This window comes from Tetrao urogallus (genome assembly GCF_951394365.1).
Source record: "Tetrao urogallus genome assembly, chromosome: 8".
Classification (NCBI taxonomy): domain Eukaryota; kingdom Metazoa; phylum Chordata; class Aves; order Galliformes; family Phasianidae; genus Tetrao; species Tetrao urogallus.
Window position 1 is genome coordinate 6,107,368 of NC_136821.1, and position 144,179 is coordinate 6,251,546.

General features: G+C 39.8%; 6 protein-coding genes across 6 annotated transcripts in view; 4 read left to right on the forward strand and 2 right to left on the reverse strand.

Annotated features, from left to right (window-relative positions):
- Positions 1-35,484: 35,484 nt before the first annotated feature.
- DARS1 (aspartyl-tRNA synthetase 1) lies at positions 35,485-71,963 on the forward strand (the record flags this gene model as incomplete). The annotated part of the gene is made up of 16 exons (XM_079539422.1): positions 35,485-35,556; positions 36,719-36,776; positions 41,505-41,597; positions 46,575-46,677; positions 53,878-53,980; positions 55,171-55,251; positions 55,703-55,762; positions 63,412-63,523; positions 65,018-65,152; positions 66,242-66,389; positions 67,356-67,502; positions 67,822-67,864; positions 68,542-68,622; positions 69,291-69,402; positions 70,326-70,397; positions 71,872-71,963. The coding sequence occupies 16 exons, from the start codon at positions 35,485-35,487 to the stop codon at positions 71,961-71,963; spliced, it is 1,512 nt and encodes a 503-aa protein (XP_079395548.1).
- Positions 71,964-76,859: 4,896 nt separating this feature from the next.
- MCM6 (minichromosome maintenance complex component 6) lies at positions 76,860-88,437 on the forward strand (the record flags this gene model as incomplete). Its single annotated transcript, XM_079539402.1, has 17 exons — positions 76,860-76,969; positions 77,662-77,808; positions 78,196-78,306; positions 78,770-79,019; positions 79,634-79,799; positions 79,880-80,025; positions 80,554-80,704; positions 81,331-81,472; positions 82,490-82,631; positions 82,766-82,873; positions 83,492-83,647; positions 84,640-84,768; positions 85,284-85,445; positions 86,474-86,609; positions 86,865-87,032; positions 87,515-87,654; positions 88,324-88,437. 17 exons carry the CDS (start codon positions 76,860-76,862, stop codon positions 88,435-88,437), a joined length of 2,478 nt encoding a protein of 825 aa, XP_079395528.1.
- A 5,787-nt stretch (positions 88,438-94,224) lies between these two features.
- LOC306949183 (lactase/phlorizin hydrolase-like) lies at positions 94,225-109,829 on the forward strand (the record flags this gene model as incomplete). Its single annotated transcript, XM_079538961.1, has 17 exons — positions 94,225-94,879; positions 95,874-95,953; positions 97,207-97,290; positions 97,815-97,917; positions 98,245-98,320; positions 99,127-99,808; positions 100,156-100,801; positions 102,038-103,597; positions 103,925-104,193; positions 104,650-104,940; positions 105,534-105,732; positions 106,062-106,264; positions 106,452-106,561; positions 107,168-107,302; positions 107,994-108,217; positions 108,713-108,949; positions 109,624-109,829. 17 exons carry the CDS (start codon positions 94,225-94,227, stop codon positions 109,827-109,829), a joined length of 5,760 nt encoding a protein of 1,919 aa, XP_079395087.1.
- A 1,473-nt stretch (positions 109,830-111,302) lies between these two features.
- LOC306949348 (UBX domain-containing protein 4-like) lies at positions 111,303-117,296 on the reverse strand (the record flags this gene model as incomplete). Its single annotated transcript, XM_079539212.1, has 9 exons — positions 111,303-111,441; positions 112,130-112,338; positions 112,617-112,748; positions 113,083-113,185; positions 114,108-114,235; positions 114,985-115,149; positions 115,306-115,360; positions 116,714-116,830; positions 117,262-117,296. The coding sequence occupies 9 exons, from the start codon at positions 117,294-117,296 to the stop codon at positions 111,303-111,305; spliced, it is 1,083 nt and encodes a 360-aa protein (XP_079395338.1).
- Positions 117,297-124,094: 6,798 nt separating this feature from the next.
- LOC306949399 (lactase/phlorizin hydrolase-like) lies at positions 124,095-139,561 on the forward strand (the record flags this gene model as incomplete). Its single annotated transcript, XM_079539267.1, has 17 exons — positions 124,095-124,749; positions 125,744-125,823; positions 127,077-127,160; positions 127,685-127,787; positions 128,115-128,190; positions 128,997-129,678; positions 130,026-130,671; positions 131,908-133,467; positions 133,795-134,063; positions 134,520-134,810; positions 135,404-135,602; positions 135,919-136,121; positions 136,307-136,416; positions 136,899-137,033; positions 137,725-137,948; positions 138,445-138,681; positions 139,356-139,561. The coding sequence occupies 17 exons, from the start codon at positions 124,095-124,097 to the stop codon at positions 139,559-139,561; spliced, it is 5,760 nt and encodes a 1,919-aa protein (XP_079395393.1).
- Positions 139,562-141,026: 1,465 nt separating this feature from the next.
- LOC306949350 (UBX domain-containing protein 4-like) overlaps positions 141,027-144,179 on the reverse strand; it is a gene marked incomplete at both ends in the record, with an annotated part of 5,997 nt that continues 2,844 nt past the window's right edge. Inside the window, 5 exons of the mRNA XM_079539214.1 lie at positions 141,027-141,165; positions 141,855-142,063; positions 142,342-142,473; positions 142,808-142,910; positions 143,833-143,960. Of these exons, the coding sequence (XP_079395340.1) occupies positions 141,027-141,165; positions 141,855-142,063; positions 142,342-142,473; positions 142,808-142,910; positions 143,833-143,960 (711 nt within the window). The remainder of the gene's footprint in view (positions 141,166-141,854; positions 142,064-142,341; positions 142,474-142,807; positions 142,911-143,832; positions 143,961-144,179) is intronic.

Here is a 144,179-nt window from a genome sequence, read left to right on the forward strand (position 1 = left end):
GAAGAGAAGGGAACTGCCTAAATTTACAAATGATGAATGCTGGAGAAAATTATGAGGTAAAGCCATACCCTGCAAGCAGAATGGGAATACATCTGCGTGAAATTGAACATGGTATTGAAATGCTGAGGTTATGTTGAGCTGATGTGATATGTTTGGAGATATTAACCAAGTTCAGAAATCAACAGAGCCAGAGATAAGTATCTGTGATTATCTGTTCCTTCATCCATCCTGACCATCTTGACCATTGGGATACAGAAACACTGAATCATCAAGTCAGTTTAAGCAAAGGTAAACAATCTCAAAGGACTCACAAGGCAAAAGTACCCATCAAATACACTGGTGCTTAGGCATCCCTCCAGGAGAGACTACTCTGCCTTACTCTGCCAGGAGCCCTGAGCTTTTGCACCTAAGTCTCTTCACAAAGAACATTGCTTGTGCAAGAAGGCACCTCCTACTGTTCAATGTTTTGCATATGATTAAGCATGCATTTGAAAAAGCATTTATGGGAGCGAGCACTGTCTGTTGAAACAAGCTGGGAAATGCTTTATTCTGCTGGGGCTTAGGCAGAATGGCTTTGCCATTCAGCACTATCAAGTCTGAAATGATTCTGTCCATAAACAGCAGTAGATGTTCAGTTACTTTGCTACCATTCAACAAGAGCTTTCTAAGATTTATGTTTAAAGCATCCAGTTTGTAGAAATCTCAATCATAAATATAGCTGTCAGTAAATGGAGTCTAGGCCACTGCAGAACTCTCCTACATTAATGAAAAAGAGCTGCAGATATTCATACACTAGTAAATTCAAGATGCATACTGGAAATAAACTAGCTGCAGTGTTTTTCTCCTTTCATTTTCTACAAAACTCCATAGGGGAAAGGACAGTTGATCCTAACAGGCTCTTCAGCCACTGAGGTACACTTAATCCTGAACCAACAAAACCTGCTAATAACTCTTGGCTGCTGAAAATGGAATTATTTTCTGACGACTGGACTTAATCCAACCAAAGGTCAGTAGAAAAAAAAAAATGCTGCCAGCTCAAGAGTTAATGATATATCCCTACCTCTAAGCCTGTAATTTGCTTAGATACCTATGAGGTCATGTCAATCCTAATGTTTCCAAGTTTGATGAATGCAACCATAAGCCCCTTTTAAATCAAATTACAAATGATTATTACAACTCTAAATCAAGGGAAAGGCCCATCATTTTCTCTAATTGGAAAGAGTAATTTAATTATAATTCTTTTATATCCAGATGCTTTGTATTTGTTCCATTACATTACAATAAATACACAAGGATTATGGAAAAGAAACAATTAATTGTTTATGACTTGAGAGGGTCGAGAAATCAAATCATATTCTGACAGAGCCACACTTCAGCCACGCTTACATTGTTGGTCTTTAACGACAGCGATCTTCCTATACAGGATGCAATGGCTTCATTTCTAATTTAAAATATCTGAGCAGACTGTATAACTGGAGAACTTACAGTGCTCTAACATATTTGAAAGATCTCATTCCATCCTAACAAAACCATCTAAAGCGAAAAGCTAATGATTCAAAATTTACCAGTCAGTAAGCACAAACTGAAAAGTGGTTAATGCATTTAATATTCCAGTGTGACTTTGCAGCGACTTAACTAACGTAAATTGACAGAGCCTTCAAAGTGAATCTTGTCAACAAAAATCACCCTAACTTATTAAAATGTCTGCTTTATCTAAACAATTTTTGTTTGTGAAAATAAGTAGCTTTCCAAATATTAAACGATCCAAATGCATAGTCTGTGTGTATTTACTGAATCCACTGTTTAATTATTTATTAGATATCAAATGCTTAACATCTGCTTAAGAAGGCCAACATATGCTAAGACCTTTGACTTTGATACACAAAAACTGTCTGCTGAGTTAGGAATCTCTCTGTAAGTTAATTAGATAAACATGAATATAGTATGTATATTCTTTTAAGGCTTTTTTTTTTTCCTTAGAGATAACTTGTTATGCAATGAACAGAGGACTAAATACACTGAAGGGATCTTTTTTGCCTTTGAATTAACAATGCGACAGTTTATGACTTCTAAACTTTTTAGTGGATGGCTTTCATAGTTAATAATTCATAGTCCAAAGGTTGATTCTTCACTCTTAAGCTGCTTCTGAGACTACTGCTATTACAAAAAATTTTACACATATAACCACCCAGATTTTGTTGGTGTAAATTTTGTAGGCAAGGCCTTCAGCAAGAACATTCTCCTGGAAGGATATATTGTTTTTCTTCCTTAGTCATACACACAAACACACAGTCACAGACAAATGCAACTGATTACACTTTAGTTTTCTATCAATATATGATTGTGACCCAATCTTATTTATCTCCTTGCCTGTACTCTTAACTTGGAACCCTTCTAAAACATGCTTCTCCAGCTGCTTGCCATTCCACTGTGCAGTCAAAAAAAAAAAAAAAATCACTCTCATACAGTAGAGTATGCTACCTATATAAAATTGTGTTTTTTTTCTCAGTTAAATATAAAAAGCAGTATTTTTTCAAGATAAAGGGAATGGCCACAGCTGGTCTTATATTGAAAGTGCACAGTCTTTCCTCCACTGCTTAGTTTTTTCTCTAGAGATCCCTCAATATACACCCACAGGTCTGATGATTTAAGTTAGGCTTTGCAGTAGAAAATGAGTACCTTATCGACAAGCATGTAAGGTTGTAAATTGTGCCTATTCTCATTCCTGAAAAGATACAATCTTCTTCCAAATAAGGCTGTGTACTGCAGCATATCCAAGGAAACTAGAGAAACAAACCTGTGCCAAGTGCATCAAATAGTATTCTTTGCCTGAGTAGGGCCCATAGTGACATGCATGCAAAAGAACTCTTGCTTTTTCTAAAAGCATTCCTGAATAAAAAACTCTTCTCACTGAAGATAGAGGCCTTAAGGAACATCCTGCATGTTAACAAACATCTTCAGATAATGCCTAGTTTGATGCTCATTTCCTAGTTATTCACTGACTCTCTTAAAAGGAGTTCTTTCACTTCTGCAGCTTAGCCTAAGGAAATCCTGCAGGAACAATGTGTGACTGAAATACACACAGGTTTCCCAAATGGTAGCAAGACCCATTGATGCTGCTCAGATAGCACCAAGACAGCAAGATATAATACAAGCTAAACAAGAAAGGGTCTTGTTTGTATAGAATTGATTTGGATTCAAGCTTTTTTCCTTTCAAATTGTAGTATCTTATGTAAAGTGTCCTTCAGGGAAGATATTTAGCTGCCAAACTACATTACCTTTCCTCAAGTGAATCTTGAAGCAGACCTTCATAACTACCAATGCAATTGCTTATTCACTAAATAAGTATTCCCACTGCAGCCATTCTTAGTAATTTATTCCAAAATCTTTCAGATGTTGCAGGTCTTGCAATTGAAGAGACCTTAAATATCCTGTTTCCAAAACCAGGTACCATGGCAATGACATAGCTATTGCTTAAGATTAAGTTATTGCTGTAAAAAGACACCTAATTTGATATTATTTATGTCTATACAACTTGTATTTACAGAACAAGTGCACCTCTGAGGATGTCACAGCCTTCCTAGGACTACCTTTGCAAACCAGGGGAAAGCTGTAGGATCCCTACATTACCCAGCTTTCCAGCTGAAGTTATCAACAGGTCTATAATTGATTCCAGTATGTGGATGTTTTTCAATTGTACAATAGATTCAGATAATTTATTTCAAGACTGTTAACACCCAACAGATGGCTCTCAACTGTTTCCAAGACAGATTATTTTTAGATCTCAAAGAAAAATAGCTCTTAATCCCATAACAAAATTTCTGAGGGAAACATCTCCTTCCTTTTTCATTTCTGCAGCATTCTCGGGTGTCTCTTTTCTAGTCACAGTGTAATTAAAGCTAGTGCTGGTACTTTCTCTAGTGAAAGCATCCTTTATAAGCTTATGCTATTACTTATTGACCTCACTGCACAGTGTTTCCTCAACAAAGAAGGCAAACTGAGTTTTTTTTTTTTTTTGTATTCACAGAAGGGTTTATGTATCACAAAGCATAACTTATGTATCAGTGGATGTACTTTAATATCTGTCTTCCCCAGAAGGGTTGATCAGTTAAGAAATTTAGAATCAAAGAATCACAGAACAGCCTGGGTTGAAAAGGACCACAATGCTCATCCAGTTCCAACCCCCTGCTATGTGCAGGTCACCAACCACAGACCAGGCTGCCCAGAGCCACATCCAGCCTGGCTTTGAATGCCTCCAGGGATGGGGCATCCACAGCCTCCTTGGGCAACCTGTTCCAGTGTGTCGCCACCGTCTGGGTGAAAAACTTCTTCCTAACACCTCACCTAAACCTCCCATTTCAGTTTAAAACCATTTCCCCTTGTCCTATCACTATCAATCCATGTAAACAGTCATTAACTTCAAAAACACCTTCAAGTCCACATTTCTTTTTCTATTTCATCTGTGAAAACAGATTTTTTTTTTGTTGAAAAACTGAAATCCTGTGGATCTAGTAAAGTTGTATTTTGGCTGAAACAAAGACAGGAAGTGGAGTGTGCCTAACATGTATGCTAAAGAGAAATAAAATATATTTTCAACAACAGAAAATACTTCTTAAATGAAAGGCTACTGACTCCAGTCACAAAGAAATGAAATAGCCAATTTTAGTTGTTTTATACACAGGCATCCACATTCAGATATGATATATTATTTTATATATATTTTAAAGAACAAGCAAGGTATACTAAAGATTGCATGCATTAAATAGATTCTATTATACCTTTTTTTTTTTTCCCTGAAAGCATAAGTAATTAAGCTCTTGAGCAGTGTCCAACTGAAGTAGCACTTTCTTGAAATCTAGTAAAAGTAGAGGCTGAGCCAAGGTACCGTGCTTCACTCTAGCAAATCTTCTAATACTCAGTCATCCCATTTACAGTAAACTCACTGATCCTCTTAAATAGAGAATGAAGACTAGTACTTTATTTAAACCTCTGCTAAAATCAGTAGACTCCCACTGGATATGTTTTGATCAGGACACAGGCACTGGCTTCTCCAGACTTTTCTACTGCTATGACAGATACCAGAAGCAATTCCAGCTGATTTTCATTCAGTTAGTTGGGGCTTTTCACAAGAATCACTACAGTGGATCCTGTGTGGTTGTGTGATGTGCTGAGCAAGAGTGATACATTGTAAAGTGAAGAATAGGGCTGGGAAACTAAAACAGTGAATTATTCAGAAGACAGTAATGTACCATGTTTGCTCTTTGCCTTCTTATGCACATAAATGCTTTTCACAATGTTTGTTCAAATGTTAAAATGCATACAACTATAAACTTTACTTCAGAACCTAACATCTCCAGTTTCATTTACAAAAAAAAAAAAAAGCAAAGCTCAGTTACCCATCAGGCACTTCAAAGCACATCTTTGGATGTTGCTGCTGTTGGTTTTTTGTACAGTTGAGCTATTTGTCTTAAGAAAAAAAAAAGTGGCATCTGTATGTAATTTCCATGCTCACTTGGCAACACTACCTTCTTTTGATGACAGTCTGTACTGTTTCCCTTTCTTCTTCTAGTCACTCCAGCTGCAGGACCCAGATGTCAAACTCAGGAATGTATTTTTCCCAGCAGTGATATCTGATTCAATTGTTGGCACCTCTGCTGGTGGTTATTCTGATGCTGCCTGTCCACAGCTTCAGAAGATTAAACAGCAGAAAACTTGGTATTATTTCTAAGCTAAGCACTTTTCAGTTGCCTTTTTATAGGAACTGAGTATTGAGTATTTATTAAACTACAGATTCTATTATTTACTTTATTTGCACCATAACAATCATGCAACTGTAACCAGAAGCAAGCAGAAAGCTTCCAAAACAGTGACACATCAAAAGCAACTACTTTTGATAACTGATCCAATAGAAGAATGGTAAATATAAAGCAACCAAAAGCCAAATGTGAGAGTAAGGAAGATAGAAAGAGAAAGGTGATAAAAAAAATTAAAAAGAATTTAATAGCAAGAGATGGTGAGAAAATAAAATATGTTTAAAACAGTCTAAAAACATTCTGCTGTATCTCTAAAAAGGGAAGTTCCTTAAAAAAGATCCAAGGAAGAAAGTTCTTTCAAATTAATAATTTTCTGTAATTTTCATTCTCCTGGCTTTGTGCTGCAGCTTACTCATATACTGGTCTTGAGGACTGAATGAGTCAAGCATCCTCCCAGGAGCACTGGATAGCACCTGTGCACTGACTTTCCTACAGCCTACGTGACAAGTTCATTTTCCTGTGAACAGATCCCTCCACTATATTAATTCTCCTGTGTAATAAATTTAATTTTGGAAAAGCCTCTTTGTCTAAATATTACCAGTTCCTTTGCATTGAGATGCTTGTATAGTCATGAGAAGACAAAAAAAAAAAAAAAGATAACATGCCACTCTCATGGCATTGATTAACAAATTGCTTGGTCAAGAACTAACAGCATTAGGCTGAAGGAGCTAGCTCAGGGCTAGGAGAAGGGAGGATAAAGCTATTAATGAGATAAAGAAATGGTAAGTGGTGAGTAACACATCAGGCAAGTAGATGAACTGCAGTGTTTGGAGATAAGAGAATGTTACTTAGCAGCATTTGTATTATCAGCCCACCTGATCTCTACTTCAAAATATCTGATTCAAGTTGAACCCTGAGCTGATAAACTATACCTAATGCATGTTTTATAGATTAAGGAACTATGACTAAGAGTTTAAAGATTCAAAATTTGAATATATCTCTTGATCCAGAATTTGAGTGCCAAGTTTGATATATTTGTGAGCAGTTCTTCAGCAGTAATCATTGTTTGTTACTAGACAATAAATAAGAGCTGCAAGGGCTCAGGTTACTAATGCTTCTGCCATTTCTCAAGGTTTATAGTATCCCAAATTAGGAACAAAATGTAAACAGAAATATATCAATTGGCAATATTCTAGATTAAGGAAATAGTGAGAGAGTTAGACTGAAATGAAGATTACTTTAAAATCAGGATTCAGTAATTTCCTCATGAATAGATTATATTTATTTTGCTGTTCAGTCTAGCAAGATAAACTATACATCACATGTTTATATGCACCTCGGGCATAAAACAACAATATACAAGAGTTCTCAAGCATCTAGGTAGATAACCTCATCAATTTTTACAGGACAAAGATAAATAGATGAGAGTATATAATCAGGCTGACAAAAACTAGAAACTATCAGATTCAAGATTCAATCCTCAATACAAGGAGGTATTTCTTCATACTATATTGATCATTTGTAGAACTAAAAGATGCTATAAGTTTAGAAGTATATAATAATTGATATCACAAAATTAATGGAAGAAAATTCAACATTGGCAATTAAGTGCAAAGAGGCCATATCTGAACTGAAAACCCCTGGAGGCTGAGAGTATGCAGAGGAAACACTGCTGTATGTTTAACATCTGCTTACACTCTTCCCCATATTCTGGTGCTGGCCAGTGGCAAGACAATGACTCAGTGGCTAAGACAAAACTTTGGTCTGAGGCAGTGAAGTCATTCCTACATTCAGGTCTACACTCAAGTTCCAGTTTTTGAGAAGGTTCACTGAAACTACAGGGATGCATACATTCTTACATGTTACCATTCTGATCGCACAGCATAGCGTAGGAGCAATCAGGAGAAGTATCTTATTAGAAGAGAGAAAGGTACTGAAAGTGTACAGTATTTTAAGTACAAAATAAGAGCTTCATGAAGCTAGAGAGGATGACTAAAATAAATAAGCAACATAGGAGTTCGAGAGTTCTGTGAGAGAAAATGAAACAGTTTCTTGAAACTCTGTCAGCAGGGAGACCTTCCTCAGATTTGGCTTTAGATAGAGAGCTAAGGAAGATGAAACTGAGGACAGAATGTATTTCCTCATTTAGACTGTGGCATGGCTGCTGCATCTTCCTTTTGTCAGTGGGAGTCTTTTTTTTATTTGGACTGTTCAGATGCAGCAATGGTTCTCACTTTCAGCAGTGTGAGTTTCAGAAGTGTCCAGATACATACCCTCAATCACCAGTCATTTCTAAAAACGTATTCTTAACAATTTAGAAACATCCAGAAACCACAATTACAAATCACAGCTGATACTAATGCATAGCTAAGGACTATGGCAGCAGGCAGCATCCATAGCTAAGACCACAGAGATGACAACAGGCAGGCTAGTCAACAAGAGAAAGCTATCCAATAGGAAAACAGTGAGAAAGAACTAACTCCAGTGGTTTGGATCTGAAGGTGAAAACAAAAGAAAATATGAAGAGTAATAAGACCAGGCATACAGATGGGGAAGACATTTTACACCAGGAGAATATGTTCTTTGGTCTTCAAGTCATGACAGGCGCATTATTTTCCCCTCAAAAATATTTTACTCCAGCAGCATGAAGAAATTCTAGTTATACTTAGAGTTTTTCCTACATTTGTTTTTTTCTAAACCTACAGAGATTAGGTGCTGTTAGAGTTTGTGATCAGGGTGTTAGAAACAATCAGTTACACTTGTAAGTGTGAAAACTGAAAATGTTAACATATAAATGGAAAAAGGAAAGCATGACTTTAATTAGCTATTTTGCACCTAAAAGCCAAATTTGTGACACCTTATTAGAAATAGATTAGAGATAAGACAAACAATGGCAATGAGTTTAGAAGTGCTAAGGGCATTATTGCATCATTCCATTCACAATCACTCTTTAATACATCAAGATTTCCTACAAGTGGGATAAACCAAAAAAAAATAAAAATCAAGCTTGTCTACATGTATGTAAGCAAGCCAGCTTGCCTATGAGCTCCGCCTCCTGCGCCTCAGTTCCTAGTGACTGGAATTTATTTCTTCCCACATCTACTTCCCAGCTACTTTTTCAGATTGTTTGCATAAAAAACAGCCGTTCAAAACAGTAAAGGCCTTTTTGACCTCTGTAACACCAGGAGAACATACATAGACTTAACCACAGCCCTGGCTTCCAGAGGACCACCACGTCAAGCTGAAGATGCAAGAGATTTTCTTCCTCGCACTCTGAAATATGCATAACAAGAACCAAACACAACCTGTGTTTCTCAGAGAAAGAACAGATCTTTTTGGTATCCAGTACATCATCTTCATTGCATCCACAAATCCTGGAAGTGGACTCTGAGAATCCCCACGTCTCCTCCTTGTAATTCATCATTCATCACAGTATAGTTTGTACATTACCCTAGCTTCAGAGGCAGAGTACAGTCAAAACATCCTAATATTGAACAAGCCAGTTGCAGTAAGAAAGCATTTATAGACAAAGAGAGGATCGCGCACTGCTTTTATGTTGGTATAAAATATATCTTTTGCCATTACTATAAACTCTGATAAAAAGGAGAAAAATATTACAGATTTCATAAGCTGAGACTCATAAGGCTGCTCTGCTCAGGAGACTTGAAACCTTGTGTCATAAAGTGTACTGCCAAATGCCAAAGACAGAAGTGTCTAAAACCGATGAAGCAGACAGCAAACAATGATAACAGAACATCCCCTTGCTACGTGGGTTCTTCTACTACTTACTAAAAAGTTTGACTCTTCGAGACCTTGTGTTCATTATATCTACTGAAGATGCACAAGTCAAAGTCACCTTTGTGTTCTCAGAATGCAAAATTTCAAGGGAATGGAATAGTTTCCAAAGCTAAGTGGGCCTTCATGACATGACAAGACTATCCACCACCTTTTGCAGGATAGATCCTTGCATTGTGAATTGATTCCAGGCACATCAGATCTGGTAGATCTTGATTTTAACTGAGATGCATTGCTACATATCCATCACAGGCTGCACTTTAGAAGAGAATTACACACTGACCACGAGTCTTAATGAGTTGAAGTGCATAACATACTGTGGAGTCTGTAAAACGTCTGACCTGCCAGCTACCACGATAAGCATAGAAAATGACTTTGTATGAGCAACTGCCACTGCAAAAACCTTTGATATTGACTCTTTGGTAACAGATTAAACTGCACAATCCTGTGCAAACAGCAATACTGGCTGCAAAAGTGTGAAGAAATTTCATATGAAGTTGATCACAGTATGGAACTAAATTAAGTGAGAAATGTGACTTTACCCTTTGGAATAATAGTGGCCAACATCATCATTCTGAACCTGAATTTGATAATAAAAGAATTAACTAAAACCTAAGGCGGCTTCCTAACCTCTTCTTCCTTTCATGCCAGAAAGTAAATCTTTTTAAACACTTTTTCTTTGATATAAAAGAGATGTCGTGTAGCTCCTAGATTGTATGAGCAGCAACTTCACTCAGAAGCTTTGCTGTAAAGGCAACAGTTGTGCCTTTACAAGACACAAGGAAAGGAAAAGGCTATATTTTACATATGTGACATGAAACAGTGGAAAAAAATCTCAGGAATAGACAATACATGTATCCTTCCAAAATAGTATTTGTTAGAATTTGAACAGTCATGGCATCATCCTAGTAAAAGCAGTTACATAGAGAAACTCCAAGTGTGTAAAACAAGGTTTAAAAAAAAAAAAAATCAAGTATTTTAGCACAAAGCTACATCACTGCTCCAGCAACCAGAATGCAGGTAAGAAAGTGCTGGCTTTTTCCCCCCCTTTCTCTTCTTATGGTTCTGGAAAAGATTACCCAAGCACTTTTTCCACTGACAATCAAATTATAATTAGATAGTCTACTAAACCTGATATGTGAAAATACAATGTGATTTTCTTCCCCTTTCAGCAACTTCCCCCAGCCAATTATTACCCACATTCAGGAAGGAATACTGCATATTGCTAACATGCACATTGAGTATCTATTTCAAGCACTAATTTAGAACTGTGAAGAGATTTACATTTTTCTAACTATAAAACTGGACTTGTAATGCCATTGCACATTATTTGATTTTTTTTTGGTAGATTTTCCTGAAATAGTCAAAACCTACCTAACGATATGCTCAATGCAAAAAGGATTTTTTAAGCTCAAAACCCATTGTAAGCCAATACAGGAAAAAGAAATTCTTCATTCTTTAATTGGAAATGCAGTGTTTAAGACTGTTAATGTGTTAAGCATTTAGTTTAGTTTCTCTGCGAGAGCAAACAGAAACACAGGAAATTCCATTTAACCATAAAAAGTGATTTTTTTTCCCCTGTGATGTTGGTTAAAAAAATGGAGCAGGGTGTCCATGCAAGTTGTGAAAGTGACATCACTGGAGAAATTGAAAACCCAAATGGACACAGCCCTGTGCAACTGGTTGTAGTTGACCCTGTTTTGAGAGGGGGCTTTGGGACAGGCAGTCAGCTGAAGTCCCTTCCAGTGTCAATAATGTTGTGATCTGTGAATGTGAAAAGTACCAGCATTTAGGAGATTTTTAAATTTCCATTCATTATCAGTTCTTTTTCAACAGCACTGAATGCCTAAGAATCATCTCCACACTCTATTAAAATTACACTATTTTGATTCCCAGACTTCTCTTTACTACTAATGAAGCCATTTTGAACTTACCAACTCTAGCCTGATTTACTTACAATCATTCATTATCCTACTCTTCATCCATTCCCTTCCTCCTTATTTTTCCAGAACAAGACTATTCTGACTTCAACGTCTTTCCTCTGATGCAATCCCTCTCTTTACAAACTGTTTTTTTTTTTTTTTAACAGATTTTTTGTAAAAATGAACTGCACATTTTATCATAAGCATTTCTCCATATATTCTCCCTTAAAATAGAGTTGATTACAGAAATGTATGTTTCACTGATTAGAATCGTGGATGATGATTTTGATATACTGTATAAGTTTTATGAAACAGTTATCATTAAGCAACTGGTAGCTCATATCACCTGACCCAGAAGAAATTATTTTTTTAAACAAGCACACAAAAACTTTACCTTTCCCATGCAAATTAAGCACATTCAGTATCCAGTGTTACAAGTGAATACAACCTTTTTATTTTCACAGGAGTGAATTAATGCTACACAACTGTTGCTGTTCTCAGCTCTTGTGTGTATCAGAGGTATTGAGCTGCATGAGAAATTGTCCTTTCAAGTTACCTGCTTGCATATTTACATATTCAACATTTGGCAAGCAGAGGTATCATTAGAACACAAATTTCCACTTTTGTGTATGCAAGCATACTGTGTGCAAATGCTTACATCTTTGCTTGCATTCACAATTGCCACTTCGAAAAACACTTTAGCTATTTTGTTCTTTGCTATGATACGGATTTGCATATTAAACCAATGTTTGTCATCCTATCAATTCCATTATAGATATCTTTAGTATCAGGAATGTGAGATGCAACTTCTCTAAAGTACATCTTCAGTAAGACTTTTGCAGTGACAAGTGGGCAAAGCTCATCAATCTTGTTCCGTGTTTCACAGCAGGACTGTATTATATTCTGGGAGGACAATTTGCAGGCTAAAAAAGAAGTTTCATAAACATTCACATTCATCATTGCTAAAAATAAAATGCATACACTACCAAAGGCATTTAATAAACAACACTTGTTTGAGAATTGTATTGTTCCAGGAAACACTTCAGTAGGCCTCCAATCAGGTCTTCTTTTGAAATTTTGTAAGATATCTTTCTTTGAAAGCATTTCAGACAAATTTGTTATCAAAGAATTATTGATACTGTGAAAGAACAAACTTTCTATTAAGTTCAAATAACTGACTCTTTAAAAAACAGATCATGTACCTTCCACACGATATGAGAGGCAATGACTTTTTGGATAATGTAAATACAATCAAAGCACTTTAGCTCCATTTTGGCTTCTTAGAACTACAACAGAAGAAGAAAGGAACAGCAATTTGCAAGCAGATAGAAAACAAGGCAATATAAATAGAAAAAACAGTTACAGTTAATGAGATTTGTTTCCATTGGAACTGCTGCTGGGTTTCACTTTCAAACCACAGAGTTATCTGCTTTCATTTGATTAGAGACAATTCTATGCAATCTCAGCTGCTTTGATTCTCTCACCAAGTAAAAGAACAAGTGTGTTACGCTTTAAGAGAGAAAACTTTCATCTTAAGAAAATGCAAGAACAAAGGAAGTCTTCACATTTGTATTTGAAGTAAGTAGACAATTGCATTAAAGATAGCGCATCACTATCTGGCAAGGATACTGGTGGAGAAATTCTGACACACACCCACAAGAAATGACTAGAACTCAAGAGATTACCTTGCGAGAGTATTGCTGGGGTTTTGTTTATACAAAACTCGTTACGTCAGTTTTTTCTCTTCAGTACTTGCTTTTCAGCTTTCCCTTTGTTGCAGCTTTTTAGAACTATCCTACAGTCTCCCAGTGGCTAATGACTTTTCCATCTCCCTCTACGCCATCAGTAGTACTTGCCACGCTTTTGTCTCTTAAACTATTTCATAGATTAACACAAACAGGTGAATTATCAAAGCAATTTTTCAGAAACAGAATAAAGTTTGAAATTCGCTGCTTCTACTTCATTTCTCTTGCATTTACAAAAGAATATCTGTTGCTCCTGCTGAAAGCTATTTGCCTTTGCCTCTTCCTAGAATCCTGGCCTTGCTTGTTCTTCTATGTTCACAGATTACCACAGCTACAGTATTTGTGGCTGTGCTTACACAACTCATTGGTTGTGCCACTGCATTACACTCTTAAATATGCATTCCTTCATCACCTAATCATTACTTATGTATTAGAAAACCTTCTTATCCTTACTCAAAAATCATACATAAGATACTAAGCATATTTGTACTTCAGAAGTTATATTGGTTTCAATACTGTAGAAAGCAGTGACAAAATGTGAAAAATCCCTTGACAGCCAAAATACAGAAACTACAGACAGCAAACTCCTGATGATCCAACACAACTGCTCATTCAGCCTTAAAAGTCATTCCTCAGTCTGTCTGAAAAGATCACCAGGGCCACTGTTATTCTCAGCCCATATCCTACTTACAGGCAGAATTTACTAAGGACTTCAGAATGCTGTTCAAAAGACCAAATATTAATTACAATTGGTGTTTTCTCTATGAAAATACTATAAAGCAAGACCTGAAACAGTACCAAGTTATCAAGGGTTCAAACTCAGAGGATAAAAGCTCAGCTGTAAGTGACAGAAGTAGAGTCTCCAGGCCCAGTGTCTAGCACACCCTGTGGCTACAAAGTTGGAACACATCTAATGGCTCTGACAGCAATTCCATGCAAGCTGTGTCTGAGGATTTTCGGCTCAAAGCATACCACTTCTAACAGGGACCACATGGCACAAAACACCACTGTTGACTCATTGACTCATTGTATTGCATCTGAATTTGCTCCGGAGAGGAAGCAATCATTTTGTGAAACAGAACAAAGACTAACTAGGAAACAAAAAGTTCTTTTCACAAATACATATGTTTCTAGTAGTAATGACGCTGCTGTACAGGGACAGCAAGTATGTTTACTAGACAAGAGAAGTTGCTTCACTTGAAGTCTAAGATGCGATTCCCCAGAAAGTCCAGCTGTTATTTCAGTTAAGTCAATTTGTCCAGTAAGAGATAGCACTTCTTCATATAAGCTTGACTTAACATTCTCTTATTTGCTGTTTCAAAATATTTTAAGTTAACAGAGTTCATATGTAAAGTGTGTGGCTACTTTTAGTGCACTAAGAGTTAGGTTGTTGATTTCATCTTTTATATCATTTATGAGTATGTTTGTTTTTTTTTTAACCTTATGCAAAGGCTTCTAATACTTGAATGCTTCAAGCTCTTTCCTTTGCTTACAAAGTAATCTAGTGTCAGTGGAGACATGTTAAATCAAGGATATGTTTTAACGGGATTCCCAGGCCCTAATAACCATTACTTCCTGCATTCATAATAAAAACAGTGTGAGATGGCTACATTCTCACATATCAAACAAGCCTTCAGGACAGCCCAGTTAAATGATTTGCCAAAAAACTGGTACAAAACTAGCAATTTTCTAAGTCTTTCTCAATTAGCCACATAGCTTTTTAGAGCATACGAGGTTAAATGCTAATCAGCACTAATGAAGCGTTTGATTTAAACCACTCATTCTGTGTTTTGAGATAACTTGGGTAATTTAAATGAGTTTGAATGATACACAGTATTTTTTTTTAAACAGCCAAACCTTAATGTTTTTCTTTACAACAACATATGGTATAGTCATTACTTAAAGAGTGGTTCTCAGAAGTACACATCTTTCACTATAACCAAGTGGAGGAATTGAACTGGGGACACATCTGCTCATATCTGTTAAATTCTCAATACAATTTCAATCATGATGACACTTTCAAACACGGTAGGCTTTTTCTAATATAGGTGAATAACAGGAACATGATTTCACTTCAACAAAAATCATCTGAAGTTATTGTCAGAGTAAAAGAAAAAAAAACAGCTGCAGTATTGAATCATGTAAACACAATGACAGGGCTGTGTAACACAGGCTCCATGTTTTAAAGCTTTCTTTTTTCCTTTAAACTAAGGAATGTGTAAATGGTAATCACTGCAGTTCAACAGAAAAGCAGTTTACAGCACACCCAATAATGTGGAGGTGATCCCTTTTATTGGGGCAACTGAAAATATAAGAAAGAAGTCTTTGAGAAATTTTATTTTAATTTGTTTTATCAGAGCTCATGAGCAGTAAAAGGAGAGAATCAAAGGGTTGCTCTGTGTGGTGCCTCTTGGTAAAATAATCAGCTTTGAAGTTATTCTTTGGATAACACAAGATACTGGGTTAAGTAAGGGGCACCTCCTTAGGATTTACTCTCATTTGATGTGGCGTTGCCAAACATACGTAAATTTTATAGCAAATTAAATGTGAAAACATGTATTATATTAAAGAACCCTATATACACTAGGACTGCTCTCTAAATAACCACACAATTGAGAAGAAGTCAAAGGAAAGCACAAGAGGGTAAAACTGATGAAATTCAGGGGGGGGAAGTGAGGGAGGAAAGAAAAATGGAACCATTGATTCATTGGTGTACTTATACTGATACATTACTCCAGCTGGGGGAGTGGCCACTGTTCAACAAGTTATCAGCAATGACAACATAGACAATCAAGAATCTGTATTTAAATATAAAAGAAATTAACTCAGAATTTGTTCTTAATCTGATAGCCATCATATTTTGACAACTGGTTTTTAAGAAACACAGCCCAGTTCACAATAAACAGAGCATTCACAATGATTGAAAAATCTCATCATCATTTACTTCATATGTTTTATTTGTTAATTCATTGATTTTATTATCTGTCAGTAAGAAGAAAAGTTTAAATATAGAGAAAGAAATGGAGAACAAACAAATAAACAAACAGAAGATCAATAATGAAATGAGAAAAAAAATAAAGCTTCTCAGAGCAGCTTACATAAGATCACAGACTTCCCTCCAGAATTTACAAACTGATATGTTCTACCTTGCACTGTATCTTTCCACAGCACGTCGCAATAAAAGCCTGTATATATTGGAATGATATCTTGTTAAAAGCCAAGGTCTTGCCTAATGTTGTCATACAAATATGATATATTTGTTTGAAGTAGAACACCTTCTTAAAAACACCAACGGTCAGTGTACGGACATTCTTTTTCCAGAATAAAATCATCCATGAGTGAACTTACACTAACAGTAAAATCCTCAGAGCTTGTTTCGATATGCTTAATGATCTGTCTCCAATATAGAAGTGAAATTAAATATACACAGCTTTGAAATTTTTGTTTCTTTTGACCTAAGAGTGTTTATTAATTATTTGTGCATCAAATAAAACTAAAAACCCTTCTAATCCTGATCTTTCCTGGTACAAAACAACAGTTATAAAACTGAGATTAGTCTGGTTACTTTACCAGACCATAAATCATTTTGCATAAATATTCATATCTTTATGCTTGTTGTCAGGCAATTAGAAAGCACCAGAATTGTTTTTATTGTTTACAGTGTGTTCAGAAGTCAAGCAGCAACCACAGCAGGATTCTGAGTGCTGCAGTGCTCCCCACTGCCCTCCATTAAAACCCACAGGTCTGGTGAGGTGTGCACAAACCTTCTGACACATTGATCAACGCCCCTCCTACACAATTTAGATTACTCAGTGAACACTATTCATTTTTATTCTTTTGAAGGAACGGAATATTTGTAAGAAGTGTGACTGTTTGATGTTACTATGGTCATTATGGCTTCCTTCTGCTACTTCCATATCCTCATTACTGGAATCAGCAAACTGTGGCTTTTGCTTGACATTTATTTATTACCAGCTGATTCTATTTTATCATCACAGTATACTTACAGATTACATTAACTTAACTGAAAAAAAATCTCTCTTGCTATCACAGAAAAAAAAAAAATCTACTGAGAATGCTGAGTAATAATTTCTGATAATACTTTGCCAGTGGAACATGGTATTCCATGAAATTCCTTAAATTACCCCAGGTCATTTTAAAATTATGTACAGGATATGATACGTAAGAATGATACCGTGCCAAAATGCAAGCAAACATAAAAGGGAGTCAATAAAGAAGGAAAAAAAGAAATCTAGGTGTCAAATTCTATTCATGAAATCTATGGAAACCACATCAAAGTGAGTGAGATTTGTATCAAATATATTTTCTGTGATACCTGAATGAAATTGAGTAAGTGTTCTCAGAAAATTATGTCTGGGCAAAATTTAAAAGCTCCATGTTGGTTTGCACATGGAATATCCATTGCCAATTAATAATGCACACAGAAAATCCACCCTTGAAATCAGCTACTCAAGCTGGTACATCACAGCTTAATATACTTAACAGGATGATTAGAGGAAGTTTGTCAAAGGAGAATTTCAGAATTGAACATAAGCTCTCTGCTTCGAATGCCTTCTCTAGGCGTCAAAGAAAAAAAAGTCTACTGCTGAATTAAAATGCACAGCAGCAAGCACTGCAACTAATCTACTGCAGTAACTTTTTGTTCATTTTGATAGTGGATGGGATTACCAAGATGGAGCAGATCACTGAAGAATCACTTTGTACAATAAAGCTCATACCACAACAAATGCAGCAATAAAAGTGTTAGGATACTTTCAGTCCTCAGCCACAGGTCCTTTGACTTTTGATAATGTTTGTTGAGTGAAGACTTTAATGAAAACAGTATTTCAGAACTTCCTTCCTTAGCGAGTATACGTCCTCACCTTAACCTCGGTTTAACATTGTTTTTTTGTGTGGGCTTTTATTGTATTGTGCAGTATGGCAAATCTGATAAGAGAAAAGTAAAGGCTGAGCCCAGTACTATTGTATCAGAATGGCTGAAATATTCGCGCGTCCTGGAAAAGCTGGGAATTTGTGATCCTACTTTCAGAGATAGAATGGATACATGGTTCTTGATTACAGAAAAAAATTCTCCTGCAGTCAGACACAAAGCTGAATTTCAGCTGTATTCTCTGATGAACAATCAACATGGCTCATTTCCTGGGCTTTGAAAGAAAAACTGTTTCTTGCACAACCTAGTGAACTGAGAGTAATAGGAATGATATGCTAGATGACAGCAGCAACATAGAATCTACAAAAAAGACCCTAAATGTCTGCACTTGTGAATTGAAGTATGAATGTCATAGATCAGTACATCGGATGTATGATCCGCAAAGATTTGCTTCCTTAAGTGCAGCATATGCTACAGCTGTACCTAGCACAGCCAACTGTTATCTAGATGGTTAGTTCTCCCCACACATCCTACCTTTCTAAAAAAGCCAAAAACAACAAAACCACAACACTTACTAAAAGGCAACAAGAAAATAAAAAGTTAACCAGTAATTTACATTCTGGTTTTCAAAGGAAATTACTTATTTTGTCTACCTTTTATTAGAGTTTCTTTCATACCTCACAATGGGAGAAACTGTAATTTTCTGTTAACACATACAACAGAATTTCTCAGATGTAATTTAAAAACTGTGTACGGTTCCTTGAGTATTTTTTGCAAAGAGAGCTTCCTAATCTCTGCCTCCACTACAGAAAATCACACAATTATATAATTGAGAAAAGGTCCAGGCTGCTTTTATCAGAGTCTGTTAGTTTCATTCCTGAAATTCAGATGTGGCTGGATGCTGCTGAAAAGTGGCCTTCACACAACAGGACAGTCTTGCAATATTGAAATTGTTCATCATAAAACAATAACAAAACGCTTAACAGTTGCATTTTTCTGTAAGGGCCTGTATAATCAATGAATATACAGATCTTATAATTATGAAATATACCAGAGGCTTTGGCTAAGCAAGTTATCATATCAAAAAGGGAATAAATAAGAGAAATAAGAGTGCTTACCCTTATCCTGGGCTCCCTGTAAAACTCCAAAGGAGGGACCTCCAGAAGAGATCCTTCCCTACTGGCAGTCAGCTCTTAAATGGGTCCAGGAGAGGTGTAGCCAGGCTCCACCCCTTCCAGCAGCACAGGTGATTTGCCTTCACCTGTGCTCCTAGAACTGCCTCATTGCTCGCCTCAGGTGGTCAATCAGAGGTTAGGCCCTGATTCAGCTGTTCTCTTAAAAATATATTTTATATTTTTATATTTAAAAAAAATAATCCCACCACTAACAAGTTTTGGATTGAAAGAAGTTCTCTTTACAGGCAATCCTTTTCAAAACTACTCATCACACACATCCTTGTACTTCTGGTAACTGTCAATGATTGGCTTCACATTAGATGGAATACTGGTCCAGTTTAAAAGAACATTTCCTCTTTGGATATTCAACTAATTCCAACATTTTCTTCAGGGTTTGAGTTTTCACTAAGAAAGCATGCTGCAACAGCCTCTGGTGAAGGCTGACTTAGTGCTCATTTCTGGAATCTGATGTTGAGTGCGTGAGTGGGGGAACTAACCAGCTAGATCAGTCGGTTGCTAACTTAGAGTGGTCAGAGTGTCAGTCTTTGAAACAGTTTATTGCACAACTCTGGCAGAAGAATTTAATTGGAGCATTTTAAAGTTTGTTACATAAGAGCAAGGACTCTCTATTTCTGAAGTTAATAATGAGATTTACGATAAGTATTTCTGCATGTAAAAATGAATACTTCATATCTATAAAGGAGGGGGAAAACACAACTGGACAGCAAGCAATAAATGTGGGCTCTTCTGGAAATGGCAGCGTTTCCTAGGAATCAGCTCATTAATTTTCCCTGGGAGGTATGCAATTGAAATTCAGTGAGAGTTAAACACTTGACTCCCTTAGACTCGTTCAAATCCCAGCTGTAGTGATATTTAGCTAATTCCCAAACTAACTAACAGAAATTAGTCACTTGGCATAGCTATCTAGTTATTGGTCACTGCAATAGATGCTGTCCTCAGCACAGCATTTAATGATGTCATTAAAGGAGCTTGCATGTCTTTGCTGGGCTAGTGGCAGCTGAGGTTACTGACGTGAAAGCCCCATCACCCAGAGTGCCACACAGGGCAAGTAGCTGCCTTAGAGGATGCTTCTCAGTCCCCACAGTAACATCATGTGTGCATATCCAGCTTTCTGCAAGGACTTTCTGATTTCCAGAAGCATGCCTGTTCAACTTGCACAGAATAGCATACTCTGTGAACTTGACCATCCTCACGTGTTCTACCAAATCAATGACATTACGTCCCTCTGTCTTGTATGAAATAAAATTAGGCATCTCTGGAGATCCTTACTCTTTAACAGCCACAGTTTTTCTCCCATTTCCTAGTTTACTTCCCCTCTTTCATTCCTGGTGTCCTTGCTCTGCTGCCAGAAATGTCTGAACTGGTGAGCTCACTCCCCCACTCCTTTCTTCCTTTCTCTCCTTCTCTCTTGGCTGTCCACGGGTTTCAATGGGCTCCTGCAGCTACCCAGGCGGACAGCATTCCGTTGCCATGCAACTCCCTGAAAAGAAGCACATGCTGCTGCTGCACAGACAGAGCCTGCCCGTCTGCTCCAGTGATGCTGTGGCCTAATTTCTACCTCTGTTGTATTAGTTACAAAAGGGAACATCTCCATAGTGGAGGACGGGGGAGTACTGAATTATTTGCACTTCTTTGTTTGTTTGTTTTTTCCCCGCTCCCCTGATTGGGTGCATCCTCTTCCATCTCAGGGCCCCTAAAAGTCATGCATGTCTAATCTGTGTGCACACATTTGGGACTGTTTTCTGGGCTTTGCAGAATACTGACAGTTTTATTTTGGCTGAGTTAACAGTACATACTGATATTTGCCAAGTTTTCCTGTAGCTCTAACTTAAGGGCAGTTTTGCACACAAATTCTCAAGGCGGTTCATTGTTTCCTACCTGACTCTTTATCACCCGGGTGTTGGGTGTTGTGCTGACTTTTTTTTTTAAGGCCTCTTTAGGAATGCAAGCACATCTTTTCTCATTTTCCCTCCTTTCACTGTGCCTTCCTGAGAACAAAGAAGAGCTAACTAAAAAATTCCTTTGGTTTTTCCACACTGAAACTGAAACAGACTGAAGAGATATCAGTTTCATTCATTCATAGGTTTGGTCTGCCTAATGTTCTTAAAAGCCAAGGCCATACAGATTCAGATTTTGGGATGAACTCAGCTCTTCTCCTATAATCCATTGCTGCTATTATAGACGGTACTGTTATTAGATAAGAAACTGCAGTCAAAATAATAAGCAATTCTCCTTATATTTATTGATAACTTCCTTAAATTTATTGCCAGCATGTTTTTATGTTAGTTGCCTTTTGTCAGTTCTGTCACCAACTCAGCAGCTCCCTCAATCTGCAAGCAAAGGTGAACCTCAAAGAGAAACTGTGCTGCATTCAGCCTGACACAGTCTAATATTGCTCTGGTGCTCTGAGGATTCCACTGATTCTCCTCTCACCTCTCGGCTGAGTCTGAGTCTGAAGTCCCAGTTCTCATCTACAAATCCCTAATTTGGTTACTATGCATCTACTTTAAGGGCAACCAAGAATCTTCATCCACCGATCCCTAGACTCAGCATTACAGAACAAATTTCTGCCAGCACTGCTACATCGATGCACACTGTGAAAACTGGGTAACCTCCAGCCAACACTGCCATACCAATAAATGCCTGGTGCAATTGCATTTATGCCACCAGGGCAGCACATTTGTCAGCTTAGTTTGCACCTTTCAAAAATGTGCCATAACTAAACAGAGAAAAACCACAGTGGCGTGGAAAAACATGGAAAAGGCAGGTGCTCCATAACAAGCAGAGCCAAGGCCAGTGCCTGTGGACACGTTACAATTAAGGTTCTGTGAGAACACAGAGATCCAAGAAATCTTTAGAACAGTTCCAGCCCAGGTGCTCCAATTCTTCCCTTCACATCTATGACACAGCACTCAGACACTTTTTGTGATGTCTCGACCTTTTGGTGCACTAAGAAAATTGAAGAGTTTCACATGCTATGAAATCATTGTATTGTTTACAAAATATTTTGAGAGTTTCTGGAGAGAGAAGTCCTATATAAAGGCAGAACAATTGTAATTGCATAAGTCACACATATGCAGCACTACACAGTTCCTCAAACGTCCTTCCTCCCCAAAACACACTCTGCATAAGATGAAATACAACTTTATAGTACTAAAAAAAACCCAAAAACAACATATCTTAACACTACATTAAAAATTCACAGTCCCGTTTGAAGACTAAAAGGGAAAACCTGAAGGGAATCTAAAAGGGAAAATAAGGCCCAGAACTGCATATGGCCACTTCAAAGCTAAAGAAAAATATGAGTTCTTTTTGCCAAAGAGGCAAAGAACTGAAGGATAACAACACAAGTTAATTTGTCATTCCGACACCAATTTCTGACTCACTGCTCAGAGGCAGTCCGTGTGTTACACCAGGTATTTTCAACTCTTGCATCAATTTAAGATGATACTACAATTTGGCTCACTGCCAGGAAGTGGCAAATGAAATTACGTTCCAGTACTTGCACTGTGAACACACAGCTGGCTTCAAAGGGAAATGGACTAATCCTACTTCATTTCCCTTCTTCAGTGTGTGTTTAAAGAGCTTTGGTGTGCTGAAGGAAATGGACCAAAATTCATTAGTTTCCTTCTGATTCAGCCCGTTGCTGTTGGAATGGGAAACAGGGACGGCAGGATCCTACACAATTTCCTTTTGACGTAGACTTTAAGCCAATTCTGCTCTCACTTGTGCACACAGAAATCTGCACTAATGATGCCTGTATTTAAATGCAGCACCTCACAAAGCTGGCTATGATGTATAAAGCCAAAAAAAGGAAAAATAAATATTAAAATAAAAGTACCCTATTTGACTTGATTCCACCGATGTCTTTTGCCAGTTGTGAGAAACTATGCATAACTGAGAAGAAACTCAGAAAATCAAGAGATGAACTAGAAAGAAACGAAAAAAAGAGAAGGGGAAAAATCAATAGAAATTGAAAAAAGAACAGAATAATTTTATAAATGTATCATATACATTATATGCTATTCAATGAAAAACAACAGCAAACTAAAATACCAATTACAAATGGCTAAACTAAACCGCAGGCATTATTCTGACTTTTTAAAAATTTTTTTGGAGATGATTTATGAAATAGAAACATGAATTTTAAATCAGTTAGCCTGGACAGTAAGTTTTTCCTCTCATGCATGAACAGACCTCTCAGTGTTGTTCTTCAGAGCTCATGTTATATTTACACGAGCTTTTCCAAGGTTACTGGAAGCAATTGGGTTTCAAGTGATTCCAGGCTGTATTCTGTTCAGTTTAAGGCCAAAATATTTGAGACACAAAGCCAGAACGCCCATTTTTCCAAAGCAAACCTAAAACTACCACCTAAGCAGAAAATGGCTTGTGACAAACAAAGGAAGAAAGCTACAAAGTTCATAATAAGATCATGGCTTGAGTTGAATCAAATTGGAACAACATGTAAAAAATGTTTTATCTTTTTTTTTTTTTTTTGTAACTGCAGTGAAGAAAAAGAAGCATTATTGCTGAGCTGAAGAGTCTCCCCAGTTTCCACCGTCATAATTTAAATCATGAATGGACTTACGACACTGCTTTTCCCTAGCAACTATGAATACATGGGATTGAAGCAGTATATCGCACAGAAAATTATCCCAGACACGGAATCAACTAAAAAGCTTTTAAAATAGAAACACTGTGTCTGAGAAGTCAGGAGCAACACTCTTGGAGAAACTACAAGCTCTCTGATGTTGCAGAAGACTTTGCATTACCTGCAGAATGACTTAAAACAAGATTATTTTTCTTTGTTATTCTAGGTTAATTTCCAGTCTTTGACCACAAGGCCATAATTTCAAATGCTATTCAACCTACTGTAGAAGGAGTTATATGACATTCATGACTTGTACAGATTGAAAGCTTGATACAGAAACAATGGCATAGCTACAACAATAACACAGACAGTCTGCTCTCTTTGTGTGTACAGCCTATTTTCTTACTCAAAGGTTGAACTTTGCATCCCCATCTTTAGTTGTAATTAATGAATACTGAATGGCAAGAAATCAATCACCGCTTGTAGATGATATCTCATTTCATTTGCTTGCCTGTGATATTTTACAGCTCAAACATCCAAAGTCAAAACTAGCTTAATTGGGCATTTTTTCCTCATTTCTCTTGGTTAGCGTACTTCAAATTGATTGCAAAGTACAAGAGAGTAGATGGTATACAGACAATTCTATCTCAATCAGATCACTGCATATAACATTTTCTTAATCATTTCTTGTTTGCTGCATTTCTCTCTCTGTTATTATTATTCTTGCTTGCTACATGGATTACACAAAAGAGTTTGCTTGTTTGTTTTGTATTCCCTTTGCAAAATCTGCATTCTCTTTCTTCCTGTTTCCTCAGTTTTCTTCTCTCTCATACAGTCCCATCTCTTTTTGATCCTGTTCTGCATGCAGACTGTATTTCATCTGGTGATACCTCAGCGTTCCCTCCAAGTAAAGTATTGTGGATAAAACCACTTTCTAAATGTATCTGCACCTCTAACAGAGACAAAATTTCATTTTTACTGTCAGAAATATTTCAGCTTGCAAAAAAATCCTGTAAAACCTCTTCTTCATTTCTAATTCCTAAGATTCTTGGACTGTTTCTTTGAAAATCAAAGTGAAATCCAAAATGAGAAATGCAGTTCCATAACTTAACCAACCACAGAGACAGATTTACTATTTACAAATGGGAGTTAGGAGCAGAATGGCGCTCTCAAAGACATAACCGGAAAAGAAAAGATTCTTTGATTTATATCAAAGATGTCCGTAAAATTTCAAATAGGAAGTACTGAAAATCCGAGGGACTGATATTAAATGTTGCAGCAATAGGGAGAACACAGCAACAGAGGAACACCTGCACCCAGAGCCATTTTTGACAGGTACCAACTGGCCCCGTCCGTCTGCAAACAAGACTGAATTTGCTATGGAAACCAATTCAGGCTGCCCAGTGGAGGGTCAAAAGTGAAAGGAAAGGAGTCAGAGGGCACTAGCCAGTGTGCACTGTGCAAATGCTTGTGCACACAACCTGGACAACAAAGGCATGTTGTTCTCTCATCCATGGTTAAGAGGAACAGGGATCAAGAATGCTGTGTAACATTACAGTGACCTTGGAAATAGGTACTCTGCAAATGCATGATGGTTTGTTCTGATCATATGCACAGATGTACCACCTGCATCCAACAACCATACTACCTTTTTTACACACCACAAACTAGGAGAAGTTAGATTTGATATCTGCAAACTTACTCTCACTCACAATCTATGACCTGTCAATATTACCCTGACTCCTTGCTTCTCCAGATACAAAATATCACAAACTACCACTCAATATTCTCAACTGAATGTATGGCCTCCTAAGCCATAAGGTTAAGAATTTTGATATTACATTAAAAAACGTATTTCCCAATTCAATGACGAATGTACTTGCTCTAGTAATTGTGTCCAAATGAAGAAAAATGAGTCTTTTTTAGTGGAAAGCCATTTAGAGGAAGCGGACGTATTAAAATCTTCTCCTGCTCAATCATGGATTAAGCAGCTGTCTATTTACCAGGGCTATAGAAAGACTACAAACAGAATCTAGTCTATTATTATGTATTAAAAAGTGAGCTTTATGGATGAGAATGCCCTCACTTGCTTCACTGTACCAGTTCAAAAAACGCAATTTTAAGTTACTGAGAAATGTGGAGAAATCACATTAAATGCTTCCATTATCAGTACCAAGTGTGCCCTCTTATAACTTACATGGGAAAACTGCTTTGAAGTGCAAACCCCAGCATTAGTTTAAATGACTAGAACAGAATGCCAAACGATGCTTCAGCAACACTTAGGAAAAAATATTTTAAATTTACCTTCATTTGTTTGTTTAATATCTATGTCTCTGGTTCTAGCTAAGACAGGCTAGCTGCAACACTTACAAACTTTGCTGATATTAGGTGAAGTCTGGAGCAATGGAGCCGTGCCCACATTAACCCAGGCCTGCTGTTTTTAAAATGCAGTAATGCCTCCAATGACCACGCTGTGGTTTCTACACTATCTCAAAATAAAAGAAAGAAAAATCTAATGCTTTCAGCATACAGTTTGAACTGCAAGAACTTTTATGCACCTTTATTGATGTTAACCTCGTGATCATGCATTAGTTTTTTCCTATATCACAGAATCATAGAATGGCCTGGGTTGAAAAAGACTGCAAAGATCATCTGGCTTCAACCCCCCTGCCATGGGCAGGGTCACCGACCACTAAACCGGCTGCCCAGGTTATTTCAGAGCAGAAAAAAAGAGAAAAGAAGCAAAAAGCAGACTGACTTTTGCATTCCCCTTTTCCTGTTGTTGGTGAAAATTGTCAGTAAGTTAATATAAATGCCTTCTTTATAGCATCCCATCTGTATGCTCTTGGAAAAATCAATCTGGATTTGTTCAAAACAAACTGCTCTTTCAGATGCTCAGTTAAAAATCTTTTACTAAGGTTTGGGATTTCTTTTTTTTTTAAAGAAACAATGATAGATATCAAAATGATTTGATATCACATAATTATGAAAATGTTGTATTGTAAAACAATCCCAACCAGATACAGTAACTTGTACCCAATTGTGACTCAAATCTACATCATTTACTGCCACAGTAGTGCCACAAATAAACTTTGCAATCATGAAAAGATGACAGAAGTGCAGTACATAGTAGATAAACACACACTGAGCTTCCTGGCCATTCTCAGTCCTACGATCATAGACTGATTTGGGTTGGAAGGAACATCAAAGACCACATAGTTTCAACCCCCTGCCATGGGCCCACTACACCAGTTTGCCCAAATTCCCATATCCAGGTTGGCCCTGAACACTTTCAGGGAGGGGCATCCACAGCTTCTCTGGGCAGCCTGTGCCAGTGCCCCACCACCCTCACGGTAAAGAATTTCTTCCTAAAGTCTAATTTAAATCTATTTTCTTTTAGTTTAAAGCTGTTACTCCTTGTCCTGTCACTACACTCCCTGGTAAACTGTCCCTCCCTCTTTTCATGTAGCTCAGGATGCAGTTGGCTTTCTGCTAGTTCACATTAAGTTTTTCATCAAGCAACACTCCCAAATCCTTCCCCGCAGGGCTGCTCTCAACCCATTCATTGCCCAGCTTGTATTTGTGCTTGGGATTGCCCCAACACAGGTGCAGGACCTTGCACTTGGCCTTGATGAACATCATGAAGTTTGCACAGGCCCACCTATCAAGCCTGCCAAGGCTTCTCTGGACAGCATTCCTTCCCTCTAGCAAGTCTCAACTGCACAGCTTGGTGTCAACCACGCAGCTTGGTGTCGTCTGCAAACATGCTGAAGGTGCACTCAGTCAGACTGTCTGTGTCACCAACAAAGAAGTTAATGAGTGCTAGTCCCAACACCAAGCCCTGACGAACATGATTCATCGCTGGATGCCCCCTGGACATCAAGCCATTGATTGCAACTCTTCAAGCACAACCATCCAGCCAATTCCTTATCCATCAGATGTTCTACCTTTCAGATCCATGTCTCTCCAAATTAGAGACAAGGATGTTGTACAGGACAGTGTCAAATGTTTTGGCTTTGCTATTGAAGTATATTTACATGCCAATGGCCCAGCTAAAATTATAAACTGGACAGATGCACACAGTATATCATTGAATCTTATAATCGAGCTGTTGCAGGTGTAACATCTAAGTAAGAATTCAGGAGAAGTTTTCCCTCTTTAAAAAAGAAAAAGATCTAAGGCGAAAAAACAAATTTCTTTCTTTCAGGCTATATGTCACTATACAACTGTTAGAGCTTGTGTTTAACACTAACCAGTCCAGCTGGCTTCTTTGCTTTCGCAACAGTCTTCATAGCTTCCTTCAGTTGTTTTCTACAGTCTTCCTTTGGCTCGCCATGTTTATAGCACTAGGAGAGGAAGAAACAAAGCAATTGTAAAGCTTGTTAAGAAGTAGTTTATGTACTATTAAAGGTGGCCTCCCCACTTCCAGTTCCATTTGTTCTTCTTCCTTCCCAGAGTGGGTCAAATCTTTCCATTTAAAATCTGAGCACTCTTTAGCAGTCAGATCTCTGAGAAAAGCATCCAAAGCTAAGTCCCGATCTGTCCCAAGCTTCTGAAAAGCTTAGATTAACATTCTAAAAAGCCAAAGGATCACCCCACAGCAGTTAGAAATCTACAGATGTACTGGGATGCAACACAATTCTCATGTAGTCTTCGTACTGGGTGAAGAACTGCTGATCATGGCAATGCAGGTAGCATAGTGGCAGTCTCTAAATGAAAAAAAACTGAAGATGCACATCTCAGAATGACTCACCCTACAGAGAAACATGCCTTTGCAAACAGCTGTGCTATACAAGTACCGCCTATTAACTCTTTCTCATTCGTTCATCATACAGCACTCCAGTGGAAATTTTAATCCTTATCTATCTGTATTCTTTAGAGCATTTCCTGTTCTGTTTCAATAAGGTCAGCCAGGTTAGTTGACACTCACAGAACTTTGCTAACCAGGATCTGAAATGGATAGGGGTGTCAGTGGTTCAGTTGAGGATGTGGTTTCACATTGAACTTCGGTGTAAATGCAAGTTGCCACAGGAGCTATGTGGTCGCTTGCTTTCTTTAAGAGAAAGTACTTTTTTTCTTTTAGAGAGTACCCTGGACCACCAGCCTCTAACGCTTGCACAGGTAGAAAGGGCTACTGCCCTATAAAATATTAATTAATTATGGAAAATTTACATATCCATACATTTTTTCATTTGTAAAAAAGAGATGGGATATCACAGGTTAATTGTCCTGTGTACCTGTTACCAGCTGTGAACATACACTTTACATCTTATCACCTATAAAAACAGCTAAGTGTAGCAGAGAAACATCCATGGTAGGACAAAGAACTAGGAGTTCTGTGTGCACTCCCCACAATTTATAACATCCTAAAGTTTATAAATGTCTACAAGCTTGCTCAACAGACAAGGGTGAGAAGAAGTACAGCAGAAAAAGCAGCTGCAGCTTGTACAGCATACAGCTCACACTGATGTCCCCAGAACTGGAGGTGAGCATTTCACTTAAACACATTGCTTGCTCAGGATTAATATCATGTTCTCCCTGCTCTCTCTGGAAGAAGCAAACAAAATGTTTCTAGAACTCATGCTTGCCTCACATAAAAACATAACATGTCAGGTTGGCAATGTGAGATGTTCAAAAATGAAGGCCCAGGTCTTACAGAGATGTGATAAATTTGGCACTGTATATCACTCCCGCTACCTGAATAAGAGGAGAACTTTAATTTCTGGGTGTTCAGACCAGTCTGAAAATATTATTTCAATTCCATATAAACTAATTAACTTCAACCCCAAATATTACAGTTGTGAATCTGTTCTGATCAAATTTAAAATTTCTACTATTTCTGACACGTGAGCCATCCAAAATGACCACCAGTACGGAAATTTAAATGATCAGAGCACATCTTCATTTTTTCCCCTGAAATTAAAACGAACCACCTGCTTTATTTTAAAACTCAGGAAAGGAAAATCATATAAACTCAGAATAAATAAATACAAGTCCTCCATAACCAAAATGTTTGCAATTAAAAGAAATTCAGAACAGAATATATCTCTTAAAACAGAATTTTCTGAGTATCTTTGTCTAAAGCCCCCATCAAATAAAATTTGATTTTTCTTACTATGGCAAAACAAAAGGCTGAAGTCATACCTAACCCAAATCACATCATCCTAGTGAGAGGGAATTATCTCAGTTTACAGGAGAGGATTGATCCTAATGGTGTCTGCCTGAAGCTCTCAGGTAGAGAAAAGCTTGAGCTGTAATGGCAGTGTGCAGAATGACCCATATTGCCTTTTGGCTAAGTGCTACTTCTAGCAGGCTTTAGAAGTTTATCATCACTATATGGTAATTATGACTTTTCTCAGACACAAAGAATTATGGCTTTTATCAGTGGCTCATGCCAAATCTGAGTTCTTAAAAGAAATCAGCCCAAAGCAGGTGCACAGAGCTGTCAGACCTTGAAATTTGTTTTGAAACCAACCACCTGTTAGTGTAATTGTGTAGCTGTTTTTCCTGGCTTATGGGATTTTAGTTCAGCTGTTGTTCTCATGCTAACGCTTATTTCCTCTAGGAATCAGCCTGTCTGTTTACGCAAACTTACACATTTCTATGTGACTGTCTTCAAGCCTGATTCAATGCATACATGCACAATGTCTGTTGTAGCACCTTTACCCAATAATACCCTTTATTTACAAACTAGCTCAGCTGCTTCAGGAAAATGTCTGAAAAGCAGCGTGTACCATCCTGTTTGTCACACTGAATCACTTACATGACTCGACTCTGTTTCTTGTTTGTTTTAGACAGCAACAAAGAACTTGCAGTGGATGATCTCAAAGATCAGATTTTATGTGGGTGCCTGACTCACGTTTTACTGATAACAGAGCACTGTTCCTGCAGCTGAAAGAAAGTTCTTAGTCAGGATTTCTACTGAAACCTCTGTTTCTAAAGGTTTACAGCTTCACCCAAAGCCAACTTTGGGTTAGAAGTTATCAAAGACACTCGGTGCACAGGAACACTTAATCAAAAAATCTGATAGAAAAATTCTGCCTGCGTGTGAGATAAAGGTGTAAAAATTATGATCAGAAAGACAATGGCTTAAGATGCTTTTTGTAAATGAGCAATGGCGTCTAAGAAATAACAATGGGCTTGCACTTAAGGGGCTAGTCAGAACTGCGGTTCCTTTATGCTCCAGATTGCTGTTTTCAGCCTCCTTTGGACAGGAGCCACCTCAGAAAAAGAATTGGGCACTTGGGTCAAAACAATAGATGAGCTGTTCACGGAACGTCTCCCGGCACACTCGTTCCGAGTCATCCTGCAGCTCCACACTGCCCTCCAGGGAAGGCTGTCACCAAAGTCACGAAGTATCCCTCAGTTTCCCTCACCCGGGGATTATTCCTCAGGAATACACATAACGCGAGTAAGAGAAATATAGCTGACGTGAACATATCCAGAAGCTATTTCCTGACATAAAATCGGTAAAAGATAAATTATAAAGATTAAATATTCCACGCGTTCTTATTCATGCACAGATAACTGCTATCCAAACGCCTTTCTCAAGCATCATACAGAGGAAATGATAAACAATTTATGGGTGATAGTTCATAAATAGAAGCAGTGCTGTATATCCAGTGGGCACAGATATTTCATAGTGAAAGACATGATTACTAGGTTTATGCAAGACATGAAATGTGAGTTGTTAGCAGCTATTTAGAATCATTTTTGGGCACAATAAACGGTTGACGAGATTTATCCTATTTAAATGTATTGCCCATCCCTGACTCTAGTGCATGTTGTCTTGCTTTTATCAGTAGGAATCCTTTCAAAATGGAGAAAAATTGAGAAACTCAGTTGTTTACCATTGTCTTAACTTAAAAAGACTACATCTTTGTGCAGAGTTCTGTTAAAAGAAATCCTGCTTATCATAATCACGTACTTCCACAAAGTTCCTGTTTTTTTAGAAGTCTTATTAATTGCAAATGTTGTTTACTAGAGGAAAACCGTGATTGAACCTCTGAAACAAAGAGAATAGTTGCAACTTTAATCCTTTCAATAAGCCTTTGTTTCCCATTGACTAAAAACTTCCTAAAGGAAGGAGAGCTGCGAAAATCCAGGAAGGAATTAGATTTGCCAAATTCTGTTCCTACTTGGATTTAGATGCAAAGCCTTTGTTGCTCATTGTACAAATGTTTGAGTAAAAAAAGAATGATCAATGTATTAAAAAATACATTTTTGCCAGGGTTGAAATTTATAAATAGAAGAGCTTTCTTTAACCACTGAGAACTATATATTTTTTCTTCCTTTTTGTTATCTAAGAGGAATATGGGTTGTGGCCTGCTGAGAACCAAACAAGAACATAGATACATAAATTAATATGGGAAGGAAAAATCAAGTGCAACCTCTTACTTAATATAAGCGTGCTTTGTAGCATCCAAAAGAAAGAAATCTTCGAAATCCCTTTCCATGACAACGAGTAATTGCATACTGGAAAGTACACTACTGTGGCAATAAAGCTGAATTCCCAGAAGACCTCTCAGAGACACTACCAATTTGTTTTGTATTTTTTTCCACATGCTCCCGTTAACTCTGTACCACTCTGTGCTCTTTGGGTTTTAACTAGCCAAACAACAAAGAGTCTAGGTAAATATATTCTCACTTAGTGGATAGGCCACAAGCCTTTTCCATTTCATAGCTAAAATAACATAACGCAATTCTTATCTCCTTCTCATCAATACAGTTCATATGTAACTGACAATTTCTTGAAAATTAAAGAATACTTGAGCAACCATTTTTGCAAAGTGCTACATAGGAATAGACTGTGGAAGGTGCTGCCTACTGTCAACTTCTCATGATTCCAGTGTTAGTGTTGTATAGTGTGTGGCCCCAGCTCTTAAGTAAAACCATCACTATCTTTTAACAAAAGTATGGCAAAAGTTTGGCAAGGCTCGGTTGCAACACTGAACTGGAAAGGCTACACTATGAGTTCCAGAACGGCAGACAAAGAAATGCTATGGTTAACATCATATCCACACTGTTTACTGCTAGCTCAAACTATACAGGGGGCTGGTGATCTTCAGGATAACCAGAAACAAATGCCTCTGGATCCCTAGTGAGACACAAACATCCTTATAACATTAGTAAGACAGATATACCTGTACCTTATGTTTAGGATATTGCAGGTTATTGCCTAAGTTTCAAGGATATATGAAATATTTACCAAGACCTAAAGATTTTCCTGTGTGTTAATAGAAATGTGTGGAGTACATCCCCCAAACCACCACAGTGTTGAGATTATATTAAACTGTAGCTACAGAGAGAGGAGCAGGACTTCTGCACCTCAGTCTTCACCACAACATCTGACAAGCTGCCCTCTCCCTTTAAGATAGAAAAAGCAGTTTTAATTTAAACTACAAACTGTGGACCAGGTCTCAGCTTGGCTTTGCGATTCACTATATGCCTGAGGGATAAATTATTTAGCATTAGCACATGGTATGTCATGTCTTGTTACTTAAGTGGACTATGGCTCCCATCCAGGCATCCCCTCGGGGCCCCCCGATTGGCTGCGGGTGATGTCACCTCCATTTGGTAATCCTTGGAAGCCCCAGGGACAGCGCTGGCGGCTGCAGGTCTCCCAGCCCCTCTGCACTGGGCCCGGCTTGACTCCCGCTTACCACTCCAAGGTTCACTGCAGGTACTGCCCCAATTAAGTGATTTGCAATAACGGTGCAGCGAGACAGAAGGTGCAGCAGATGAGCTGCAGCACTGTCACGTAGTATTTTGTTCCCGTAACTGAAAAGTTGTAATACATTTAGCAAGAGGGATATGGCAAAACAAGTTGCTGCTACAGACCCAAATTACATCAAGAATTTGAAGGGTTTGTTTAAACAAAATAAATACTATCAGGAAATTAATAATTTTGTTTTCAGTGTATTGTAGAATTTTTTTATTTTTATTTTATTTTTTTTTTTTAACTGGTTTAGCACTGCAAGGCAAAGGAAATGACCCAAGAGAATGAATTCTGGAAAATGCTTCTTCTGAAAGTTTGGCAATGGAATAATTAATTAAAGTGCCCCCTAAGTGGCTATATTTTATTGTCAGTTAACACCCCCATTAAGTTAAAAGGGTTTTTTTCTTCAGAACCACCTTCAGGTTATTTGTCCACGGGGGAAATACTCATTATGCTATTCATTACTGCAAAGCTCCCAGCATAAAACCAAGGGTTACAGGGTTGTTATTGAATTTTGCAGCAAAGGCAGTGAAATACCAAAGATTGCAGAGTACAGTCATGCAGATGGTACTGATCCCTCAGTGATGAGGCACGAGATCTGCATCTGTTAGTTAAGGCTCAGCAGTGGTTCTGCTCAGCCTTGTGACACAAGTGACACGCTGCAAGAAATCCACGTGCTTTGTTACTGTTACTGTTTAAATGGACTGCATGATACCAAATTGTGTCTTCTGGTGAGTAGGGACGAGAATTAAGTATGGTTTGTCTCTTCTGTTACTGGCTCTTTATTACTTGCAGTAGTGTTTTCCATGAGAAGAAAGGACTCTGTGAAAGCTAAGCGGACTTGTAGCTGTGAAGTAGTAATTCTGTGAAACAGAGGGAGAAGGGGAACTTTGCGAGGGGATTCCCACCAGAAGAAAGGCTGAACCGATGCAGAACAGAGCACTGTAAAATAAACAACTGTAGAGCAGGAAATGAGGAACTCTAATCAATACTGCAAGGATTAGTTAGTCAAATGTGTGAGTTAAAAGCTGCAGCTTAAATCAGGCCCGCTAACTCCCTCTTCTTTTCCTGCATAAAATAAACTAGCTCTGGCCATAGGATTCAACAGCTGCTAGCAACTCCGATTGTAGGCATTCTGAAAGCTGGCACCTGCAGCCATCCCCAGCCTCAAAACTGCAGCGCCGAGTTAAGCACCCAGCTGCAGGGAAACACCTGGATTTGCTCTTACGTTCAATCTCCTCAAATGACCAGAGCTACTTTGGGTCTTAGCTAACTAATAATAGAGGACCAGGAGTAGCAGGAAGAGAGGAGCGTAACCTATCAGGCTAAGACGGAACAAAAAAGCACTTTGGTTCACAAGTCCATCAAAACCCATCGTGTTAGCAGCAGCGTGTCGCCACGCCAGCTCAGCCCAACGTTTTACCTCAGCTCACAAGGCGCCAGATGGCACAGCAGGGCAAACGGGGACCAAACCCATCCGCTGTGCAGCGCCAGTGCCGCGCTCCAGAGCAGCGCGCTTCTGCTGTGGCGTGACAGATTTCAGTGCTGTATGTGGCTGCAGGAGCTGCTGAACTACGTCAGGACAGCGGCGGATTTGTGAAACGATCACTGTTTGGGCTGTTTCTCGCCTTAGGGGAAGCACGCAAAGCTTTCGCAGCGCCCACCACCCTCACGGACGCCGCTGCCGCTCAGCCACGCCGAGGGACTTCGCACCGCCCACAAGCAGCCGTTAATCACCAAAGGCTGCAGCTCGAGTCTCGCGATAATCTCGCCGATCGCGCGAAGCACGCGCCACAATCTCGCGGGAGGTTGGCGCGGGCCAGCGGCGCGGGGCCGAAGCGAGGCGGGCCGGGCCGTGAGGTACCGCAGCAAGATGCCGAGCGCCGCAGGTCGCGGCCAGGGCAAGGACCGCCGCCCGGACAACGAAGAGCAGCCGGCGGCCGACGTGGGTCTCCGTTGGGAGCGAAGGGGGGGAAGGGGCGAGCGCGGCGTCGAGGTCCCCAGTCCGCTGAGAGTAAAGGAACCGTGCCCGAGCTGGCCGCGGGGCCGGGCGGCGTGCCGTGGGTGGGCGGGTCGGGCTCCGGTGAGGAGTCCGCTTGTTTGTCCTCCTCTCCCCCTCGCTGGGCGCTGTCAATCGGTGCTCGGCTAAGTGCCTCGCCCTTGTCCCATCGCGCGGTGTGTCCCGAGCCCGCGGGCCTCCTGCGTGTCGCCGAGAAGCGTCGCAGGAGCGCAGTGCCCGTGTGCCCCGTCAGCAGAGCGCTGAGCCGCAGCACGGCCCGCTGCGTGCTCACAAGCAGGCCTCTGCTGTAGGGCCTCAATGGCTGCTGCTGGCGTGGCGGGAGGTTGAGCCTGAAGGTCTCGAATCAGCGCTGAAAAGCCGTGGGTTCCTATTTCTTCAAGAATAAAGATAATGGAAATCAGTTCGTTTCACTATAAAGTCAGTGTTGCTTTCTTTTGAAAGGCTGAATGTGTGTCAGTGACAAGGAATTCTCATTATAGAAGGCTTCTGTAAAAAAAATTTGTATTTAGACCACGGTTGAGCAGAAGTAAAATAGCCAGGAACCCCAGTGAAAGCATTTAGAATGATGTTATGTGCATTTACTGGATAGAACAAAATAAATCAGTGGTTTGTTTTATTTGGAAGTGTGAGGGCTTAGAGTTGGAAACTATATGTGGAATTGAGATCTTTTTAATAGACCCTGCCCCAATGTCTTCCATAACAGATTTTGTTAGTAGTCTGTCAAGCTTGCTTATACTGTCATGGCAGTCTGCTGGTTTTCTTGGTGTGCCTGAATATTGGAAGGAGGTGCTCAGCAGTGGGTCTTCTTCCATGGTGCTTCATTACATTTTCAAGAGTAGGCTCTTCATACAGGCATTTGTACTAAGTTCTATGTAGTGAATAGTGATCCTAAAGTGTGTTTCCTTTTGGAATTTTTCTTGGAGGGCACAATTCTTTCACTTATATCTTTGAGATTACATTGTCCCTGAAACACCACTTCTTAACTGAAGTATTTTAGCTATTTGTTTTATAGTACCTCAGTTAAGTAATGATTTTGTTTATCCTTTTGTGTGTGCTTCTTTGATGTGTGTTTCTTACCTTTTCTTAGGATTATGCGAAAGAAAGATATGGAGTGTCATCAATGATACAATCCCAAGAGAAACCAGGTCAGTTTGGAAAAAAAGTGTTTAAAGAAAAGGGTGGCAAAAAGGTTACCTATTGGATATGTTCACTACTTGTTTGAAAAATCATTTACCAGACTTTCTCATTCAGATCCTGCTGTCATTCTTTCCCTTTATTTGAGTATGCTTGGCACTTGTGAGGTTGTATTTGGAGTGCTGTGTCCAGATTTGAGCTCCTCAGTGCAAGGAGGACATTGCCAGCGTGTCCTGCGGAGTGATGCCAGACTGATCAGGGGCTGGAACACAGGATCTATGAGGGAGATTGAAGAAACTGAGTTTGTTCATCCTGGAAAGGAGGCAGCTGAGGGATGGTGATCTTGTTACTATCTAAAGCTGCTTATCGGAAGAGTGTAGAGAAGGTAAAGCAAGACTGGAAATTGTGTGGCATTTGGACTGGAGGTCAAGAAGACTCAGGTTGGAACACAGAACGCTCTGATAAGACAGAAGAAAAAGAATATCATGATAATGGTTGAATATCAGAGTAGATATAGAGTAAGGACCATGCCCTACACAGCCTGTCAGTTTTTCTCTGATGCTGCAGGTTTGACTTTCTTGTATTAAATTATTGTGGGTTTTTTATTTTAATGATACACCAAGTCCTGGAGATGTCAGGGTTGGTTGTTTGTTGCTTAGAATAAGTTCTGCTCTGGCTTGCTGCAATGGCTCATTCTGAGTAGATATATTAATATTTATGGGCTGTATTGTTATTCATACCACTGTGAATTCAGGGAATCTTCATTTCATACTGATACTAAATTAGGATTCAGAAAGACTTGTCAGCTAAAGAACAGTGTTCCAGGTCAACATCCCAAGAAACATTAATCTTCACATTATTCAGTTCATGAAACATGAATGAGAAAAGGTAACAGACTGCCTTCTGGTAACTCTTTCGTAGTGGAATGTAAAAAAGAAACATCTTCTTTAACAAGGTAATTTTTTTTTTCTCCTCTGAATGGTTGTTTTGGTTGACCTCTCAGAGAAATGCAAAGAATGTAGGGAAGAGAAGCCACAAAAGCGATCATAGGTTGAAAATGACTAAAGAGAAACATGCAATATTGTAGCAGAGCAAGAAAATCATTACAGACTGCATTAACAGCCGTTATTGAATAAAATATGTGTTAGTTGTCAAAGAAATGTAACTAAAATTGAAATTCTGACAGTGTTAGCCAGTTTAATTGCTGGCTTCTATCGTCTTCAGGTACTCGATTTCAACGTGTTTAATTGCTAATAGTGAGTTGTTCAGCCAGTTGGGCAAAGTGAAGAAATTCACTGGGGTCTGGAGTGCAGGAAGAAGCAGGAATACAGCTGTCCATACTGAGTGTGGAAAGATAGCACTTCAGCCACAGCGCCAAAGGTGTGATGACAAGGAAGAGTTAACTTCTCAAAGTTAGCATCTTACCAGTTCAACTGCACTGCTGACTGCAAGCTGAAGTCCTGTTGGATCTCTTCACCCTGCACTCTTTTCCAATGGCATTTGGCTCACTAGAGTTTCTGTGAGCTTTGTCCCAGGTGCCAGTTGCACACGCTGTATCAGTAACTCTGCGTGAGCCCCAAGCTGGACAACTCACATGAAGAATCAAATTCCCCTTTCTTGGAGGAAGTCTTCCTTTGTCAACTGTGTCATGTTCAAAGGAGACATTCAAAAATACTCCACAGAAAAAAAATATTGAGAAAGCAAATGATAAAAGCTATGGGAAGTAATATGAAAAGGGCAGAGTGCTGCAATTAGGTTTGTTGTCCCCTCAATCCTCATTTAATAAAACAATTCTCAGCCAATGCATGGACAAGATTGATTAGGCTTTCCATTGGGCATAAGATAAAAGCTGCATTCCATTTCTTTGGAAGCTGGTTACACTGAACGCCAAGTAAGGTAATGATAAAAACCAAAACGCCAGGAATACAAATCAGCCCAGTGCCTTCCTCAGGGTTGATGTTCTTAAAGATTCAGGAGCTCCTGGCAAGGAGAGTTCTCACCAAAGGACTCATGGGAGAGTGTACTCATCAATCACTTTCTGTGATTGAGTTTATGAGTTTCTGAGTTTATTGTCATTTCACTGCACTCATGAGTTCTTGTTTCTCTCCAGGCAAAATAAAGCTTTTTTCAGTTACAGAAGTTTTGCATAGATGATCCACCCTGCACTGCTGATCTCACACACATCTGTGCCTTTGTTCTTGGCCCACTTCTGTCTTCTAATGCTGGCTGCTCCACCCATCTGGTGTTCTTACTTCTCATTACATCATGTTTTTACAGTCCTTCCTGCTTTCTATAATTGCTAGTAAAACTCCCTTTGCTTTTCCCTTTTGTCCATTCAGTCCCATTGGTTTCATCTCTCCTCTTTTAAAGCTGCTTTCATTTTAATCTGCTGTTGACTTTTAGGGTTCTTAATTAAACTTATCTTTCAGTTCTTTTATTCAAAATTACCCAATAACGTAATGATGCTGGATTGCAGAAATACTGATCATACCTTTCAAAATTCTGTGATGTAACTCAGATGAACTTAGAAAAAAGGCTGGTAAGGCAGGCAGAGAATGTATGTGTGTGTAAACGTACAGCCCATACAAGTTTGTGGATTTTTATTTTCCCATTAAAATGTTAGAGCTCTGAAAAAAATCTGTCAGGTGATAAACATGATTTAAAATGGCAGCGAAGGTGATATGGCATGAATATTGAATAGAGGCTGGACATGTTTGGTTTGATCTTTAATACCTGTGTGTTCCCACATCTTCATTTCAACTGAAGCACAGTTTTAAAATATTTTTACAGTATTTAATTATCTGTAAATGTTTATGTGGAAAGAAGGGGTGAGAAGACAGAAAATGTAAATATGTCTTGGATTTGTGAAAGAACAAGTAGGCAATATAATGAGTATGGTGGGAGAACCTTAAAGGTGAGAACAGGAGGCTTCATTTTTATCAAGGAAAAGAAGAACAGAAACTGAAGGGAGTTTCCTGTGCAATGAGTTGTATGTGAGAGTATGGAGGGAAGGTAGAAGCTACAGTATGTTGGCTGGACAAGACAAAATGAGGTACAAACAATTGTGTACACTAAAAAATGTAGACCTTACTACGATCCAGCAGCATCTTAGAAGTAAGAGGAAAGAAGAGATTTGGGACTGATAGGGTATTTTTTTTCTGTAGGGAAGTAAGGTGATGGAAAAGTTGCTTTGCCTGTTACTGAGGAAAAAAAAATCATTTTGTTATGTCTCTTTTTGCATATTGTTTTGTTAGCCTTTTTATGAAAGGTGAAATTGTTTTCAATTTATATCATACAAAAATTTTTGAACGAAAATTGTCTTATTAGTCTTGATGACCAGTATGTATCCAAAAAATATTTAATATTTATAATGCAGATGGTTTCTGAAACACTTGGGAATAGCACCTCATTCTGTATTTATTCTTCTGCATGGAAAATGTTTCAAGTTTCTTGTAATGCAGTTTTAAGTTGACTGAGCTAATTTCAACTGTCCACATATTGAACTCTTGGAAGTACTAAAACTGTATTGTCTTTAGCATGAGGTAAAAAGAAAAAAAAGCATTTAAACACCATTGCCCCCCTTGGTATTTGCAGAGTTCAGAATACTAGTCCTGTGCACAATAATAGGATTGCAGGGCAAGCTGTGACTGGTATGCAGGGACAGAAGGAGGGAGTTCAGAACAGCAGATGGTAAGCTGGGGTAGGCAAACTTGGGAGAAGTTCAGTTGGGAAGAAGTGTCTTAGTAAATTTAGTGTTATTTAGCAACAATGGAGATGTCTGGGATGTAAGATAAATTGCTTGTGTTGTGTGTTTCTCTTGAAAAAGTTAAAAACATTGCTTATTGCACCAAGAAGTCTGTATATGAGTTGTAAATGAAAAAGTGCAGCTAGAACTGTTGAGGTTCTACAGTGTGCTGTAAATATATTTGCTGATTTGTAGATACTACAACAAATACATTTTTTTAGTCTCAGTGTTTTGGCCAAAATATAGGGAAATAGCCAATTAAATAAGTATGTTTCAAGGACTAATGGCATGTAGCCAGTGTGTTGTCAGTTCATACTGGTTGTGTATAATCTATAAAGTCTTGATTTATTTACAAAATGAAATTTTCAGTGATTTTTTTTTTCCCCTTTATTATCCAAATCCTTCTTCCTACACATGCATGCAATGTTCTTTACATTTGGGAAGTGCACTAACTTGGGTTTTTTATTTATTTTAAATTAGAATTTTACAGTGATCTTCTCCCCACTTACATGTATACAGAGAATAGTCTCCTCTGAGGCATTGCTTGGCTGCATTCAACATGCCAACTTTCACGTTGCACAGTGGAGCAAGGCAGAAATCCCTTAGCTAGCAGAATTCCAGACCTGCAAGACCAGCTAATGCAGTGCAGCACAGTGAAGCCCTATCAGAAGTAGTGCAGTTGTGCTGGGTTTTACCACCCATGAACAATTATAAGTCTTGCTTTTGGTTTAGTGCTGTTTGACCTGCTGTGTAAGTTGAACAGTAAGCGTGAGCCAATTTAAAACTACTTGATCAAGTACAACTTGCTGAGAGAGGAGACAGAATCTGTGTTTTCAGAAAAAATTGTTATTATGCTGTAGATACACAAAATAATAATGTGAATTTAACATAAATTTTAATGGTGATAGAAGATGAATCTGGAATTTAAAGTGAAAAATATTTTCCTTAACCTGTCCCCCATGGTTTTGTAATGGTTTTTTTTTCTGTTATGCAGATCGTGTTTTAGTTCGAATAAAAGACCTGACAGAGGAGAAGGCTGATGAGGTGGTTTGGGTTCGTGGCAGAGTTCATACAAGCAGAGCTAAAGGTGAGAGGCTTCCAGGAATCGGGTGTGTATTTTCTCATTTTGTTAGTGTAACCTGAACATCTAATTAAGCTTCATGATATTTCAGTGAAATGAAGCAAAGCAATTACTATCTGCTAATTATATCTTGCATACAGGAAAACTTTGCCACGTGGTTACTCAGTGTTTGCTTCAACCAGTTATTTTCTCTGCTTTCCACCCACTTTTCCTAAACAGGGAAGAGGAAATATTGTTTTCAGCTGAATGGGAGATGGGATATTACTATCCCACTGTAGCAGAAATGATTTTTTTTTTAATCACATTACAAAAGAGGATGTGGACAACTGTAGGTAACAGTAACTTACAATGCTTATATAGAATTTTTCTGCCTTGGATGTTAAAGTTGCAAGATAAGTGATTTTAAGCCTCAGTGGGGATAGAAAATTATAGTTACCAATTTTCAGACAGCCATATTTATTCTGGTGTGTACGAACAGTTTTGCTATATGTTTTCTAATCCACATTAAAATTTCAGAATTTTTACTTTGTTGCCATTATCTGATTGTTTCAGCTTGGTCTTGTAATTAAGAACCATGATCTTTCTTAAGTAAGAGAAAGGGAGCATCCTCTTGTAGGTTCTAAATAGCATGAGCTGTCGTATTCGGCTCTCTGACAGCCATGTTTCTTCACGGAATCAGGAGTTCCCTCTGGAGATCAGGTTGCCATATGCAAACTTAAACAGGCTTTGGCCTTTTCAGTTGATACGAGGCACTGACAACTGTTGTGCTGGCTTCAGTTACATTTGGCAGCTCAATAGGGGGATATAAATACTCTGTCTTCCCAAGAGTTGAAAGAAGAGAGCATAAGAAAATTGTCATTACAGATGAAATGTAACAGTAGGCTTAGAACTGGAAATAATGTGAATTAGAGACACAGATATACCAGATTCATTTCTCTTTTTAAAACGTCTTTTTCTTTTTGATTATATATAGGGAGAAATAAATTCCCTTAAATTACTGTCTGTACAGCTGTCAATTAAAATAAGGAGCTGTGTATAAATAGATGTTTTAATTTGTATTATGATCTTTAAATTTAGAGGCCTATGTGATTGCCTCAGTAGTTCTGCAGTGTGGTTTTACATGGAAGTGATTTGTTGCTGTGTACAGAGATGATACAAAGCCAAAAGCTGTGGAAGCCTTAGTCATTGCTTATATTCCACAGCTTGGAATTATTCGGACAGGAGACAAAAACTAATTTAAATGTTACTACTGCTACATAACTGAGCATTCTCGTGGCTTTTTCATTTGCTGTAGGATGAGAAGTTCTGTAGGATGAGAAGTATTGACAAAACGTAGTGTATTAGAGACAGATGTCTTTATGTGGACTACTAGAACAAAATGGAAGGTTCAGTGGTTATTTATTACTTTCTCTACTTTATATGAGATGCCTTGCATGATATGTGCCTTTACTTTAGTTGGATTAACATGCAGCATGACAACATTCAACTTTGAAAGAAGCTGTTCCTTTTCATCCTTCACTTTTGACCTCAGGATAGACTTAGTGTTTTTTATGAAATTATGATGCCTGTTTTCAAAACTTTTAAAACAACCTGAAGAATAGAAGCAAAGGAATTGATTCTGAGTATCAAATGTTCTCAATTTATTGATTGTTCTTGTTCTTCCTTCTTGGTCTGACAAGACAGAACAATTCTGACATCCAGGGAATGCTGTTGGGGAATACTGTATGCTTGTTTACTTTGGTTTGGGGGGGAAGAATCTTAGAACAAAAGCAAATGTTTAAGCATGAGATGTAATGTTAGCCTTTCCCACACACTGCGTGGCACTATTCCTACTGCTGTGGAGAGGAAAATCTTGCAGGAAACAGGAAAATCTAGCACAAAAATAGCTTTATTTTTTCTTAGAAGATTGATTTTTGACTTCTAAATAACCAGCGTATGCTTTATTTAACCCTGCCTGGTTCTAACCAATAAACAACAACAAAAAAGAATGTGAACAACTTTAGGAGCCAGCTGTCTCGTATAGCAAGCCACTCATGAGGCCAGATGAAAGTTAACTGAAGGATGTGTAAAGAATGGGGTGTTGGAAATTTCAGTGAGTTGTACAAGAAATAAAGTGCTTGGGGCCCTGTTTTTTTTTTGTGGTAGTTGAAATGTTATTTCTGGCCTTATTTTAAAGCCAGCCTAAGCTACTGATCATGTTTATCGTTGAGTAGCAGTTGGGAAGTCAGTCTGCATTCTGCCAGGCAGCCGGGACTTCTGTGATATGTCAGACCAGAGTATGGTTTTGTTTTATGGATGCAAAGCTTTTATAAAACAGTATGTTGAAAAGAAGACTGCCACAAAGCGCAGAAGGACTGCGTTTTTTTTCTTTGCTGGCAGATGTCTGTAACTAGCAACGTATTCCTTTTGTATGATAAACGCTTTTTTTTTTTTTGCAGCTTATGCAAATTCCTTCCTGCATCCTTTTCTCTCAAGGTCTTGTGTCATTTGGTACTTCCAAGAAGGGAAATCTATTCCTGTTTGGTTTTCTGTGAATACTTGATGGGATTCTGTGTGAAGTATTCTCTTATTTGTTGTTCTGTGACTAAAAGTTCTTAACTAAATGTCCTTTTGAAACTTTTCATCTTTTTAGACTGTCTCATATAGAAGACAGCATTGGTTTATGTTATAGAAGCCTTGAATAGGTTACTCTTGTTAACTATGAGCAATTACACGATAGTTGGTCTTAATGCTTTTCACTGAAATGCCCCATAAGGATTTTTAAACACATAGAGATCCCCAAATCTTTTTTTTTTTTTTTTTTCTCTCACTCTGATGCTTTTCCAGATCAAGAGGCGGGGAAGAAAGGAAGCATGTAATGATGGACTAGATTTGGTTATGGCTCATCTTTTTGATGCCTTATCTTGCACATAATAGGCTCTTTTGAGAGAAGTTCTGTTCCCTCCCACAATTTTCACAACTGTGATATTATAATTATTTCCATCAGTGAGGTTTGTTTGATCACTTAACTTCTGTGTGATTAGAAATTATTCTACAAAACATCCTCTTTTCTCATAGAAACGACTACCATTACTCATGAGTCCTTCTGTGATGGAAATATTGATGAGATTTCTAGTGGTTGGGGTTAAGTGCAATGGCCAGACTTGCTTCTGATTTGTATGATAGCAAGTTCCTTCATTTATTTTACTAACTTCTCCACTAATATTTATTAATTGAGCTACATTATAGTAGTCTTCAGCTATGTATTTTTGTTTGAATGCCTAATATTGCACTTGGAATTTCTGACATGTTTGGTCAAATTCTTTATGTTGCAAGAAGAGAGAAGTACTAATGTTCAAGGAAATAACTTACAGATTTGTGCTTGGTATAGTAAGAAATAAAGAGATATTAAATGTGACATACATCTAGCCTACCCCAAACTTAGCATATTCTGTCTTCTGGAAAAGTTGTGTATTTCATACATTAGTTTGTTGACTTTCTGTATAAATGTGAAGCATAGACATGTATAGCACTTAAAGGATCTGTTTAATTTCTGAAGCCTGTAGTTTTCTACTTTAAAGCTATGATTTAATGTTTGCCAGTAGGAAATATGTAAATTCATCTCACGTTAGCTTTGTTACTTACGTGTCGCAGGCTCTGGAATATGAAAGTGGTTGTAGTCTGTTTTCTAAAAATATGGCATTAGTTTCATTGCATTTCTGAAATCACAATTGTAGAACAAAGTAAGATAATTAGAGTAATTATGTTAATTTTTAGTATTATCTATAACAGTTCTACGTGTTTGCTTTTATTTCTGACAGATTGTATGTCAAATGATATGTTTATCTTTGGTACCGTTGATGTGCAACTATGTGTCAGGAATTGTTATCTACATGTTTACAAACAGCAATCGCAGTTGGTTTTTTTGTATCAGTGTTCACATTGGCTGCTGGTTGTTTGTAATGTTTTGTAACATTAAGTCAACAGTGAATGGGCAGTAGCTGCCTATGAGGGACGCTGGCTTCTTCCTGCTTGCACCATTTTAATGAAAATGTTATAACTTTATGATCAGAAGTTTGCATTGAAATGGTATCGATGCGTTCTGTCTCATGATGGTATGACAGTGACTATTTGTTCATCCTCTCTCTGAGGAAGAAGCGTTTAAAATGACCGTATTTCCTTAGATGTGAGTTAAGCAATGAATGTGTATTAGAGTTGTGAGCAGAAATAGGAAGTAATTGTAACTGTCACTTAAACAGATTAGAAGGAGCTTTGTTGACTTGGAAATGCCAATTTTAAAAGTCAACAAAGTGCATTATATTCTCTGTAAATCACTATTAATTTCCATTAACTTCCTTTTCCCTAAGCTGTTCATGAATAAATTGCTCTTAGAGAAATTTTTGCTTGGGTCTTTTAGATTCTTGTCATTTATAACATTCAATACTCCTTTTGTTCCCCTTCATTCTGAATGTGCAGAGTATTATAGAACGACCATTGTTGGTACAGTCCCTGTGGTGCAAAATCAAGCCTATTTCTCTCAGCAGCTTTGTCAAATGAACTCTATAGTTTTAATTTTAGAAGTGCCAAAGTACATTTAACAAGAGGAGAAAAAACTTATTTGAAAACAGTCAAAACTCAACACAGTGAGCAGTGCAACAAGTTGAAGTATGATTTTCTTCCGACAGTTGAAGAACAATAGATATTTTAATAGTTACAAATTCTAATTTCTGTCTAGGTATTACTTATCTTGGAAGACTTCTCATTTTTAGAAAATGTTCGTTCACAGGTTTCTAGGTGCACAGCAAACTTAGTAGTATTTATCCCAAGGTTTGGTGTGTGTGTGTGTACATGCAGAGCTGAGTGTAAGTATAGCTAGAGTGGGTGGGAAGAGAGAGAGAAACTCATTAAAAGCTCAGCTTAATTGCAGAATTACATTTTCTTCATTTATAAAGACCTCGAGTAACTTGTCCTTAATACACCTGTGTTGTTTTCTTTTGTATTCAGGGAAGCAGTGTTTCTTAGTCCTGCGTCAGCAGCAGTTTAATATCCAGGCTCTTGTGGCTGTGGGACAGCATGCAAGCAAGCAGATGGTAAAGTTTGCTGCCAAGTAAGTAAGCAATTATATCCTGTTGTCAGAGTAAACAATGGTGGGAACCAGGACTCCCAAGGGTTGGGACCATTTTCACACATTAACATCAATGCTTCGTTTGTTTTAAAATGTAGTTATTTAAATTGTCAGTTCAGTATTGCATTGAATACATTACACTGACAAAAGATAAAATAGAGAACAGGCTTGAAATTCATTCTGAACTGCTGAAGCAGCATTCTCTCGCCACAGACAACCTCCATTTACTTTCAGGCTGGCTAACAAAAAGTCTGGCAAACTGAGCTTGGTGGGACACTTCATTTTGTGTGATGTTTATGTGTGTCTGCACACGTTTAGGGTTTTTCTTCTACAAGACTGACAGACTGCTAATATGTTCTGTAGCTGGTACAGATGCAAGGAAGCTCTATTGCAAGTGGCTGAGTTGGAGAAATGAGTTGTTTCTGTGCACTGAATTAATCTTGTTTACATGCCTTCTTTTGGCAGTAGAAAGTTGGTAGGGGTTAAGATACTTTAAAAAATACTTTGATTTATGACAACATTTAGACTTACCAATTAAAAAGGTATTTGCAACAATTTAAATTGATTTAATTGGTTTGTTATATTCTTAAAGGTAAAAAAAATTACCTCCCACTGCTTTTTACATCAAGATTGTGCTTTCAGGTCGTCCAGTACTAAGTATGTTTGTGTGATGAAGAGGCTTTTATAATAGAACTTCATAGTCATGTGTAACTACTTGTTCACAAATAGAAATGTGGATCAATTCAGTGCAATAGTATGTTTAACATGTGGCACTTGAGTTGCTTCTGTGTAGTCCTTGGCACTACTCTCGTGCCTGGGAAGGGAGCCTTTGCTAATTAGCTGCAGAAGTGCTACAGCCTTCAATATGTCAGGGAGGGATTCATTATAGTACAGACTTCCAGTAGCCAAGTTAAGAAGGTTAGGATAATGCTTCTGCTGATAAGGTTCAAGGCAACAGGAGTACAGAACCAGCAGTGTTCATTACTTGCTGGTGCTTAGTGTTGGCAGTGCAAGTGTGAAGCATGCTGTTTACAGGTGTTTATGAGCCAAAATGAAGTGTTCTGTTTCTTTGTAAAACAGTTTGTTCTCTCCAGCACTTAGAATCTTTGAAAAGAATTGAGTATGTAGTTTCTCCTCTCCCCATTTCCTCTCCCTGTATGTAACCTACTATCGATCTGCATGCACTCTTCTACAAACTGCATTACAGTGCAGTGAAACAAGTCTTACACTTGTGATGCTTGCTCTCCTATTCTCCAGTTTTCTTAAGCATCTCTGTTTTTCATTTTTCTTCATGTTTCTTTGCTGAATTTCCTATGTTTCTGTTTCATGATCAGCAGAGATCTGTCGTAGTAGCTTGCAAGAGGGAAAGTCCGTCCTTACTCTTTTCTTTGAACTGATTCTTCCACTTGTAAGTCTTCTGTGATCTTTTTGTTTGTTTTACTTCTCTCTCTTTCTCCTTTTTTTATTTTTTATTTTTACTAGATTATTATTCTGACAGGTTAAGTGATTTAAACTACACCATGGAGGTCCACAGCTAGCAAGAGGTGATATCTGCAAAGACGAGAGGGCAAAGCTAATAAAATACCTTCTGGCGCTGTGAGCTGTTACATCAGATGGAGCCTTACCCTTAATTTCTTTCCAATTCTCTGTCATTTCCTACTTGTCTTGATGTGACAGACCAAACTTCCTCTGACTAGCCAGATTCATGTCTGTATAGTGTTTGGAATTTTGTGGCAGGATTTGATGTACAAATCCTGATATTGCGGACTGTGATTTATGGCATGCATGCTTTGCTCGTTGTTTGTGCTTCTGAATTGCTTAGATGTTGACAGTAGTGTGCTTTAAACTTTCTGCTCTGCAGCCTTCCTGGGTTTTGTTTTGAGGGTTACTTTTTTTTAAAACACTATTAGTGCAGTCATTCCTTCCCACCAACAAACCTGCTTTATTAATATCCTTCCGCGCTCTCACTTTTTCCAGTGCTTTATCTTTTTGTCAGTTCTCTCTGATGCCATCATTGCAGCTGCATTTTGTCCTTCAGAGGCTGCTCTTCCCTGACTTCCAAGTGCACTTGTGGTTAGCACGTCAGTGCCACCTGAAGCACAGTGACAGTGTGTGCTGTGCCTTTAGTTGCCTTCCTGCTCGTTTTTTCACGTGCTGTGGAACGATGCTGTTATTATTAGCGGATGAAGCTGATCTTCGGCATCTAAAAATAACTGTATTGTTTCTCTGCCTCATCTCCTCTTGTTTCCTACACATTACGTGAGGAAATAAACATTTATCAAAGAAAATATTCAACTTTAATACCTTACATTTCATTCGGTTATGGGAACTAAACTTTTTCACTGGCATAAGATGAACTTTGTTTCGTGTGGTGCTTTCTCATATTTGGATAGTGGTTATGGAACTTTCTTTAAAGCAGCTGGTGAACTTCTGCATTGTGAATTTTAAGGAAAAATTAAGGTAGTATAAAAGCTGATTAAATGATGAACATCCTTTGTACAAATTTTCATAAATAATAAACCAGTTCCTCTTTTAGATACTGGCACCTGGAAACGGAGCTTTCACAACCTTCTGTGGTCTAGCAACAACATTGCATACTCAACTGCAATATTCATATACTGATTTATCTCCATTATCTGAAGAATGTGAGTTCTTTCAGTGAAAGATGCTTCACACTGGTTTACCACTGTTTTAAAGAGATTTCTGTGAGTTTGACGACAAAGAGTTTCTAGCTGAACTTTAGTTGAGATCTTCTGTATGTTCAAGATTAGTATTCAGAAATACAAGAAGTTAGCAACTTGGGGTCATGATAGATAACCAACTTAACAGGAGTTCATGCAGTTCTCTATTCCGCTCTGTTATTAGGTTCTGAAAATGGAATAAAATGCCATTAATATAATACATGCCAGTGATTAGATTATTCCTGGAATATCTTGTCCTCTGTGTCTGAATACATGTCAAATCAGAGAAGGCTGATGATGAAGTAGCATGCTGAAATAATTTGTGGTCAGGTAAATCTGCCTTCCTGTGAGGCTAAAGACATCTGTCTGTTCTATCCAAGACAAATCAGTACTGTAAATCTCAGCCTGATAGTACCTGTGTGTAATTTCAACTGTTTTAAAAGTGAGCTCTTTCTTTTCTAAAAGTAAATTGTATTGCATCCATTTTTCTCTTGCATTCACATAGACTACTATTGGTTATTATTTTATAACAATTATTTATTCTTTTAGACATAGTATAGTATTAATATTGTGATTTGTGCAGTCTGCTTACATCAAACAGTCTTGGAGAAAAAGGCAAGGAAGTAAATATCTGGAGACGCTTTCACAAATTAAATCATTTTCTACTTAACGGAAATAAATAGAGAGGCTTCTTCCAATTCTTCAGACTTTCGATCAGGCAAATATTGGGATTCTTTTAGAGAGGCCCACAAAGGGTTCAGCTTGCAGCAGGAAGGTGTTGTCATACAAACCGCAGTGATGCAACCCTGTGGTTGGAAGAGTCTTGGCTAATAGTCGTGCATAGATGTGAGGGATGTAACGCCTCTAGTGAATCTGTTCATATTTATGGTCTTGAATTTTTTATTTTTCATTTTAATGAACATTATAATATAAAGGAACGTTTTCTTATGCGGTGTTTAGCTTTGGACATTATGAATCTGTTACTAAAATAACTCCTTTAAGGATCAAACATACATTTCCAACTTGCTTTCAAGTCTTTTGTAGTATTAATTGGAGATGGAAGTGATGGTTGCTTTGACATGCTTTTCTGCTATTTGTTCACTTTTTGTTTTTTGTTTTCTTCTTTGTTACCATGGGGAGAATTAGTTTAAAAAAAAAAAATAAAATTGTGCTGCTACTGTTAGGAATGCTTCGAACATTATGCTGTAGTTACCACTATTTAATTAAAGCATCTTCTTTCTTGTTCTAATTTGAGCTGAAATTACCATTTAAGTTATGTTCCTAGAGTTACCTGTTGGGATCAAAGCAGCGTTTTCACTTTTACATTGTTCATTTGATGAATGATGATTAGGGATTTCAGACTCTTCCAACATTAGGTCTTGCTGAGCTCAGTTCAAACAGAAATCAAAATACAAGCTTTTGTTTGCATAGGAGTGATGCAGGTAAACTTGATTAGATGTGCAGTCCAAGTGAGGAAAAGCATGTTTTCTGTTGATCAGATGAAAGTTTAGAGTAGATTATGAGTGTTTGTCAACACAAAGATGTTCATAGACAGAAGAAAACTTGGTAGTGCTACATGTGGCCAGGCAGTTCTATGCAAATTTGGATAAAGGTATCTGTATAGGTAGGAACTGAGCTGAAATATGTGAAATTATATTAAAAAAATACTAACTGATGTTAGAATTTTTGAAGGGTGTTCTAGACAAAGAAATATACTGTTTCAGTTGCCAGAGAGAGGAGGGAAAAAAGGCATATTTAATCACAGTTGCAAAGTTTTTAAGTTTTAGGCAAGTTTGCAAAGCAGTGTTTGCAGCTACAGGGATGTAGAAGTTTCTTCCTGTATCTTTGATCTGATGCAGTTTTGCATATCTTGAATTCTGTGTGTACTCTGATCATAGACCTGTAGTGACTTCACTAACACAGGTTCTCAGCCATGGCATCAGTGGTCTGAGTCATACAGCACATTTACATTTAGCTGTTCTTTTATTATTTGCAATGTGTAGAACCTGCTTCAATATGTTTACAACACTTCTGTATTTGCAGTTATTAGCATGAGGGCTTTATTCAGCAGAAACAGAACTTTGTTTCAACCAACACGCTGCTGTTGGTGAAAAAAGAAGTGAGGGAAGTGGAGAACTGTTTGAGGGGAAAGCGTGTCAGCACAGATGTAAAACTTGGCTTGTTTTAAATATTGATTTATTTGAGGAGCAGAGCGAATTTGTAGTTAGACCTGATAGTGTTTTAGCATGATGTGTTCTGTGCCTTAATCTTTTTAAGCGGTTTTAAACAGAATCATTTGTGAGGGAGTGCACTCAGCCACCATTTCTCCATGTCTTTCTCGATTTTGTTGTCTCTTGTTTAATGAGATGAATGAATTCTCATCCCCCACTATATGACTTCTGACTTAAAGCCTACTATTGGCTTTTTGTTCATTATACAAGTTTGAGCAAGTGCAGCTCATTTAAAAAAACATACTTTCAGAAGTTTTATACATTATGAAGTTATTTCGTAGCTAAGCATATAGAGCACTTTGGTATGTATATCTTTCAGAGCAGCTGACAACCTCTGTCACCTGAAAGTATTGCTATCAAACAAACAGTCTAATAATTAAAATGCTGAAATTTGGCATTTTTTTTCAGTTACTTGTGATTCATTTCTAGTGAGTCTTTGAAGTTTTGAGAATTCTGTTGTTTGAATTTGCAACTGTTACTTAAACTTCATCAGATTTTTAAAAAAATTGTTAACTTTTATTCAAAAATTCCATTGAATGACTTAAATTTAAACTTAACTTTATGAAATAAAGCAGTTCTAGGTCAAGCCAAAAATCTGTTTAGCGTCTCTTATGGCTGCTACGGATGGTGGTGCTGAGCCCTGGAACAGGCTGCCCAGAGAGGCTGCGTGTGCCCATTCTCTGAAGGTGTTCAAGGCCAGATTGGATAGAGCCCTGGGCAGCCTGAGCTGCTGGGGGCAGCCAGCCCACAGCAGTGGGTTGGAACTGGATGATCTTTAAGATCAGTTCCAGCCCAAGCCATTCTATGATGCATCAGGCGTAATAGAACACAGAATAAGCTAGTAGTCATACTGTGCAGCACTTAGTGTTCATATCTCAGTTTCTTCTGGGTCATACCACAAAGGCTTGTTGGAGATGAAAGCCAAGTTTCTCTCAACAGCTGAGAAGATAGACTTCATTGTTTAACTGGGTAAAAAAAAAAAAAAAAAAGAAGAAAAGTGAGAGAGAAACTAGTTCCAAACATAGATATTTCTAAAAAGAAGGCTTTCAATCCTAATGAGTTTCTTGTGGTTTTAGTGTAGCTGTACAAAAAGGCCGTCAGTTTAGAATATCTAGATTTTACTCACAGCTCTTAGAGTGAGTCTGGGAAGTGCTAGATAAACTAATGGAGATGTAAGTGATTTGGATTATACTTACCACCAGCAGAAGCTTGCAGCTACTTGCAACTCTGCCTTTCTCTGCTTTCACTGGGGATTAGTGCTCATGAATTCTGTGCATTAAAACATTTATCCTGCTGCCTTCTAATTTGGCTTTTGGAAAAAGCTTAGGGTTTGCTTGCCTCTTACTGTTTGTGGTTGCATTATGGGCCTCCTGTTCTGCTTTTGAAGGACTTACGTGGTCAAGTGATGTACATAAAGTGCTTTCCAGTCATCTCAAGGATGCCTGAGAAGTGAAAGATAAAGTTAATTGTAACTTACTTTTCATAAAGAGCAAAGAAGTGTTTTCTGTTATTTTGCCTTTTGTAAGCAGGCTGACAAAGAGACAGAGTGAAATTGTATCTCCGGTAGAGACACAATTACATGAAGTACAGGATTTAAAACCAGTGATTTTCTACAGTACCTAAATGAAAGTTGCTCATATGATTTATTTTTCATCTATCACTCTCAAGACTTTTGTTACTGTTTGCTTATAACACACATACCTTCTATCATACTGTTGGAAGATTTTAAAGATGTTATATAGGGATTTAATAGAGTCTTAATGACTGTTAGTGGAGAGCAGTTAAGATGTTTTAAAGAACTGACTTAGAAGCATCTTGCATATTTCAGTAACAAGTCATGTAGTTTAAACAAACTCAATCAGTTTTTTTTTGCCCTTTAGATCTGGGACTTCCTTTCAATTTGTTGTTCTGCTGTTCAAGACGCATCTTTCAGATAATTGTGTCAGCTGACACATGCAAGAGTGATTGTGGCCTAGAAAAAGAACTATGCAACTTGTCAGTTTATGTATACACACACAGTGAGCAATTACTAAGCTTAATTATAATTCTTTCCCTCATAAGTCTTCCGTCCCAGTCTGAATTTATTGTGGCTGGTGATGTTTTAGTGACATCCTTTATTCATTCATTGATTATGTATAATAAATATCTAAATTCTTAATTCTGTTTTGTTGTTCCAGCAGTCCATGCAGTACATATACGTGCTAGTGCTAAGTACTGAATCTGGTGCAGTATGCAATGAAATTTAGTAAGGCTACTATCTTTATTGACAGCATCAACAAAGAGAGCATTGTGGATGTAGAAGGCGTTGTGAGGAAAGCACATCAGAAAATCGGAGGTTGTACTCAGCAAGATGTTGAGCTGCATGTTCAAAGGGTAATTTTTTAAGCAAACTGAACACTGTCTGGGGTTATCTATCTATTTAGCCTGTCTGTCTTTCTGCATATATAAACTTTGTAGTCCAGTACCAGAGAAATAAACTCCTTTAAACTACACATTTCTATTTATCATACTAAACATGAGATGTTCCTGTTTCTAAAGTATTTGATTTTTAGTATTTCCTGATTTTAGCTGTCACTTAAAATATACTAACAAGTTAATTAATCTCACTGGATCAATTTGGCTAGGAATGCTTGTAATTCTTAAGTGCAGCAGGTACTGTAATAAGAAGTCAGCCACTTCTTAGGTGCAATGAGAAAAGTTTCTTCTTGTTTTGGGAAGTTACTGTCTTCCCATTAGTGAAATGGAATGGAATGTATTCCCAGCAGAGGTAAAGTACTGACTTGCCAATACGGAAGCTCTTGAAATCTAAAGTTTCCATAGCTTGTGTTGCAGGGCTGGAGGAAGTGCAGCTTTATAATTTGGTTAACAGAATATGTATTTAAACCTTTGTTTGCTTCTAAAGCCATTACACAGACTTTGAACAATTCTGCGGAAACACAGTCGCCTCAGCAGTAAAGTGGCTATTATAGTTGTAGGAAGGTAAATCTTAGCTAACAGCACTGTGAAAATGTGCAGATTTTGAAGAAATATATGTGCAAATTGTCAAATGCTTGATTTTTAAAAGAACATGAAATGAGCTGTAGCTGTGACAAGGCCTTAGAGCTGGGTGTCTTGCATTCTCAGTGTGTTTTATCTGCCTCATAAATTCTTAGTCTGAAATAGCTACTTCAAATTCAATCAGATGGTAAGTAAAACAGTACTTGAACAACAAAAAGACTGAGATTCACTTGCTGCAATCAGAACCTAAAACGGTGAAGTCTAGTGGTTTCAGACCTGCATTCATGCCGGTGGGCTTGTCCCTCAGGCAGCCTGTACTTGTTCCACTTGATACTTTTCTGCTTCCAAGGGGAAAAAAAAATCTTTGAAAAAGGAAGTCAGATTTAAGCGTTTCCAATATTATCATGAGACTGCACCCAAGTAAGTTGACTTTTAGAAGAAAATCAGTTTTCCAGCTAACAGCCTATGCAAACACTGTTTCATGTTTATGCCAGAAATATCCTATTGTAAATCACACCTTCTTTTGAGCTGAGTATCATGCTATTTTTGTTCTGTCTCGCTTTCAGATCTATGTGATCAGTTTAGCTGAACCCCGACTCCCTTTACAGCTGGATGATGCTGTTCGGCCAGAAGTGGAAGGCGAGGAGGTGAAAACTTTGCATATCAAATACGTTTTATTATATCTGTAATTGAAGAAAAGTACGAAAGCCTGGCAGCTTCCATCATACAGCGGCTTTGTTTTTTTGTTATGTTCAGCTTTCATTATTGTTTCGTTATTAGCTTCCATTGTGTTTATTTCCATTATGTTTCTCCAGAGCTGTATTAGAAATTTCTACAGATCTGATTTCTGCTGAACTGCAGCGTTAGGTCAGAACCAGCGGGCTTTTGGTCTGATGTGTTGTAGGCCTTCATAGCTGATTCCGGCCTGTGACTGTGGAGAAGTCATTGCTTAAGACTTGCTGTTGTATGTTCTTCAGACCGATCTAGAAAATCTGAAGTTAGAAGTATCCCTTGACCTTTATCCAAAGGATGTTTTTCTCCAATATTTTCCTTTTAAGTGTGTATATATTCATTATGTATTTTTGCACAACTGTTTAGGATGGAAGAGCTACTGTAAACCAAGATACAAGACTGGACAACAGAGTGATTGATCTGAGGGTAAGGAATGAGATTTGTTGTCTGTTTACTTCCAAGTGTTCAGTTGTTCACTGTCATAATCCGTGGAACAGTAAAAGCCTTGAATTTGGTGGAAGTGTTTTGCTGGCCAAAGCTAAACAACATTTTTCAATGTGTGAGTGCATCAGAGCACACATATTAGTAGATGAAGTGGATGTTTAGGATTTGGCATATGGCCATGTACAGCGTTTTTTTATTTCCAAAAGTGAAAGGTGACTGAATAAGGATAACATATAGGCAGTATTTCTTCTCAAATATAGTATTTCATATCCAAGAACAAGAACAAGACAAGGATCTCTTGGAAAGAGTCCAGCGGAGGGCCACGAAGATGGTGAAGGGCCTGGAGCATCTCTCCTATGAGGAAAGGCTGAGTGAACTGGGTCTGTTCAGCCTTGGGAAGAGAAGACTGAGAGGGGACCTGATCCAGGTCTATAAATATCTAAGGTGTGGGGGGCAGAATGGCGAGGCCAGACTGTTTTCAGTGGTGAGTGGAGACAGGACAAGGGGAAACGGCTGGAAACTGCAGCATAGGAAGTTCCGCACAAACATGCGCAAGAACTTCTTTACAGTGAGGTGACGGAGCACTGGAACAGGCTGCCCAGGGAGGTGGTGGAGTCTCCTTCTCTGGAGATGTTCAAGACCTGCCTGGATGCCTACCTGTGCGACCTGGTGTAGGGAACCTGCTTTGGCAGGGGGGTTGGTCTCGATGATCTCTGGAGGTCCCTTCCAACCCCTACAATTCTGTGATTCTGTGATATCCAGAGAGTGTTGTAAGAGTTCAGCTTAGATCCGTAAGATGGAAGTTTTGAATTTAACAGTGAATATGTAGTCAGCTATCTTTAATCTTTTGGACATAATTTTCTGTGGTCTTTTCCCTTACTTGACTCTCCACAATAATGTTTTAACTAAATGAAGAGTATATTTAGCTCTTTTTTTGGTGTATTTAGTCCTGCCTTTGAAGTAATGATAATGATAGTTTCACAGTAACCAAGCTGTGGGTCTGCGAAGTAAAACAAAAAGATCATTTTTTAACTGGAAAATCTGGAAAAGTTCTGGCACAGAGATGCTTAAAGCATTTGGATATCTGATATTATTTCAACAATTAAAACTACTTTTGCAAATTGTTTCTTTTGGAGCAAAGATATAATGGCTTTTCACTTGACCTTATCATATGTGATACTGAGCAGCTTCAATTTGTGATTACTTTTCAAGACACTCAGTATCTCATTGTACTTGTCTCTTCATCTGTATCTTGAAGTTTTTGATGAAAAGAATTCTGTACTAGTGAGAATTAAAGAATCATCAGCTTAGAGTAGCGGTAAGGCAGTGCATTAAATTGAAGGAAGAACTCTGGACTGTTAAAAGTTGAAGTGTTGTGTGAATTTCTGATTATGCCAAAAAATTCTAAACAGCACAGCGGAGAAACTTAAGAAAATTATTTAAGTGAATGAAATATGTGTATAATAAGTTGGAAAGAACTATGAACCCTGAACGGATGAGAGGAGTCATTGAAAATGAAATAACATTTAAAATACAACCTGAAAGTAATAGTGTGGAAGTAATTAAGATGAGAGCATCTATGGAGTAAAACATGAGAAGGTAAATAGGAAAGGGGGAAAAAAAAGCCACACCAAAAAAACATGCAATGCCAGAATATACACAGGACATGAAACAAAGAGATGGGCTAAAATTCTTGTAGAGTCAAATAGAATTATAGAATGACTTGGATTAGAAGGGACCTCAAGGATCATCAGATTCCAACCCTCCTGCTGCAGGCAGAGTTGCCAACTCCTAGATCACTTATTAGATCAAGTACTGGATTTGCCTGGACGTATCTGTTAGTCTCACGTGACTCTTCACATGCACATCTCTGCCAATGTAGTCATAGAAGATAAGTTGTCACCAGTCAAGCTGGAGGGTACAACTGGTGAGCTAAGTGAGTACTGCTATAACCTTTCCTAAATTATACAGTTTTATGTGAGTATTATATGTTCCAGAACACCATTCATTCTGCAATGCTTGGCCTTTTGTTTTGAGTTCTGAACCTTAATCTATCTCTGTATAAAAGACAGACTGAATATATACTGGACTGAAGTGAAACTTGATCAGAACAGTTCTGATGGAGTTGCTGTGATGATCTGTTCCTACTAGTATGGGAGGAAGTCCCAACCACATTCTGTACCATCTAGTTTGGGTTTCCTCAGTGACCTGTTTTTATTTTTGTTTTTGTTTTTTTTAAGGAAGAAGGAGGTAATTGAGTATCAAAAATAAAGATACTGATTTTTTTGGAGACAGATTTAACAAATGAAATGCGGAGGCCTTTGAGAGACTTTGATTTTAAAAAAGAACTAAATATAGAACCAAAAAAAGATCTTAATATAGAACTAAAATTAGGTTTGTCCATTTAAATAGAATCTTTGAAGTAGTTCCATAGTGATGTAATTAACTTCAGTAATTAACCAAAGAGTTTGTTGGCTAGGGTGAAATCATGATAAAGTGGAGCTGTGGAACTCAGATCTTGCATGAAGAAAAGAGGATGGGTTTTCAAAAATAGCATAGCTCCATCCAGCTCTGGTGGATACTGGGGGGAGAGTTTAATTGTAGAATAGTGGAATGAGTATGGTTAATAACAAGAAAAATATAGTGGGGTAAAAAGGAAAAAAAAAAGAAAATATCCTGGTGGATGTAATGTGCAAAATATTCTACGGGCACCTCAAGATTTCAATTCTTTTGTACTTCTGGAATTCACATATGCACAGTCTTGCATTTTGGTTGCTGTCAAATCTCTTACAGGTGTTTTTGAGGGTAGGGATTGGAAGTGCTAAAATGCCAAGATCCCGAGCTATTGCTATAGCTGTTGCTCTAAATGCATTCAAGAAAGTTGTTATTATTTAAGGTAGGGGTTTTTTCAAAGACCTTTCTGAGGAATGATGATTTAAGAAGAATCTATTCGTGATCCATTACTTCCTAAAATACAGATCCTACACTCCTTGGAGTAGAAAAACTGGGGATGTAAAGTTGAGAGTCCTTGTACAGATGAGATTTTGTTTCACATGTCTGTAGGTGACTGTAAGAAAACTGCTGTTGACCTGAGTATCTATTTTTAATGATATAATGAATGTCAATGTATTTTATTCTAGATATGTTTGATTAACTAATCATTTATTGGCACAATTCAAAAAGGCAATTGGAGCACTGATTGTGTTTCTAAATTTCTGCCTTTCTGCTGTGGTTAACTGCAGTATTCAGCAATATATAGACTTTTCATGTATGTAAAAACACCTAAAGAAAGTGTTAAATGCTCATATTTCATGAGGATCTGTGGTGAAGGTAAAGCAGTAAAGATAAGCCAACATGTGAAATACTGATTTTTTTGGATCTTGCTTTTTAGTGTATCTTGCTCTGAAGAAAAAATCAATGGAGGTTCATCAGGTTTCAGCAATAGACCTGGCTGATATCCTTGCTCTGGTTTATTTTTTGATGTCCAGCAGGGTTTTTATCGTAATAGCATCTGTCCAAATTTGACTTGAGTTATATGTGTTCAGCAGTCCTGATTCTATAATTATGTCTGCTAATGCACAGCTCTTTGTGACCAAAGCATAGTCCTTTAGAGTCAATATTATCTTGTTTAAACTGCTTAGGGTAGTGTATAACCATTAAAGTGTACTTCTAGTAGCTCATGGCTGTCAGACTGTTATATGTACACTGATCTTAATGCAGTTTTGTCTCGATGACTTGATTACTTTAAGCTTGATTTAATTGTGTTCGATTTGATTTACTTGTTGCAAAAGCTGTTGGTCTTCTGACTGACTTCAAGCTGTAATAACCAGTTACACTGTTTGCTGTACTTTGTAGTGATTTCGTTGCGTTGAAATAACACAGTCCCAAAAATTTCAACGAGACACTTCGTGTTCTCCACTTGTACTATAAAGTAATACTGAATTTGAATGAAACAATTGATTTCAGTCAATCTGGAATGCATAAATTGGTACTGAAGGCAAATCCTGTTGCCTAGCAAGAACTTCATGTCTCATACCTGTGATAAAGAATTTGCAAAATTATCTTTGTTATTAAATTATTGTGTATTATTTAAAGTTATGTAGTTGACATTTCCTTGTTTATTTAGCCTACTTTATGTGGGTTAACAAAAAAAAACAAAAGTGAGGTGTTAGAACGAATAGCTGATATGAGAAGGAAAAGAAGTTTGCAGCTTTGCCTGTTTGCGTCTTCATTGCACCTCTTTGAGATAGGATCTCAAGGTGTGAACTGCCTTCAGTTCTATTGAAATACATTTGTCTGTCTGGCCCCTTATGCAGGTATTACTGTTTACATGCTGCTGACTGTGCTGAATACATAGCACAGAACATAATTATTTTCTTTCACAATTTTTAAGTGTTAAAGTGCTGTGTTCTAATAGTATTTTCCTTTGTTGCATTTATGTAACAAACACACAGGTGAGATGAGATGAAGTTACAGCCTACACCTGTATTGCAACATTGTTAGCTAAATATTTTTTCTGCTGTCTGTGACAAGGGGTAATTATTAGAAATAATGAGTTTTCCTGTAAAGTCTGTAAGTTTAAACAGCAACATCTAAGTGGCATATGTTTGTTTCAGTTTTTGCTTTGCATTTGAAGACTTTAGTGAATTTGCTGTTGTCTTAAACAAGAATTTACTGGTATATGCATGGAAGAGTTTGTAAGAGTGAACAATACAGTGAACATACTGAAATGTTGTTGAGGGCTGAGATGTTTAAAAATGTGTATTCATTTTTCACAGCTGCCTTAGTTTGCTGCCTTGAATGGTTTTCTTCAGTCCCTTTTTGTCCTAAATGTTTCACTGCAAAGGACATAATTAAATTTGAAACCTTTGTTTTGTATGGATGCAGAATCAACTTTAAAATCTTTGAAAAGTTACAGTTGCACGTAGAACTTTTGAGATCCTCCACTTGACTCCACTGCACGCTGACAGTTGGAGTTGTTTAGGAGCTGATCTGAGATCATGTGGGCCTGTCTAATTCTTACAGGGAGGCCACAGTGTCACAGATACTCAATGCTTGTTGGCAGTCTCTGAATGGATGGGCACTGAAGTTCTGTTAGCTTTGGTAGTAAGAAGAGTGGTTTTGTCAGGTCTAATTTGAGGTACAGAGGATGGCAGCTTCTTTTTTGCATCCTCACTAAAGCAGGGGGGGAGATGCGTCCAATTCTGGGCTCCCCAGTACAAAAAAGACAGGGACCTCTTGGAAAGAGTCCAGCGGAGGGCCACGAAGATGGTGAAGGGCCTGGAGCATCTCTCCTATGAGGAAAGGCTGAGTGAACTGGGTCTGTTCAGCCTTGAGAAAAGAAGACTGAGAGGGACCTGATCCAGGTCTATAAATATCTAAGGTGTGGGGGGCAGAATGGCGAGGCCAGACTGTTTTCAGTGGTGAGTGGAGACAGGACAAGGGGAAACGGCTGGAAACTGCAGCATAGGAAGTTCCGCACAAACATGCGCAAGAACTTCTTTACAGTGAGGTGACGGAGCACTGGAACAGGCTGCCCAGGGAGGTGGTGGAGTCTCCTTCTCTGGAGATGTTCAAGACCTGCCTGGATGCCTACCTGTGCGACCTGGTGTAGGGAACCTGCTTTGGCAGGGGGGTTGGACTCGATGATCTCTGGAGGTCCCTTCCAACCCCTACAATTCTGTGATTCTGTGATACTAGCTCACAAACCGTTGTTAGTAGGTATATATTAGTTGTCGACTCTGCACACTTTCAGACTTCATAGCAAGTAATTGCTTTCAGATTGAAATACCATTTCTTTTGTTCACTAGAGTGTGTATTTTAGGACTACATTCTTACCTACTCAGGCATCATACTGGTGTTGGTTCATCAGAAGGACAAGGAGTCACTGTTACTCCTTCACTTCAAATGAATGTTGTGCAATTTTTTCTTAGCATTTTTCGAAGTTGATTGAGTTTATCAAAAGCCATTCTGGTAAACCTAAATGTGACGGTTTGGATAATCTGAAGTCTCTTCATGTTTCTAAGTAGGAGATGGATTGAAAAAACAACAACAAAAACGTATATACGTGTGCATGTATGAATAGAAGTATGTGTCTATCTATGGCTTTGAATCGCTGGGGCATTTTGGTGTAGCACTGCCAAATCATATAAAGAACTGGAGCTAAGTTTCTTATCCTGGCATATGATTGACCCTGCAACATCTGTGGAAGAATGGTGAGAGTTCGAGGGTACTTTTGTATTTGTTGCTCATAACCTCTTCTCCTTAATTTTGAAACTAGTGGGAGTAGTGGCTGTGGTTACTGCTGTCAGACAGTGAGAACTGCTGGCAGTTATTTACTGATCTCAACCACTTGTGCTCTGTAGTACTTTGTCTGCTCTAATTGCAAATCATTCCAAATTACTACAAATCCACAGTATTAAAAATGTTTTCTCTTTCAGTTTTTCAGTTAAGGAATATTTTTCATCTTCCAGAGATGTTGAATGTAGCTTTGTTTCGACATATCCACTGGCGGACTGTCTAAATTTGGATGCTTATATACTGTTTTGACTGGGTTTTTTGTTTTGTGGTTTGGTAAGAGTCATGTGAAAAAGCCCACAAGGTTCTCCTTACCCTGAGAGAAAAGCTGGGTACCTTTCAGAAAAGAGAAGTAAACAGTGCTGTGACGCAGGTTGTCGTAAAGAGACGTTGTCTTAGTTTTCTTATGAGAACTTGCTGGTTTTTAGGTGTGCTTGTGGGTTGCTGACTGCCAGTTCTTAAACACTGCGAGCACAAAATCAGATATGAGTTCAGTGCTGATGTATTGTGATGTTTTCAGCATCTGCTACAGCTGCTTGCTTTTTTTTCTTCACACTAAAACCCAAGTGTGTTACAGGAACATTGAGTGCAGGTAGCTGTTAACCAGATAAGTGACTTAACTGTGTCACATACATCAACAAATAAAACCTGAATTGATGAGTTTTTTGGCCAAATGTGTATCTGGAATAAATGTTGAAAAGAAATTTGTAGTCTGTATGATCAGAAGTTATGTGAATGGTTGTAAATGCTGCTGAGAGTTCACACACACTTTTGAGGTCGTTTTTGTGGCCCCAGTTTAGGTAGTTAGCATAGGGTTGTGTTTTGTACATGAAGAACATTGCATTTCCTACTTCTTTAGTAGGCACAAACATTCTGACCTCGTACAAACTGTGGGCTTTGCTGTTATGCATTGTGTATTACTGCAGTGATTCTAGTTCAGTGTGCTGAAAGGTTTGTAATAGATTTAGTCTTCTTATTCATTTTCTTACTGTAAGATCTTTATTTTCAGAAGCAAAGCTTACAAATCAGTGACTGTTTAAATGTTGGGTTGACTGAAGCATATCCTTAATAACTGAATGTGCTGCAAATTGAAATGAGGAATTTTTGTTGCATCCTTTGCTGTTTTTTCTCTTTTTTTTTTTGTTTTGTTTTGTTTTGTATTGTTTATTTTCTGTAACAAATAATTATGTGTGCATTTTTCTCTGTTCAGGCAAATACAGAAGCCAAGTATTCCTAAGAGAAGAGATGTATCCTTCCAGCTGTCCATAAGAAGTAACAGAGTGGGGAAGAGTTAAACTAACTTAGGTTTCATTATTTTTTTTTTTTCCTTACAGACTTCCACCAGTCAAGCAGTCTTCTCTCTTCAGTCTGGTATTTGTCAGCTTTTTAGAGAAACTCTCATTCGCAAGGGATTTGTGGAAATTCAGACTCCCAAAATCATTTCAGGTAGCGTATTTTTGATCCAGAAGCTTCAGATGTGCTGCTTTTAGATTTGCTCAGTGAACTTATCTGACAAATGTTTTTTTTTCTTTTAGAAACTATTTCTAATTCTGATACAACGTAGCAAACAAAGCAAGTGTCAAGGTTGTTCTTTATTCTTCTCCTGACTTCAAGTGTTGAAAGAACAAGACAAATGCTGTTTACACCTGATTTTTGTACTCTGCAGTGCATTTAAAGTTTTAATTTAGTTAAACACGGAATGCTTGATGATATGCATTTTTCTTCAGTGAGGATTTTATACCTCTGTATTTATATTTTTGAAGACAACTCTTGATTGAGCTAAAACTAGGACTTTTTAACAAAGTACATGCAAGCAACTATTCTTACAACATGGAAAATGTCATTAATCTGTAAGATTAGGTAACTTTTCCTACAGATGCTGGTGAAATAGCATGAAGACTCCCAAGTAGTTTATTTATGTAGCACCTTTGAGGAAGTGTGCTGCTCTTTCTGTTCAGTGTACTATTGAAAGCAAGCAAGCATGCTATTTTTTGAAGGAGATAATTTGATAAGTTTTGCAAAATTAGCAAGTTAAATGGATGCAGTTCTTTACTAAATTTCAAATTTTCATGTTACAGCTGTTTTACGAGTTGAGATTTTCAGTGTTAACCTCTGTTCAAAACTGAGTAGTCAATGAAATTATTTCAGTGGGAGTAGTGGTAATTAAAGAAAAGGAAGATTAATTGCAGTAGAATTGTCAGTAATTATAAGTAGCACATAGTGTTATCGTAAGAATCTTTAAAAACTATGAATTACTGTTTCACTCTGACGTGTTTTTATAAGTATGGTAAGCAGCTTCACTTTCATTTCATACACTGGGAAATGTGCAGTGAATTTTGGTAGGTTGTTTACTATGAGGGATTCATTCAAAATGGGAGCATGTGTTCTTGGCTAACATTCTTTCAGTGACTATGGTAATTGTCTCAAACTGGGAGATAGCTTTGTATCCTTGGCAAATGTCCTCTGGTAAATCCAGGTTTGTATCTGAGATCTATTAGTGCTTTCAGACACTTCAGATGTTTGCCCAGTCCTCTGCTAGAGAGACAGTCCTGGAAAAACAGGAAGTGTGCTTTGATCTTGGTCTCTGCAATTAACTGTCTTTGAAGCTTACATCACTGATAAAGATTTGTTTCCACAGAAATGGTGGACTGCAAGTAGATGTGGTGGTGGTACAAACACGCGTTCTCTGCTGCCTTCCCTAAAGTGTAGGATGGCTGGGAATGTTAACATTTCTAGCTACCCCAACTCAATTTGCAGGTTTGCAAGACAGTGTCTGATAGTCCTGAGCCACAAAACTTGCCTTGGCATTAATGCTGCAAATTTATCTTTTTCTTTTAACGTGTTTTTTTCCTTATCTTTCAATATAAAAATCTGTCAGTCTACCTCTAACTTTTTTTTTAATATTTCATTTTAATAACCACTGTAAGCTTTGCTTTGCAGCTGCCAGCGAAGGAGGAGCCAATGTGTTTACTGTATCATACTTCAAAAGCAGCGCCTACCTGGCTCAGTCCCCACAGCTGTACAAGCAGATGTGTATATGTGCTGACTTTGAGAAAGTTTTTTGTGTTGGACCAGGTAAGAAAAGCATTACTTCATCCAAATTGTAAAGATGACATTGGTGGCTTTTAGCAGTTGTGGTAAAAGCAAAGTAACATCTATCTCGAAAGCTTTGAATGCTCCTACTAACTATAGCTTCACTTAATAAACACAAATTTCAGTTGGGGCAACTAACAAGAATAAAGTTGGCAGGGGGGTTGCTGGAACAAAACTGAGATGCTGAAATGAGGGAGTTTTTTATTCTGTGAGAAGAAAGAAGAGAGTTGCACTGGAAATTGTGATATGATGGAGTTAGCAAAATTTGAAGAGCGCTATAATTACCAAAGCCATTGCAGTAGCAAGGAGCTAAAACAGGGAAGCTGAATTTGATGTGCATTTATATGGATTTGTCCCTTGCTCCTGTACATGTACCAAACAGCATTGTTTGGAAAATGCATGTGTCTCACCAGACTGTCAGTAAAGAATCCAAATGGATTACTTTCCTCTCTCACACCCTTCCTCAAAAGCTAATAGGACATTGTCCTCTTAGGCATTAATGCAGCAACTTTTTCTTAGACCTTGAGAACAGGTTTAAAGACATTTAAGATAGTAATGCTGGAAAACACAGTAACAGCTTATAAATAAAAAGATGCAAGTAACTCAGGCCTTAAGTGACTTGTTAATTACTAACACAAGAGTCATGGTTTTGTAGGAAGGCATGTTTATATCAGTCTTATACCTGAAAAAGAACCAGCTCACATGTGCAGAAGTCCATTGCCTCTGAAAAAGGTAGTTTTCAAATCTGGAAATTCTTGTGTGCCTGACAGCTTGTCTGTTTTTTTTTTTTTCTCTTCTATCTGTTGGTTTGACAAGAGATAGACAAGACTGGCAGAGAGGTACTATCTTGTACCCTTTGACCACCACAGCTACAATAATGCTGTTACTGTTTGTTATGAGTGATGCTTTGAGGCAACAAGCTTTCTTGTTGTTTTCAATAAGAATTGTCATGTCTAGAGACAGCGCTGTCTATCTTGTCTAATTGCTGGTTTGTTTGATCATCTGTGTTACTGTTTCAAAATGGAATTACAATTTCAGGTCAGTTGGAATTTTTGTTGTTTAATTTTACAGTTTTTAGAGCTGAGGACTCCAATACACATAGACACCTGACTGAGTTTGTTGGTCTGGATATTGAAATGGCTTTTAACTACCACTATCATGAAGTGGTAGATGAGATTGCAGACACCTTGGTGCAGATATTCAAGGGACTTCAGGAGAGGTAACAAAAACACATTCCATTTCATGAGCAACTTCATTTGTTTGAGCTCGCTTGCACTGTGGTATCAAATGGGTGAGCATTTCATCCTCAGCCTGTCAGATAATCGTTAGTAATCTGATCTACAAAAAGGGAATTTCAAACGTGTTTGCTTTGCTCTTAAATGTTCCTTTGTAACTGACTTTAGAAGTTCACTAACACTAGTAAACTGTCTATTGTATGCCCCAGTTGCATCTTCTACAGTATGCCAGCTCGCACCACAGAAATGATGTTCACTGTTGAATGGGCTTTCTCATAGAAATGCTCCATCATTAGTGTAAGATATCCTTCCTGTTGTGCCACTACAGGTCGACTGATTGTTCTGTTTTGAAATTAATCTTAACAGTTTAAAATAGCTTTCCTGAAGGAAACTTATTGTAACAGCTTGCATCTCTGCCATGACACAGCAAAGATTATTTTCCATTATTCACGCTCCTAACTTGTTAATGAAACAAGCCAGAAGTTTAGAAAGTGGTTTTCATTTGCTTACAAAATGGAGTATCTTGCCAGTAGAAATGCCTATCTTTTATCAATCTGGAAAGAAATGTCTATATTCAAAACAGAGTATTACTTGAGTCAAAGGAGAACCTAGCTAAATGTTACAAATCAAAGGGATGGTTTCTGGTTGGTTTTACTGTGAAAATTTGATCTAGTTAATTATTTCTTAGGAAAGGAATAAAACAGAAGTGGTAGTAAAATATTAACCTGTATATCATTGAAGTAGATTGCATTAACTTAGATGAAACATTTCATTAGAATTATACAGAACTTCTCCAGGAGATAATTCAAAATAAAATAGGTTTTGATATTGCAAGAGGGACCTCTTGTGGCAGAATTGTATTGCTGATGCAAAATGGTTGTTACATACAAGAAGTGCACATTTCTTGATTACTTTGCATTTTGCTTCTGCTCTTGTTCTCTTGTATTTAGATTCCAAACTGAAATTCAGACGGTGAACAAACAGTTCCCATGTGAGCCATTTAAGTTTTTGGAGCCAACTCTGAGGCTGGAATACTGTGAAGCTGTGGCCATGCTTAGGGAGGCAGGCGTTGAGATGGGAGATGAAGAAGATCTGAGGTACTTTGGCAATACACAAATGTTTCAATGTTTCCTACCAAAAGTGGTAGGAAGGTGTAAGTTTTGTGCTGCGCAGAAAGATTCTCTTTGAGAGGAATAAACAGTGCTTGTGTCCATATCTCTTCATAAATAATTGAATGGATATGAAAATAGACATTTCTTGTACTCTAGACTGTCCATATAAACTCTGAGGTCAAAAGAAAATAATTTGCGACATGAAGTGAGAGGAGCTTCGAGGATAAAAGGAACTTGTTTTTATGAAGTATGCAATCAGTAAAAGTTTAAGTCACATCATTCTAATGGTGAGAATCTTTTTCAGCACGCCTAATGAAAAGCTCCTGGGACGTCTGGTAAAGGAAAAGGTAACTATTATTTTATAATATGTTTCTCACTGAATCGGAAGCATGATGTCATGGAATCATTGAGTAGGTATGAATGCCTTCTTCATGTAAAATAACTTTTTATGCACTGACTGAGGAAACAGTATCAATATAGAGAAGTTGTGAAGGGTTTGTGATCAGTGAAGCATGTCTTAATTGGCTGACTGCATTCCCATTTTGCTATGGCTTATTTCATCAACCAACGTTTTTATCTTTACCCTTCATAATCTCTTTCAAACCGTTTTCAGTCTTTTATGGATTTTACTATTGAGTACACCAAGCAGGGTAGTGCTTTCAAAAAACACAGATTGTAGGAGAATTAGAAATCAAACAAATAAACAAAAATCAAAGCAAACCAGATACTGTCTAAATCTTTAGAAAAAGATGATATCATTGGGGGAAAAAAATCAACAACAAAATTTGGCAAGACATTTTACTGCTAAACATTCTTAAATTCACAGAAGTGTTAGTGTTGGGAAACAAAAGTAATGTATTGCTTTTTTGTGTAATATTTTTGAAGATAATACTGTCAAATTTGTGCAGTTGCTTGAAATTTTTTTTTTAAGGTTTCAAAGGTTGATTGGTTGTATTTTCTTCTTGTAATTTGTTCTTTACATCTTTTTCACTCGCAGTAACTTTTTGAAATCATTGTCTTTCAGTATGACACAGACTTCTATATTCTTGACAAATACCCTCTTGCTGTGAGGCCTTTTTATACAATGCCAGACCCTGTAAATCCTGTAAGTAAAATTCTTTGTTGACAGTGGTCGGTTTTTTTTTTTTTTTTTTTAAGTTGAGATTACTCTGTGTACAGTATAATTTGACAAAGTAGATGAAGTATTTTTGTATGATCCTCTGTTGTAGTTGAAGTTAAGCTAATAACAAGAGTAGGTCAGTGCTACATGGCCTATAAAGTGTTTGCAGTGACCTTTCACCAGTGAAAAACATACCAGAAAGCAAACAGGCTGAAGTTGAGGGAGCTTTATGAAGAGGTCTCCATGGTCACCAGAAGAGATCTCCTGTGCTGCCATCACTAAAACAAGACAAAAACATTCTTTGAGGGCAACAGATACTTAAGTAGAAATACATTTTTTTCACACTGATAGAAACTTTCCCAGTTTATTCCAAAATCCAGCATAAATATCTTTCAGCATCTTTTGTGGGGTAAATACGTGTGAATGTAACCTTTTTTTAAGTGTGTGTGGGTGAACTCCAGTTTTTAAAAAATAATCATCTCCAGACTAATGAGAGAAAACAGTATACTACAATTCTAAGGCAGATCACAAACACATTGCGTTCTTACTACATAGCTTTGGACATCATAAATGAAGTTACTGAGAGATATGTGTTTGCTCCCTAAGGATGGACTAAGTGTAGATATGAAATTAACTAGTACTTGTCTTTCCAGAAAAACTCAAACTCCTATGATATGTTCATGAGAGGGGAAGAGATTTTGTCTGGAGCTCAGAGAATTCACGATCCGCAGCTGCTGACAGAAAGAGCCAAGCATCATGGCATTGGTAACAAGTTAAACAACATAAAGCTTTGTTTAAAAGATTGTAAATCATGATTGGATTTGTTTAATTTAGAGGAAGAATTTGGAGCAGAATTTAATGTGTGACAATAATGCTTAAATTATGATACTGTTTCATGCATAATGTTAATCTGTCAATGCTGTATAACTGTTTTAGTATAGAGTGGTGGGATTAACAAACTAACTAGTTTCCCAACAAGGCTTTGATGAGGGGGGATTGTTTCCAAGGGCTTTTGAGAGGACGTAATGCAGGAAATACCTGCTACTGAATGGGGGTAGACAAGTTGCATTCTTCCATGCCTCTATGTTCCCCCAAACTTCTTATGGAGTACTTTGGCAAAATTAGTTATCACTTGTTAAATCTTGAACTGAGAGCAAATAAGCAAGAAGTGGAGATTTTTGTTTTTGTTTTTGGAAAAGAAGACTCAACAGGTAAAGCTGGCTAATGGTAAAAGAGTAGAAATCTAAATTAGGTGAAGATCAGTAGAGTAAGATACAGATTAAAATTATGCTTTCAGTGGATGACAAAGTGAAGTGTCAAGAAGGTAGCAGGATAAAAGGAGTATCTTCCAACATAGCAAGAGGGAAAAACAAATTGCTAAATCTTTACTACTCACTGCAGCTTATTCAAGAAGTCAGCAGTTCCCATAAGTTAGAATGAACAGTTAGGCCTCAGTTATACAGTTCCTTACCTAATTAAATTATTAACAAAATAATAGAATGAAACTGTTATGGATATAACTTCTAGACTGTTCTGGATAACTTAAATCTGTTTAATGACCGAAACCCCACTGTTAGTTTTTAAATTACCTTGGTAAATATTTTATTGTGCATGCAGTCCTGTATTCACTTGTGTGTTGGCTTGGGGTTCATTAAACAGATGAGAAATGTGTGTTTTTTCCTCTCTAGATTTGGAGAAAATAAAGGCTTATATCGATTCCTTTCGATTTGGTGCACCTCCACATGCTGGTGGTGGAATAGGTAAGTCTATGTATTTTATTTTGTTTGCTGTTAGCTTGGCTTTAGCTTCAACTTGGTCCCAAGCAGGGTTTGATTATAAAATTGCAAGCAGTGGTCTTGGAAGGTCAGTGTGTGAACTGATTATCAGGGGGAGTTTAGGGAGAGAAGATAAAACTGTAAACATCATCATAAAATAGTTAGACTAAATATTAATGACACAGTCTGACAAGTTTAAAGGGTAGGTGATCACCATTGAAAATATGTTGATTTATTAACCTGGCAGATTACCTTCAAATTTGATCAAAGAAGAAAAACTAAGCAAGAAAATACTGCATATATGTATGGATATCATAGCTTAATAATACCAGATGTCACTGGTATCTCAGCACATTTGATGAAGCTGTTGTGTAGTAAGGAAAAAAATAGTGATTGTTTCTGTCTTTATTTGCTGTGATTTGACTGAATGTCAACTTTGGCTGATGGTAATTTCAGCAAAAGAACTGATGTCTACTGGCTTCTTGTCTTGGGTGTGAGTATTTTATATACTGAAATAAATAATTTTAAAATATCTTAACTTTTGAGTAACAGCTGTTCTGAAATACTTAAAAGGTGTTAGCATCAATGGTCATCAGCACTTGCAGATAATCCAGGATCATTTAGGCCAGTCACAGCTGCAATCAAGGAAAATGAAGCTGCATCTCCTCTGCGGGGTAAATGCTTCTCATGGCACATCTCATAGATCAGGCCAAGTATCAGCCAAGCAGAAGATACTATGAAATGAGCTGTTTTCTAGTTGGTTTAGCTGAAAGCCTTAACACAGGGAGGAGCATTGTGTGACTGCTAGTAGGTGTCCCAGTGTGGCTGGAGTGTGTGCAGTCCCATGGATTAGGAAGTCCATATGTGTTCCACAGTATGCACATAACTTCTGAGGTTGCAGGAGGAAAGAACACAACCAGTGAAGCATTTATTATCTTGAAGATATCAGCAAACATGAGTACATACTGCTGAATCTGCATGCTTGCACTGTAGAGTGTTTGGGACAAGCTTCCCAGAGTGTTCTTTACTGTACTTGCTTATGACAGTTAATATCTCTAAAGTACTTGGTACCAGCTCTGGTTTGTCCTGTACTTCTGTAACATATTCAAGATACATTTCTCCCAGTTACTCCCTTCTCATTTCAATTTTCTATGCCATCTTGAAACTCTCAAGTGATTCAAAAGAGGGGTTGCATCTCTAGTACCATTGCTTTATTTACACGTGTTTCAAGTGAAACCTGTAATGTATCAGAAGGTACTGTATGTAAAACCTGTAATTTCTGGTTCTAATTCCTTTCTGTAGTCAGGTGTGTTAATGTGTACATATCACTCTTTGTTCACACTATGTGTGAAGCTGGCTTTGGCTATAAATTACGTTTAGCTTCTTAAGAGTTTTGAACAGAAGACTGACTGATTATACTGGGGTTTTTTTTGTTTTTTTTTCTTCCCATTTGTTGTAGGGCTGGAAAGAGTAACTATGCTGTACCTAGGGCTGCATAATGTTCGCCAGACCTCCATGTTCCCACGGGATCCCAAACGACTGACACCCTAACATGGCCTGTTCATAAAAGCATGAGGTGATTTGCCCTCAAGTGTGAAATGATTGTGAGCATATCTGTTGCTGGTGATGAGCGTGTATTGATCTAAGCATTGTAATATGCAATAAAAGAAGATGATCTAATTACTGAAGTGCCACAAACATTTTTTTATCCTTTAGGTATTTATTTAAGAGCTATTATTTTAACAGAGCAAGACTCTTTGTACTGGCAGCTGCACATTTTTAACAAATTCAAATTAGTATTCTGATGTCATTAAATTGTATCATATTTCTAAGCATTTAAATAAATTGTGCAATAAATATTGTGCACTTTTAACTTATGTCAGCAAGATTGAATATTCTGGATTACAGAATTGGCTCAAAGCTGAAATAACAGGATGCTCGCAATTCAAAAAGCAGGAGAGGAAACCAACCCAGTTGTTAATTTACTTGTGTGAAACTGTAGCAGGTGAGAGGGAGAATATTCTTAATTAAAAGTCGTAATGGATTCCAATAAAATTCTCTAAGCAAACTAGGTACAGTAGCTGTCTTTTCTGGTTGTTGCTTTGTATCCTCACATGGTAATCATGGGATGTTGCATTTAATTACAAAACAAAACCTGATGGAATAACCACCTAAGGTTTGAATTGCTCTGTGTCCTCGCTTAAAGTTGCCAGCAGCCATAGGGCCCATTCTTTATGTTGCTTTTGGGACTGGATAGGAGGTTATGTAGATTCATGGGATGCATGAGGGATATATAATGTTCTCAGCAAATAAATAGATGGTGAGTTTGAGAGCACGTCACATGTTCATTCCTGACAACGCTTCTATGATAACTAAGCATATTAGTGAGGATTTAATATATCTATTCCAAATGGAAGAAAAGTAAGTAATGTAAGCTTTGAGTTTTCTTCATTTATAGATGCTGTGAACTGCCTGAGCGCTGTACATTTAGAGAAATAGGGTGTTTAAGTCAGAAAGAGTACTTCTAAAATTCCTTCTAGACATCCTCTTTCTGAAATGAATCAGTTGCTTGGACCTCCTCATTTTTCAGTGGTACACAAACCTACTTCTCTTTGTCTTCCCAACCCAATGAGCATGCCCTGCATTTTGTGAGGAACTGATCTTTTTTAAACTTCCTTTTAAATAATGCATCTGATGGTTGCTTTTCCAGTTTAAAACAGTAAGTGTTGATGACAAAGAACGGAAGATTCTATTCAACTTTTAGGCCCTGCAATAGAGTTAGTCTCATTTTCATACACACTTCTAATTTCTGATTTAATTGTTGTTTAACATTTTACATGTTAAAAGCTTTCAGTTGGAGGTATAGTTTAGACAGTCTGTTTCTGTTGCTGCCTTGATTTTTTAAATGTCAGAGAAGTCACATATTGGTTATGCTGCAAAAAGGTCAGTCAGGGAGGCTGTGCTGAAGTTGTGTAGAATTTCACAAAAGGGCAAATCATCTTTTGCAGCTGCCATTGAACAAGACTTAATTTTCCTTTTTTGTGACAAGTTCTTCATTATAAAGCGATAATTCTAGGAATACTAAAGGTCAGTTTGATAGAGTGCTGGAAATTTCAAAGTTAAACTTTGTTTAGAAGGCATACAATGCAAAGAATAACATACTTTGCAGCTTTGTTCATTGGTCCTTTGTAATTACTTTAAATATAGAATCTGTCCCATATTATTTACTGGTATTAAAAATGTTATCCTGTACTCAGTTATATTTTAGAAAGCTAAGTGGCTATGTGTAGCTTACCACCACAGTCTTCTTACGGATGAATCCAAATTTCAAAACAGTTGTTTATTCAGCTTAGCTGGCTGGCATGAATTTTGTTTAATTTCTTTTGTTCTTACCGAGCTGGTAATGTACATCAGAAGTGCTTCCTCCTAATAATGCACAAAATTAGTGGCTTACATTTCATGCCAACAAAAAAACAGATCTAAGAATTGTGTTCATTACTCTAGATGTGGCAGGAGGTTTTGCACGTACTCCTGTAAATAACTGTGCTTATCCCAATTCTGTTAAGAGTTACTTGAGCTCATATTTTAGTTTGATTTATTCTCAGTAGCTGCAAAAGAACCACTGTTCTGCTGGGAGGCCCCTATCCCTTCTTCTCCCTTTGTATGCCATATCCTTTCGTGCAGTTTTTCTTAGCCAACTGAAAATAATTATGATCATAAATCAAAATGCAAAATGCATTTCTCAGGACTGTCATCTAAACAGGATACTTCAGTGTATGCTGTGCATTGCTAGAACTTGGTTAAAACTCAGCAGATAGTAATTCAGAACTTTATCTTGTTCTGATAGTTAGCAATTCTGGTTTCATAGTTCAAGAAAACCTGTATAGTCCTTGATTCCCACCACCTATTGCAGGAACTTTAGCATTCTACCTGGAGTCCAAATTGCTGCTGCTTTTTCATCAGTTAAAATTACTGTTTTTTTCTTTCGTGATATACAGATAAAGGTAATCATTCTTGCTCATTTTTAAGTATTAAACTGATTTAAAAAGTTATTAATAAGGGATAGCTAGGGAGTCATTTGTTAACAACTAACACTGCAAAGCCTCAGTTTATTTCTGCAGTTTAACTGAAATACTTCCTTGTGAAAACCCATCTGTGTTCAGTGAGCTGTCTGCATCTGCCCAGCAGGAAAGAAGACTGGCAGTTTTGTGGAAGCAAAGCACAGGACTGATGCCCAGTGGCTGAGCGCTGCTGTTGTGGGCTCCCAGGAGGGAGCTAAGCACCGTGCCCCTAGAGGGATGGGGCTGAGGAAAGGAATAAAGCAAAAAAACTTTGTGTTGCAGAATTGTTTGCTATGTGAAGAAGCATAAGAAGAGAGAACAAGCGATGGATGCAAAGGTAATCGCTCACCATCTTCCAGATGTAGATCAGTGCCCAGCCAGTTCCCCAGCAAAATATGGCAAATCCCCAACCCCTTCCTCTCCCTTTTTATTGCTGCTTATGATGTTACATGGTTGGTTTAGGTCAGCTGCCTGTTTGTGTCTGCTCCTAACGTCTTGCTCAGCCTCCATTGTTTGGTCACAAATGTATGTAGCATAGCACCATGTCACCTGCTTGGAAGAAAATTAATTCTATCCCATTCCATCCAGTATGATATCAATCTCCACATGTTATTCCATATCATTCATATCCATCATGCTCGGGTCCCATGCTCTCCAGTACATTTGGAATAAACAACTGTCTCACTTTGTGTCCTTAGATACATACACAGATACAATTCCCTTAGTCTGTGGGTACTTAAATCTTCAATCAGAATCATGCATGTTTTCACTACAATCAAAACTTTGTAGTTGCTTTCAAGTTGTTTGGGAAAAAAAAAACAAACACTGATATTCTTGCAGACATCTTCTGAAGCTTGAAAGCTTGTTCTTTGATTTGAATTCACGTAATAAGTGCTTAAGATTAATCAGCTATTCCTTTACGTAGAGGGCAAAATGTTTTTTTCACACACTGATTGTGCCAGTAACTTCACCATCTCATCTCTGCCCCTCCAGGCTTTCCTGATAACAAAAGGAAGATATAATGAAACTGATAGGCTTCCCCCACAGGATCTTTCCCAGGGAAGATGCTGAGCCTGTGCATTTCAGTTTCCAGATAAAACTTGGGGAGTCTTTCAGACTCCTTCTGTCACGGGTGGTTTCCAAAGAGGCTGCCTTTTCAAAGAGGAAGAACTAGAAGAGAGCAGATGGGCTGGGAGCACACCAGGTGGCTTCAGCCAAGAGCTGCCCTGTTAGTGCTGGTGCCAGGATACGTAGCTTCTCCTCACCGTGGTTTTTGCAGCTGGGGCAGGATTGGTACCGACTGCCCTCCACCTCTGAATGGTGAGCTGAACTTGTTACATGCTTTTAGAAGCAGTAGGGATGTTTTTGGAGAAGTACTTTTTAATCACTTTAATTACTCTTTTGACAGCACTGTGCATGCTGAGGGCCACCCGATGATGACCAAGCACGTTGTACCTGTGGAATGAAACAAACACCAGCTTGGGTTTATCTCTATTTCAGTCTAAGCAGTGAGAGTGCAGTGCAAAGACACTTAATTTCCAATATTCACTGCAAATCCCTAAAAAGAAAATGTTACAATGAGTTGCTTTTACCATTCTGCAAATAAGACTGCGTGCTGCACAGTAAGAGCACCATAACATACACTTGCAGGAAGCTTGCACTGCTAGATTTTTATTTTTAGAGTCTCTGAAGTCTTTCAGAACTGAAAAAAAAAAAATAAATAAATCAGCCCTTAGCTGCCTTAATTGCAGGAGCGTTTCCCGCTCGGGCAGAGCAGGATGTCTTTGCAGGTGGCACTGCGATTCCGAGCAGTTGTTCACAGCCCTCAGAGCTGTTCCTGGCAGCACATCGCTCGCCAGCAGCTGTCACCGCACGGTGCCGTCGCTCGGCAAATGCCGCCTCACGGCAGCCCGCAGCCGAGCGCGCAAGCGCCCGCCCTTGGGCCGGCTCACACCGCGTTACACTCAGCGCACGTGCCGTGCGTGTAATCAGAGCAGAGCAGCCATTTCCTGACAGAGCTCGGAACCCCGGGTCCCAGTGCCGCCATGGGGGCGGCACCCGCAGGACTCGCGCGCTCTGGGATGACTCAACGCGCGGTTACGGGGCGCGCTCGATCCCCACGGGCTGCGGCGCTCAAAGCCGACGGCGCGCGCCCGGCGGCCATGAAGGCGAGGCGCCAGGCGCGTGCGCGTACGGCGTGGTACGAGCCCCGCCCACGGCCCTGAGGCGCCGCTCGCTTTTGGCGCGAAAACGCCCGAGAGGGAAGAGGAAGAGCGGGGCGAGGGGCGGGGCTCTGCGGGACGGCGGCCACCCATTGGCCGGCGCGGCTGCGGCGCGAAGGGTGGTGGGCGGGGCGAGAGCCGGGAGCGGGGCGGCAGCGGGAGCGATGGATCTGGCCGTGGCGGTCGGCGGCGCGGGTGCGGCCCAGCAGCATCAGCAACTGCGCGATGAGGTGGCCGAGAAGTGCCAGAAGCTGTTCCAGGACTTCCTCGAGGAGTGAGTGCGGCCGGGGTGTGTGTAGGGGGGAGGGTCCGTCCCGGCGGGTCTGCGGCCCTGCCCCTCGTTCCCGTCAGAAAAGCTTGGGCCCGGCTGTGAGGTGCTCTGTGGTAACGTCGCGAGGTCCCTCCGAGCCTTGTTGTGGAAACGTGGAGGCCGCCCTTGAGGGGTGCTGAGGGAGCAGAACTAGGCAGACAGGGTCCTGGTTGGACGATGAATGCAGTCCGTGTGGCAGAGCAGCTGTGCAGGCCTGGCCTGCGTGTGTGCCGGCGTGGTCATGGGGGCAGAGGGAAAGCCATTGGCGTTGGAAAAGGCCCCTGAGATCATGAATTCCAACCGTTAACCTTTCGCTGCCAAGTCTGCAGCTAATGTATGTCCTTAAGCACTATGTCTGTGTCCTTAAATACCTCCGGGAATTGTGACTCAACTGTTTCCTGGGCAGTCTGTTTCAATGCTTTGCAGCCCTTAAAATGAAAACAATTCCTTACAATCCAACCTAAAGCCCTGCTGCAACGTGAGGCTGTTTCCTTTTGTCCTATGGCTTGTTGCTTGGGAGAGAACATTGCTGGAAGAGACTTCGAGGCAATGGGGGTGCCATTGATTTCTTGCACATACAATTCTTCCCTCTTGAATCCAGTATTTGGTTTCTATCTGATGTATAACTGTCACTCATTTCCTTGGCTTGCTTTCAGATTCCAGAACAGTGATGGGGAGGTCAAATACCTGCGTGATGCTGAAGAGCTGATCCGGCCGGAGCGGAACACCCTCACTGTGAGCTTTGTGGATTTGGAGCAGTTCAATCAGCAGCTCTCTACCACTGTTCAGGAGGAATTTTACAGGTAAAGTGTATGGATTGCCTGAAATCTGACCAGTGCAGCAGTCGCAGGCCCATAAGGTCTCACCTGCGGTTCATCTGCTTTCGGTATCCTGAAAAACCTCACATTTAGGAAATTATTTTTACTGATTCAAAAATTATTTCTTAACTAATTCACAGTTACTAATTCAGCCTTTCTGAAAGCGACGAGTGAACAAGGCAATTTCATTTACTCTGATAAAGAAATAGGTGGGCAGAATGAGAATGCAGGATAAGCTCTAGAGCTTCTCACTGTGAAAATATTTTAAAGCTAGAGCCTGCAAATATATGATACAAGCCTGTAACATAGTCTAAAGTGAAAAGGACATTTTGATATCTCATATAGAAATTAAACTTATTTCCTTCATTTCAGGGTTTATCCTTACCTTTGCCGAGCAGTAAGGACTTTTGCTAGAGACCATGGAAGTGTTCCTGCAAGCAAGGACTTCTATGTTGCATTTCAGGATCTGCCTACCAGACACAAGTAAGATAATTATTAATCTTAGAAACTAGAATATTCTCACTACTGGAAAAAGATGTCAAGGGTTATTGAAAATGTTCTCGTTATACAGCATAGAAGGTGCACTTAACCTGTACAATTGTGAAGAAGTTGCATGATTTTATGAAACAGTTTTTCATTTGTGAATCATACATATGCTGGACTGGAAGTGATTGCAGATACTGACAAACTAATTTAACTTTTGTATTTTACAATCTGATATAATGTGTTGCTTTTGAAGTGCCGATGATGTAATTTATGTTAGTCTGAAAGTATGTAAAATGACAAAATGGGAAGTTGTTTTTATTAACCTTGTTTCTTTTGCTTGTTACAATTGTTCTTTTGTTACAAATGGAATGAAAGCATACTGCTACTACTTGAGTACTCCCGGCATGAAGTGTCAGCTGGACTAGGAATTTAATCTGGAATTCATTTCTGTTCTACGCAGGATTCGAGAGCTGACGTCTGCCAAAATTGGCTCGCTGATGCGTATCAGTGGGCAGGTGGTACGTACCCACCCAGTTCATCCAGAGCTGGTCAGTGGCACCTTCCTGTGCCTAGACTGCCAGACAGTGATTAAGGATGTGGAACAGCAATTTAAGTACACGCAGCCAAACATCTGCAGAAACCCAGTCTGTGCCAACAGAAGGAGATTCCTGCTGGACACAAACAAATCAAGATTCGTTGATTTCCAAAAGGTACAGTGGTGAGGTTGGATTGGGGGGGGGTGACAAATGGTGATGTGATGTTGTTGTGGTGTTTGAAAGGTGTTGCTGCAGCTGCACATTAAAAAGACCTCGAATAAAGGCACTGGAGTTTTCTGCACTTTGTTTCTTGCTTTCTTTGAAGAATTATGATTAAACATGGGAAATTATAAATAGAATCTAAACGGTTTTATTGCATGGCATTTATTATGTAAGCAAGCCACTGAAAACCCACGTATTCAAGCCTTTGTCAGTCTGCTGTCACAGATATGTCATGCGTAATTATTTCATGCAAGTCTGAAAAGAAGTGTCTTGTTTGTATCTGTGGTGTTTTACTCTTCCACATGGATTTACTCTGCAGGATCCTCAGCACATCGCATCTCACGATAAAGCGTCGCACTGAATAGAATCTGAGTGGCCTCAGTGCTTTTCCTTGACTTCAGATTTGGCACTGTGGTCCCTGTGAATCCTCTTAAGCTTCCCAAGACACCTGATTGAATCAGATGGTTGCAAGCAAATGCTTCCTACTGCATTTGTTAGCAGCTTAGCTTTCAAAGCATTTCCAGATCTGGTGACATCTGAGTGCTTAATGCTCTGTACCTCCTCAGGTTCGCATTCAAGAGACGCAGGCCGAGCTGCCCAGGGGCAGCATTCCTCGAAGCATGGAAGTGATCCTGCGTGCAGAAGCAGTGGAATCTGCTCAAGCAGGTGACAAATGTGACTTCACAGGATCACTGATTGTTGTGCCTGATGTGGCTCAGCTGTCAACACCAGGTTTGTTGCGACTGCTCATCACCTCGATGCTGTGCAGCTTGTTCTGGTTGCAGCTGTTCTGACTCTTATTCTCTTGGCAGGGGTTCGTGCAGAAACTGGCTCACGGGTTAGTGGGACGGAGGGCTATGAAGCTGAAGGAGTCCGGGGACTTCGTGCCCTTGGAGTCAGGGAGCTGTCCTACAAACTGGTCTTTTTAGCCTGTTACGTTGCACCAACAAACCCTCGCGTGAGTCTGGAAAGAAAATAGATAGGAAATTATTGATGATTTCTGCTCTGTATTCTTACCTCAAATTACAGGATGAGGGTGTACAAAACTTTAAATATGTATGTGTACCAACCTCATGTGCATTACACAATTTTCAGAATGTAGAAGTTTCTTGCCTTGTTCCAGAGCAATTCAAGATCTTTTAAGTTCTGATTAAGGCAAGTTTTAGTCAAAGGAGGCTGTACTGGTGGGGTTTTTTGCTCTATTTTTACTTTCTGAACAAAGAAGCACCTCTTGTCTTTTTGCCCATGGAGCGAGCTTAGACTCCATTTGCTCCCTATGGAGCTGTCTGTATTGCTTTTGTGCTTCATAGTGTTCTAAAAGTATAAGATGATGAACTTCCTTAGCCTATGATTTGTCTTCATAAATGCGTTCTTCTACCCAGTTTAGAGGGCAAGTTTGTGTAAGCTCTGGTGTGCAGTACTCGCATTCAGTAATGATCGTGTTTGTCATGGTTTTATTTTTATTCTTTTGATTTCCCTTGTTTAGTTTGGTGGAAAAGAGCTTCGAGATGAAGAACAGACTGCAGAAAGCATTAAAAACCAAATGACAGTGAAAGAGTGGGAAAAGGTGTTTGAAATGAGCCAAGATAAAAACCTCTATCATAATCTGTGTACCAGCCTCTTCCCCACTATCCATGGTAAGACTCCAGTTGTAGTTTCAGGGATTTCAGTTGTGACATATGAGTTCTTTTTGATATCTGTGTAGCACCATTTGGGGAATTCTTGAGGCTCAATATCACTGATCTCAAACGCTCCCCTTCAGAACTGGTTACGCTAGAAAACAGAGAGCCAAATTCCTGCAGACTTACATGAAATCATTGGGGCCTGCACGAGTAGACAAAATGATTGGTTTTGCTATTGGTTCATTTACTATGAGACTTTACTCTTTATATTTGCCTTTTTCAAAAGATGTAGGAGTTCCTAATCTGTACACTGATGTACATAGATGTGCATGCATATACGTTTGCTGCTGCTTCTGGCTCAGAACTTGTTTGAGGACTCGTGTCTGAGAAGTTCAATCAGTGGACTTTTGTCCATGTTCTGAGCTGTGGTAGCATAAAGAATCCATGTGGTAGCATAAAGAAGCTGCCTTCTGAGCCCTTCTTCCCTGAAGGTGTATCAAGTTCATAAATGCAGTTTTAGTGGAAATTTAGGAAACAGGTAAACTCGGAGCAGATGTGCCCAAGTGTTTTGAAGTTTCCTTAAAATAGGAAATATGTGTAATTGCACATGGATTTTTAGCTGGGTGTTTTTTCTGGGGCAGGTAATGATGAAGTGAAACGTGGTGTCCTGCTGATGCTTTTTGGAGGAGTTCCTAAGACCACTTCAGAGGGCACTTCGCTACGTGGGGACATCAATGTTTGTGTTGTTGGTGATCCCAGTACAGCCAAGAGTCAATTTCTAAAGTAAGAATCTCTTTAAAACTCGATGTTTAAATACTGACCAGTGTGACCAGAGCTGTAGATGTGTACTGTGCCTTTTCTACATTCAACAGAGAAGAGGGAAGTAAAATAGTTGAGAAAATTTTCCAGGAGTTGTTTGGACAGTTATTTGAATAGAGCTGAAGCAAATGCAACAGGTCCCTGTGGTAATTACAAGTAGTTGAATTAAGAGTTTGTTTCTGTTGTTGTTTAGGTGATTAGGAAAGTATGGTTTATTCTATGTCTTTGAAAGTCACTGAATACTAAAAATCACACAAAATAGCACATCTTAAAATATTAGATTAAATTGTGATTTTCTTTTCTTCTCGCTTGTTTTAGCTTAGTCTAAGTTGGTGCTTCCCATCACTTTGTTCAGCTAGAGAGCTATTAGATCTGAACAGTAATTATGAAATAATCTTGTCTATAATGCTGCACCTTAAATTATAATCTTTTTTTTTTTTCTACTTGAAATTCTACTTAATATGGTTTTATTTTGTTACGATGCTCATTTATCACTGCATCTTTCTCCACAAGGCTGAGGTCCCTGCAGCACACACTGCATCTCAGAAATATGCAGACACCAAAAGCTGCTTTAAGCTGCCTGCAGGCAGTGCAGCTGCTTCAGGCTGCCTGTGGTCAGCCTAGCTGCTTCCTGCTGTGGTGTGCTCTTCTTTTGTGCTGACTAACGTTTACCTGACCTGTGAAGAGCTGTGTTGGCTCGTGAAGTCAGCAGAAAACTTGTGAGAGGAGGTCTGGATTGCTTTTTCTGCTGGTGTAACCAGGCTGTAGTTAGATAAGGATTAGTTCCCAAGGTTCACTCAATTGTCGTTATTGATAGGAGGATAGGAGGATTGCCTAAATATCAGTTGCTTCCTGAAGGGATGAGTCCTGGCTTTAGAAGTTGAAAGCAGTGATTTCAGAAAGTTACTTTGTTTCTGCAGGTTTTGGTCTGTGTGCTTAAGTTTGTGCAACACAATTCTGCACTGTTGCTTTTCTCCATAGGCACGTGGATGAGTTCAGTCCTCGTGCTGTGTACACCAGCGGGAAAGCCTCCAGTGCTGCTGGTCTGACAGCAGCTGTTGTGAAGGATGAAGAGTCACATGAATTTGTCATTGAAGCTGGAGCACTGATGTTGGCAGATAATGTGAGTCCAGGAACCCAGTTCCTGCATCCTTGGAATTGTTGTAATTAATGACTGAAGACCCCAGACTGTCTTAAAGATTCTTTTGCTCCAAGAGTTTTTGAAATGAGCCACCTGCTTTTTATTATTCACTGCAGGGTGTGTGTTGCATTGATGAATTTGACAAAATGGACATGAGGGATCAGGTAGCCATTCATGAAGCAATGGAGCAGCAGACTATATCCATTACTAAAGCTGGAGTAAAGGTACTTTGTGCTATTCCTTTGGCTGTGTGGTCTACAAGATTGCCCAGGTGTGTGTGTGGTACATTCTGATCTGGCGTTGTCTGTCAGATTTTCATGGCAGCTCTGCAGCTGCCTCACTGTGGCAGGGAGAGAGAAATCATTTACCTGCAAAGTTTCTGGGCCTTGTGCTCCTCAAGAATCAGATATTTTACTGAAAGGAGAAAAGAGACAGCGAGCAGGAAAGAGAAAATGGGAATTAGTGTGGGAAAATCCCCCCCCTTGAAATAAGCCTAAAATGGTATAGATTTGTTTTTTTGTAGAATTATTCATAGATATGCACTATTTGAAAGCAAGGTGATTTGAATAGCAGTTTTAAGGGCTTATAAGTTCAATAATGATGGAAGATGTGTAATAACGTTGAAATATCGAATCATTATGCTGTGTATCAGGGCAGGATGATACAATGTTGGAGCTGGTTAGAAAGGATTGGTTAGAAGAGTTTGGACTCTTCTGAAGAGCCTTTGTTGTAACGTGCTAATTAAGTTCTCTAGAAGATGGTACACTGATCTTTTCAAATTACAGTACATTGGTTTAGCGAGTGGTTTATGTCTTTTTTTTGTTTGTTGATTTCTTTGTCAGGCCACCCTGAATGCCAGAACCTCCATTTTGGCTGCAGCAAACCCAGTTGGCGGGCGCTATGACAGATCTAAGTCACTGAAGCAGAATATAAACCTGTCAGCACCCATCATGTCTCGGTTTGATCTTTTCTTCATCCTTGTGGATGAATGTAATGAGGTAACTGAGCAATTGTAGAATAACTGATATCAGAAAAGCCCTTTGGAGGTCTCTAGTCTGTTCTTTTGCTCAGCACATCACTGTTGAGTATGTGGCCAAGACCTGGTGAATTCTGAGCATTCTGCAGCCTCTTCAGGAGCCTCTTTAGCAATGTTGGACGCTACAGTGTGCATTTTTTTTTTGTTGCTGTTTCTTAAACTATGAGTTATATCTAATCATAACTTCAGTTTATGTCTGTTGCTTCTTTTCTGATAGTTAGTACTTTCAAAAACAGTTTACTTTTATCGCATCTGTAAACAGACATTTCCCTTGTACATAACGTGCTCCTGACCTCTGCCCATCTCTGTGGCCCTCTGCAATTTTAGGTGAAGCTGGTCTCATGAGAGCCTCTTGCTTCTGCTTTTTTTCTTTGCAAAGTTAAAATCTGGCAATATAATTTGACTATGCTCTGCTGAATACAAGGATACTGCCTTTTCTTCTTGTGATGATTTGACCTGCAAACTCAACAATAGGCATCTTTACAAACTGCTAGTCACTGAGGTTAAGATGGCTACCACCTGTCTGTGTGGCGTTTGCCTTGGGAGCATACAGAGATTAATGGTGGGTCAGTACTATTCTTTCCACTGCTTTGCTCAGCGCAATGATGTAATTAAGAAGGGGCTATTGAAATAGATAGAGCAGGCTATAAAGAAAGCAAGCAGTTCCCACGCTGCAAAGTGCTGCTTTCTGCCTGTTCTATGGCTAACTTGTAACCCAGGAGAATTCCAAGAGGTTGTAAATCCTAAAACTGCCTTTCATTCATTCTTGGCTGTTTGCTCGTACTATAAATCTTCAGGGCATTGTCTGGGTCTTCTGGCAGAGTGTCCTTCTTCTGGAAAGACCAGCTCAGCCATGAGGAGTGTGAGGGAAGGGGATGGGAGGAAGAATATAGCTGTTGTTTTGATGTTTGGCTGCTGCTATGAAAGAGATCTAACAGAGCACTGGTGTCCCAGGTGACAGATTATGCCATTGCCAGACGCATAGTGGATCTGCATGCCAGAGTAGAAGAATCTGTTGATCGTGTCTATTCATTAGATGATATCAGAAGGTACCTGTTGTTTGCGAGGCAGTTTAAACCAAAGGTAATTCCACTTTCTTGTGTAAGTTATTCCATATGAGAAAGCTCCCTTTATTAAGTTTTGCAAGCTTCCATTTCATTTCCATGTGGAGGGTAGTTTGTTTTCTTGATGGATGTGTATATGTGCAGGCAGAGTCAGGTTAAAAAGCATGTATGCAAAGCTGTAGTCAGTGTTAGTACTTTGTATGCAGAATGAAAGGTAAACAGACAGAACAATCTGGTAAAGACAAGCATGAATTGTGCTTAGAAGCAAGTCAGTGGAATAGAAAAAAAGAATTGATTAAAAATCTGTAGAATAATTGGTGAGTCAGAGTACTTACTGTAATATAACTGTTACTGCAGTCGTTACTGCAATATAATTCTAATCTGATGGTCATTCTATTTATGTGTGCTGTGTGTGATAGAATAGAGCATTTCGGAGAAAAGCTGTAGCTGGTACAGAAGTCTTATCTAATTTCAGAAGCATAAACTTCAGTGCTTTTGACACGGCAAACTGTCTTCCCATCTTATCTCACAAAGATATCTAAAGAGTCTGAGGACTTCATAGTGGAGCAGTACAAACGCCTTCGGCAGCGTGACGGCTCTGGAGTGACCAAGTCCTCCTGGAGGATCACAGTGAGGCAGCTGGAAAGCATGATTCGCTTGTCTGAGGCTATGGCCCGCATGCATTGCTGCGATGAGGTATTGGGTTTTTGATGGAAGTTTATAAATGTTGTGGGAGTCCTGGCTTTTTGACCAGGGTATTTTATGTATTTAAATTCTGTGAGTGAAGAGGAGAGCTGGGATCTTGCTTTCGCTTCTGACGTGATCGTGCTCAGCCTGAATTTGTGTACCAGGAGCACTGCTTCCTAAAAACAACAACAAAAAAGCACCCAAAACACAACAAAAAGCCAGAGATCATTGGCTTCAGTTGAGAGCATGCATATTTTTGTGTGACTGTTGTATTAGGGCTCTCAGCCTTTTACCTGTCAAATTGTTCCACAGAGGAGGGACAGTTATTGATTACTACCAGCCAGGACTGCTGGTGCTGCCTTCTCTAATCTTGCTCAGTTTATAGTTTCTCACAGTTTGCTCTGACCAGCAATCTAAAACGCCAGGGTTGTTTAAGGTGTCTGAACCCCCGTAAGAGTATGCAGAGAGATCCAGTCAGGCACGTATTTTGATGTGAGCTCCTCCTCTGTCAGCCACAGTTGAAATGCATATTGTGTTATGACCATTAACTGCAGTATGACTGCACATGACACACGTGATAGAAACCTACTCACTGGTTGTACAATAAGGTCATCCACTGGATTCTTTTTAATTAAATTCAACTTAGGAAGAAACAGAGAGTTTTCAGTATGGTTCAGCAAGAAAAGATTTCTCCAGTTTTTGCTTTTCAGTTCCATAGGAGGATCTCATTAATTATAACTTTTTTCACCGTCCTTGTTTAGACCCATATCTTTCATGTTTCATGCTCTACTGATCTTTCTTTGAATGAGCTAAAATTTGTTGTCTCCACGTGATAACTAAAGCCTGAAACGTTCCATCAGGCTGCTTATTTCCTCCATAACTTCATGTGAATGCAGAATACTTGTAGCAGGATGAAATGTAACTTGTGGGGTCTTTACTGCTCACAATTAATTAGGTGAGATGGGTAGAAAGACTATCACGATCAGGGTGAATTTTTGGAGCTACCAGAATGTGTATTTTTTTTAAATCTTCCCCAGGTTCATCCAAAGCACGTGAAGGAAGCTTTCAGGCTTTTAAATAAATCCATCATTAGAGTTGAGACACCCGATATCAATCTGGACCAAGATGATGAGCAGGAAATGGAGTACCAAGAAGAGCAAGACGGAGTCAATGGTAAAATATGCGTGGAGAACTTTTCCAAGGGGAAACGTACCTCCAGTTCTTACAGCTTACCTTGTTTGTGTGTATGCTTCTCTGCAATTTCCCACCTGTTTTTCTTCTCACAAGGTCTAGGAATCTTAGCTCCTCAATTCTCTTACTTTAGCCTTCTTGTGTGCTCCACTTGCCTGACTGGTGAGTGCAGCACTATTTAGTGGCTCAGATGAGCCAGCTGAAAGGCATTACAGAGTTGATCATGTGTCCAAACAGGGGAAGCAGAAGCTCCAGCTGGGGTCAATGGTCTTGTGAATGGGATAGGTGGCCATTCTGAGGACGTGAACAAGGATGCAGCACCCAAAGCTTCTCTTAGGCTGGGCTTCTCTGAGTACCGACGAATTTCTAATCTTCTTGTGTTGCACCTCAGAAAAGCAGAGGAAGGTAAGAATTGTTAGAAAGTTGGCAGACTGAGTAGCATCACCACGTGTGAGTTGTCTCTTTGCTGACATTTACAAGGGAAGGATGAATTCTTAATCTTTGTGTGACGGTGATCTTTCGTCCTTACTCAGAAAAAGGAGCTACAAGTCCTCGTTGCTGCTTGTTCTTGAAGCTTCAGTCTGATGTGTTTGCTCGGCTGCTCGTGTAATTTGTGAACCTCATGGATGCATACAGCTGAAGGATGAAATTCTCAATCTGTCTCAAATTAAACCATGATACAGCAGTCTTCTGTACAAAACATGTTTCAAGAACAGCAAGGGAGCCTGACAGGCTGTTGTGTGATTGTCTTTTCAGCATTATAACTGTTAACACAGAAATCCTTTTCTTTTATGATTTGAGAGGTATCATACTGTAGTAACACTTATTCTAATTATGTGGAACGGTATTGTACTGAGATTTTTTTTAAGTATAACTTTTATTTGCAGAAGAGGATGACTCGTCATTAAAGAAAAGCGAACTTATTAATTGGTATCTGAAGGAAATAGAATCTGAAATCGACTCGGAAGAAGAACTAATAAACAAAAAGAAGATCACTGAGAAAGTCATTCACCGACTTACACATTATGTGCGTACCGAGATGTGTGCATGGAGAAGAAAGGCTTTAAGATACATTGCACTGATTCATTTTTAGCAGAATTTCCTAATTGAGAAATACGTTTTGTGCTTTCATGTTGCTGGCTGATGCAGAATAAGTGCCTTTCTTGTTTAATATTTGTTAAAAATAGGTACAGACAAGACACAGAAATGAATTGGAAGTGTGTGTTAGTAAGAGTTTGAAGTGCTGTTTTATTTTCTGCTATGTGTTTATAGACATGTAAGTGCTGATTTGCTGCATGTCTTTAGTTTTGGTTGCAGTAGCGTGCAGAAATACAAACAGCGCATCTTAGTTCTTGTGTCTTACATAACACAGAGCTCTGAAGTAGAAAGTACTACTTCCCAGAATCAGAATGTATATTTGCAGAGAAGTTACTCATTTAACATTTTGGGATTTTTGAAAGAAAAAGACACTTGCCACTTTTAAAAGAATGAAAATGCTAGACTGAAGCCTTCCCAGAAACCAAGCTATGTGCAGGTAATTGTTGGAATTAGGAGCTTATTAGAGTGAATTCACAGGTAGAAGGGTGAAATAATTCATCAGTAAGAGGTGCTGCTAGTAGAAACAGGAGATGTCTTTTTAAAAAGGACAAACAATCCTTTCTGTTCTTGTTGGAATACATTTTTTTCTCTGTTGCAGGACCACATTCTGATTGAACTGTCGCAGTCAGGCCTGAGGGGTTCCAAAGAAGAGGAGACTTTTGATGAAGACCCATACCTGGTTGTCAACCCCAACTATATGCTGGAGGACTGAGGGTTGAGAGCTGGACTGTAGAACTGACTAGTGGCATGTTGGGAAGTGGATTCTTTCTGCATTCTTGCAATGGTTGCTGTATAGCTAACAAATTTGCACCAGTGCTTTAGTTTGGAATGCACCAGTGTGCAGTTAGTGACGTATGGTTGATCATACACACTGAGCAGACCTGGGAATTCTTAAAGAAATAACATCAATTAATTTAATTGTTACTTCTGGGTTTCACCATCGTCACCCAGATGCAGAGAAGACTCATGCAATAGCTCTTCTTAGTGTCAAGTGAAGTAGGCACTTCTGTTTTAAATGAGAGGAATTTTCTTCTTGTATTCATTGTTGTTTTATTGTGTTTGGTAGACTTTTTATGCTGTGGGCTTTTGTTGCTTTTCTTACTAACGTAAATAAAAGACCATTCAGTGTTTGGGGGTGGATTTGTTGTTACTGGTATGTGGGGTTATTTTCTACGACTGTGTTTTGAGACTAAAAAATTAGTGATCTAAACCCTTTGTATCTTGACAAAGATAAAATTTCCTCCATGATAGCTGCTGTTTTAGGAAGTATTTAAATGCCAGCGACAGATAATGAAAACTGATTACTGCTTTTTCTTTTTAGGTACAATAAGCTGTGCATGCTCCTGTTGCATATACAGAACAGAAAATTTAAAAGAGTTGAGCCCAAAGCAAGGCTTTTAGGTCAGGATGGCAAAACCCTCCCAACTAGAGGAATGTCTTGAGCCGTAAGTGACTTGAGCAGTGCCTTTGTTTGTGAGGGATTTTTAGGAGTGCATTAGTAAATTTGTTTACAGATGATTGTATAAGAAAATTCTGCTTAAATTTATATTGGTCTCAGTTATGTGCTGTACAGCATGGGATTATTACATTATTTTAGAAGACAAATATTCAAATATTTTTAATTCTTATCAACCTGATACCAGCTCCTATGAAAGATTTGTGAAAGCTCAAAGAACACCATGATATTTTAAGTACAGCTAGTGTAGACTGACTGTTTCTAAGTCCGATCCAGAAATGGAGCTGCTCTGTGGGGCAGTTGTCTTGTTCTTGTCAGTCTGTACCAGCTTTGGGATGGACGGGGAATTAGCTCAGAACTTTGTTGCCACTGCTGGCCCTCTCCCAGTCAGTACACAGGGTGCATCTGCAGAACCACATCCTACCCAAAGAAGCTCTGGGCCCTGCTGTGTCTGAAGCCCACGATGACTTGTGACTCAGCAAGGTCTTGGGATTTCCCTGCTGTGATTTCCCACCTCTCCCACACACTACAAGTCTTTCCTGCCATGGACATGCAGTCTTCCGTAGGGGGATGTCAGGATGGCATAGGGAGGGGTTTTTGTGTGTGACCTTTCCATTAATAGTTTGTCATGAGGTTAAACTGTAATTTAAGGTGGAAAAATGTATATTAATATTTGTTTAGAAAGATAAAAGCATATATAAAATGTCAATTTCCAGCTTATCTTAAGTTTTGGCACTCCAGAATACGGAATTTTGTAATGTATTTGGAAATCAACTTTTCAAACTAGAACATAAATATAAATATAAATATACCTGCTGTAGGGAACCTGCTTTGGCAGGGGGGTTGGACTCGATGATCTCTGGAGCTCCCTTCCAACCCCTACAATTCTGTGATTCTGTGGATCCTTTTAGCATGTTAAAAGCTACAGTCAACATTTGGGTGTGTTATTTTTACTGTAATTTCAAGGCTCACCTTTTTGGTTCCAAGAATTTGTGAACAGTTTAATATTGTACCAAACAAGAATGCAATTTGAGTTAATAGAAAAGATTGTAAGTTGATTTTGTGACCTTTGTCTCACCTGTGCTTCAACTCCTGGTGAGTAAGGGAATAACAAACTCCAATTTGAATGCTAACAAGTTTTGGGAGCAATGCTGTCAATCCAAGGCAGCAGAATACTTCTCTTAATGCACTTTTAAGAGGTAAATACTATTTCAAATGTGTAACTTTTTAAATGTAGCCTCTGGGATTTACACCTTAGTCTCTTTTTCCAGTACACCATCCTGCGTTTGCTGAGAATGGGAATTGTCTTCCTCCTCTCCACGATGTGTCCATTTAGCCTTCCACATGTTACTGCAGAATTTCTTCATCAGGAGTTCCTAGAGTTGTGCTGAAGGTGACATTATACATTGCTTTTGGAACTCATTTTGTTCGCCTGTATTAGATGAGTAATTGATACATAGTCCCAAATAATCTTTATTGCACTGTCAGTTCGAGCCAACTGAGTCAAATGCTTGCTCACTTCAATGTATTAATCTTCTGACCCTGAACTGATTTTAATTAGTGACTAAATTGGCCTCCTTGTTTTGCAGCCATTAAGTAAATAGTACTGGTGCTGTATTATTGTTTGATATAACATTTGGAAGTTAGTTATACCATATTTTTCTGCTGCCAGCTCTTAGAGCCAGTTTCTCCTGAACCTTAAAAAGCCCAGAAACTGAAGAGATAGAACTAGGAATGACAAATGAAGCAAAGCAGGGAAGCAAGGAAATGGGTAAGCTACTTATGGCAATGGAGGCCCAACAGAGGCTTGTGGAAGCTCCCTGTCATACCAGTGCCAGTTCTGAGAGAGATTTACTTTGTATGTGTTTCTGGTGGAGATCAAATGTGGACACTTAAGAGTTGCTTTGTACTTCAGTTGCATGAACACCCAGTATTTTGATATAGTAGTTTAGCTGCTACTTATGAAAAATGGGGAAGAAAAGTGATAGTTTCCAAAAGAAAATTATTGGAAAGTCCAGGTTAGAAAGGATCACTGCACATCTTTTTATCCAAGCTCTCGTTGGCATCAGAGCCATCGATTAGATTGTCCTGTACCAAACTGAGTCTTGAATGTTCCCTGCATGGGAAATACTATCGCTTTTCTAGGTAACCTGTTCCTGTTTTTCCAGTGCCCTGTGTTACAAACATTTCTAACTCCTGAAGCACCAGGCTTTGCTGTTTAAATGTTTTCTCTTAAAACAGAAAACCCAATCATCAAAACAGAAACCTCCAGGTTTCTGACAGTGACTTTGTTGCGAACATCTGCTGCTTTAACTGTGGAGTTGTGACCAATGCCTTTAATACAAGTACAATCATATTTAAAAAAATATCTAAATAATGAAGTGATCCCACTGTGCTTAATATAAATAGCCTGAAACAAATCCAAGAGAATGTTTAAACTGTCTTATATTTCTAGATTGAAGCCTAAATTCCTTACAGATTTGGTAAAGAGCCGTAGGTTCTGTAGAGGACATGGATTCCCACTTCTCTTTGTTGTCTGCAGAGGTAAATCATTGCAGTCCAAATGTTCCTTAGTCTGACTATGCATACTTCAAACGTGGATGTTATATTTATGGAATTAAAAGACTCATAAATGTTGCAAGCTGTACTGTGCTGTCATTGGGCACTGTTTGCAGTAACATTTCTCTGCAACTTTTTTCCCATAAGCTGCATCTCAGCTAAAGCTACGTTTTATTAAAAACAACTGCCCCCCTGCAGCAATGATTTTCTATATTGTTAATAACTCACCCTAAGGACAGGGAGGTATTCGTCCTTCATTATACTTTCTTTCTTTCCTCTGCTCTCTTTTGGTAAGGAGGAAATGTTTTCTTCCTACTTCCTCTTTCCCTACAATTCTGTATGCATCATAGAGAGGAGGGATATTTTTCTGGAGTTAACACTGCTGTACTCAAAAACTAACAGCAGGTGATGCAATATATAAGGTTCCTATTCGATCCTGTCAAGTTCATTGTGGCTGGGAGGGAAAGAGTACTTGAGTGCTCCAAACAGGCACAATGTTTCAGCAAGTTTTTTAAGGCTCCTTAAAAATACAGAATAGTCACCTGAGCATCGAACAGAGTTCAAGTACACCAATTATAGGCTTTGTACATGCAGGAGGTTGTCAACTGTGAGTAAAAGCAAAAGTTTAGAGACAGTTTCTAGTGTAATTTAAATAATACTGAAAATATTTCTTTGCAATGATAAGTTGCCCAGGTAATTCCACTAATGTTTTGTGCAAAAACTAGCTTTTAAGGGGGGTGAAGTGGGAGACAACTGGTTTTTCTGTATAGTTTCCTTATAGTTATGTAGAATTTTGGTTAGTTAATTGAAACTTGTGCTGCATTTAGGCAGCACAGATAGTGGTTCTCAATAATCACAGAATCACAGAACTGTAGGGGTTGGAAGGGACCTCCAGAGATCATCGAGTCCAACCCCCCTGCCAAAGCAGGTTCCCTACAGCAGGTCGCACAGGTAGGCATCCAGGCAGGTCTTGAACATCTCCAGAGAAGGAGACTCCACCACCTCCCTGGGCAGCCTGTTCCAGTGCTCCGTCACCTCACTGTAAAGAAGTTCTTGCGCACATTTGTGCGGAACTTCCTATGCTGCAGTTTCCAGCCGTTTCCCCTTGTCCTGTCTCCACTCACCACTGGAAACAGTCTGGCCTCGCCATTCTACCCCCCACACCTTAGATATTTATAGACCTGGATCAGGTCCCCTCTCAGTCTCCTTTTCTCAAGGCTGAACAGACCCAGTTCACTCAGCCTTTCCTCATAGGAGAGATGCTCCAGGCCCTTCACCATCTTTGTGGCCCTCCGCTGGACTCTTTCCAAGAGATCCCTGTCTTTTTTGTACTGGGGAGCCCAGAACTGGACGCAGTACTCCAGATGAGGCCTTACCAGGGCAGAGTAGAGGGGGAGGATCACCTCCCTCGACCTGCTGGCCACGCTCTTTTTAATGCACCCCAGGATGCCATTGGCCCTCTTGGCCACAAGGGCACACTGCTGGCTCATGGCCAACCTGTCATCCACCAGGACACCCAGGTCCCTTTCCGCAGAGCTCCCCTCCAGCAGGTCATCCCCCAACCTGCACTGGTGCATGGAATTATTCCTCCCCAGATGCAAGACTCTACACTTGCTTTTGTTAAACCTCATCCGCTTTTTTTTGCCCAGCTCTCCAGCCTGTCCAGGTCTTGCTGAATGGCAGCAAAGCCTCCAGGCATGTCAGCCAATCCTCCCAACTTCGTATCATCAGCAAACTTGCTGATGGTGGCCACTATCCCCTCATCAAGGTCACTGATGAAGATGTTGAACAAGACCGGGCCCAGCACCGACCCCTGAGGAACACCGCTAGTTACAGGCCTCCAACCGGACTCTGCACCGCCAACAACGACCCACTGTGCTCTGCCAGAGCACGATCTCAACTCTTCAATTTTGCTGTATTTGCATGTAGAGCTGTGAAGTTATCTCCTTGTTGCAGCAATTTGGGTAAGAGATCTCTGTGCACTCACCCTACTGACAGATAAAGTATTCTCAAGGCTGAAGGAAAGAGCACTTTGGTAAGCAATAAAATAATATTGTTATTAGCATGGGGACACACAGTGTATCTGCTTCTTGAATTTATGTAACAACAACTGTAACAAAAACTTTTCCAAATGGAGGTAAGATGCTGCCTTCTCAGATTTCCTTCATGCACCCAAGAATTACAGCACAAATGTGCCTCCTCATTGGTGTCACCAATTGGTGACACCAGCCAAGGTGTTACCTGATGACACCAGGCATTGGTGTCACCAGCCGCAGCCAAGTAGGTGATTCTGCTTTTGTTACCTTTTGCATCCAGAACATCTATTTATTTGTTCATCTATCAATTGAAAGTCCTGATTTGTTATCATTTGAGTGTCAGCTGTTTCTGGGAGCACTCAAGTGCAAAACAGATAACTGCAGTTAAATATTACTGCTACTATAATATAAATAATGTGGACGCAATGTTTGTGAGCCAGGTCCAGAAATGGAGCTGGTTTGTAAGACAGTTGTCTTGTTCTTGTTAGTCTCTGCTAGCTTTGGGAGAGATGGGGAATCAGCTCAGAACTTTGTTGCCATTGCTGGGCCTCTGCCTACCACATCAGCGCACAGACTGCATCTGCAGAGCCACATTCTACCCAAAGAAGCTTTGGACCCTACTGTGCCTGAAGCCCGTGATGACTTCTGTCAGCAAGATGCTGTGATTTCCCAACTGCCCCAGTACTTCTCCCACCTCCGTGAGATTGGGGTAACACATTACAAAGTCTTCCTGCCGTGGGCGCGCATCCTTCCTGACGGGGATGCCAAGAAGCCAGATGAAGCTCAAGTGCGATGCTACCAGGAGCTGCTCAAGATGCTGGTTGCTGCAGACCTCGGGCCAGTGGTCGTTCTCCATCACAGGGGTGTTCCTGATAGTGTGGCTGTGGGCAGGAAGGCGAGCTCTTTTGCTGACCTTTTTGTGGACTATGCAGAGTTCAGTTTCTATGCTTTTGGAGGCCTGGCTGATATGTGGCTCACCTTCAGTGACCTGCCTGAGCTCCTGGGAAGCCTGCCTTACAGTGACCTCCAGGCCCGTGTCCAGGCCCTGGCTGCTGCTCATGAAAGAGCTTACAGAGTTTACCATGAGAAATACTCTGTGTCAGGTAAGAACAGGGGGAGGGATTTTGTATATGACCTTCGCACAATTTGTTACGTGTGATCTCTGTGATTCTATCAGCAGAATTACTTAGAAATATTTGAGTAATGGATTTCTTCAAACACCTTATTTTCATAATTGTTCTTCAATTACTAGTAATGGCATTTTGCTTAAAATGACAGCCAAAGTAGTCAGGGAGAACATAGGTAAGTATCTCTGTGTGTATACTGACATGTATTCTTTTTAAGCATTAAGAAGGCTCAGGTTAATTTCAGCAGCAGAAACTGGTACTTTAAAAACAGATGTTACCATACTTGTACCTGCTTTGTCTCCGAAGGACTCATCTATGTGCTTATTGAGGGTCCTTATTAAAAGCCAGTTGGTACCCTGGAATAACAGTAGTCTTGTACTGCTTGTATATCAAACCTTAAATGTATTGTCTAGGAAAAATCCTTAATTCCTGATTAATCACCTCATTTTCAAAGTCTTCTTACATGTTTCAGTGTCACTGATTATTGAAATTGCAATTGCCACTGTTCCATTTTAGGGAGGGGAACATTTTGCCATCCATTTAAGTAGCTGTCTGTCTTCAGCATGATGGGAGTTGGCTTTTTCATTAAGATATTTCCCAAGGGATGCATCTTTAAAAGCCCAGATCTGAAGAATGTGGTCCAATTTATCTACCAGCTTTCTACCCAAGGGTGGAAAACTTTGAAAATGTACTTATAAAAGCCAGTGAAACAAACTGACTATGCTTTAAAATGGCATCTCTCATTTATTTCAAGTGAAATGTACTGACAAGATAAAAAAGAAAAAAAAAAAAAAGCATTTGTGAAGCAAGATGGTTACTTTTAAGATAAAGTATCTCGATAATAAAAAATGCTTTCAAATTATATGTCTTACTTGATTGTAAAATATCTACAGTGGTATTTTATTTCTATTTGCATTTCCTGCACTACTGATAGATCGTGCTTTTGTTTGGTTTGGTTTGGTTTCCCAAGGTGGAAAGCTGTCCATTGCTTTAGGAATGGATCTTCCCTTGGATAGGACTTCATCTGAGCTGCTTTCAGTTTCTCTTCAGGTAACACCTTAATGAGAATTATTTCCAATTTAAATTTGATTTTGTTGCACTTGATTTTTATGCAGAGGATTAAGTGATGTATTGCAAGCTATATACGAGTTTAGTTGTCCAATGTGGTACATTTTACTTTTTGATTTTCTCAATTATGTGAAGTTCTCTGATTTTAAGAATTACTTCAACATCCTTTCTTGGCTAGTAAGCACTGATTTAAAAACATGGAGGCATATTTTCTCTCATATATTTGGCAGTTTTAGCAGTATAGGTGCTTAAATACCAAGCTGTCTGCAAAAACTGTACCCACTGCTTTTTTATTTGCAGGTCTATTTAATGCACAACCAAATAAAAATTACTCCATTTAAAATAACTGCTATTTAAAAAAAAAATCTATTTAATGTGTTGAAGCACAGCCTGAGCTATGCTAAAAGTGGTCTAGAACCGAGATGGCGCAATGTGACTCATCTCCATAAAGGTGATGACATCCCTTCTTTGGTAAAGACCAAACCCCTCATTAGTAGTTCTTTTTGCCTAGAGCACGTTGATGTGGGATGCAGTGAACAAATGACAATGCAGGCATTTGGCTCGTCCTTCCAAATTTAATGATAGGACAAATAATGAGGAGAAATAGGTGTGACATTTCAAGGATATAGGCAAGGTGTGCTTCATAGGAGGAGGAAAGTTGTACTGAAGGAGCTGACTGAACTAGAAAAAACTCTTGGACTGAAAAATAAATGGAAGGCTTGTCAGTTTGTTTGTTCAATCCCAGCTTCAGCAACTGGTTGAATAAAAGAATGCTATCTATTCCTTTGAACTTGTGGACTTTTAGTAAAGTAACATCTGTAGTGTGCAATGACTAAAGATTTCTGAAATGGTCTTTCCCCAAAGGATTATTGATAAGGCCACCCTGAGTCATACGGCAACAAAGGTTTCTCTATCTGATTAATCAGAGACTCTTCAGTCTTGCCAATTTAAACAATCAATTGGAAATGAGGAATATTAAATGCATAAAATATTCTTACAATGATTTTTTAAACTCTAGTGCTTCTAAAATTTAGGTTTGTTTAGAAGGAAAGGCACAAAATGCATCTTCTCGTACAGCGTCCGCTTTGTACTCGTATTTTCCAGGGTTCTGTGTATCTTTCTGGCTTCTTACTCCAGCAGTGCCTGTATCAAACATCTAGCAACTTCTATATTTTGAAGAGAATGCCTGCAATAATTTTCCAATAGGATGATCATTTTCCCTTTCTTGTTTCCAGGATTCCGTGGACTTCCTGTCTCTTCGCCTTCAGTACAGGTGTGGAAATGAAACAGATTTCCACCTGAAAATGAGTGAATTCCAGGTAACATTATGCACAGTGTGAAAATGAACACTGAACTTCATGGATGTGGAGTTAAAACTCTAGTAATAGGGTAGAGCAGATAGGAGAAATCCATCATTGTTCTTACAGTTCTACTGAACTTTGCAAGCCATCTGTAACAGCTTATTTTGCAAAAAAGTAACTTAGAGGGGATCTCACGCTGAATTTGAAGTAATGGATAATTTGCAGTAGTAGACAACTAAGGTACTGTTGTAAGTCATTCAGCACCTAGGTGCACGTGTCTGCAGGGATGAGCACAGAGATGATCTGCCTTGCTCATGATTATGTAGCATATGCACTACCAGCCTGAGAAGGAGCATGTCAGGCTCTTTGTTAACAGTTTTGCTCTGTGTATCTGTAGCAGGACACTTATTCCCTATAAATCAGAGGGTGATGGCCTAGCCAGAAGTGAAGAGCAAGAAATGGAAACTTCCCACATGTCATCTTTGGAAAACCAATAAATATTTTTAAAAATAGAAATCTCTCTTTGAATTCTTGTTTTGCAGAAAGTCTGGAAGGACGTAGAAGTATTGCTTTTTAGTCTGAATTTCCTTGATTGTGATTCCTTGGAAGAGAATCCATTCGTACCAGTAGCTGCCATTGTCACTGGTAAGCGACATGGTTTAAGAAGTAGAAGAGTTCTGTAGCTGGGCTCTGAATGGAAAATTATGTAATTGTCCTTTCCAGACCATTGCTATTAAGTTAAATAATCTTACAGGTTTGTTTTGTTGTTGTTGTTGTTTTGGTTTTTTTGGGTTGTTTTTTTTTTTTTTTCCTGGCAAAAAACAACAAACAACACAACATACTAAATCTGAGAAAAACAGCTATTAGTTATTGGAAAAAAAAAAAAAAAAGCCTTGTTTCAAAAGATGTAATTGTATACACGAGTAATGTCATCCAGTCTGTGATATTTATCCATCTGTTGTTTGTTTTCAGCTATTAATAAAGAGAAGGCACGTACAATTGGATATGATGTGAATGAATTCTTGGACTTCTCATCTCATGCTTTAAGGTACCTAAAGTTCTTTTCCCTTAAATCACACACTGTAATACATTGGTATCCTTTAGAAGCAAGTGTGCTAGGCAGACAGAAGACGGTTGTAGTGGTAAAATCGCTGTCAGCTGCTTAAAGGAATGCAGGGGAAAGCCTTTGTGCCCAGTCCAGTCTCTTGCTGTTACAGGCCATCTTCTAACCTGCTATTTCAGGAAATGTAACTGTCTCTCCTTCATCCTTAGTTACCCAGATTGCACCTTCAAGACAGTAATAGCAGGCATATATTCCAAGCATACTGTTCTTTTTTCATCTACATAGTATATATGAATTTATATTATGTGTGTATATATATATATAAAATTAAATTAAAACCATAGAATAGTAACTGTCCTATGTGAGAAGCCAATTGTGCCTACAGAGTTGTAGGGAATGTCATTGCACAGGAAGAAGCTAGGGACCAGTGAGGCAGGATTGATTGGTTTTAGGTTATCCTGTGAAGACTTGTGAGCGTGTGAAATTGCTGCACACTGCAAGGATTTTGTTTGTGTCTTTGACCTAGTTTAATGAAATTTGAAAATCTATCTGCTGAGAAGTGCACGAGATACATAGCACTTGAGGTGCTCTGCAGGTAGTTTATTGCACTTCTCCTTCATCTGCCAGCTGGATGGCAGGAGGTTGGATTGGTTGGGTGACAAAGTGGCCGTTCCCTAACTGGCATATGTGAGCTGAATGAGAAGCCAACAATTATTTATGCTCCTTGTCTGCAAATTCTGTGGCACTGGCATCCACCTTGAGGTTGTAACTCTTTTTTATTCTATTTTCAGCAAAACATATACTCTACAAGAGAATGCAATTGCTGCCCCTCGCTCCTCCTATCAAACAATTTGGGAAATGTTTGCTAACCAGTCCGAATTGGAGAGGGATACTTTCCTGCAAGATGTTTTCCCAAGTGGTTTCCTCTGGGGCACGTCAACAGGTGCCTTTAATGTTGAAGGAGCCTGGGCAGAGGATGGGAAAGGAGAGAGCATCTGGGATCGGTTTGGGCACGAAGGTCATGTCTACATGAACCAAACAACAGATGTGGCATGTGACAGCTACCACAAAACTAGCTATGATGTTTATTTGCTTAGAGGTCTTCATCCCCAGCTGTACAAGTTTTCTATAGCCTGGCCTAGAATTTTCCCTGCTGGCACCAATGAAACCATCAGCATCAAGGGTGTGGATTATTACAACCAATTAATTGACAGGTTGCTAGAGGCTAACATTGAGCCCATGGTGACTCTTTTCCACTGGGACCTCCCCCAGGCTCTTCAGGTTCTTGGTGGCTGGCAGAATGACAGTATCATAGATGCTTTTGCAAGCTATGCAGACTTCTGCTTTGCCACTTTTGGGGATCGGGTCAAGTTTTGGGTTACGTTCCACGAGCCTTGGGTTATCAGCTATGCTGGCTATGGCACCGGAGAGCATCCTCCAGGAATCACCGATCCAGGAATAGCATCTTACAAGGTAGGGACATAGGATCCTACAGCTGCCGTCGTTGTGTTCCTCAGATTCTGCAAATTTTAACGATGCTTGAGCCTAATCTGAGACAGTTGTTTGCTTTCTGGACTTATGATGCTCCCAAGCAAACGCATTCCTTAATGTATTACTAATGGATGCTATGGATGTTATTTTCTGCTCTGAAATCAGCCAGATTCTTATACTTAATCCAAACCCTGCTGTACTCTCTGCCCACAATTATTTGTTTTGTCAAGTTCTCTTGTTTCACATGGGGATGTCTTTCTCACAAGGCAGTGTTAATGCAGTGTTGTGCAAAGCAGTGAGACACGTATTCCTCTGCTTTCTGCCCCCAGGTGGCTCACACAATTCTCAAGGCTCATGCTAAGGTCTGGCACCTGTATAATGACAGGCACCGTTCTCAGCAGCAGGGCAAGGTAGGGCTGGTGCTGAACTCGGATTGGGCTGAACCCCAGACTCCAACCAACTCTGAGGATGTGAAGGCATCAGAGAGGTACCTGCAGTTCACGCTTGGCTGGTTTGCTCACCCTGTATTTGTTGACGGTGACTACCCAGATATCCTGAAGGCTCAGATCCAGGAAGTAAACCAGCAGTGCTCCACCACAGTTGCGCAGCTGCCTGTGTTTACGGAGGAGGAGAAAACCTGGGTGAAAGGAACGGCAGACTTTTTTGGCCTTTCCCATTACACTTCCCACCTGGTTAGTGCTGTGGCTAGTGGTACCTGCACACCTGGATACGAAAGCATTGGGAACTTCTCTTTGCACGTAGATCCTTCGTGGCCAACGACTGCCTCTTCTTCAATCCATGTGGTCCCGTGGGGATTAAGAAGGCTGCTGAAGTTTGTGTCCCAGGAATATACAGGGGCAAAGGTCCCAATTTACATAGCAGGAAATGGTATGCCAACAGAAGCCACCGGGGACCTTATTAATGACACTCTGCGAGTGGATTATTTCCGCCGATACATCAATGAGGCTCTAAAAGGTATGCTTTTTGGTTTTCTTTTTTTTTTAAATTAAAATGTTGGCAACTAGTTATTCTGTCACTCCCACAGTGATTAGCTTTAAAACATCACCATTTGTATAGTAACCTGAGGTGGGCCACCTCTTATGTACAGTGTCATAAATTCCAGCCTATCCAGTGACCAGATATGGAGCTCTGTCTAGGTACTGGAAGAGGTTTTTCATAGGTACAAATACAACCTAAAGCCAGTCTCTCAGTGAAAACTGTTTACCTACTTCAGTACCTTTGAAAACAATTTGGCTCAAGGCAGGCTCTTACCTGCAGAGATCTCATAGATGGGACTGAATGATGTCTTTACTGATTCGGCAGATCTAACTGATAGCATCCTGCACCACGGCAAGTTAGAATTTTTAGGGAGATACTTATATCTCAATTATTTTGGGAAAGATTCAGTCTATGCCTTTATCTTTGCAAACTGTGTATCAGCTTAACAAAAATTAATACTGGTAACTGAAGTCCTTTTCAAGTATAGAAATTTGAGATTTTGAATAGATATTTTAGTATGCTTTCTTCAGATACACAAATCAATAGCATTATATTGAATATAATGTATTCATTATGTTGATGATCACTGTACAGCTTTTGATCCTGTTGACCTAGTTCTCAGCATGCTGATAGAAGAGCTGCAGAAAACAGCATTTAGCATTGCTGTTTTGCCTCTGCAAAAGGAACATGGACTGCCTATGGAAAGTGAACTTTTCTGGAATAAGAAAGAGCGTGCTTTACTGTAGGCAGTATGAGGAAGGATGCTAGACTTGTCTCTGATGGTACTAAGTATTGTGTCCTGCAGAAATGAATTCCTGTGTGCCAAGGGAAGCTAGACAAGCACTACATACATATTATGTTTCAATTTAACTGCAGTGGTAAATATAAAAGAGCACTGTATACTTAAGCTGATGAGTTGTTCTTGAAAGCTAGAACATAGGGAAGGGAGTACTCATGGCACAAGTGGGCTTTACTCAAATACTTATTTTCTGGTATGTTTTTATCACGAAGTCTTTGACTGGCTCCTGATATAGTGATCATGGCTTTTCTTGCCAAATACTCTAATTGTTTTGTTTTCTTTTACCCGAACACAATTCGTAGATGTTTGGCTGTCACCCTGTTGTTATCCTCAGCTGTGTGCTTGTGTTCTGCTCTGCTGCATTCAGAGAGCGTTCGAGTGATTAACAGAGTCTTGTACTGTTTCTATGACAGCGGTAAAACTGGATGCAGTTGATGTTCAGTCATACATTGCTCGATCCCTGGTTGATGGCTTTGAAGGCCCAGAGGGCTACAGCCTAAAATTTGGGCTACATCACGTGAATTTTGAAGATAGCAACAGACCAAGGACTCCCAGGGCAAGTGCTTATTTCTATTCCACTGTTATTGAAAACAATGGTTTCCCGTCCCAAGCCTCAGACAGAAGTTCTGCATCGGTGGTATTTGGCCTACCCACACCATCAAAGTTGCCGAGTCTACCAGCATCAGAAGTTCCCTCCAAGTCAAAGGTTGTCTGGGAGAAGTTTTCATCCCAAACAGACTTTGAAAGAGACATGTACTTTTATGGGACGTTCCCAGAGGACTTCACATGGGGTGTGTCGTCTTCTGCATACCAGATTGAGGGAGGTTGGGATGCGGATGGCAAAGGACCCAGTGTTTGGGATAACTTCACCCATGTCCCAGGAAACATAAAAAACAATGACACTGGAGATATAGCTTGTAATAGCTACAACAAGGTAGAGGAAGACATTTACCTGCTGAGAGCCTTGGGGGTAAAGAACTATCGTTTCTCTCTGTCCTGGCCTCGAATCTTCCCCAACGGAAGGAACAATTCAGTAAACAGCCATGGTGTTGATTACTATAACCGTCTCATTGACGGGCTGGTGGCAAACAACATCACTCCAATCGTCACGCTGTACCACTGGGACCTGCCACAAGCTCTCCAGGACATTGGTGGCTGGGAGAGCAGTGAGCTCATTGAACTGTTTGACAGTTTTGCAGACTTCTGTTTCCAGACCTTTGGGGACAGGGTGAAGTTCTGGCTTACTTTCAACGAACCCCAAGTTATTGCTTGGGTTAGCTATGGGACGGGGGAATTCCCACCCAATGTCAATAATCCTGGTGATGCTCCCTACGAAGTGGCACACACCTTACTGAAAGCCCACGCCAGAGTCTACCACACGTACGATGACAAATACAGAGCGAGTCAGGGAGGAATCATTTCTCTGTGTCTCAATATAGATTGGATTGAGCCAAAGACACCCAGCAACCCCAGGGACTTAGAAGCTGCAGACAGGTACATGCAGTTTTTGGCGGGGTGGTTTGCACATCCAGTTTTCAAAAATGGGGACTACCCTGAGGTCATGAAATGGAAAGTTGGAAACAGGAGTGAGCTGCAAAACCTGCCATCATCCCGCCTACCAGTTTTCACAGCTGAAGAGCGTGAGTACATCAGGGGCACAGCGGATGTTTTCTGTTTCAACACCTACACTGCCAAACTTGTAACCCATGCAACAACCCGCCTGAATCCCTTCTCTTATGAGTACGACCAGGAAATATCAACAGATGTTGACAGCTCCTGGCCTACGTCAGCTCTTGATGGCCATCGGGCTGTGGCCTGGGGGCTGAGGAGGCTGCTGAACTGGATCAAGGAAGAGTATGGCAATCCCCCAATGTACATCATTGAGAACGGAGTGGGGCTAAAGACCGAATCGGATGTTGATGACCAAACCAGGATACTTTACTACAAAACATACATAGATGAAGCTTTAAAAGGTACAAATGTTTGCTTTTATTTTGTGTTGTGTATCTCCCCTCTAGATTCCTGTCACAATTTTCCTCTGAGATGTCATTTTTAAAAGCATCTTCTGCTGTTCTTTTAATATTCTGAGTGCAATATAAACGTAGTGGGTTTTTTTATGATCTCCTTTGTGTAGCCATTTGTATTCTGTATCCTCCAGATGTGAAGTCTGTTGTGGTCCTTTTTGTTCAGAGATAGCTTGATGAAGCTGAAAGTGTGTATGTGTTTGCAAGTGAATTCCTTGTGGTTTGTTATATGTGTGAAACATCACTGATGTTCTCCCATTGTTTCTGGTCTTTCAGCTTACAAACTGGACGGTGTTAATCTGAGAGGATACAATGCGTGGTCTTTTATGGATTTCTTTGAATGGTTGAATGGTTATGAGCCAAGATTTGGATTGCACGAGGTTGATTTTGATGATCCCAACAGGCCGAGAACCCCAAGGCGCTCGGCTGTGTACTACGCAGAAATCATCCGCAACAATGGTATCCCATTGCCAAAAGAAGATGAATTCTTATATGGAGAGTTTCCAAAGAACTTTTTCTGGGGTGTAGCAACATCTGCATATCAGGTTAGGAAACAAAGACTGACTCTTCAGACACTCATGGACAGTTAATTCGTTTTGGATGAGACACAGCTTCTACATTAGGTTTTATGGTGATTTGAGGGTTACTGTAACAACTGCCTTAAACATCTCAAAGTTTTCCCTTATAATGGCGTGGTTATCCCACGGAAATTGAGAAAGCAGCAGAGATTTCACAAGGGGAAGCAAACACCGATCAGCAGGTTGAAGGGAAACAACACCTTTCCTTTGACATTGTACTTTGGTAATACTTCTGTGCCTTGAGGCCCAAGAGACCTTACCAGTTTAGTACAGCAAAAAATGATACTGTTTCAAGGCTTACACAGAAGCCAAAATGTTATGTGGTGCCGCAAAGTCTGACGGGCAGAATTCTTTCCTAGGCCAAGATGTCAATTTGGAGTTTACTGATGATTTCTCCCTTCCCTCCCCCATCTTCATTTACAGATTGAGGGAGCATGGAGAGCAGATGGGAAAGGACTTAGCATTTGGGACAAATACTCTCACACTCCTTTGAAAATCAGCAATGGTGACAATGGAGATGTAGCTTGTGACAGCTACCACAAGATTGAGGAGGATGTGGAAATGCTGAAACGCCTCAAGGTGTCTCACTATCGCTTTTCAATCTCCTGGTCACGTGTTCTCCCAGATGGGACCACCAGATACGTCAATGAAATGGGATTGAACTACTATGAAAGGCTAATTGATGCTCTTCTGGCAGCCAGTATTACGCCTCAGGTAACTGTAAAAAAGGACTGGAAATCCAACAGAGTGCAGGAGCTGAGAATTATCCTGATGTTGAAAGATCAGATCCCCACTTTCAGACTTGCCTGTGTGGTTCCTGTGTTGAGATTACTCAACACAGTTCTTTGAAGGTTCTTTGTCCTTATGAATTCCCAGGCTGTTCAAGATCCCTCAAGAGCAGGTGTTGTACTGCTCTGTGCTTCATTTGAGAATCAGTGTAGCTGCAGCTGTTCTTTACTGACTTGAATTCCTGCTGTCACATGATTATTGTGGGCTTTAGTATGACTGAAAGTGAGAGACTCATCTTGACAGCTGGGCAGGCCCTGAAGGTTGAGTCGTTCCCCCTCATACTAAAGGAACTGGAACACTGGCAGAGTGGCATTTATCAGAGTGTGCAAGTGATCGCTATGACCTCAAACGACTACAGGACAGAAGGCACTGGGGTTACTGCAGATTTGTATGTGCCTGTTAGAAAAATGCAGATGGAGTTGGGCTTATGCCTGCAAACAAGGCCGTTATCTTGTCCTTCGTTGTGAAAGTGAATCAATGACTGGCTGAGCCCTTTCTCTCATTGCCGTTCCCTACAGGTCACTCTCTATCACTGGGACCTCCCGCAGGCACTGCAGGACAACGGTGGGTGGGAGAATGATACCATAGTTCAGAGCTTTAAGGAATATGCTGAGCTCCTTTTCCAGAGATTGGGAGACAAAGTGAAATTTTGGATAACCATCAATGAACCCCACGTCATTGCATATTATGGGTATGGCTTTGGCGCAGCTGCTCCAGGTAAGACTACTGAGCACAATTTTTGAGAAGGGAAGGGTTGGGATCTGGCCTGAACACACAGCTTTCTGCTCTCTGTACTGACAGCAGAGCATGGGCAGGGGGGTGATGTGGGTTCCCCACAGCCTGTGCATGACAGCTGTGCCTTCAGCAGACCTGCTGTCACATACATCTCAGCCCATGGCTGGGCTCAAAGGCACCAGGTACTGCATGCTTGTTCATTTACTGGTGGGCAGCTCTGCATGTCCTGGGTGTTAAGCTGGGAAGCAGCAGATTGGAACTAGGAATTGTTCTGCTTGAAAACTGCTGCAGTGTCTGTGCTGTTCCTGCAGGCATCACTGTTAGGCCTGGGCGAGCCCCCTATGTGGTGGGGCACAACCTAATCAAGGCCCATGCAGAAGCCTGGCACCTCTACAATGAGACTTACCGCGCAAAACAAGGAGGGCTGATCTCTATCACCATCAACTCTGACTGGGCTGAGCCAAGGAACCCCCACAAACAGGAGGATTTTGATGCTGCCAGACAATACTTACAGGTAGAGAAGAATCTGGTCACAGCTCTCTAGGCTGCTCGTTAAGTTTGCTGCCGTAATACAGGCATTCCTGCGTATCTTTGTGCTCATTATAGGGCCAGCTACTATACATAATGCAGCCTATGGAGAGGAACAGTTAAATCCTAGTTTTAACCCGTAGTTTATCCTTCTCCCTTGTTTCCTGGGTTAGTTCCTTATAGGTTGGTTTGCTCATCCCATTTTCAAAAACGGCGATTACAATGAAGTGATGAAGACGAGGATTCGGGAACGCAGCCTGGCCCAGGGTCTGAGCAGCTCCCGGTAAGAGTGCAGGCACAAGCTTGCTTTGCTTCTACTTGCTGAGCTAAAACCTGCTTTTCTGATAAGAAGGAAGTATTCTGTTGAAAATGGCACTATAAAAATCTTAGCGCAGTCTCACAGAAAAACCAATTGTATATTTTTTCTCTCTTTACCTTTCTTGCAAATTAAGTTTACTAATATAAAAGAGATTTCTCCAAGCTTCTACCCTGGGGGTGGGCAGCATGTTGGCAGTTCAGAGTGATATAATAAATGTAATGCACTATATGTAGTGCTTTGCCTGCCTGGGGCAAATATATTTTAGTTGTTCTTAAAATGATGTACTACTGAACTCAAGCACTGAGCCTCATTCACACCTCTGAATTATATTTATTTGTCTTTCTCATTACTTTTAAATCTATCACATTGCCAGTGTTCTGCTAAGAATATTTTTCCTTTTTTCTTTCTTTCTAGACACATATAAGGAAAGGAAAGCTTGTGTTTTACCCTGTCTGTGCTTTAATAACAAATGGATGGGATTTTTCTGATGTTCCTCTAGAAAGATCGCAGTACCTTCTTTTGTGCTTATTGCATTTTGATGGCCTTATGCCTTTTTGTTTTCTGTTGCAGACTTCCAGAATTTACAGAAAGTGAAAAGCAAAGAATTAAAGGCACATATGACTACTTTGGTCTAAATCATTATACTACAGTTTTAACATACAAGTATGAGTATTCTACTGCTATTCCATCGTATGATTCTGACAGGTAAGATGACTGTAAATTGTTGGTCAAGTAAAATATGCACATTTGGAAGCCTATGCCAACTGAGCAATGTACACTAATAGAAAATAAAGCCATGAGACATTCATATTAAGCTGTTACAACCAGCATTAGGGAAAATAGCCCCAGACAGTACTTGTGATACTGTGTTCAGAGTGGGCCAGCTACTTTGTTATGACCTGACTAAAAAATGAATTGTTAAGACGGAGCAAGGAAAACTTGAGCATCTAAAAATGAAGGAATCAGTCTCATAAGCATTTGGTATCAGCTGCATTTATCATTTTTCCTGCATCCATTCCCCAGTTTGAAATGGGAAAGTGGCCTGGTTTACAGATACTACTACTCCATTTGCTGTGTAAACAGTTGTTGGTTCCCTCCCCACACAGAGTAAACTTCATTAAGTTTAAAGCCAAACAGCTAAATGTAAATTTAACCGTGAAGTGATTAAGTGAAGCTTTTTATCTACAGGCAGAATATAACTTTAAAACAAAATATCAGAAGTGTTTTCTGGGGGCTTGTGAACACCAGCACTCTTCACCTCCCCCCAGCTCGGTGCTTTTCACAGCTTGCACCTGGGTGCACTTTTCTGTAGAGCTTGGTGTCAGATTTCCCAGCTGAGCAGTAATGCAGGGCCAGGCTTGGGGCTGTGCTGTGCTCAGTGTGTGCTCTTCTGCAGGGGTGTTGCTTCAGTAACCGACCGCAGCTGGCTGAACTCTGGCTCCTTCTGGCTAAAGGTGGTGCCCTTTGGCTTCCGAAAGCTCCTGAGGTGGATAAAGGAGGAGTACAACAACCCTCCTATCTATGTGACTGAAAATGGGATATCAGAGAGAGGAGCCATAGATCTCAATGACACTTGGCGAATGCATTACTATCAGAACTACATTAACGAAGCGCTGAAAGGTAAGATTGCTCATTTAAAGCTGCACGTCAGTCTTGTTGGGAGATGCTGCTGAGCAAAGCAACTTGTAAGGAGCTGACAGATCCCTGGCACCGGGTTTGTAAATTATACACAGGTTTATGCTGCAGCCATGTTGAAAGCCTTTGGGTTTTAGCAGAAACTGATCACTGCTGTTACTTTGAGCAGCACAGATCCCCCCCCCCCATAAACACATTTAAATACTCATCATTCTGTTAAACCTTCACTTCTTGAATGAAAGCTCTGACTTTTGGAGCCAACAGAAGCAGTCTTCATGGGCTGGCTGAGCTGCCCTGGCTCGTTACTAGCTGTAGCAACACAGCTGGTAGGGACAGGGAGATGGTGAGACAAACGTGGCAGTAACTGCACTGCACTCAGTGTGCCCTTCTGTAGTACCCTGTTTGCACCACTGCTGGCCTGCTGGTGACTCCTGTCACCTGACTGCTCAACTAACCTGCTGTGCCTGCTCCTGCTAACAGCTGTCGTGCTTGATGGTGTTGACCTGCGTGGCTACACGGCATGGTCACTGATGGACAACTTTGAGTGGGCAGCAGGCTTTGATGAAAGGTTTGGGTTCTACTATGTGAATCACACGGATCCCACATTGCCACGGCTCCCCAAGGCCTCTGCCAGGTACTACTCACAGATCATCAGCTGCAATGGCTTTCCAGATCCTGCAGCAGGCCCACATCCCTGTCTGGAAACGGAGTCTGAAGGTAAGTGGTGCAGCAGAAATTGCACTTCCATGATGTGTCATCCTAAAAGACTATTTTCTGCGGTATTCTTTTAAAGAGCTGGGGTAGTAAACTGCCTAATCACCAGCCTTTATTAATGAAGACGTTCATGCGGAACATACTGTCATTTCTGTTTCCAAAACAGAATGTTATGTTAGCATAAAATCCAACACCTAGCTAAGCATCTGTCCTCAAAACAGACAAAAAAAGTTATTGCATTCTATTACGTTTTCCACATCCCACCCATTCAGCACTCCTGCACTGCATTTTTCTTAGAAATGATTTTGACTACTCTCTAAGAAGACTTTGGTAATATTCTTTTTTGTCTTGTGATCTCTGGACTAAGTATATTATTAACTGAGCCACAACCACTTCAGTTTGGGTGTTTAAAAGGAGGTTTTCTATCAGCATTTCTATCAGGAATTACTTGTGTCTCCTTCAGCCCCAGCAGCTCACTATAAGCCCTCAGCTGTACCATTACTCTGAGCTAGAGCTGTGTCAATTGCTGATCCCTGAGACCCACAGCTACTGCCAGAGCACTGAAGAGCCACGCTACAAAGCCGTGCAGAGTGAGGAAGAAGTGATGCACCTGTACACAGGAAAATGCTCCTGACAAGCCATGTACTAACTACTTCTTATTGTTTTCTCATGAACAGCGATACCAGACACCACACCAGGACTGGCTGCCAGTGTGCGCTTTCTGGGATTAGATTTAACATCACACAGTGCAGAAACAGCACTGTATGTGCTTTTTGCTCTTTCCGGAATTGGAGCACTGGGCCTGGCACTTATTTCATATAAATATGGAACATTATCCAAAAGATCTCATAAGCAATCATCCATAGAACTTACTAAAATGTAAAATGTAATTCATTTGAATATGTGGAACGGATTGAAACAGTATCTCTACTTGCTAAAATGCTTTTTTTTTTTCTTAACAAAGAATGCCTACAGAACTGTACTCTGTAGTACTGAAAGAGATACCTGGGGCTTATACTGCTGCACCTCAGTATCTTGCCTTGGAGGTGATTTCCAATCTTGCTGTTGGCTTAAAATATGAAGTAAAAAACACTGACTTTTTTTCCAGCTACTATTGATAATTTTTTTCAAGTCAAAATTGACTGTTCCAAGTTGTGTAAGGATTCTGAGCGTAAACCTTCATCTGCCCTCCTTCATGATCTTCCCTTGGATCCTTCTTGTCTTTCCAAGGGATCTGAGAGCATCCCACGAAGCTCTGCTGCTGCTTAATCTTTCGAAGACAAGCTAGTGCCAACACTGGCACAAACAGGGATAGCAGAATGTACTGTTCTATTGCAGCTACTGTGCAATAGTACATTCCCCCCCCCATTCCTTCATTTTATGGATAGTATTTTCTCAATTTTGTCATGAATTATTTTTTAACAAAAGCAAAAGCACTAAGCCTTTACATTTGAACAGTGCAATACTTACTGAAGTTCCTTTACAAAGAAGTCTGCAGCAGCACTGAACACCTGTAACTGTAAAAAATATAAATGCTCAATACCTGGGGAGGAAGACAAGTCAGCATTCTTCATATGTGAAAGCCATGTCCTCACCTTCAAAATAAAAGTTTCTGCGCTCTTGTATTGCAGTCTCTCTTCTCAACGTTTCCACTTCATGTGGCAAAGAAATGGGTTTTGTCCCACACCACCTTTTCAGACACTAAAAACTTTCATAGTGCTTTTACCAGATTTCAACAGGAACTCCCAAGCAAGGTCATGTAAACTGAAACAACTGTGACTTGTATTTTAAATATCAGCCTGTAAGTCTAGCCGCTTGCTTCTTTGTGACTATGTACCTCAGAGGAATGTTACAAGAAAAGACAGCCATGTTTTCTGGAAAATAGTTTATTGAGTGCTTGGGGAATTAAAAACTACAAGGTTTTGCTTGCAGTTGCAGAATCAAGAAAAAAGTTAAACATAAATTAGTTACCTGATTTGCTACTTATAGTGCTTCTGACACCCTCATTTTAAATCAGTCATTCCCTACTATGGCCTTTATATTAATACCTGGTGCTTAAATTTAGGTAGCAGAATATTTAAAGATTAAAAAGTGCCTTACTAATGGCAGTAGGGAAATGATTATGAAAGCTGATGGAGATTTTCAATCTTTTCAACTCTTGACTTCTTAAGCCACAGCTACACCCACTTGATTGTTCTGAAATAATAGGCAACTTTATTCCATACTCCACTGTAGGAATAAGAATTAAGTAATTCAGTTGGTGAGAAAGAAGCCCCACTTCTCCAGAAGCTTTAGATGACTTCAATCAAATAAGGAAAAAAAAAAGAGCCTGACTCATTACTGCAATTACTCAAAACTACATTTGTTGTGTAGAATTTCCATTCCAAGTATTATTTTCATCTTCTCCATCATCTTGAGTCCTCAGTCTATATATTTTGCCTTCTTTTTTGAAGTCTTCCCCTCGTTTTTCTGTTACTCTTTTCCTGACAGTTTGCCTAGGGTACAAAAGGCAGTGTGTAAGTAGAGCATCCTTCCTTCTCTTATCCCCAAAAATAGGCTTCCTCAGCCCTTTCTTTCCCTGGGGAATGGTACCCAGCTACAAATATGGCATTTAGTGGTCAAACAGAACTTTGGTTCTCCTGGCACTGAGGTGATACGTGCCTACTTCGTGTGAAATAGCTCCGGTATAAGAGATTTTTCTTCCAACACAAAACCTCAACTCTCTCGTCGACTTCAGTTGCTCGTGTTCCTTATGTAACTACACCATAAGAGAACTTTACATCTTCAAAATTTACATTTTGAACATTTTTATCTTCCAAACAGTATCAGCTCAAGTGAAACCCATATTCATAGTTACAGCTGAATTCTGTGTTCATTACTGGCTGCAAAACTATGTTTTTTTTCTTGCTTTTTTTTTTTTTCCTACACTGTAGTTGGAAACTGAGGCAAGCAGTAAAGGGCTTGCTTAATCACACAAGTACAACCAGGATAGGCTTAATCAGGGCTGAGATGCAGTTTGCCTGCCCCCAGTTTGTCCTTCAGCCACACAGAAGGGTGGTTGCCCAAAACTGCAAGGACAGAGCAACGAGTATAAAAGAACAGATACGGTTCAGTTCAATAATATAAGACTGAGACAATTCTAGCAAGTGCTCAGAGACAGCTCCCGTAAGCAGCTTTGATTACCTGCTTTGCTCAACGTTGTTAGAGTTTGAGGGATTCGAATGCTCTTGCTGATGGACTGTTCTCACAGTAGATTCTGAGGGGGGTGGACTCGTAAACAGAAAGTTGCTAATAAATCTCCACACTGCGAGGAGGGGATAAAGTATCGTGCCCAAGAACTTCCACAGGTCACCGCCTGAAGCCTGAACAACAGAAGTAGCAGGTCGTCCCGCCTGGATGCGAACACCAAAAGCAAACTTGTCAGGTATTCAAGCTGTATCCATTTAGGCAGAGTATTTCACACGTAATTTAGAAGCAGCTCAAGAGACACTAGAAAAGACCACATTTGGTTCCACGATAAACAAATATCTCTGTCAATCCCTTTCCTAATTAGTCCAAACAGAAATTATACCAATTTTGCAATATGTCTTAGAGACAGTAAAGAACAGAATTCAAACAAGTTTTATAACGGCTGACCAGAAGCACCTGCCAACCCCAAAGCAACACCTACCGGCAGCAGCACTACAGAAGCACTTGGTGCTAACTCTAACTCCAGTAATTTCTTTCCATAATCTTCTTTGGTAAATTCCCTTCTGGGAAACATTGTCGCCAGAGAAAAATTGCCATAAGCATTACCAACCGTCTGTGAAAACACAAAGAAAACATTTTAGTTAAAACGAACTGCTCACTTTTCACTTTCTACTGCGGAGCTGCCAGCTGAGCACACATTGCCTTACTGCCCAAGAGTTCTTATCAGAATTACAATCATCTTCATACGAAGAACAGCAGAACTTCTAATGTCCCTGACAAGTTCCATGCTGCAGCTGTATAAAGGCTGTTGGTGGTTCTGCTAACCAAAACTCACTTCGAATTAACACAAAGGAAAGCAGCTAACAACGATTCTGCCATGTTCAACTAGTTGCTGCTACATTAATCTGTAATTAGCACGTAGCTGAGAAAATGAAACACTGATTTACCTGTGCAGCAAACTGCCTCGCTTCTTCCAGCCGTGCTTCAGATGGGAACTGGTTAGTAAAGGAAGATCCATCTGGAAGGCGGAACTGAATCCTGGCTATTGCACTGCAGGACATTCACCATGGTCAGTTGGTTTATTAACAATCACAAACACTCGTGGGGCTTTAGCTTGGCAGTACTCAGGTGTGGAAGGGAGGGGCGGCCATCTTATTTATGGCAGTTCAGATAGCTTATGGATTTGGATTCGCAGTTGATAACCATCTTCTTTATATACCACCATGCATCTCTGCGTTTCACCAGACTCATCAGTATTCAAACAAGATGCTTGTATTAATCACACATAACAATGAATATCAGAAGGAAATATAAACCACACGCATTTTGTGTAGCCTGCATTACTTCTATTGGATTTTTTGGGAGTTATACTATGAGGGCACAGGTATTCACTCTAGCTTGGCAGGTAATGCTACATTCAGCTATCTAACAGGTTGCTCCTGCACTGTGCCCTTTCTTCCGGGGTTTTGATTCACAGTGGTTCAGTAACTATTTAAGGCCTCCATAAGTTAGGATATTTTCTGAAACAATAGCATCAGGCAGGACAGACGCCACGTCTGACTCTAATGCTGATGTGCATAAACAAGCCTTGCTGAATCCAAGCCAGCTGTGCACCCAGAGAAACAGCTGGGTCAGCAGCACACTCTCCACCGTAGTTCTGACACAGCCACCTCATCTAGTTCCCTACCTAGCCCCATCATACCTGGTATTCAAATCAAAGATCAGGAAGCAAATGTATCATTGTCAGGAATGTCTAAAGGATGGAAGTTCTCTGAGAACATAACATTAATGGAAATGGCCATGAGTTAATATCACAAAAGAAAGCTAATTTTTATGTCAGTATTCAAACACACCAGCGTAGCATCAATTAATAGGTTAGGACATACTATGAAATTTCTTAATGCTTACGCAAAGATTTTTTTAACCTTTCTTCCCGTGAGGACACATTTCTGCTTTCTCTAAAACTACCCACCTTCGCTCCTTTTGAGATGCTTCTTTTCTGGCTTCCATTTCAGCCTGTTTAGCCTGAAGAGCTGCAGCTTTTGCAGCTTCTGCTTCTTCCTTCGATTTCGCAAAGCGAGCTGCTCTCTCAGCACGATCCTTAGGAAAGGCCAAACATAAACCTTCATTTTCACTATGCACCTTAACTTAATACTCAAAAACCTCAGTCTGTACTGAGAACCCAACCGCTCTAAGTAAGTGGCACAGAGGAAAGGCAGCGGTGCTGCAAAGCTGTATTCACTGTCAAACAGGACTGTCTCTTGTCCCTAGGAAACATAAAATACACTTTTCACTGAGTTACTTCATCCAAGTAATCAGATAGCCTTCCATGATAGTGTAACTTCCCAGTGAAGAGAAAGGGAAAAATCTATGACAAGTCACACTGCTGTAGTTCTACATGTTCTAGGCAAAATTTGGAAACAAAGAGGAATTTCAGCTGTGAACTGTTCATATGCATACATAAACACCTATATATACAAACTTAAGAAAAAAAAAAAAAACCTCCATTTTCAAACAATGAAGTATTTCCTGGGCTTCCCTTTCAGATCTCAGTTTGAATTGCAATTTTTTCAAGTTTAATTATAATTCATCACTGGGCTCAAGCTACATAGAAAAAAAAGCTAATGTATTAATTCTCACAGTCATCATCGTGATGCATATCAAAGTAGAAGCTTCACAGCAAATGCTACTAAAATGCGTAAGTTGTCACCATGCAAAGCCACAGAGGCTCCAAACAGAATAACTGAAGATTTTTCAACATTTTACCAAATGAGAAAATGTATCCTGTTTGTACTAGCAGCCCTTGCAAGAAAGAAGCAGCAGGCTGTCATTCCAAATGAAGAAATTACCAATGCAATCTGTTGCCTGATACGCTCTCTAGCTGCCTTCTCTTCTGCTTTCTCTCTGTTCCTTTCCTCTAACATTCGTTTTGTCAGTTCTTCTTCCTGACGTCTTTTGTACTCCAACATTTCTTTACCAGTTTTTCTCCTTTCTATTTCTTTCTTAATTTCTTTCTGAGTAAACAAGAGAGACAATAAAAATGAGACCATAAAATTGCCTTGGGTAAGTGGTACAAGGCTGAAGTATATTCGTTTAAAAAGCAATTAAGCATTTATTCAAATGTGGGTGTCTAAAGAAATACTGCAAGCAGTTCCACATTTTCGCTTTACCTGTTCTTCTTCTTTCCTTTTCTCCTCTCGTCTTTCTTCAAGCTTTTTTGTGATTCTAAATTTAAAAGCAAAGGAAAAAAGTCTTAAAATGGCATTATCTACTATTAAGATTTTTACTTTTAACGAAGCATTTCCCAGCACAGAAGCATAAAGCACATGAAAGAGAAGAGGAACTGTAACACACTGCTAACAGCTAATGTAAGAGTAACGATTCACTCACGTGTGGCTGTACCATCCATCACAACACGAGGTAGTGATTCAGCACCTAGCCTGCAGTTTTTAATGGTAGTTTTAACATATTCTGTTCTTTTCTGTTGACTAAATAAAGAGCCATAGATATTCTTGTTTGACATCTTGTAAGACATACAATAAGCAATACTATTTGTAAACTATGGTAACAGAAACACTAATCTCAACCTGTTCTCAACTATTTAAGCCATCTGGTTTCTTCTGCACATCACTTCCTAAAATGGAAAACAAACAAAATATAGCAAGTACTGATATAGACACACATGTGTTTGTCCCACTGATCCAGACAGGTGCCTTAGAATAAGGACCAATGCACAAAATTTGCAATGTATTTTTAAGTCTGGGAAGAGGGCAGACATGACCAAATGCCACACATGGTCAGACAGGAGGAACTTTTTGTTTTTGTACAGTAGCTGCTGTTATACTTTTTAAAAGAGAAGCGCTACGTACCACATGGCTTTGCCTCCTTTTTTTTTCCCTGATAGAAAATACGTTGTACTTTATGCAAATATGGTGCAATTTAAGATTCACATGTATTTTATAAATGAATTTTATATCTACATTAACATCGTGACTTTGTCTTTTTAATACCATACTTTTTAGTCATGGAACTAGCATTGCTTACTGGTCTTGCTACAGTTCATTGATCAAATGAAAAGCAGAAGAGTCACAAAATAGAATTCCTCTGCCTTTTACAACATGCCTGGACTGCAGCCACCAAACAGACAAGAAAATGAGAGGACATCTCTCATAGGAAAGGAAGGTTTCGTAGGAAACCTAGGGTAGCATTACTAAACTAGTTTCAATGCTTGCAGTACAGTATTTTAACTCCTTCAAAATCTTTGCAGAAAGCATACTGTCTGAAAGAGACCAAAATAATGACATCGTATCAAAGTAATGACAATCTTCTTAATTTTCCAGATGACCTCTTTATCTCAGGGTATGGGAAAAATTAATTAAAAAGCTGATTTTTGTGTTCCTCCTAGTATTAATCTCAGACATCCAAACAAAAATAAGCCCACATGAAACGTCTGCCAGATGACAACAGAATCAGCACCAAAACCCTGTAATTCAGCCTGTCTGATTAAAATAAAATAAAATAGAACTACATCCTGAGAAACAAACAGAATACATTAGATAGACTACAAAGAAGAGTTACCTTTCTACTTTAAGAGCAAGATCATTCACAGGCTGAGCATTGCTCGCTTGCTCATCTGAAGACTGAGTTGCTTCCTGGCTTGCCTGACTTGAATTTGCTCCATCTGCAAGCGATTTACTTGAAAATAACGCATGAGAGAACGAGGACTGCTGGTGCTGCCTTCTCTAATCTTGCTCAGTTTATAGTTTCTCACAGTTTGCTCTGACCAGCAATCTAAAACGCCAGGGTTGTTTAAGGTGTCTGAACCCCCGTAAGAGTATGCAGAGAGATCCAGTCAGGCACGTATTTTGATGTGAGCTCCTCCTCTGTCAGCCACAGTTGAAATGCATATTGTGTTATGACCATTAACTGCAGTATGACTGCACATGACACACGTGATAGAAACCTACTCACTGGTTGTACAATAAGGTCATCCACTGGATTCTTTTTAATTAAATTCAACTTAGGAAGAAACAGAGAGTTTTCAGTATGGTTCAGCAAGAAAAGATTTCTCCAGTTTTTGCTTTTCAGTTCCATAGGAGGATCTCATTAATTATAACTTTTTTCACCGTCCTTGTTTAGACCCATATCTTTCATGTTTCATGCTCTACTGATCTTTCTTTGAATGAGCTAAAATTTGTTGTCTCCACGTGATAACTAAAGCCTGAAACGTTCCATCAGGCTGCTTATTTCCTCCATAACTTCATGTGAATGCAGAATACTTGTAGCAGGATGAAATGTAACTTGTGGGGTCTTTACTGCTCACAATTAATTAGGTGAGATGGGTAGAAAGACTATCACGATCAGGGTGAATTTTTGGAGCTACCAGAATGTGTATTTTTTTTAAATCTTCCCCAGGTTCATCCAAAGCACGTGAAGGAAGCTTTCAGGCTTTTAAATAAATCCATCATTAGAGTTGAGACACCCGATATCAATCTGGACCAAGATGATGAGCAGGAAATGGAGTACCAAGAAGAGCAAGACGGAGTCAATGGTAAAATATGCGTGGAGAACTTTTCCAAGGGGAAACGTACCTCCAGTTCTTACAGCTTACCTTGTTTGTGTGTATGCTTCTCTGCAATTTCCCACCTGTTTTTCTTCTCACAAGGTCTAGGAATCTTAGCTCCTCAATTCTCTTACTTTAGCCTTCTTGTGTGCTCCACTTGCCTGACTGGTGAGTGCAGCACTATTTAGTGGCTCAGATGAGCCAGCTGAAAGGCATTACAGAGTTGATCATGTGTCCAAACAGGGGAAGCAGAAGCTCCAGCTGGGGTCAATGGTCTTGTGAATGGGATAGGTGGCCATTCTGAGGACGTGAACAAGGATGCAGCACCCAAAGCTTCTCTTAGGCTGGGCTTCTCTGAGTACCGACGAATTTCTAATCTTCTTGTGTTGCACCTCAGAAAAGCAGAGGAAGGTAAGAATTGTTAGAAAGTTGGCAGACTGAGTAGCATCACCACGTGTGAGTTGTCTCTTTGCTGACATTTACAAGGGAAGGATGAATTCTTAATCTTTGTGTGACGGTGATCTTTCGTCCTTACTCAGAAAAAGGAGCTACAAGTCCTCGTTGCTGCTTGTTCTTGAAGCTTCAGTCTGATGTGTTTGCTCGGCTGCTCGTGTAATTTGTGAACCTCATGGATGCATACAGCTGAAGGATGAAATTCTCAATCTGTCTCAAATTAAACCATGATACAGCAGTCTTCTGTACAAAACATGTTTCAAGAACAGCAAGGGAGCCTGACAGGCTGTTGTGTGATTGTCTTTTCAGCATTATAACTGTTAACACAGAAATCCTTTTCTTTTATGATTTGAGAGGTATCATACTGTAGTAACACTTATTCTAATTATGTGGAACGGTATTGTACTGAGATTTTTTTTAAGTATAACTTTTATTTGCAGAAGAGGATGACTCGTCATTAAAGAAAAGCGAACTTATTAATTGGTATCTGAAGGAAATAGAATCTGAAATCGACTCGGAAGAAGAACTAATAAACAAAAAGAAGATCACTGAGAAAGTCATTCACCGACTTACACATTATGTGCGTACCGAGATGTGTGCATGGAGAAGAAAGGCTTTAAGATACATTGCACTGATTCATTTTTAGCAGAATTTCCTAATTGAGAAATACGTTTTGTGCTTTCATGTTGCTGGCTGATGCAGAATAAGTGCCTTTCTTGTTTAATATTTGTTAAAAATAGGTACAGACAAGACACAGAAATGAATTGGAAGTGTGTGTTAGTAAGAGTTTGAAGTGCTGTTTTATTTTCTGCTATGTGTTTATAGACATGTAAGTGCTGATTTGCTGCATGTCTTTAGTTTTGGTTGCAGTAGCGTGCAGAAATACAAACAGCGCATCTTAGTTCTTGTGTCTTACATAACACAGAGCTCTGAAGTAGAAAGTACTACTTCCCAGAATCAGAATGTATATTTGCAGAGAAGTTACTCATTTAACATTTTGGGATTTTTGAAAGAAAAAGACACTTGCCACTTTTAAAAGAATGAAAATGCTAGACTGAAGCCTTCCCAGAAACCAAGCTATGTGCAGGTAATTGTTGGAATTAGGAACTTATTAGAGTGAATTCACAGGTAGAAGGGTGAAATAATTCATCAGTAAGAGGTGCTGCTAGTAGAAACAGGAGATGTCTTTTTAAAAAGGACAAACAATCCTTTCTGTTCTTGTTGGAGTACATTTTTTTCTCTGTTGCAGGACCACATTCTGATTGAACTGTCGCAGTCAGGCCTGAGGGGTTCCAAAGAAGAGGAGACTTTTGATGAAGACCCATACCTGGTTGTCAACCCCAACTATATGCTGGAGGACTGAGGGTTGAGAGCTGGACTGTAGAACTGACTAGTGGCATGTTGGGAAGTGGATTCTTTCTGCATTCTTGCAATGGTTGCTGTATAGCTAACAAATTTGCACCAGTGCTTTAGTTTGGAATGCACCAGTGTGCAGTTAGTGACGTATGGTTGATCATACACACTGAGCAGACCTGGGAATTCTTAAAGAAATAACATCAATTAATTTAATTGTTACTTCTGTGTTTCACCATCGTCACCCAGATGCAGAGAAGACTCATGCAATAGCTCTTCTTAGTGTCAAGTGAAGTAGGCACTTCTGTTTTAAATGAGAGGAATTTTCTTCTTGTATTCATTGTTGTTTTATTGTGTTTGGTAGACTTTTTATGCTGTGGGCTTTTGTTGCTTTTCTTACTAACGTAAATAAAAGACCATTCAGTGTTTGGGGGTGGATTTGTTGTTACTGGTATGTGGGGTTATTTTCTACGACTGTGTTTTGAGACTAAAAAATTAGTGATCTAAACCCTTTGTATCTTGACAAAGATAAAATTTCCTCCATGATAGCTGCTGTTTTAGGAAGTATTTAAATGCCAGTGACAGATAATGAAAACTGATTACTGCTTTTTCTTTTTAGGTACAATAAGCTGTGCATGCTCCTGTTGCATATACAGAACAGAAAATTTAAAAGAGTTGAGCCCAAAGCAAGGCTTTTAGGTCAGGATGGCAAAACCCTCCCAACTAGAGGAATGTCTTGAGCCGTAAGTGACTTGAGCAGTGCCTTTGTTTGTGAGGGATTTTTAGGAGTGCATTAGTAAATTTGTTTACAGATGATTGTATAAGAAAATTCTGCTTAAATTTATATTGGTCTCAGTTATGTGCTGTACAGCATGGGATTATTACATTATTTTAGAAGACAAATATTCAAATATTTTTAATTCTTATCAACCTGATACCAGCTCCTATGAAAGATTTGTGAAAGCTCAAAGAACACCATGATATTTTAAGTACAGCTAGTGTAGACTGACTGTTTCTAAGTCCGATCCAGAAATGGAGCTGCTCTGTGGGGCAGTTGTCTTGTTCTTGTCAGTCTGTACCAGCTTTGGGATGGACGGGGAATTAGCTCAGAACTTTGTTGCCACTGCTGGCCCTCTCCCAGTCAGTACACAGGGTGCATCTGCAGAACCACATCCTACCCAAAGAAGCTCTGGGCCCTGCTGTGTCTGAAGCCCACGATGACTTGTGACTCAGCAAGGTCTTGGGATTTCCCTGCTGTGATTTCCCACCTCTCCCACACACTACAAGTCTTTCCTGCCATGGACATGCAGTCTTCCGTAGGGGGATGTCAGGATGGCATAGGGAGGGGTTTTTGTGTGTGACCTTTCCATTAATAGTTTGTATTTTGTAATGTATTTGGAAATCAACTTTTCAAACTAGAACATAAATATAAATATAAATATACCTGCTGTAGGGAACCTGCTTTGGCAGGGGGGTTGGACTCGATGATCTCTGGAGCTCCCTTCCAACCCCTACAATTCTGTGATTCTGTGGATCCTTTTAGCATGTTAAAAGCTACAGTCAACATTTGGGTGTGTTATTTTTACTGTAATTTCAAGGCTCACCTTTTTGGTTCCAAGAATTTGTGAACAGTTTAATATTGTACCAAACAAGAATGCAATTTGAGTTAATAGAAAAGATTGTAAGTTGATTTTGTGACCTTTGTCTCACCTGTGCTTCAACTCCTGGTGAGTAAGGGAATAACAAACTCCAATTTGAATGCTAACAAGTTTTGGGAGCAATGCTGTCAATCCAAGGCAGCAGAATACTTCTCTTAATGCACTTTTAAGAGGTAAATACTATTTCAAATGTGTAACTTTTTAAATGTAGCCTCTGGGATTTACACCTTAGTCTCTTTTTCCAGTACACCATCCTGCGTTTGCTGAGAATGGGAATTGTCTTCCTCCTCTCCACGATGTGTCCATTTAGCCTTCCACATGTTACTGCAGAATTTCTTCATCAGGAGTTCCTAGAGTTGTGCTGAAGGTGACATTATACATTGCTTTTGGAACTCATTTTGTTCGCCTGTATTAGATGAGTAATTGATACATAGTCCCAAATAATCTTTATTGCACTGTCAGTTCGAGCCAACTGAGTCAAATGCTTGCTCACTTCAATGTATTAATCTTCTGACCCTGAACTGATTTTAATTAGTGACTAAATTGGCCTCCTTGTTTTGCAGCCATTAAGTAAATAGTACTGGTGCTGTATTATTGTTTGATATAACATTTGGAAGTTAGTTATACCATATTTTTCTGCTGCCAGCTCTTAGAGCCAGTTTCTCCTGAACCTTAAAAAGCCCAGAAACTGAAGAGATGGAACTAGGAATGACAAATGAAGCAAAGCAGGGAAGCAAGGAAATGGGTAAGCTACTTATGGCAATGGAGGCCCAACAGAGGCTTGTGGAAGCTCCCTGTCATACCAGTGCCAGTTCTGAGAGAGATTTACTTTGTATGTGTTTCTGGTGGAGATCAAATGTGGACACTTAAGAGTTGCTTTGTACTTCAGTTGCATGAACACCCAGTATTTTGATATAGTAGTTTAGCTGCTACTTATGAAAAATGGGGAAGAAAAGTGATAGTTTCCAAAAGAAAATTATTGGAAAGTCCAGGTTAGAAAGGATCACTGCACATCTTTTTATCCAAGCTCTCGTTGGCATCAGAGCCATCGATTAGATTGTCCTGTACCAAACTGAGTCTTGAATGTTCCCTGCATGGGAAATACTATCGCTTTTCTAGGTAACCTGTTCCTGTTTTTCCAGTGCCCTGTGTTACAAACATTTCTAACTCCTGAAGCACCAGGCTTTGCTGTTTAAATGTTTTCTCTTAAAACAGAAAACCCAATCATCAAAACAGAAACCTCCAGGTTTCTGACAGTGACTTTGTTGCGAACATCTGCTGCTTTAACTGTGGAGTTGTGACCAATGCCTTTAATACAAGTACAATCATATTTAAAAAAATATCTAAATAATGAAGTGATCCCACTGTGCTTAATATAAATAGCCTGAAACAAATCCAAGAGAATGTTTAAACTGTCTTATATTTCTAGATTGAAGCCTAAATTCCTTACAGATTTGGTAAAGAGCCGTAGGTTCTGTAGAGGACATGGATTCCCACTTCTCTTTGTTGTCTGCAGAGGTAAATCATTGCAGTCCAAATGTTCCTTAGTCTGACTATGCATACTTCAAACGTGGATGTTATATTTATGGAATTAAAAGACTCATAAATGTTGCAAGCTGTACTGTGCTGTCATTGGGCACTGTTTGCAGTAACATTTCTCTGCAACTTTTTTCCCATAAGCTGCATCTCAGCTAAAGCTACGTTTTATTAAAAACAACTGCCCCCCTGCAGCAATGATTTTCTATATTGTTAATAACTCACCCTAAGGACAGGGAGGTATTCGTCCTTCATTATACTTTCTTTCTTTCCTCTGCTCTCTTTTGGTAAGGAGGAAATGTTTTCTTCCTACTTCCTCTTTCCCTACAATTCTGTATGCATCATAGAGAGGAGGGATATTTTTCTGGAGTTAACACTGCTGTACTCAAAAACTAACAGCAGGTGGTGCAATATATAAGGTTCCTATTCGATCCTGTCAAGTTCATTGTGGCTGGGAGGGAAAGAGTACTTGAGTGCTCCAAACAGGCACAATGTTTCAGCAAGTTTTTTAAGGCTCCTTAAAAATACAGAATAGTCACCTGAGCATCGAACAGAGTTCAAGTACACCAATTATAGGCTTTGTACATGCAGGAGGTTGTCAACTGTGAGTAAAAGCAAAAGTTTAGAGACAGTTTCTAGTGTAATTTAAATAATACTGAAAATATTTCTTTGCAATGATAAGTTGCCCAGGTAATTCCACTAATGTTTTGTGCAAAAACTAGCTTTTAAGGGGGGTGAAGTGGGAGACAACTGGTTTTTCTGTATAGTTTCCTTATAGTTATGTAGAATTTTGTTTAGTTAATTGAAACTTGTGCTGCATTTAGGCAGCACAGATGGTGGTTCTCAATAACACGATCTCAACTCTTCAATTTTGCTGTATTTGCATGTAGAGCTGTGAAGTTATCTCCTTGTTGCAGCAGTTTGGGTAAGAGATCTCTGTGCACTCACCGTACTGACAGATAAAGTATTCTCAAGGCTGAAGGAAAGAGTACTTTGGTAAGCAATAAAATAATATTGTTATTAGCATGGGGACACACAGTGTATCTGCTTCTTGAATTTATGTAACAGCGACTGTAACAACAGCTTTTCCAAATGCAGGTAAGATGCTGCCTTCTCAGATTTCCTTCATGCACCCAAGAATTACAGCACAAATGTGCCTCCTCCAGGCATTGGTGTCACCAGCCGCAGCCAAGTAGGTGATTCTGCTTTTGTTACCTTTTGCATCCAGAACATCTATCTATTTGTTCATCTACCAATTGAAAGTCCTGATTTGTTATCATTTGAGTGTCAGCTGTTTCTGGGAGCACTCAAGTGCATAACAGATAACTGCAGTTAAATATTACTGCTACTATAATATAAATAATGTGGATGCAATGTTTGTGAGCCAGGTCCAGAAATGGAGCTGGTTTGTAAGACAGTTGTCTTGTTCTTGTTAGTCTCTGCTAGCTTTGGGAGAGATGGGGAATCAGCTCAGAACTTTGTTGCCATTGCTGGGCCTCTGCCTACCACATCAGCGCACAGATTGCATCTGCAGAGCCACATTCTACCCAAAGAAGCTTTGGACCCTACTGTGCCTGAAGCCCGTGATGACTTCTGTCAGCAAGATGCTGTGATTTCCCAACTGCCCCAGTACTTCTCCCACCTCCGTGAGATTGGGGTAACACATTACAAAGTCTTCCTGCCGTGGGCGCGCATCCTTCCTGACGGGGATGCCAAGAAGCCAGATGAAGCTCAAGTGCGATGCTACCAGGAGCTGCTCAAGATGCTGGTTGCTGCAGACCTCGGGCCAGTGGTCGTTCTCCATCACAGGGGTGTTCCTGATAGTGTGGCTGTGGGCAGGAAGGCGAGCTCTTTTGCTGACCTTTTTGTGGACTATGCAGAGTTCAGTTTCTATGTTTTTGGAGGCCTGGCTGATATGTGGCTCACCTTCAGTGACCTGCCTGAGCTCCTGGGAAGCCTGCCTTACAGTGACCTCCAGGCCCGTGTCCAGGCCCTGGCTGCTGCTCATGAAAGAGCTTACAGAGTTTACCATGAGAAATACTCTGTGTCAGGTAAGAACAGGGGGAGGGATTTTGTATATGACCTTCGCACAATTTGTTACGTGTGATCTCTGTGATTCTATCAGCAGAATTACTTAGAAATATTTGAGTAATGGATTTCTTCAAACACCTTATTTTCATAATTGTTCTTCAATTACTAGTAATGGCATTTTGCTTAAAATGACAGCCAAAGTAGTCAGGGAGAACATAGGTAAGTATCTCTGTGTGTATACTGACATGTATTCTTTTTAAGCATTAAGAAGGCTCAGGTTAATTTCAGCAGCAGAAACTGGTACTTTAAAAACAGATGTTACCATACTTGTACCTGCTTTGTCTCCGAAGGACTCATCTATGTGCTTATTGAGGGTCCTTATTAAAAGCCAGTTGGTACCCTGGAATAACAGTAGTCTTGTACTGCTTGTATATCAAACCTTAAATGTATTGTCTAGGAAAAATCCTTAATTCCTGATTAATCACCTCATTTTCAAAGTCTTCTTACATGTTTCAGTGTCACTGATTATTGAAATTGCAATTGCCACTGTTCCATTTTAGGGAGGGGAACATTTTGCCATCCATTTAAGTAGCTGTCTGTCTTCAGCATGATGGGAGTTGGCTTTTTCATTAAGATATTTCCCAAGGGATGCATCTTTAAAAGCCCAGATCTGAAGAATGTGGTCCAATTTATCTACCAGCTTTCTACCCAAGGGTGGAAAACTTTGAAAATGTACTTATAAAAGCCAGTGAAACAAACTGACTATGCTTTAAAATGGCATCTCTCATTTATTTCAAGTGAAATGTACTGACAAGATAAAAAAGAAAAAAAAAAAAAAGCATTTGTGAAGCAAGATGGTTACTTTTAAGATAAAGTATCTCGATAATAAAAAATGCTTTCAAATTATATGTCTTACTTGATTGTAAAATATCTACAGTGGTATTTTATTTCTATTTGCATTTCCTGCACTACTGATAGATCGTGCTTTTGTTTGGTTTGGTTTGGTTTCCCAAGGTGGAAAGCTGTCCATTGCTTTAGGAATGGATCTTCCCTTGGATAGGACTTCATCTGAGCTGCTTTCAGTTTCTCTTCAGGTAACACCTTAATGAGAATTATTTCCAATTTAAATTTGATTTTGTTGCACTTGATTTTTATGCAGAGGATTAAGTGATGTATTGCAAGCTATATACGAGTTTAGTTGTCCAATGTGGTACATTTTACTTTTTGATTTTCTCAATTATGTGAAGTTCTCTGATTTTAAGAATTACTTCAACATCCTTTCTTGGCTAGTAAGCACTGATTTAAAAACATGGAGGCATATTTTCTCTCATATATTTGGCAGTTTTAGCAGTATAGGTGCTTAAATACCAAGCTGTCTGCAAAAACTGTACCCACTGCTTTTTTATTTGCAGGTCTATTTAATGCACAACCAAATAAAAATTACTCCATTTAAAATAACTGCTATTTAAAAAAAAAATCTATTTAATGTGTTGAAGCACAGCCTGAGCTATGCTAAAAGTGGTCTAGAACCGAGATGGCGCAATGTGACTCATCTCCATAAAGGTGATGACATCCCTTCTTTGGTAAAGACCAAACCCCTCATTAGTAGTTCTTTTTGCCTAGAGCACGTTGATGTGGGATGCAGTGAACAAATGACAATGCAGGCATTTGGCTCGTCCTTCCAAATTTAATGATAGGACAAATAATGAGGAGAAATAGGTGTGACATTTCAAGGATATAGGCAAGGTGTGCTTCATAGGAGGAGGAAAGTTGTACTGAAGGAGCTGACTGAACTAGAAAAAACTCTTGGACTGAAAAATAAATGGAAGGCTTGTCAGTTTGTTTGTTCAATCCCAGCTTCAGCAACTGGTTGAATAAAAGAATGCTATCTATTCCTTTGAACTTGTGGACTTTTAGTAAAGTAACATCTGTAGTGTGCAATGACTAAAGATTTCTGAAATGGTCTTTCCCCAAAGGATTATTGATAAGGCCACCCTGAGTCATACGGCAACAAAGGTTTCTCTATCTGATTAATCAGAGACTCTTCAGTCTTGCCAATTTAAACAATCAATTGGAAATGAGGAATATTAAATGCATAAAATATTCTTACAATGATTTTTTAAACTCTAGTGCTTCTAAAATTTAGGTTTGTTTAGAAGGAAAGGCACAAAATGCATCTTCTCGTACAGCGTCCGCTTTGTACTCGTATTTTCCAGGGTTCTGTGTATCTTTCTGGCTTCTTACTCCAGCAGTGCCTGTATCAAACATCTAGCAACTTCTATATTTTGAAGAGAATGCCTGCAATAATTTTCCAATAGGATGATCATTTTCCCTTTCTTGTTTCCAGGATTCCGTGGACTTCCTGTCTCTTCGCCTTCAGTACAGGTGTGGAAATGAAACAGATTTCCACCTGAAAATGAGTGAATTCCAGGTAACATTATGCACAGTGTGAAAATGAACACTGAACTTCATGGATGTGGAGTTAAAACTCTAGTAATAGGGTAGAGCAGATAGGAGAAATCCATCATTGTTCTTACAGTTCTACTGAACTTTGCAAGCCATCTGTAACAGCTTATTTTGCAAAAAAGTAACTTAGAGGGGATCTCACGCTGAATTTGAAGTAATGGATAATTTGCAGTAGTAGACAACTAAGGTACTGTTGTAAGTCATTCAGCACCTAGGTGCACGTGTCTGCAGGGATGAGCACAGAGATGATCTGCCTTGCTCATGATTATGTAGCATATGCACTACCAGCCTGAGAAGGAGCATGTCAGGCTCTTTGTTAACAGTTTTGCTCTGTGTATCTGTAGCAGGACACTTATTCCCTATAAATCAGAGGGTGATGGCCTAGCCAGAAGTGAAGAGCAAGAAATGGAAACTTCCCACATGTCATCTTTGGAAAACCAATAAATATTTTTAAAAATAGAAATCTCTCTTTGAATTCTTGTTTTGCAGAAAGTCTGGAAGGACGTAGAAGTATTGCTTTTTAGTCTGAATTTCCTTGATTGTGATTCCTTGGAAGAGAATCCATTCGTACCAGTAGCTGCCATTGTCACTGGTAAGCGACATGGTTTAAGAAGTAGAAGAGTTCTGTAGCTGGGCTCTGAATGGAAAATTATGTAATTGTCCTTTCCAGACCATTGCTATTAAGTTAAATAATCTTACAGGTTTGTTTTGTTGTTGTTGTTGTTTTGGTTTTTTTGGGTTGTTTTTTTTTTTTTTTCCTGGCAAAAAACAACAAACAACACAACATACTAAATCTGAGAAAAACAGCTATTAGTTATTGGAAAAAAAAAAAAAAAAGCCTTGTTTCAAAAGATGTAATTGTATACACGAGTAATGTCATCCAGTCTGTGATATTTATCCATCTGTTGTTTGTTTTCAGCTATTAATAAAGAGAAGGCACGTACAATTGGATATGATGTGAATGAATTCTTGGACTTCTCATCTCATGCTTTAAGGTACCTAAAGTTCTTTTCCCTTAAATCACACACTGTAATACATTGGTATCCTTTAGAAGCAAGTGTGCTAGGCAGACAGAAGACGGTTGTAGTGGTAAAATCGCTGTCAGCTGCTTAAAGGAATGCAGGGGAAAGCCTTTGTGCCCAGTCCAGTCTCTTGCTGTTACAGGCCATCTTCTAACCTGCTATTTCAGGAAATGTAACTGTCTCTCCTTCATCCTTAGTTACCCAGATTGCACCTTCAAGACAGTAATAGCAGGCATATATTCCAAGCATACTGTTCTTTTTTCATCTACATAGTATATATGAATTTATATTATGTGTGTATATATATATATAAAATTAAATTAAAACCATAGAATAGTAACTGTCCTATGTGAGAAGCCAATTGTGCCTACAGAGTTGTAGGGAATGTCATTGCACAGGAAGAAGCTAGGGACCAGTGAGGCAGGATTGATTGGTTTTAGGTTATCCTGTGAAGACTTGTGAGCGTGTGAAATTGCTGCACACTGCAAGGATTTTGTTTGTGTCTTTGACCTAGTTTAATGAAATTTGAAAATCTATCTGCTGAGAAGTGCACGAGATACATAGCACTTGAGGTGCTCTGCAGGTAGTTTATTGCACTTCTCCTTCATCTGCCAGCTGGATGGCAGGAGGTTGGATTGGTTGGGTGACAAAGTGGCCGTTCCCTAACTGGCATATGTGAGCTGAATGAGAAGCCAACAATTATTTATGCTCCTTGTCTGCAAATTCTGTGGCACTGGCATCCACCTTGAGGTTGTAACTCTTTTTTATTCTATTTTCAGCAAAACATATACTCTACAAGAGAATGCAATTGCTGCCCCTCGCTCCTCCTATCAAACAATTTGGGAAATGTTTGCTAACCAGTCCGAATTGGAGAGGGATACTTTCCTGCAAGATGTTTTCCCAAGTGGTTTCCTCTGGGGCACGTCAACAGGTGCCTTTAATGTTGAAGGAGCCTGGGCAGAGGATGGGAAAGGAGAGAGCATCTGGGATCGGTTTGGGCACGAAGGTCATGTCTACATGAACCAAACAACAGATGTGGCATGTGACAGCTACCACAAAACTAGCTATGATGTTTATTTGCTTAGAGGTCTTCATCCCCAGCTGTACAAGTTTTCTATAGCCTGGCCTAGAATTTTCCCTGCTGGCACCAATGAAACCATCAGCATCAAGGGTGTGGATTATTACAACCAATTAATTGACAGGTTGCTAGAGGCTAACATTGAGCCCATGGTGACTCTTTTCCACTGGGACCTCCCCCAGGCTCTTCAGGTTCTTGGTGGCTGGCAGAATGACAGTATCATAGATGCTTTTGCAAGCTATGCAGACTTCTGCTTTGCCACTTTTGGGGATCGGGTCAAGTTTTGGGTTACGTTCCACGAGCCTTGGGTTATCAGCTATGCTGGCTATGGCACCGGAGAGCATCCTCCAGGAATCACCGATCCAGGAATAGCATCTTACAAGGTAGGGACATAGGATCCTACAGCTGCCGTCGTTGTGTTCCTCAGATTCTGCAAATTTTAACGATGCTTGAGCCTAATCTGAGACAGTTGTTTGCTTTCTGGACTTATGATGCTCCCAAGCAAACGCATTCCTTAATGTATTACTAATGGATGCTATGGATGTTATTTTCTGCTCTGAAATCAGCCAGATTCTTATACTTAATCCAAACCCTGCTGTACTCTCTGCCCACAATTATTTGTTTTGTCAAGTTCTCTTGTTTCACATGGGGATGTCTTTCTCACAAGGCAGTGTTAATGCAGTGTTGTGCAAAGCAGTGAGACACGTATTCCTCTGCTTTCTGCCCCCAGGTGGCTCACACAATTCTCAAGGCTCATGCTAAGGTCTGGCACCTGTATAATGACAGGCACCGTTCTCAGCAGCAGGGCAAGGTAGGGCTGGTGCTGAACTCGGATTGGGCTGAACCCCAGACTCCAACCAACTCTGAGGATGTGAAGGCATCAGAGAGGTACCTGCAGTTCACGCTTGGCTGGTTTGCTCACCCTGTATTTGTTGACGGTGACTACCCAGATATCCTGAAGGCTCAGATCCAGGAAGTAAACCAGCAGTGCTCCACCACAGTTGCGCAGCTGCCTGTGTTTACGGAGGAGGAGAAAACCTGGGTGAAAGGAACGGCAGACTTTTTTGGCCTTTCCCATTACACTTCCCACCTGGTTAGTGCTGTGGCTAGTGGTACCTGCACACCTGGATACGAAAGCATTGGGAACTTCTCTTTGCACGTAGATCCTTCGTGGCCAACGACTGCCTCTTCTTCAATCCATGTGGTCCCGTGGGGATTAAGAAGGCTGCTGAAGTTTGTGTCCCAGGAATATACAGGGGCAAAGGTCCCAATTTACATAGCAGGAAATGGTATGCCAACAGAAGCCACCGGGGACCTTATTAATGACACTCTGCGAGTGGATTATTTCCGCCGATACATCAATGAGGCTCTAAAAGGTATGCTTTTTGGTTTTCTTTTTTTTTTAAATTAAAATGTTGGCAACTAGTTATTCTGTCACTCCCACAGTGATTAGCTTTAAAACATCACCATTTGTATAGTAACCTGAGGTGGGCCACCTCTTATGTACAGTGTCATAAATTCCAGCCTATCCAGTGACCAGATATGGAGCTCTGTCTAGGTACTGGAAGAGGTTTTTCATAGGTACAAATACAACCTAAAGCCAGTCTCTCAGTGAAAACTGTTTACCTACTTCAGTACCTTTGAAAACAATTTGGCTCAAGGCAGGCTCTTACCTGCAGAGATCTCATAGATGGGACTGAATGATGTCTTTACTGATTCGGCAGATCTAACTGATAGCATCCTGCACCAGGGCAAGTTAGAATTTTTAGGGAGATACTTATATCTCAATTATTTTGGGAAAGATTCAGTCTATGCCTTTATCTTTGCAAACTGTGTATCAGCTTAACAAAAATTAATACTGGTAACTGAAGTCCTTTTCAAGTATAGAAATTTGAGATTTTGAATAGATATTTTAGTATGCTTTCTTCAGATACACAAATCAATAGCATTATATTGAATATAATGTATTCATTATGTTGATGATCACTGTACAGCTTTTGATCCTGTTGACCTAGTTCTCAGCATGCTGATAGAAGAGCTGCAGAAAACAGCATTTAGCATTGCTGTTTTGCCTCTGCAAAAGGAACATGGACTGCCTATGGAAAGTGAACTTTTCTGGAATAAGAAAGAGCGTGCTTTACTGTAGGCAGTATGAGGAAGGATGCTAGACTTGTCTCTGATGGTACTAAGTATTGTGTCCTGCAGAAATGAATTCCTGTGTGCCAAGGGAAGCTAGACAAGCACTACATACATATTATGTTTCAATTTAACTGCAGTGGTAAATATAAAAGAGCACTGTATACTTAAGCTGATGAGTTGTTCTTGAAAGCTAGAACATAGGGAAGGGAGTACTCATGGCACAAGTGGGCTTTACTCAAATACTTATTTTCTGGTATGTTTTTATCACGAAGTCTTTGACTGGCTCCTGATATAGTGATCATGGCTTTTCTTGCCAAATACTCTAATTGTTTTGTTTTCTTTTACCCGAACACAATTCGTAGATGTTTGGCTGTCACCCTGTTGTTATCCTCAGCTGTGTGCTTGTGTTCTGCTCTGCTGCATTCAGAGAGCGTTCGAGTGATTAACAGAGTCTTGTACTGTTTCTATGACAGCGGTAAAACTGGATGCAGTTGATGTTCAGTCATACATTGCTCGATCCCTGGTTGATGGCTTTGAAGGCCCAGAGGGCTACAGCCTAAAATTTGGGCTACATCACGTGAATTTTGAAGATAGCAACAGACCAAGGACTCCCAGGGCAAGTGCTTATTTCTATTCCACTGTTATTGAAAACAATGGTTTCCCGTCCCAAGCCTCAGACAGAAGTTCTGCATCGGTGGTATTTGGCCTACCCACACCATCAAAGTTGCCGAGTCTACCAGCATCAGAAGTTCCCTCCAAGTCAAAGGTTGTCTGGGAGAAGTTTTCATCCCAAACAGACTTTGAAAGAGACATGTACTTTTATGGGACGTTCCCAGAGGACTTCACATGGGGTGTGTCGTCTTCTGCATACCAGATTGAGGGAGGTTGGGATGCGGATGGCAAAGGACCCAGTGTTTGGGATAACTTCACCCATGTCCCAGGAAACATAAAAAACAATGACACTGGAGATATAGCTTGTAATAGCTACAACAAGGTAGAGGAAGACATTTACCTGCTGAGAGCCTTGGGGGTAAAGAACTATCGTTTCTCTCTGTCCTGGCCTCGAATCTTCCCCAACGGAAGGAACAATTCAGTAAACAGCCATGGTGTTGATTACTATAACCGTCTCATTGACGGGCTGGTGGCAAACAACATCACTCCAATCGTCACGCTGTACCACTGGGACCTGCCACAAGCTCTCCAGGACATTGGTGGCTGGGAGAGCAGTGAGCTCATTGAACTGTTTGACAGTTTTGCAGACTTCTGTTTCCAGACCTTTGGGGACAGGGTGAAGTTCTGGCTTACTTTCAACGAACCCCAAGTTATTGCTTGGGTTAGCTATGGGACGGGGGAATTCCCACCCAATGTCAATAATCCTGGTGATGCTCCCTACGAAGTGGCACACACCTTACTGAAAGCCCACGCCAGAGTCTACCACACGTACGATGACAAATACAGAGCGAGTCAGGGAGGAATCATTTCTCTGTGTCTCAATATAGATTGGATTGAGCCAAAGACACCCAGCAACCCCAGGGACTTAGAAGCTGCAGACAGGTACATGCAGTTTTTGGCGGGGTGGTTTGCACATCCAGTTTTCAAAAATGGGGACTACCCTGAGGTCATGAAATGGAAAGTTGGAAACAGGAGTGAGCTCCAAAACCTGCCATCATCCCGCCTACCAGTTTTCACAGCTGAAGAGCGTGAGTACATCAGGGGCACAGCGGATGTTTTCTGTTTCAACACCTACACTGCCAAACTTGTAACCCATGCAACAACCCGCCTGAATCCCTTCTCTTATGAGTACGACCAGGAAATATCAACAGATGTTGACAGCTCCTGGCCTACGTCAGCTCTTGATGGCCATCGGGCTGTGGCCTGGGGGCTGAGGAGGCTGCTGAACTGGATCAAGGAAGAGTATGGCAATCCCCCAATGTACATCATTGAGAACGGAGTGGGGCTAAAGACCGAATCGGATGTTGATGACCAAACCAGGATACTTTACTACAAAACATACATAGATGAAGCTTTAAAAGGTACAAATGTTTGCTTTTATTTTGTGTTGTATATCTCCCCTCTAGATTCCTGTCACAATTTTCCTCTGAGGTGTCGTTTTTAAAAGCATCTTCTGCTGTTCTTTTAATATTCTGAGTGCAATATAAACGTAGTGGGTTTTTTTATGATCTCCTTTGTGTAGCCATTTGTATTCTGTATCCTCCAGATGTGAAGTCTGTTGTGGTCCTTTTTGTTCAGAGATAGCTTGATGAAGCTGAAAGTGTGTATGTGTTTGCAAGTGAATTCCTTGTGGTTTGTTATATGTGTGAAACATCACTGATGTTCTCCCATTGTTTCTGGTCTTTCAGCTTACAAACTGGACGGTGTTAATCTGAGAGGATACAATGCGTGGTCTTTTATGGATTTCTTTGAATGGTTGAATGGTTATGAGCCAAGATTTGGATTGCACGAGGTTGATTTTGATGATCCCAACAGGCCGAGAACCCCAAGGCGCTCGGCTGTGTACTACGCAGAAATCATCCGCAACAATGGTATCCCATTGCCAAAAGAAGATGAATTCTTATATGGAGAGTTTCCAAAGAACTTTTTCTGGGGTGTAGCAACATCTGCATATCAGGTTAGGAAACAAAGACTGACTCTTCAAACACTCATGGACAGTTAATTCGTTTTGGATGAGACACAGCTTCTACATTAGGTTTTATGGTGATTTGAGGGTTACTGTAACAACTGCCTTAAACATCTCAAAGTTTTCCCTTATAATGGCGTGGTTATCCCACGGAAATTGAGAAAGCAGCAGAGATTTCACAAGGGGAAGCAAACACCGATCAGCAGGTTGAAGGGAAACAACACCTTTCCTTTGACATTGTACTTTGGTAATACTTCTGTGCCTTGAGGCCCAAGAGACCTTACCAGTATAGTACAGCAAAAAATGATACTGTTTCAAGGCTTACACAGAAGCCAAAATGTTATGTGGTGCCGCAAAGTCTGACGGGCAGAATTCTTTCCTAGGCCAAGATGTCAATTTGGAGTTTACTGATGATTTCTCCCTTCCCTCCCCCATCTTCATTTACAGATTGAGGGAGCATGGAGAGCAGATGGGAAAGGACTTAACATTTGGGACAAACACTCTCACACTCCTTTGAAAATCAGCAATGATGACAATGGAGATGTAGCTTGTGACAGCTACCACAAGATTGAGGAGGATGTGGAAATGCTGAAACGCCTCAAGGTGTCTCACTATCGCTTTTCAATCTCCTGGTCACGTGTTCTCCCAGATGGGACCATCAGATACGTCAATGAAATGGGATTGAACTACTATGAAAGGCTAATTGATGCTCTTCTGGCAGCCAGTATTACGCCTCAGGTAACTGTAAAAAAGGACTGGAAATCCAACAGAGTGCAGGAGCTGAGAATTATCCTGATGTTGAAAGATCAGATCCCCACTTTCAGACTTGCCTGTGTGGTTCCTGTGTTGAGATTACTCAACACAGTTCTTTGAAGGTTCTTTGTCCTTATGAATTCCCAGGCTGTTCAAGATCCCTCAAGAGCAGGTGTTGTACTGCTCTGTGCTTCATTTGAGAATCAGTGTAGCTGCAGCTGTTCTTTACTGACTTGAATTCCTGCTGTCACATGATTATTGTGGGCTTTAGTATGACTGAAAGTGAGAGACTCATCTTGACAGCTGGGCAGGCCCTGAAGGTTGAGTCGTTCCCCCTCATACTAAAGGAACTGGAACACTGGCAGAGTGGCATTTATCAGAGTGTGCAAGTGATCGCTATGACCTCAAACGACTACAGGACAGAAGGCACTGGGGTTACTGCAGATTTGTATGTGCCTGTTAGAAAAATGCAGATGGAGTTGGGCTTATGCCTGCAAACAAGGCCGTTATCTTGTCCTTCGTTGTGAAAGTGAATCAATGACTGGCTGAGCCCTTTCTCTCATTGCCGTTCCCTACAGGTCACTCTCTATCACTGGGACCTCCCGCAGGCACTGCAGGACAACGGTGGGTGGGAGAATGATACCATAGTTCAGAGCTTTAAGGAATATGCTGAGCTCCTTTTCCAGAGATTGGGAGACAAAGTGAAATTTTGGATAACCATCAATGAACCCTACAACATTGCATATTATGGGTATGGCCTTGGCACAGCTGCTCCAGGTAAGACTACTGAGCACAATTTTTGAGAAGGGAAGGGTTGGGATCTGGCCTGAACACACAGCTTTCTGCTCTCTGTACTGACAGCAGAGCATGGGCAGGGGGGTGATGTGGGTTCCCCACAGCCTGTGCATGACAGCTGTGCCTTCAGCAGACCTGCTGTCACATACATCTCAGCCCATGGCTGGGCTCAAAGGCACCAGGTACTGCATGCTTGTTCATTTACTGGTGGGCAGCTCTGCATGTCCTGGGTGTTAAGCTGGGAAGCAGCAGATTGGAACTAGGAATTGCTGCTGCAGTGTCTGTGCTGTTCCTGCAGGCATCTCTGTTAGGCCTGGGCGAGCCCCCTATGTGGTGGGGCACAACCTAATCAAGGCCCATGCAGAAGCCTGGCACCTCTACAATGAGACTTACCGCGCAAAACAAGGAGGGCTGATCTCTATCACCACCAACTCTCACTGGGCTGAGCCAAGGAACCCCCACAAACAGGAGGATTTTGATGCTGTCAGACAATACTTACAGGTAGAGAAGAATCTGGTCACAGCTCTCTAGGCTGCTCGTTAAGTTTGCTGCCGTAATACAGGCATTCCTGCGTATCTCTGCTCATTATAGGGCCAGCTACTATACATAATGCAGCCTATGGAGAGGAACAGTTAAATCCTAGTTTTAATCCGGAATTTATCCTTCTCCCTTATTTCCTGGGTTAGTTCTATATGGGTTGGTTTGCTCATCCCATTTTCAAAAACGGCGATTACAATGAAGTGATGAAGACGAGGATTCGGGAACGCAGCCTGGCCCAGGGTCTGAGCAGCTCCCGGTAAGAGTGCAGGCACAAGCTTGCTTTGCTTCTACTTGCTGAGCTAAAACCTGCTTTTCTGATAAGAAGGAAGTATTCTGTTGAAAATGGCACTATAAAAATCTCAGTTCAGAGTGATATAATAAATGTAATGCACTATATGTAGTGCTTTGCCTGCCTGGGGCAAATATATTTTAGTTGTTCTTAAAATGATGTACTACTGAACTCAAGCACTGAGCCTCATTCACACCTCTGAATTATATTTATTTGTCTTTCTCATTACTTTTAAATCTATCACATTGCCAGTGTTCTGCTAAGAATATTCTTCCTTTTTTCTTTCTTTCTAGACACATATAAGGAAAGGAAAGCTTGTGTTTTACCCTGTCTGTGCTTTAATAACAAATGGATGGGATTTTTCTGATGTTCCTCTAGAAAGATCGCAGTACCTTCTTTTGTGCTTATTGCATTTTGATGGCCTTATGCCTTTTTGTTTTCTGTTGCAGACTTCCAGAATTTACAGAAAGTGAAAAGCAAAGAATTAAAGGCACATATGACTACTTTGGTCTAAATCATTATACTACAGTTTTAACATACAAGTATGAGTATTCTACTGCTATTCCATCGTATGATTCTGACAGGTAAGATGACTGTAAATTGTTGGTCAAGTAAAATATGCACATTTGGAAGCCTATGCCAACTGAGCAATGTACACTAATAGAAAATAAAGCCATGAGACATTCATATTAAGCTGTTACAACCAGCATTAGGGAAAATAGCCCCAGACAGTACTTGTGATACTGTGTTCAGAGTGGGCCAGCTACTTTGTTATGACCTGACTAAAAAATGAATTGTTAAGACGGAGCAAGGAAAACTTGAGCATCTAAAAATGAAGGAATCAGTCTCATAAGCATTTGGTATCAGCTGCATTTATCATTTTTCCTGCATCCATTCCCCAGTTTGAAATGGGAAAGTGGCCTGGTTTACAGATACTACTACTCCATTTGCTGTGTAAACAGTTGTTGGTTCCCTCCCCACACAGAGTAAACTTCATTAAGTTTAAAGCCAAACAGCTAAATGTAAATTTAACCGTGAAGTGATTAAGTGAAGCTTTTTATCTACAGGCAGAATATAACTTTAAAACAAAATATCAGAAGTGTTTTCTGGGGGCTTGTGAACACCAGCACTCTTCACCTCCCCCCAGCTCGGTGCTTTTCACAGCTTGCACCTGGGTGCACTTTTCTGTAGAGCTTGGTGTCAGATTTCCCAGCTGAGCAGTAATGCAGGGCCAGGCTTGGGGCTGTGCTGTGCTCAGTGTGTGCTCTTCTGCAGGGGTGTTGCTTCAGTAACCGACCGCAGCTGGCTGAACTCTGGCTCCTCCTGGCTAAAGGTGGTGCCCTTTGGCTTCCGAAAGCTCCTGAGGTGGATAAAGGAAGAGTACAACAACCCTCCTATCTATGTGACTGAAAATGGGATATCAGAGAGAGGAGCCATAGATCTCAATGACACTTGGCGAATGCATTACTATCAGAACTACATTAACGAAGCGCTGAAAGGTAAGATTGCTCATTTAAAGCTGCACGTCAGTCTTGTTGGAAGATGCTGCTGAGCAAAGCAACTTGTAAGGAGCTGACAGATCCCTGGCACCGGGTTTGTAAATTATACACAGGTTTATGCTGCAGCCATGTTGAAAGCCTTTGGGTTTTAGCAGAAACTGATCATTGCTGTTACTTTGAGCAGCACAGATTCCGCCCCCCCCCCCCCCCCAAACACATTTAAATACTCATCATTCTGTTAAACCTTCACTTCTTGAATGAAAGCTCTGACTTTTGGAGCCAACAGAAGCAGTCTTCATGGGCTGGCTGAGCTGCCCTGGCTCGTTACTAGCTGTAGCAACACACACCTGGTAGGGACAGGGAGATGGTGAGACAAACGTGGCAGTAACTGCACTGCACTCAGTGTGCCCTTCTGTAGTGCCCTGTTTGCACCACTGCTGGCGACTCCTGTCACCTGACTGCTCAACTAACCTGCTGTGCCTGCTCCTGCTAACAGCTCTTGTGCTTGATGGTGTTGACCTGCGTGGCTACACGGCATGGTCACTGATGGACAACTTTGAGTGGGCAGTAGGCTTTGATGAAAGGTTTGGGTTCTACTATGTGAATCACACGGATCCCACATTGCCACGGCTCCCCAAGGCCTCTGCCAGGTACTACTCACAGATCATCAGCTGCAATGGCTTTCCAGATCCTGCAGCAGGCCCACATCCCTGTCTGGAAACGGAGTCTGAAGGTAAGTGGTGCAGCAGAAATTGCACTTCCATGATGTGTCATCCTAAAAGACTATTTTCTGCAGTATTCTTTTAAAGAGCTGGGGTAGTAAACTGCCTAATCACCAGCCTTTATTAATGAAGACGTTCATGCGGAACATACTGTCATTTCTGTTTCCAAAACAGAATGTTATGTTAGCATAAAATCCAACACCTAGCTAAGCATCTGTCCTCAAAACAGACAAAAAAAGTTATTGCATTCTATTACGTTTTCCACATCCCACCCATTCAGCACTCCTGCACTGCATTTTTCTTAGAAATGATTTTGACTACTCTCTAAGAAGACTTTGGTAATATTCTTTTTTGTCTTGTGATCTCTGGACTAAGTATATTATTAACTGAGCCACAACCACTTCAGTTTGGGTGTTTAAAAGGAGGTTTTCTATCAGCATTTCTATCAGGAATTACTTGTGTCTCCTTCAGCCCCAGCAGCTCACTATAAGCCCTCAGCTGTACCATTACTCTGAGCTAGAGCTGTGTCAATTGCTGATCCCTGAGACCCACAGCTACTGCCAGAGCACTGAAGAGCCACGCTACAAAGCCGTGCAGAGTGAGGAAGAAGTGATGCACCTGTACACAGGAAAATGCTCCTGACAAGCCATGTACTAACTACTTCTTATTGTTTTCTCATGAACAGCGATACCAGACACCACACCAGGACTGGCTGCCAGTGTGCGCTTTCTGGGATTAGATTTAACATCACACAGTGCAGAAACAGCACTGTATGTGCTTTTTGCTCTTTCCGGAATTGGAGCACTGGGCCTGGCACTTATTTCATATAAATATGGAACATTATCCAAAAGATCTCATAAGCAATCATCCATAGAACTTACTAAAATGTAAAATGTAATTCATTTGAATATGTGGAACGGATTGAAACAGTATCTCTACTTGCTAAAATGCTTTTTTTTTTTCTTAACAAAGAATGCCTACAGAACTGTACTCTGTAGTACTGAAAGAGATACCTGGGGCTTATACTGCTGCACCTCAGTATCTTGCCTTGGAGGTGATTTCCAATCTTGCTGTTGGCTTAAAATATGAAGTAAAAAACACTGACTTTTTTTCCAGCTACTATTGATAATTTTTTTCAAGTCAAAATTGACTGTTCCAAGTTGTGTAAGGATTCTGAGCGTAAACCTTCATCTGCCCTCCTTCATGATCTTCCCTTGGATCCTTCTTGTCTTTCCAAGGGATCTGAGAGCATCCCACGAAGCTCTGCTGCTGCTTAATCTTTCGAAGACAAGCTAGTGCCAACACTGGCACAAACAGGGATAGCAGAATGTACTGTTCTATTGCAGCTACTGTGCAATAGTACATTCCCCCCCCCATTCCTTCATTTTATGGATAGTATTTTCTCAATTTTGTCATGAATTATTTTTTAACAAAAGCAAAAGCACTAAGCCTTTACATTTGAACAGTGCAATACTTACTGAAGTTCCTTTACAAAGAAGTCTGCAGCAGCACTGAACACCTGTAACTGTAAAAAATATAAATGCTCAATACCTGGGGAGGAAGACAAGTCAGCATTCTTCATATGTGAAAGCCATGTCCTCACCTTCAAAATAAAAGTTTCTGCGCTCTTGTATTGCAGTCTCTCTTCTCAACGTTTCCACTTCATGTGGCAAAGAAATGGGTTTTGTCCCACACCACCTTTTCAGACACTAAAAACTTTCATAGTGCTTTTACCAGATTTCAACAGGAACTCCCAAGCAAGGTCATGTAAACTGAAACAACTGTGACTTGTATTTTAAATATCAGCCTGTAAGTCTAGCCGCTTGCTTCTTTGTGACTATGTACCTCAGAGGAATGTTACAAGAAAAGACAGCCATGTTTTCTGGAAAATAGTTTATTGAGTGCTTGGGGAATTAAAAACTACAAGGTTTTGCTTGCAGTTGCAGAAGCAAGAAAAAAGTTAAACATAAATTAGTTACCTGATTTGCTACTTATAGTGCTTCTGACACCCTCATTTTAAATCAGTCATTCCCTACTATGGCCTTTATATTAATACCTGGTGCTTAAATTTAGGTAGCAGAATATTTAAAGATTAAAAAGTGCCTTACTAATGGCAGTAGGGAAATGATTATGAAAGCTGATGGAGATTTTCAATCTTTTCAACTCTTGACTTCTTAAGCCACAGCTACACCCACTTGATTGTTCTGAAATAATAGGCAACTTTATTCCATACTCCACTGTAGGAATAAGAATTAAGTAATTCAGTTGGTGCCCCACTTCTCCAGAAGCTTTAGATGACTTCAATCAAATAAGGAAAAAAAAAAAGAGCCTGACTCATTACTGCAATTACTCAAAACTACATTTGTTGTGTAGAATTTCCATTCCAAGTATTATTTTCATCTTCTCCATCATCTTGAGTCCTCAGTCTATATATTTTGCCTTCTTTTTTGAAGTCTTCCCCTCGTTTTTCTGTTACTCTTTTCCTGACAGTTTGCCTAGGGTACAAAAGGCAGTGTGTAAGTAGAGCATCCTTCCTTCTCTTATCCCCAAAAATAGGCTTCCTCAGCCCTTTCTTTCCCTGGGGAATGGTACCCAGCTACAAATATGGCATTTAGTGGTCAAACAGAACTTTGGTTCTCCTGGCACTGAGGTGATACGTGCCTACTTCGTGTGAAATAGCTCCGGTATAAGAGATTTTTCTTCCAACACAAAACCTCAACTCTCTCGTCGACTTCAGTTGCTCGTGTTCCTTATGTAACTACACCATAAGAGAACTTTACATCTTCAAAATTTACATTTTGAACATTTTTATCTTCCAAACAGTATCAGCTCAAGTGAAACCCATATTCATAGTTACAGCTGAATTCTGTGTTCATTACTGGCTGCAAAACTATGTTTTTTTTCTTGCTTTTTTTTTTTTTTCCTACACTGTAGTTGGAAACTGAGGCAAGCAGTAAAGGGCTTGCTTAATCACACAAGTACAACCAGGATAGGCTTAATCAGGGCTGAGATGCAGTTTGCCTGCCCCCAGTTTGTCCTTCAGCCACACAGAAGGGTGGTTGCCCAAAACTGCAAGGACAGAGCAACGAGTATAAAAGAACAGATACGGTTCAGTTCAATAATATAAGACTGAGACAATTCTAGCAAGTGCTCAGAGACAGCTCCCGTAAGCAGCTTTGATTACCTGCTTTGCTCAATGTTGTTAGAGTTTGAGGGATTCGAATGCTCTTGCTGATGGACTGTTCTCACAGTAGATTCTGAGGGGGGTGGACTCGTAAACAGAAAGTTGCTAATAAATCTCCACACTGCGAGGAGGGGATAAAGTATCGTGCCCAAGAACTTCCACAGGTCACCGCCTGAAGCCTGAACAACAGAAGTAGCAGGTCGTCCCGCCTGGATGCGAACACCAAAAGCAAACTTGTCAGGTATTCAAGCTGTATCCATTTAGGCAGAGTATTTCACACGTAATTTAGAAGCAGCTCAAGAGACACTAGAAAAGACCACATTTGGTTCCACGATAAACAAATATCTCTGTCAATCCCTTTCCTAATTAGTCCAAACAGAAATTATACCAATTTTGCAATATGTCTTAGAGACAGTAAAGAACAGAATTCAAACAAGTTTTATAACGGCTGACCAGAAGCACCTGCCAACCCCAAAGCAACACCTACCGGCAGCAGCACTACAGAAGCACTTGGTGCTAACTCTAACTCCAGTAATTTCTTTCCATAATCTTCTTTGGTAAATTCCCTTCTGGGAAACATTGTCGCCAGAGAAAAATTGCCATAAGCATTACCAACCGTCTGTGAAAACACAAAGAAAACATTTTAGTTAAAACGAACTGCTCACTTTTCACTTTCTACTGCGGAGCTGCCAGCTGAGCACACATTGCCTTACTGCCCAAGAGTTCTTATCAGAATTACAATCATCTTCATACGAAGAACAGCAGAACTTCTAATGTCCCTGACAAGTTCCATGCTGCAGCTGTATAAAGGCTGTTGGTGGTTCTGCTAACCAAAACTCACTTCGAATTAACACAAAGGAAAGCAGCTAACAACGATTCTGCCATGTTCAACTAGTTGCTGCTACATTAATCTGTAATTAGCACGTAGCTGAGAAAATGAAACACTGATTTACCTGTGCAGCAAACTGCCTCGCTTCTTCCAGCCGTGCTTCAGATGGGAACTGGTTAGTAAAGGAAGATCCATCTGGAAGGCGGAACTGAATCCTGGCTATTGCACTGCAGGACATTCACCATGGTCAGTTGGTTTATTAACAATCACAAACACTCGTGGGGCTTTAGCTTGGCAGTACTCAGGTGTGGAAGGGAGGGGCGGCCATCTTATTTATGGCAGTTCAGATAGCTTATGGATTTGGATTCGCAGTTGATAACCATCTTCTTTATATACCACCATGCATCTCTGCGTTTCACCAGACTCATCAGTATTCAAACAAGATGCTTGTATTAATCACACATAACAATGAATATCAGAAGGAAATATAAACCACACGCATTTTGTGTAGCCTGCATTACTTCTATTGGATTTTTTGGGAGTTATACTATGAGGGCACAGGTATTCACTCTAGCTTGGCAGGTAATGCTACATTCAGCTATCTAACAGGTTGCTCCTGCACTGTGCCCTTTCTTCCGGGGTTTTGATTCACAGTGGTTCAGTAACTATTTAAGGCCTCCATAAGTTAGGATATTTTCTGAAACAATAGCATCAGGCAGGACAGACGCCACGTCTGACTCTAATGCTGATGTGCATAAACAAGCCTTGCTGAATCCAAGCCAGCTGTGCACCCAGAGAAACAGCTGGGTCAGCAGCACACTCTCCACCGTAGTTCTGACACAGCCACCTCATCTAGTTCCCTACCTAGCCCCATCATACCTGGTATTCAAATCAAAGATCAGGAAGCAAATGTATCATTGTCAGGAATGTCTAAAGGATGGAAGTTCTCTGAGAACATAACATTAATGGAAATGGCCATGAGTTAATATCACAAAAGAAAGCTAATTTTTATGTCAGTATTCAAACACACCAGCGTAGCATCAATTAATAGGTTAGGACATACTATGAAATTTCTTAATGCTTACGCAAAGATTTTTTTAACCTTTCTTCCCGTGAGGACACATTTCTGCTTTCTCTAAAACTACCCACCTTCGCTCCTTTTGAGATGCTTCTTTTCTGGCTTCCATTTCAGCCTGTTTAGCCTGAAGAGCTGCAGCTTTTGCAGCTTCTGCTTCTTCCTTCGATTTCGCAAAGCGAGCTGCTCTCTCAGCACGATCCTTAGGAAAGGCCAAACATAAACCTTCATTTTCACTATGCACCTTAACTTAATACTCAAAAACCTCAGTCTGTACTGAGAACCCAACCGCTCTAAGTAAGTGGCACAGAGGAAAGGCAGCGGTGCTGCAAAGCTGTATTCACTGTCAAACAGGACTGTCTCTTGTCCCTAGGAAACATAAAATACACTTTTCACTGAGTTACTTCATCCAAGTAATCAG